Here is a 143,021-nt window from a genome sequence, read left to right on the forward strand (position 1 = left end):
AGACACAGGCATCTCAGCAGTAATGCTGACTTAGGGGTCACTTGAAGATATATTTATTTACTTTTTTTTGAGGCAGAATTTTATGTAACCCAGATTGGCTTCCAACTTACTGTATGGCTGAGGACAACCTTGAGCATAAGATCTTCCTGCCTTCATTTCCTAGGCGCTGGGGTTACAATTACATGTCGAGAGGGTTTTATATAGCACAGGGATGGAGCCCAGGACTTGGTGCTTACCCAGCAGACTCAGCTCTACCAACTAAGCTACACAGTCTTTCAGTTTTTTTTAAAAGATTATTTTATTTATATGAATACACTGTCGCTGTCTTCAGACACAGCAGAAGACGGCATCGGACCCCATTACAGATGATTGTGATGCTGGGATTTGAACTCAGGACCTCTAGAAGAGCAGTCAGTGCTCTTAACCACTGTGCCATCTCTCCAGTCCCTTCCGTTCTTTATATAGTCTAGACAGACAGACATCTCTGGCCAGATGTTCTGTGGGACCTTTTTTTTTTTTTTTTGGTATAACAGTGGCTGCTTCTGATTTTGTCAGGGAATTTGTAGCCAAAAAGAATTTACTCACGTCTTTTAGCTCCAAAGGCTTATTTCAAAACTGAAGCTGTGGGCTGGAAGGCAGCAGGTGTCTTTTTCAGGAAAAGGACAAGGCCCTAGGAGCTGCCACTAAGCAGGCGAATCGATGAAGCTGATTATTTGGGCCTGGTTGCCAGAGCTCTTGGTGTGCAAATGCACTTCAGAGAAGGCATGCAAATCAAGGCAGGGGAAATGGCTGATCTTCCCAGAGTCTCACAGTAAGAGCAATAAAGACTTCCTTCCTTCCTTCTGCAAATTCCCAGCTCCAATCTCATAAAGTGTGCTCAGTCACTTGCTCTGGTGGCGGCATCCACATGGCCTGTTCCCACTTTGCTGGGCTGCCCGTCTGCCTCATCTTTATCTGGTCTGCACCTCAGACATGTACTGTGTTTTATGTTACTCACGAGTGTCTCCTTGCTTATAAAATGGAGGCACATTAGCGTCTGGAAGTTGTAGGTGTTACTTTACCTCAGCTCCGGCTGTTTTAGTTGGAATCTGCATTGTTCTTCCTGCCTTGCCCACCCTCCTGCCCTGCTTCACTCTAGACATAACCCCTGAGAGGCTTGATTCAAACTTTCCTTCAAGCCCAGAACCGTTCTCTGACTGCCCGCAGCCAGCCAATCAGAGCAGTTTGCTTTGGTTTCCCACGCTGCCCCTGACTTTCTTACTGATTGAGTAAATAAATAAAGCTGCACACGGTGTCTTCGGTGCCTCATTATTTGATTAAGCTGGAATCAGCACCAGTCTTTGAACAAGAAGTTTCAGTTGGCCCGGTGACTGTTTTGCCATCTGTCCCCTGCACCATTGAGGGTTAGGCATTGTCTTGCGTCTGTGCTCACTCAAGGCTGGCTGGGAACAGCGACAGAACAGTTCGTCGTGTTGATTCATGCACTAAATGTATCAGACAAGTGAAGAAACCTGCCACCACTTGGTCTCACCAACAGCAGTTTCCCAGAAGCTAGTTTGGATCAGGGGTGGGGAGATGGGCAGCTCAACCTTGACGGCAGCTGCAACTCCATCCAAGAACCATTCTTGAGAATCTCATTCTATGGAGTGTACAGTGACTGGGCTTGGAGTCTTGGAACACACTTGGCTAGCGCCCTGATCATGGCTGACTGCCTGGCTCATATGGAGCAGGTGTGTGCCCAACATGGGATACCCCAGGCAGGGACGGGAAGGCCTGCTGAGTAGGATGGAGGCATCCCGGAGGGCTGGCTGGGATTCTAGGCAAAACGAAGGGTGGCAAGTAGGATCAAATACAGAGAATGTAGCTCTTTAGCTGGCGATGGCGAGCCCCGGTGCATGTGCGGTGCTGGGATCAAACCTAGGGCTTTGTACATGCTAGGTGAGCGCTCTGCTAACCAAGCTCCAGTCACAGCCCCGGGCCTCGCGGGTTCCACCATCTCCTAAGAGGGACATCCTGGGGTACCAAGCCTAAAGCGCATAGGCCTCTGAGGGGCTCTCAAGCTTTAAGCTTTCCTAAGCTTCGTTTCCTCACCTGGAAAAGATGCATGATAAAGCCACTTGATGAGCCATGAAACACCCACCGGGGAATGGAGAGAATACTATGAGAATAGTTTGCTTCCTAGAGAGCACTCAGTCAGTGTTACCTGTGACCACAGTCCACCACTGTTCGCCTCCTCGTGTCTTGGGGACCAACAAACAAGTGAAGGCCCTGGCGTTGCTTACCTTCCTCCCACCATGACCTTAACCCTGGCCTTGGACCTTTGTACATACTATTTTAACACACGGCTAACAAACCATTTGACCTCGTGCTCCTGATGGAAAAGGACACACAGGCATTAGCTCTCCACATTAGATCTTGGCCCAAACTCGAGCCATTTGATTACTCAGGCTGATACATCTTCCACCTTCCTTTTCATGGCTCACCCAGATGCCCCTTCCCTAATTAAAGGGAAACCTGCACGATGCCATCTAACGTCATTGTCCCCTTGCAGAGGGCACTGTCTAGTCCTTGTGCCCGAACACAGATCAGAGCCGGAAAGCACACAAGGAGCTTCAGGCAGAGTCACCCATTTCGATCTTTCTCTCTTCCAGGAGCCAAGCCAGCCCGGAAGACCATGAACTCATCTTCTGAGCATTGCAACATATCTGACTGGCTGAGGCTAGAGGCAACCGTGAAGGCCTCTGTGTACGTGGTGGCTTTCTCAGTCGCCACATCGATCACCGTTGTCATTATCGCAACGGTGTCACAGAGTCTGCAGCTGAGGGAAGAGGTGCGGCTGGTCCTCCTCTGCCATCACTCGCTTTGTGTCTCCTCCTACTGTGGCCTGGGGGTTGTCTTCCAAGGAATGCGGGCCTTCCTAGCCAACAGCCCCCTCCTGCTGTGCTGGCTGGTATTTGGGGCACAGCTAAGTGTGGGAGAAGGGATCCTCCTCACTCTGACCCTGATGGCTCTGAATACTTACCTCGGTATTTGTTATCCGCTGAGGTCTCCATCCTTGGTGGATTCTGCTAAGTACAGGATTCTAGCTGGGACGTGGACCACGGTTATACTCAAGAATGCTGGTTTATTCCTCATAGAGGGTACAAGCCCTCCGCCAGCTTCTGTTTTCCAGTCTGCCCCGCTCTGTCCCGTGATTTTGAATGGGACGCCTGCCAGAGTCATCGGCATGTTTTCCCTCGCCTTTCCTTTATCCGTCATTCTTGTGAGTTACTGCCTGATATACCGAGAAGGGAAGCGGGCTGGCCATTTTAACAGGTCAAACGTCAAGGCCCGGAGAACTGTCCTTGTTCATCTACTGCAGATAAGCTTACACGTGATACCCACCCTGATCTTTGTAGGTTTGGGAAAACGGTGCGGGGTGTTTTTCTTTGCTTTAAATCTGGTGCTTTTTGGTATCTTCGCTTTTGCGCAATGTTTCAACCCTCTGGTCTACGGGCTCCACAACAGAGACCTGCGGAGCAGACTGTACCCTTGGCTATGCTGCCAGAAGAAGCTGCTGGCTTAAAAAGGAGGGGCTGGCTTAAACAAAAATTCAGCTCTTCGGAGTAACTCCAGGCTTAATGGGTGTGTTAGTTAGGACTGGGGACTTATATTAAACTCAAAACCGTTGCCTTGATTTGATTTTGAAAGTGCTGCAGACTTCTCTGTTGTGCCTCAGTAAGATCAGTTAGTGCCTTTAACTCTAAACCCAGATGAGTCTGCCTTACTGCAGACAAAGCACAAAGTACAGGAATCACGTGGTTATGAAGTCACTGGATAGGCTAGAGGAAACGGAAGTCAGGGATCCTGCTGATTGGCATCAAGGACAGACCCAGCAGCCATGGACTGTGGAGGTCACATGGGCCAAGTAGCTGTAGGCACTGGACGCTCACATCTTGTCAACTTTGTCGGCCAGGAGAAACAGCAACATGATGTCTTCTACCTCCTTCCAACGTCTGTATGTTACATATTCGCCTGTAATTGGTGGAACCTAACTGCCTACTGGGACCCTTAAAAGCAAAGGAGTCTGGGAAATGTAGTTCTTAGTGTTACTGATTTGGCACTGTGGAAAGTTGCCTTACTAGGGGAAATGAGTGAGAACTGAATGAGCAACCCAAGGGCCCCTCTTATTACACATAGTTTTCTTTTGTTTTTTCCTCTTTTTTCTTTTTTTTTTTCCGGAGCTGGGGACCGAACCCAGGGCCTTGCTCTTGCTAGGCAAGCGCTCTACCACTGAGCTAAATCCCCAACCCCACACATAGTTTTATTTACAGATTATAATTATATCAGAGATGGTAGGCACTATTGGGCATTGCATTCCCCACACTCTGAAGCCATTTACACTACAACAAATCCTCACAACAATTTTACAATTGCTCTTGATTTACAAATGGGAAAAAGTGGGGTTGAGAAAAGACTTACATGAGCTTAGGAGGCTCTAAATCTTACAATTCTCATAACTTTCTTTGTATTTTTTTGGTACAGAATAACCACTTATCTTAAAAAATCATACTTTTAATATGGGTTCTTAATTTAACCTCCCTTCTAGCCCACCACCACCCATCAGAGATAGTGGAAAAGAACGGTTATTGGGATACGAGGGCAGTGGACTTGTTTAGAAATTGTTCTTTGGAGCAAATCTCATTTACGTTGTCAGGAAATCAGCAGTTCAATTCACAGGAATCAGCAGCGGCGGCTTGATCCATTCGCAAACACTTCATGAACTACCTACCAGTCGGTAGTGTCAGGAAAACAAACATGACCCAGCACTGGTGGCATAACCTAGCAGAGACAGCCAGTCCTCAGATGAATTGGCACAAGTCAGAAGGAGGAACCAGGACTACCAGAGACACCAGGAGAAGTTCTTTGCTGTGCCTCTTTCAATGAAACTAAGAACAGTGAAGACTCAAGACCAAGAAGTGTTGCAAAGCTGGCTGTGCAAGCAAGCCAAGCCCCCGTCACTGTCTGTTGAGTCCTATTTATGCTCCCTCCAAACATTATGTGCCCTCCACGGGTCTTGCCTCACCATGTATCTTACCTCAGCATGTGCGTCTGTCTTAGCAAAAATCCACATGAGTATGTATCAGCTGACATCACTCTGCCAGTTGGCTGGAGTCCACAGAAGTAGCAAGAAGCTTCTAGCACACCACTAGAAGTTTTCTGGTGTGTTTTTCTCTATGGAGTCTGGACAGTGATCAATAAACAATGGCAAGGTGTACCAATACCATCCAGCTTCATCTATTGTCTGTTGGGTTCTTCTTAACATTATACCTTTCACCTGTGTCTGCTTCAGGAAAACACTCCTTCACGTGTTTGCCCCAGCAAAACACCATCTGACACAACTGACTTTGCAAAGAAATCAGAAGTTTCCACTTCAATAATTATTTGTGTGTGTGTGTGTGTGTGTGTGTGTGTAGGCCAGAGGATAACTTTTAGGATGTGGTTCTGTCTTCCTCTTTTAGTTGGGTTTCTTTATGAGGTCATTAGGCTTTCATGGCGAATACTTTACCTGCTGAGCTACCTTGCCAGCTCAACCTTTTCATTTGAAGAGCAAAACCTGATCACTTTACTTTGGGTCTGGACACCAGACTATGGAGGAAGTCCTCTTTCTTTTCTTTTTTTCTTTTCTTTTCTTTCTTTTTTTTTTTTTTTGGTTCTTTTTTTCGGAGCTGGGGACCGAACCCAGGGCCTTGCGCTTCCTAGGTAAGCGCTCTACCACTGAGCTAAATCCCCAGCCCCGGAAGTCCTCTTTCTTATTCATCACTTTGTCCACATTCTAATGTCCTTGGGCCATCCTTACCATCAGATTCTAGAGCTTCTGTGTCCTGCCTACACTCTCCAGTGGTTTCAAGTTCTCCTCTTCCCTCCTCCATCTTCTCCTCTCAGTTTGAGAGACAGAGCACTTGTACATGCTAAGCTGGTATTCTGAACTACACCCCCAGTCCTCAGTTGCTTGTCTCTTCTCTAAGTGTTTAGACTAGGTTTGCCTCTTCCTGCAACCCCAACCCTAAGAATCAAAGCTTCACCATTTCTTCAAGGGCAGGCTCTAGATCTTATTTCCTTTGCCTAAGGCAGCAGTACTCAGCAGTACTCAGCAGCACTCAGCAGTACTCAGCAGTACTCAGCAGATCTCAGCAGTACTCAGCAGTATTTAATGCAGTGCCTGGTAGACTTCAGGCACTCATGATGAAAGAGAACCATCACCTGGAAAGAGGTGCTTTTCTATAAACTCCTGCACAACAAAAGTCAGGTCTTTTGCACCGACACAGTAAGAATCCTTTAGGGCTGGAGGAAAGGCTCGGCAGTTTAGAAGTACACACTGCACTTCCACAGGAGCCATGGGTTCGTATCAGGCAGCTCTAGAGGACCCAATACATGGGCCTATATTCACAGGCACCCATATCCACTTACACACACTTATATAAACATAATTAAAAATTGTTTCTGGATTTTCTTTGCGACCATCAGCTCCCAAATAATGACATGGAGACGTGTATTTACTATGAGTGCCTAGGCTTTACAGCTAGGCCTGTTCCCAAATGGTTCCTAACTTATTAACCAGTTTATTCGATTCTGAGGTCTGCCACATAGCTTATTAATTACCACTCCTTCTTAGTCTCAGCCTGCTTCTTCCTCCGTGTCTCCCTGGTAAATCCTCCCATATCTGACTCTCTCCCAGAGTTCCTCTTTCCAGGAGTTCCTCTTTCTCCTTCCTGCCTTTGCTATAGGCCATTACCTTACTTTTTTTTTTTTTAAAGAATTGATTTATTTATTTTATGTATATGAGTACACAGTAGCTGTCTTCAGACACACCAGAAGAGGGCAACAGACCCCATTATAGATGGTTGTGAACCACCTGAATTGAACTCAGGACCTCTGGAAGAGCAGTCAGTGCTCTTAGACACTGAGCCATCTCTCCAGCCCCTGGCCATCAGTTTTTTAATAATACAATCAGAAGGTGAGAGAGGGAGTGTTTACAAAATGTTATGACAGGTGATGCTTAACAATTTCAAAGTCCCACCTGTAATTGGATCTCTGCTGGTTCAGAATTAGCATTTATATAATACAGGGACAACCTGTATATCTCTGGGTCAACCTGATGTAACAAAGCCCTAGAATAGGTAGGGCTTGGTTATGCAGAAAAACCCTGTCTTGAAAAGCCAATTTAAAAAAGTAGGTTTTGAAAGCATATACACACAAAAAATAAAAACAGACTCAGCAGGCTGTATTTCAATGTATTTAATCATATACTTACATGTTTTATACATGTACATATATGTACCTGTATGTATATTTATTAGTCAGTGTTATATTGCTGTGAAGAGACACCATGACCATGGCAACTCTTACAAAAGAAAACATTTAATTGGGGCTTATTTTTAGTTTCAAAATAATAGGTTTTCTCCACAAATGAAATAAGCTAATTCAAACCCAATTAAGAGTAAAAAAGGGCAGGTTTACCTTGGCAGGTTCACTGATCCCAAGGAAGGGGGCCAAAGAAATCGCCATGCAGACAGGGAGACAGAGAAGTGGGAACAGACAGAAAGTGTGCACACCCAGGGGAGAGCGGGTGGAGGAGGGGAGATTATATAGGGAAAAGCCTCTGAGGGAGGGGATGGAAAGTTCAGGGTAGAGGCAGAGTATGCCCGCCACACCTTGTAACAGGTAGGGACTGAGGGATGCTGGGAGAACCTGCAGGCCAGGTCTGTTATGTTAACTAGGCAACTCAGCTTCTTGTCCAGAGTCTAAAACCCAAGGTTTAGTTTATTATCAGCATGGCGGAAGCATGGCAGCAGGCAGGCAGACTTGGTGTAGGTGGAGCTGAGAATTTTACATCCGGATCCTCAGGCAACAGGACCAGAAAAAGACACTGTGCCTGGTTTGAATATTTGAAACTCCAAAGCCCACCCACAGTGACACATTTCCTCTAACAAGGCCACACCTACTCCAACGAGGCCACATCTCCTAATTCCTGTCATGGATCCCTAATGACCAAGCATTCAAATAGAAGAGCCTATGAGGACCATTCAAACAACCATTCAAATAACCACAGTATGTGACAACAATAAAGAAAAGGTATCAACTTGAAATGGGGGGAAACATGAGAGGAGTTTGAAGGAGGGTAGCTGTGAAGGGTTGGAGGAAGGAAAGGGAGGGGGGACTGATATCATTCCATTTAAATAAAAACATTAATAATGATGATGATGATGATGATGATGATAACAATAGCAACAGCAGCAGCACCAGCAGCAACAGCAACAACAACAACAGCCAAAGGAACAGGGAGTTGACTGTGAGATTGTATCTCCTAGGAATGTCAGAAACTATACCCATAAAGTCTCATCTCACCAACATGACTATCTAAACATGAGCTAAATCAGGACATTTGATATGTTAACATGCACAGGCAAAGCCGGGAGGCTTCAACCCCACACAAAGAACTACAGGCAACTAAGGAATTCTGGAAGCAAGAGAAATAGTCTTCTCTAGGAAGAGCACACCAAATGGTTATCCAACTTCAAATGGTCAACCTGAAAACATACAAGTGACATTATATCTGAATTTGAAAATGAGCAAAGAGGGGTATATGAGAGGGGCTGGAGGGAGCAAAGGGAAGAGGGAAATGAAGTAATTATATTATGATATAAAAATAGTTAAAAATAATAAAAATAAATATTTAAAAAATTCTCTCCCTCTCTCTGCTCAGAAAGTCAAAGAAGTAAAAGAGTTAACCACACTTAACTCAGTTGTAACTCTTAGATCTGATGACTTCTGCTTGTAACATTAGTTGGTAGTTTTATACCTCCAAATACAAATTTAATATTTTTCAAATTCGAAGTATGTGGTATAAAATTAAAAAACTTGACAATAGTGTTAGTGAAAATATATCTCCCCATTTGCCCAACTCCTAGGTTCTCTTCTCTAAGTCAATAACACATGGTTTTTTGTGTATGGCTTCCTTACTAGATCTTTAGAGAGCAAACTATTGGCAATTTGTCATTTGTAAGAGAATTTTGTTTTTATTTTCATTTTATTTTTGTTTCTTTTTGAGACAAGGTGCCACTGTGGACCCTTGGCTGGTGGGGAATTTGCTGTGTGGATTTAGATGGTCTGGGATTTATAGATCCTCAACTGCTACTGCCTCCTGAATCATTTGTAAGATAATTTTAGTCTTGATAACATGGTTTTGGACCAGAAATATCTTTACCTTGGTGATTATAATGGCAGCTTATGTTGTGAAACAGTGAAGCCCTGTCTCAGAGAGAGAGAGAGAGAGAGAGAGAGAGAGAGGGAATCCTTTACACTCCAAATTTAAGTTTGGGTAAGATGCAGAAGTAAGGAGAAGGGAGGAAGCGGTGGTTAAAGTCACTTGCAATTAACCAAGTTCCCGAGTTCCCTGTACCTTTGCCCTTCCCACATGATGTGGTGTTAATGAGACAGAAAGGGTAGGAGGTTGGGCAAATATTCAGAGAAGTTGGCTTTGCAAATAGCCCCAAGAAATTAAGTCACTGAAGGAAAAAAATGCGATTTATCTAAAAATTCCAACCTTGTATGCTCAGTCTGTTAACCCCAGTTGTAGCCACATCACCACTGCATGGGAAGTGTTGACCTCTGTTTAGCGTGTGAGCAGACGCTGACTAAAGTCAGACCAAACTTGGAAGCTCTCTAAAAGTGACAGGGGGGAAAAAGTCGACATTTTTATCCTTGTGAGAAAATATTGAATGAACTCAGGCCATTTAGAAGTTTCAGAAAATCAAACCACACTTAGAAACTTGCATTATTCTTTTCCTCTGAGAAGATCAACTATGGTTGGGAATGCCAGCCTGGCAGCCAAGCAATGGCATAAACTTACACTGGGGGAGAGAAAATTCCAAATCTTCCATTGATGGAGCTGGAGGGGAAGGAACCAGAATATTCTTTATTAAAAAAATTATTTTTGTTGTTTTGTGTGTGGGTTTTGCCTGCATGCATGTATGTGTATCTTGTGTGTGCAGTAACCCAGGGGACCAGGAGAGGGCGTTAGATCCCTTTGGACTGGAGTTACAGATGGTTGTAAGTTGTACTGTGGATTCTGTAGATTGAACTTGGGCCCTCTGTAAGAATAGCCAGTGCTCTTAACCACTGAGGTATCTCTCCTGCACCACCAGAGTATTCTTTTTTTTTTTTTTTTTTTTTTTGGTTCTTTTGTTTTCGGAGCTGGGGACCGAACCCAGGGCCTTGCGCTTCCTAGGCAAGCGCTCTACCACTGAGCTAAATCCCCAACCCCCAGAGAATTCTTAAGGAATAGGAGGACCAGGTGATAAATCTGGCCTTGAGGACATTGGAAAAGACTGTGTCATAAGGCTTCCTGCTTCAAAGTAAGGGGGTCTCAGATAAAAGGTTGGAGGATACTATAGGGGTACAGTTGAAGGAGAGGCTGGAGACGGAGAAACATCTGCCAGAGACAAGGATCCAAAGAGGTGAACTCTGATTGAGTTCTACAAGAGAGATTGAGTAATCACCAATTTTCCTACCCAACACACAAGTGTGTAGCTTAGATTTTTTTCAGAACCTTACTTTTAATATGGGCTCTGAAATGCTTTAACCTCCCTTCTAGCCCTCCACCCACTGGCGGCAGTGGAAAAGAAAGGTTATGAGGATACAGGGGAAGTGAACCTGTTTAGAAATTGTTCTTTGAGGGGTTGGGGATTTAGCTCAGCGGTAGCGCACTTGCCTAGCAAGAGCAAGGCCCTGGGTTCGGTCCCCAGCTCCGAAAAAAAGAAAAAAGAAAAAAAAAAAAAAAAGAAATTGTTCTTTGGAATAAATCTCATTTGCAACGTCAGGAAATCAGCAGTTCAGTTCATAGGTCAGCAGCAGCAGCTCAATCCATTTGAAAACACTTCACGAATATACCAGCAGTTCAGTTCAGTGATGTTGGGGTAGCAAACATGTATCACCAGCAGTGGCATGACATAGCAGAGACAGCCAGGCCTCTGTCACATCAGCAGGGGTCAGCAGGAGCAACCTGGATCAGCAGGAATGCTAGGAGAAGTTCTTTGCTGGGCCTCTCTCAATGAAGAGAAGATCGGCGAAGACACGAGGGCCAAGGAAGCGTTGCCTCTGGTCACTGTCTGTTGAGTCCTGTTTATACTCTCTCCAAACATCACATGTCCTCCCGAGGGTCTTGCCTCACCACATGAGTCTGTCTTAGCAAAACTCCACATGAGTTTGTATCAGCTGACATTACTCTTCCAATCAGCACAAATCCGAGGAAGCAGCAAGAACCACCAGAAATTTTTGGGTGCATTTCTGTTTATGAAGTCACAATGTCGGGTGAGCCAGTACATGGGTGTTGTTAGTAAAGAATCCTTCATCAAACATCCATTCTTTTTAACTGTCTTTCCTAAGAAACCATACATCTCCAGGTCACAAACACTGGCCTTTGTTACAGACAGTCTCGTCCTACCTCCTAACCCTAGAGGACTCAGTCAATCTGGAGGTGCAGGAACCAATTGGTGTATGATAAGAAAGCAAAAGCAGGAACTACCCGAAGAAGAAAGGAAGTCACTCAGAGGGTAGGGTCTTATATTGAGGTTCCTAGTGCTGTACTGAAACACCACGACCAAATCAACTCAGGGAGGAAAAGGCGTATTCAGTGTACACTCATCAGTCCATCACTGAGAGTCATCAGAGCAGGAACTCAAGTAGGGCAGGAATCTGAAGGCAGGAGCTGATGCAGACGTCATGGAGGGATGCTGCTTTGTGGCTTGCTCCTCTTGACTTTGTTCAGTTTGGTTTCTTGTAGAACCCAGAACCACCAGACCAGGGATGGCACCACCCACAATGGGTTGGGCTTTTCAGTATCAATGACTAATTGAAAAAATAGCTTACAGATTTATCTGCAGCCTGATATTATGGAGACATTTTCTCAAATGAGGCTCTCTCCTGTCTGAAGACTCTAGCTTGTGTCAAGTTGACATAAAAGTAGCCAGAATTGTAAGATCCTGACCCTGAGTCAGTGGTACTTACTTCAAGATGCCCCCTAGTGAGACACCAAGACACGGATCGATGCAAAAGCAAGAGGTTTATTATCTGTCGAGTTGGGATCGACTCTCAATTAGTCCCTCAAGGTGAGTGACTAGAAGGGGATCCAGAATGGCTACTACAAGCAGTTTTTATACTTTTTAGGGGTACAGGGTACATCAGTGAGGTTATGGTTCAAATTTATTGGCTAAGCATATTGACCTTTAAACCTATTGGCTAGCAAGCATGGGCATATCATGACTCGCATTTGAACTCTATCAGAGATTTTTCCAGACGGTCAGGCAACTATCAGTCAGTACATTCTGTGGTTTTTTCAAGAATGTTCCTGCTTCTTCTGAGAACTGTGGGTGGAGAATGGAATCTGGCCTAGCCTTGACCAGAGGCAGGTGGGTGTAAGGCTGGCAAAAGCTCCTAGGGTCCTTCCGTATATCTGGGATTTCTTGGACCCTCCAGCAGTGTAAATAATGACATGGAAGCTTCTATTATAGTTTAAAGCTCAGGTCGCAGGTCTTTTACTTGGGCAGCCTCCCATCTACTCTAAACTTAACCTGACTAGCCAATGACCCACCATGTGGCTGGCTCCATACCTTTCTCTGCTCCCTTCATGTCCTTCTTGAATCTCCTACTTCTGCTTTCTACCCTGTACCCCTAAAAAGTATAAAAACTGCTTGTAGTAGCCATTCTGGATCCCCTTCTAGTCACTCACCTTGAGGGACTAATTGAGAGTCGATCTCAACTCGACAGATAATAAACCTCTTGCTTTTGCATCGATCCGTGTCTTGGTGTCTCACTAGGGGGCATCTTGAAGTAAGTACCACTGACTCAGGGTCAGGATCTTACAATTCTGGCTACTTTTATGTCAAATATTCTCTCTGCCTGCAAGTTGTGCCCTCCATTTTCTTCTCCATCTATTGACTGTTGGGTCTTTATTACAACCAATCAGCCTCGAGAGAAAATCTCTGGTGCAATTCTAGATTGCCTCTAGGCATAGATGGCTGTCTGAACTTTGAGTATCTGAGAAGATGTGGAAGGACAAGTATTTACACATAGAAGGCTGGTGTTCGGCCATAGAAATGACAATACAAATATCCTGCCAACATTTAATCCTCTGCCCATACAGAATTAACAATGGAAAATACAGAGTCACACCTTTATACAATGTGAGGAAAACATTATCCTAACAAGCCAGGAGAGTATTAAGATGCTATAATAAAACTAATAATGAAAAAGAAACCTGCCAGCAAGCTTAATATCACCTGCAATCTTAATAATGTTGTAATTCTAATATAACCGACATACCCATTAACATACTCATGGGATGAGAACAGGTCACTGATAGACTTGCCTTGCATGCATAGGGCCATAGATTTAACTTCAAGCACTACAAAAACAAGCAAACAAACAGAACCTTAATAGTTCAGGACTTTTTTTTTGTAGTAAGAAAACAAAAGAAAGTCATAAATCATAAGTTCCTGATGATTAGAAAAAGGATATATTTTGGGGAGTGTAGGATATTCCTGAATCTCATGTTTACTAAACAGAGTTGTTTTTTTTTTTAGTTTAGTTTATTGACTTTACAAACCAGTATCAACTCTTCCTCTCTTCTCAGGACCCCATCACATAAGTCCTTACCCCATCCCATTCTATCTTCTCCTCTTTTGAGGAGAGGAAGACCTCCTCTGGGTATAAGTCCCCTCTCCCCCACACATATCGAGTCACTGGGGGACTAGGTGCATTCTCTCCCACTGAGTCCAGACAAGGCATCTGTTTAGGGGCACTGGGTCCACAGGCAACCAGGCAACAGGCTTAAGGACAGCCTTTGCTCCAGTTTTTGGGGGATCTCTATGAAGATCATGCTTTTCATCTACTACATATGTGCAGGGGCCTAAGTTCAGCCTGTGCTCACTCTTTGGTTGATGGTTCAGTCCGTGGGAGCCCCCAACAGTCCAGGTCAGTTGACTCTGGTGGTCTTCCTGCAGAGTTTCTATCTCCTTTGGGGCCCTCAGTCCTTCTCTTAGTTCTTCCATAAGATTCCTCAAGCTCTATCCAATGTTTGGATGTGGGTCTCTACATCTCTTTCCATTGGTTGCTGTGTGGAGTCTCTCAGAGCACAGTTATGCTAGCTTCTTGCCTGTAAGCATAACAGAGTATCATTAATAGTATCAAGGATTAGTGCTTGCCCATGGGATGGGTCTCACGTTGGGCCAGTCATTGGTGGCCACTCCCTCAGTCTCTGCTCCATCTGTGTCCTTGCACATCCTGTAGGCGGGGCACATTTTGGGTCGAAGGTTTTGTGGACAGTTGCTGTCTTTATCCCTCCACTGGGAGTCCTGTTTGGCTTTTGAAAGTGTCCACTTCAGGATCCATATTCCATGCTGCTAGGAGTCTCAGCTAGAGTCACCCTCATCAGACTCTCTAGGGCTTCCCCCTATCCCAGGTCTCTGGCATGTCCTAAAAATTGCCTACTTCTACCGCTGATCTCCCTTCTTTCTCCCTTGCTCTCCCTACATATGATCCTCCCCTACCTCCCCTTTCCCCTTCCCATACCCTTTTCCAGTCAGTTCCCTCCTTCTAGTGACCTCCAATATCTATTTTGTTTCCCATTCTGAGAAAGATTCAATCATCCTTCCTTGTGCTGTCCTTGTTATTTTGGCTTCTTTGGGGCTGTCGACTACAACATGGTTATCCTGTACTCTATGGCTAATATCCACTTATAAGTGAGTACAGATTATGCATGTCTTTTTGGGTCTGGGTTACCTCATTCTAGTTCTATCCATTTGCCTGTGAAATTCATGATGTCCTTGTTTTTTAATGGCTGAGTAGTATTCCATTGTGTAAACGAACCACATTTTTGGTATCCATTCTTCAGTTGAGGGGCAGCTAGGTTGTTTCCAGTTTCTGGCTACTATGAACAAAGCTGTTGTGAACATAGCTGAGCAGGTGTCCCTGTGATGGTTGTGCATCTTTTGGGTAAAAGTTCAGGTGTGGCATAGCTGGGTCTTCCCAATTTTCTGAGTAACTGCCAAGTTGACTTCCAGAGTGGTTGTACAAGTTTGCACTCCACCCAGCAGTGGAGGAGTATTTTCCTTTGCTCCACAACCTTACCAACATGTGTTGTCCTTTGAGTTTTTGATATTAGCCATTCTGATGGGTGTGAGATGGAATTTCAGAGTTGTTTTGATTTGCAGTTCCCTGATGAGTAAGGATGTTGAACTTTTCTTTAGATGCTTTCAGCCATTGTTTTGTTGAGAATTCTCTGTGTAACTCTGCACCCCGTTTCTTTAATTGGGTTATTTGGATTGTTAGTGTCTAACTTCTTGAGTTCTGCCAAGGACCAGACTCAGCTTGGAAAGGTTTCTGAGAAAGAGGTCCTCAGCAGCACCAAAAGAATGACTAAAAGTCAAATCATCGATACAAGCTGATAGATAGCCTTGTAGTCCACTCAAGATGGTTATCTAGACAGCCCTCTGTAGACAGCTCTTGGCTCTGTAGTCTGCTTGAGATAGCTCTCTGCTTGAGATTGTTCTCTCTGCCCAAGACAGCTGCTTTACTGTTTGTCTCTTTGGATAGCTCATGAGCTTCCTGACTAAAGTTAGAAAAGCTGCTAGGAAAAGTTCTAAAAGAGCTATATTTCCTCTCCAAGCAATTCTCTTTGGGTAGCTGCCAGAAAAAAACAAAAACTCTAAAAGAACTCTGGTCAGCTCATCCAGATTACTTAGCTCTTGTAGATCAAAGCTGAGTCTTTTATTTACATATCAATTCAGCTATTTACTTGAGGTTTCCTTTTGTTTATCCCACGAATCAACATTTTATGACCTTAGCCACTTGATTCTTAGAAAAGGACAGCAAATATATATATATATATATATATATATATATATATATATGTATATATATATTATTTTTTTTTAAACATGGCAAATGAATTCAGAGATCTGCCTGGTTCTATAAGCACAGACAATAAGATAACTGGGTGGGATCTCCACCATGCCTGGGCCTCAACTAGCTCTATTCAGGCTGACCTTGAACTCAGGAATCTGCTGCCTTTGTAAGCACAAACAATAAATTGAGCTGAGTGGGATCTTCTGCAATCACCACTCTCTAAATCTCTTTATTTCCTTCCTTAATATCTTTCTGACAAGATGGCTCATACTGTAGCTGCCTCTGTTTTTTAGGCCCATGAAGCCCCTCATATAATTCATATTGCACCCTTATACTTTGCATAGTTGAGAAAGTATATATTTTTGAACTCTTGTTGTTAGAGTTCTTTCCTACAGCCTTAATGGCTGTCCTAAAGGTCACACAGTATTCTACCATTCAAGACACACCTTCCCTTCCCAGAGTCATGCTGTCTCCAATTATCATGTGTGGTGTGGTGGGCTATGAAAGGTATCCTGGTTCCCGGTCGAGATAAGGTTGAAATCCTGGTGACCCTAAGGGATGGTAGTCATTTTCCTAAACTTCCAGGAGGCCAAGCCCTTCTCACTAGCTACAGCCCCCCAACAGCTCCTTGTAGAGAGGCTTATGGCCATCGGTCATGTAGAAACAGGACCACACACTCCTACATGTAGATAAGGGACTCCCAAGCTCTCAGGCCAAGCAGTAGGAAGTACCTGCTGTCAGACCCTGACCCACCCCAAAACTGTATATAAGAATCCTATCCAGAAGGATTAAATGTATGCGAGAACTACTCTGCGGTCTGAGAGCTTCTGTCATAAGAGCCGTAACACTGCTGCTTGGGGAAGAGATCTGCTCTCCCGAAATCACTTCCAGAAGCTCCCCTGCATCCCTTGCTGGCTTGCCAGCCTCCTGCTGACGTCTTGGAGCAACTGAGGCAGCAGCTGCTGAGACAGAGGTGGAGCAACTGCAGGAGCGGAGGCAGTGGAGGTGATTCCCCCTCCCTGCTCGAGTTCTCTCCCTTTTGCCTGAACCCTCACACCTGGCCGGGCCAGATACCTCCATGGAAAGCCTCTAGTACGAAGGCCAACATCAGGCACCCAACGTGGGGCAGTCGTTCCTCCAATGTCCTATCTCTCCAAGTTTGAAGCAGATTCCTTCTGTTTTTACTGCTGCTACAAATGCTTGAGCCACGGGTGTAATCTGGTGTGATGTGGTTCCTATATCTCAGGTTGCCACAAACCACCTAACGTGATGCTTCTCCTGGAGACCCTGGCAAACTAGTCTGGATTCAGAAGTCATGCCTTCCCGTATAATGGTTTTAAGAAGTAGGTCTCTGGCTGTGGGGTTGGGAATTTTTCTTTCTAGTATCATTTTAGTTCTGAGAATAAAATCAAATAGGGGTTCTCCAGGCTTTGATGGAAAGGCAGCAGGGAGGAGGCGGGGTCTTGTGACCCTGAGGGTGGGGTGAGCCTGTCCTAAGCTTGGGTTCCACAGAGGCATACCTGGTCCTAATACCCTGCCAGTTGAGTTGCCTGATGTGCTCCAGTAGAAAGGTCTTCCTGGCCGAAGAGTTCACTAAAACCCCTGGGGTGTCGCCTAAATCCCGATTTTACCTGACCTGATGAAGGCATTTGTCTCAAAGTAAGGCTTCCCGTTCCAAAAACATTGGGCCGGACAGGGAAGAACAGCAAATATCTCTCCAATCTTGGGGGGGTGTTTAGGTTGGCAATATGGCTCTGTAGGAGAGATTTTGTCCAGGGTGCATGATGCCGTCTTCCTTCACTGCCTGCCTGAGTTCTTTTAATTCTGAGACTTGGAATGGGCACCAGTTGAGTGAGTAACACTCGATATTAACAGGCAATGCTTGAGCACTTGGGGGTCATAGTTCTGTATCAGACTCCTGAGTTACGTGGGAGGCGGAGTTCGTTTTTGCAAGGGAATCTCAAAGGTTACAAAGTTGTTGGGTAGTAGATCGTTGGGCGTGAGGGACAGGAGGAGCAGTCAGTTTATTTAGCTTCTCCTCTGAAGCATAAGGAGGCAGGGGTGGGTAGAGGGGTTTTATTTCCCTTATTAGTTGGGTAAGGGCTGTGAGATCTGAAATAGGGTGGCTTTTAGGACCTTCGGGTTCATCTGACTGAGGGGGCTCAGGAACTGTGTTGCTATCAGACTGTCCTTTTAGATGGCCCTATGCATTGCTCAACTGTGGCTAAGAACAGCAAAAATCTCACGGGAAAGTGGTTTTCCTTCTTGGGTATCTCTGTTTTTGATGAGAGAAGCTGCTCGGGTCCATGAGTCTGGGCTGTAAATACAGTCATTGGTCATGCACGGCGCCATCTGAAGAAGGACTTCCTCCTAAAACAAAGGGACTGGTTTTTGGCTATTTTTATTTCGTGGGATTTTAGTAAGGCACGTATTTCCCTGGCCTAGGGGAAATTTTTGTGATGATGATGATGACCTATGACAGAAAGAGGAGAAATGCTTTGTCCAGTGGGAGCGTTCCCTTGGCCTATTGGCTTTGGGGGATTCCCCAGAGGTCCAAAACGCTAAGCCTTCCTGCAGATTTAAGAACTGGCAGCCGCCCTGTGGCTTTTAAGTGGCTGCTGAGTTACCCAGGTTTTCTTTTTGTTTTAAGGAGAGGTTAGATAGAGAGTCTTGGCCAACGCCCGTTGTGTGCTGCCGGGATTTAGACAGGGGCTAGAGGGCCCTTCAGCCAACACCAGAGAGGAGCCCAAGCCAGCAGGCTTCAGTTGCCCCTTCAGCTTGTCCAAATCCAAGGCTCTGACTGAAAACATCTCAGGGAAGGATAGGTTGCTGGTCTCCAGAGTTGGGAGAGGGGGGTCTCACCTTCTCCCAGCATCTGTTCCTGCAGTTGTGTCGCTGTTCGAGCCCCACATGGTCGCCATTAACCTTGGCAGAGAGGACATTGCAGATAAGATAACCTTGGCAGGGAGAATATTTCTCAAAGAAGGAACACGAATTAAAAGATATATATTTTGATACATACAAGGCTCATGCCCAGCAACCATCAACACTCATGGAGTGTTGCCTCCATTATTACCCTGCACAAAACTCAAGTCCAAATGGATCAAAGACATCAGCATGAAACCAGATACACTAAATCTAATAGATCAGAAAATGGGGAATAACCTTGAAATCTGCTGTTCTAGGGGCAGGAACCATGGCATGCTGTCCCTTCCATGACCATGCAGGACTTGGTAGAGTTCTTTATATATTTTGGATATTAGGCTTCTGTCAGATGTAAGGTTAGTGAAGATCTTTTCCAAATCTGTAGGCTGTCAGTTTGTCCTAATAACAGTGTGCTTTATCACTGTCCTTAAAGATATTGAATCTGTTGATTGCTTTTGGTAAAATGGCCATTTTCACTATGTTAATCCTACCAATCCATGAGCATGGGAGATCTTTTTATTTTCTGATATCTTCCTTAATTGCTTTCTTCAGGGACTTGAAGTTTTTGTCATATAGGTATTTCACTTGCTTGGTTAGAGTTACACCAAGATATTTTATATTGTTTGTGGCTATTGACGCCCTAACTTCTTTCTCATCCCATTTATCACTTGTGTAGAGGAGAGCTACTATTTCTTTGAGTTAATTTTGTGTCTAGCCACTATACATTAGGTGTTTATCAGCTGTAGGAGTTCCCTGGTAGAATTTAAAGGGTAATTTATATATATTATCATATCATCTGTGAATAGTAATACTTTGACTTCTTTCCAGTTTGTATTCGCTTGATCTCCTTTAGTTGTCTTTTTGCTCTAGCTAGAACTTCAAGCATTATATTAAAGAGATGAGGGAGAATGGACAGCCTTGTCTTGTCCCTAATTTTAGTGGAAATGCTTTAAGTTTCTCTGCATTTAATTTGATGCTGGCTATTAGCTTGCTGTATATTGCCTTTATTGTGTTTAGGTATGTACCTTGTATCCCTGCTCTCACCAATATTTTTATCATGACTAGGTGTTGGATTTTGTCAAACACTTTTTCAGCATCTAATGAGATGATCATTGGCTTTTTTTCTTTCGGTTTGTTTATATAGTGGATTATGTTGATTGGTTTATATATGTATATCTCTGGGATGAAGCCTACTTGATCATGGTGGATGATGTCTTTGATGTGTTCTTGGTTTTGGCTTGTAAGTATTTTATCGAGTATTTTTTGCATCAATGTTCATAAGGGAAATTGGTCTGAAATTCTCTTTTTTTTTTTTTTTGTTGAGTCTTCATAGGTTAGGTATCAGTGAGATTGTGGTCTCATAGAATGAGTTTGAAAATATTCCTTCTGTTTCCATTTTATGGAATAGTTTGAAGAGTATTGGTGTTAGCTCTTCTTTGAAAGTCTGGAAAAATTTTGCACTAATACCATCTGGCTAGGGCTTTTTTGATTGGGAGACTTTTAATGACTGCTTTTACTTCATTGGGTGTTATAGGACTATTCAGATAGCTTACCTGATCTTGATTTAGCTTTGGTAATTGGTATATGTCTAGAAAATCATCCATTTCATTTAGATTTTAGACAGGCTTTTGAAGTAAGACCTAATAATTCTTTAAATTTTCTTAGTGCCTGTTGTCATCTCCCTTTTCATTTCTGATTTTGTTAATTTGGGTACTATCTCTCTGTCTTTTATTTAGCTTGGCTAAGGGTATGTTTATCTTGTTGATTTTCTTGAAGAATCAGCTCTTGGTTTTGTTGATTCATTGTCCTGTGTTCTTTGTTTCTAATTGATTGATTTTAGCCCTGAGTTTAATTATTTCCTGTTGTCTACTCCTCCTGGGTGTGTTTGCTTCTTCTTTTTTTCTAGACCCTTCAGATATACTTTTAAATCATTAGTATGAGTACTTTCCAATTTCTTTTTGAGAGCACTTAGTGCTATGAACTTTCTTCTTAGCACTGCTTTCATAGTGTCCCATAACTTTGGGTATGCTGTGCCCTCATTTTCATTGACTTCTAGGACATCTTTAATTTCTTTCTTCCTTTCTTCCCTGACCACTGATCACTGAGTAAAGAGTTGTTCAGTGTCTGTGAATATGTAGGCTTTCTGTTGTTGTTGAACTCCAGCTTTAATCCATGGTAATCTGAGAAAATGCATGGGGTTATTTCAATCTTCTTATATCTATTAAGACTTGCTTTGTGACCAGTTGTATGGTCTATTTTTGAGAAGGTTTCATGAGTTGCTGATAAGAATGTGTATTCCTTTGTGTTTTGATGAAATGTTCTATAGATATCTTTTATGTCCATTTGAATCATAACCTCTGTTAGTTTCATTATATCTCTGTTTAGTTTCTGTCTCAATGGTGACAATGGGGTATTGACGTCTTGTGTGGGGTTCAATATGTAATTTAAGCTTTTGTCATGTTTATTTTATCAATGTGTGTACCCTTGCATTTATGGCATAGATGTTCAGAATTGAGATGTCCTCTTGGTGGATTTTTCCTATGACACATATGAAGTGTCTTTCCCTTCTCTTTTGATTGATTTCAGTTGAAAGTTCATTGTATTAGATATTAGATTGGTGGCTACTCCAGTTTGTTTCTTGGGTCTATTTGCTTGGATAACTTTTATTCTGAAATAATTACTATCTTTGTTGCTGAGATGTGTTTCTTGCATACAGTAGATTGATAGATTCTGTTTATATCCATTCTATTGGCCTGTGTCTTTTTTTATGGGGAATTGAATCCATTGATTCATTCATTGATCTTGACAGATATTAATGACTAATGATTCCTGTTATTTTTATATTGGTGGTGGTTGAATGTGTGTGTGTGTGTGTGTGTGTGTGTGTGTGTGTGTGTGTATGTGTGTGTGTGTGTGTTTCTCAATAAAAGAGAAATAAAACCAATAAAAGGTTTTAATAGTGTGAAATTGTTAATTTCTTGTGTATTCTTAAGTGTAGTAGGTTTCGTTGGGCTGGAGTTTTCCTTCTAGTATCCTCTGTAGATCTGGGTTAGTGGAAAGGAATTGTTTAAATTTGGTTTTGTCATGGAATATTTTTGTTTCTCCGTCTAGGTTGATTAAAAGATTGGCTGAGTATAGTAGTCTGGGTTGGCATCTGTGGTCTCTTAAGGTCTGTAAGACATCTGCCCAGGCCCTTCTAGCTTTTAGAGTCTCATACGAGAAATCAGTTGTAATTCTTGTAGGTCTCCCTTGTTACTTGGCCTTTTTCTTTTGCTGCTTTTAAAATTTTTTGTTCTGTATAGTGTTCTATTACTATATGGCAGATAATTTTCTTTTCTGTTTTAATCTGTCTGATGTTTTGTAAGCTTCTTGTACCTTGATAAGTATCTCTTTCTTTAGATTTGGGAAATTTTCTTCTATGATTTTGTTGAAGACGTTTCTCTGGGTCTTTGAGTTAGGAATCTTCTCCTTCTTCTAGTCCTATTATTCTTAGGTTTGTTCTTCCCTATTATCCTGTATTTCCTGGATGTTTTGTGTCATGAACATTTTAGATTTTGCATTTTCTTTGACTGATGTATTGGTTTCTTCTATTGTATCTTCTACACCTGAGAGTCTCTCTTCCATCTCTTGTATTCTGTTGGTGATGCTTATGTCTGCAGTTCCTGTTTTCTTTCCTAGGTTTTCCATCTCCATGATTACCTTAGTTTGTGTTCTCTTTATTGCTTCTATTTCCCTTTTCAGGTCTTGGACAGTTTTATTCATATCCTTTACCTGTTTGATTTTATTTTCCTGTATTTCTTTATATTTATTTGCTTCCTCTTAATGCTTCTACTGCTTGAATGTATTTTCCGGTATTTCTTTAAGGAATTTATTCATGTCCTCTTTAACGGTCTTTATTATCTTTATTAAATAACAAATAGAAGACAACATGTTGGCAAGGATTTTAGAGAAAATGGAGCATTGGTCCATTGTTAGTAGCATTGTAACATGTGTAAGAATATAGAAAGAAGTATGGAGTTCCCTTTAAAAATTTGAACATCGAACTGCCAAATGATTTAGCAATCTCACTTCTGGACATAGATCCAAAAGAGTCAGAGGCAGAACATTAAAGAAATCCCTGCATATCTTCTACTGAAGGACTATTCCCAGTAAACAAGAGATTTAGTGTTCCGTCCAGGCTCATGTACTGCAATATTTGAATGCCAGCTGGTGGGGAATTGTGTAACCCTTGAGATGTGGATCTAACTGAGGAAGTAGTCACTGGGAGAAGGGTGTAGATTGCAAAAAACAAAACTTTCATCTCCAGGAGAATATCAGATAGTTTAGTCTGTAATATAATACGGCTGAACAACCTGGGTGCACAGACTTAAGTTACCCCAAAAACCATGTACCAATGTGGCAACAGTTTCAAGAATTTTTTTAAATATTTGTCTATTTATTATGTATACATCATACAGTGTTCTGCTTGCATGCATGCCTGCAGGCCAGAAGAGAGCATCAGATCTCAATACAGATGGTTGTGAGACACCATGTGGTTCCTGGGAATTGAACTCAGGACCTCTGGAAGAGCAATCAGTGCTCTTAACCACCAAGCCATCTCTTCAGCCCAAGAATTTTTATGGTAATAAAATAAAATCACAAATTAAGGCAATTTTCTAATACATTGGTGGGAATGTTGGATAGGCAGTTACAGCAAAGTGGGGGAACCCCTCTATCTGCCTCAGATGATATCTGATGACAGTCTTACCCTCTGGGTTGGTAGAGGTTAGGGGACTGTTATATTCCAAAAGGACTTTACCTTATAGTCATGGGCTATTAGGTGGATGATGCATGGCTCTGAAGAAGGCATAAAGTAGTCTAATGTTTCCCTAGACTTGGAACATTACAGCTCCCCATTACCATGAGAATTCTCCCAGTCAGTTGACCCATCCAGCGGGTCCAGTTATTCAGGGTTCCGAAGGGGCGCTACCCTTGGGCCAATGGGGGGGCGAGAGAAGAAGGAGACCAAGCAAGATTCTATTGTCAAGGTCTCGTTTATTGAGAGAAATGTACAGCATTTAAAGCTCTGAGGCAGGAATAGAAGTGGGAACTGAAGCTTAGGGTGGGGGAGTTTGGGAAGTGCCCAAGGATATAGGGTGAATCACAAAACTTCAAGATATCCTCCTTAAACAAAGAGGCAACAGTCTTCTGGGGACATGTTCTTTGAAAAGGTCGAACCCTTCTCAGGAATCTGCTCAGGGACATCGGTGTTTTGCTCAGGCTGAAACATCCTGTGATTGCTCCCGGGGTCTTCCTGGGAGAGACTTTTGTCCCACAATCTCATAATCTTACAGCAGCCACCTGAGCTTCTGTGGCCATGCAGCCCAGAGTCACGTAGCCACCTTGAGCTATGCAGTCATAAAGTGGCCAGGCCAAAATCTAATACGGCTCCCTACAGTCAGTCACCATTATAGAATCTTTAATACAGGTGCAGCTCTTTTCTTCCCTAGGAACTTCAGGTCATACAACCTTACAATTTGTAGTTTAATGATATTTCTTGGTCCATCGAGATGTAAACAAGTATCTTCATGCTTCTGCCACTACAGTGATAAGCTGCCATTATGCCATGCCTACCCTGCCATGATGCACTGTACCCTCAAACCAAGAGGCAAAGCAAAATTGTCCTTCTTTACATTGCTTCTTGTCAGGCCTGCCACCACAGAAAACTGACACTAGGAAGTGAGGTTCCTGATGTCATTAACCTGACCAGGCGGTTTATAGACATTTGGAAGGGGTCTGTGGGAGAAATGGAAAGAGTTGGCTCTGTAGGCTAGAGCAGCCCTAGAGTTCAATTGGCTGTTCTGGTGGGATATTACAGGTTGAGACTGTCAACCAAGTCTGTGAAGTTTCAAAAAGATTCTTACAGGAACTGGAGTAGAGGTCATTAATGTTACAGTTGGCATAGAGTCTGGCTACCACACAGCCTGTATTCTAAAAATTTGAGCGAGGCTGAAATTTTAAAATATTTAAATTGAATTTTAATATTCTGCTGTGCATGAAGCTGTAAAAGTGAAGCCTATATTACAATGGAAATCAGAAACCCAGGAAATTTGCCAATTCAGGAAGCTGCAGTTACTGGATGGAAATGGCCCAAGAGAGGAACTACAGCTGTTGCAGGCCACAGAGCAGGAGGAACAGGGCTAATTGAGCCCACAGGAGCACAGGTGATGTCATCATCAGTCCCAAACACCAGACATGGAGCTGCAGGGTGTTTTTGTGTTTGTCCTGTTGGAGTTCAGTCTTAATTTGCGCTGATATTTTCTGGCTGTGTCTATTTCTTCCTTTAGTAATGGAAATGTGTGTTCTGTGCCATTGTGTGCTGGAGAGAAGTGAGTCCCCTTTTGATTTAATAGGGGTTAGCAAGAGAGATTACCTTGAGCTTTCAGAAGAGACTTTGGACCTTTTCGATAATATTTAAGCCATTAGGTCCCCGGGATTTTTAAACTTGGGCTGAATGCATTTGTATTATCAGAGGACCATGTACTTATGGAGGCCACGGCAGCATGTTATTATTTAGTTGTAAACTATCTGCCAGTGGCTCATGCCTAAGGCATTGAATATTGGATCTCTAGTTGATAGTGGTATTTGGGGGGGGGGGAAGTTATGGAACCTTTGGGAGGTGGGACCTAGCTGGAGGAAGTGAGTCTGGGGGATGAGCCTTGAGGTATAGGCTGGCCTCACTTCCTGTGTCTTTCTGCTTTCTTAGACCAACAAGATTTGAACAAATGGCCCCATATTCCCACGAGCACAGCCGGGATTGGCGTCTACTACTCTCCCTTCTCTGCCTTGATTACCTTCGAAATGTGAGGCAGAATAAGTCCTTCCTCTGTTAAGTTGCTTCTTGTCAGGTAGTATGTCACTTAGAGAGAAAGATTTAACCAAAGATCCACTACAGGGCTGGCAAAGGAGCTCAGTGGGCAAAGGTGCTTGCTGTAAAAACCTGATAGCCTGAGTTCAGTCCTCGGAATCTACAGAAAGGTAAATGGAGAGAAATGTCATCTGATGCTCACACGAACACTGTGGTGTGGGTGTCCCCCTTCAATCAAAAAATATTATCCATCACAGGTAAATGGCTAAGCAAAGTGTTGTAGAAGCAGACAGCACACAGCAGAATATTATGTAGCCTTAAAAAGCAAGGAACTTCTCAGGCTGGGTATGGTAGCCCACACCTTCATTCCCAGCACTGGAGAGGCAGAGGCAGAGGCAGAGGCAGAGGCAGAGGCAGAGGCAGAGGCAGAGGCAGAGGCAGAGGCAGAGGCAGAGGCAGAGGCAGAGGCAGAGGCAGGGGCAGGGGCAGGGGCAGGGGCAGGGACAGGGGCAGGGGCAGAGGGAGGGGCAGAGGGAGGGGCAGAGGGGCAGAGGGGCAGGGACAGAGGGGCATAGGGGCAGAGGGGCATAGGGGCAGAGGGGCAGAGGGGCAGAGGCAGGTGGATCTCAGGGACCTCCGTGCCCACCTGGGCTGCATAGTAAGAACCTGTCTAAAAAATGTCAGATTCAGTCCTGAAATACTGAATGATCAAAATTTCTTTATCAGTTCCAAAAGCCACCTATAATTTGTGGTTTCTCATGCTGTAGTGCCTGGGAAGGGTTGAACTTCCCAAAACCAGACAGGAACTGATCTGATGCAACTTACAGCAGGCAGGGTCTTTGAGCTAGCTCAGGCCCCTCCAATGCATCACCACCATGCAGGATAGTTTTGGTGGCGGGGGCGCACTGAATATCTATTGGGGCAAGACTTTATAGTAAGCAGCAAGCAGGGAGTATGTGTGCAAGCATCTGATTGGAGAGCTACTGCGGTCTCTAACATAATTGGTTGGTGCTAGGAGTCACATCATAAACTTCATTTCTGCTCCCCTCTGCATTGGTGACCATTAGGCAGGGAGTGAAGGTGCAGGCTTGTTGGGGGAATAACTTGGAGATGCTGGTCTTGTTGGGGATTAGCCTAGAGACTGGAGCTAGGCATGGGTTTTGTTGGGGGACAACTTGGAAACTAATGATAGGTACCAACCAGCCTGCTAGTTTACCTGAGTTCAAACCTAGATCAGGTTCTCTAAAATGGAGTCTGAACTTAAGATTTGGCCTCTCAACGCAATCCTTGTTCTTCAGCTTCCCCAAGTAAACAGGAGCAGTTTTGGAGATGGGAAGGTCCAGCACAAATGTCTGAGCCAGCTGTGGCACGTTTAGACTGGACCTGCTACCAGGCCCAACCTGATAAAATAAGAAATGAGACCACACAGGTCTCTTCCACTTCACAACATAGAGTACATCTCGGCCACTTTGTTACCCTGACTGTGAGGCTTTAAATATGTGGCCAACAGCAAAAGAGACCTGTTGCCATCTTACGGAGCCGGGCAAGACCATTTGGTTTGTTGTTCTTTGCCATTCTTAATTTTCTGATGAACTTACTTCTGTTCTTGGTTGGCTCTCGTGTTACTTGTGCTTGATGACAGCTATTGAGAGCATCCCTGCTTCCTTTAAAGGCTTCACTATTTCCTTCTAGCTTACTCTGAATCCGAATCCAGTGTCAGGAGTGATCCACAGTGCTCTCTAGTGGTAGGTTAGCGTTCCACAGTCTTGGGTGGCCTTCCAGGGCTTTACTTCTTTTTTATTTCTTTATTTTTATTTTTTAATTGCGTTTTAATTTACATTTTAAATGCTATCCCATTTCCCGGTTTCCCCTCCAGAAACCTGCTATCCCACCCCTCTGCTTCTATGAGGGTGCTCCCTTACCCACCTACCCCCTCATTCCTGCCTCCCCACCCTGACATTCCCCTACACTGGGGCATCGAGCCTTGACAGGACCAAGGACCTCTCCTCCCATTGATGCCCAACAAGGCCATCCTCTGTTACGTATGCAGCTGGAGCCGTAGGTCCATCCCTGTGTTCTCTTGGGATGGTGGTTTGGTCCCTGGGAGCTCTGGAGGGTCTGGTTGGTTGGTATTGTTGTTTTTAGGGGGTTGCAAACCCCCTCAGCTACTTCGGCCTATTCTCTAACTCCTCCAATGGGGATCCTGTTCTCAGTTCAACGGTTGGCTGCGAGCATCCGCCTCTGTATTTGTCATGCTCTGGCAGAGCCTCTCAGGAGACAGCTATTTCAGGCCCCTGTCAGCATGTACTTCTCGGCATTTGCAACATAGTCTGGGTTTTGTGGCTGTTAGACTAGTCATGTCTACAGAGTTGCACCATGACACCTGTTCAAATTAGAAGTGGCTTGAGGACTGGGCCACCACTGGGTGAGTGGGTAGGAGAAGGGAAGTAGCCAAGGCAATAGGGCCAACCATTCTGTAGGTGGGGCCATCTCTGCCTTCAGGAGAAGCCCGTCCTTCTGCATCATTCTCGGTGGTTTGCTCTACTGCTGGACCACTTTCCTTCCCAGGTCCTTCTCTTCCTTAACATGCAAAGGATGGAATTCCTCAGGTTTCCATCCGCAGCCACAGTCTCTCCAGATGATCACAGTCATTCCAGCTGCAGGTTTCCACCTGTGTCAGCCTCATGGTGTCTCAACTCTCCTCAGCTCCTCATGTTCCAGTGCTCAGCCATGTCCCCTCAAGGGCTCCCTAGGTGCAGCTCAAACTCATCCTGTTAAACTGTAACCCATCATCCAACCACACCCTGCTCCTTCTATGGAACTTCCATTAAATATAACACGCTGTGCACACCACAGACCTAAGCCTCCATCCTGTTTTTGTCTCTCATCTCCCAAGTCTATCCTTAGTCTAATGGACGCTCATTTGAAGTTTAATTTTTTTCTGTCCTGTAAGGTCTACCCAATATACCAAATGGGTGTATTAGGATGTTGGTCTTTTTTTTTTTTTAATGGCCATATAAGAGGAAGTGTTGAAGGGTGCCGCCCAGCTCCATGAAGATCCTTAAAGTAGGGGAGAAAAGCTGCCCACTCATGGAAACATGGACCTATTTTTCTTCTGTAAGAAGGAACCAAACTGAAGCCATTTTAAATAAGACTTCCATATTGAAGAGTGGCCAAGTAAAGTTGAAGTTCCCAAGACCTCCTTGGGTAGCTGACACCGTGCTTGGCAGAGGGAGACATGTACATGCATAACTGACATTCTGGTTGGCGAATTGAGACACGAATGCTAAGGCATGTTGCCCTGCCGTGGTTGAGGTTGAATGAACCAACCAACGAGAACCAAGCATACCACAGAGGAATGTTTCTAGGAAAGTATGCTATCCCTAGCATCCTGATGGATGGGAAAATGTAACTGGAACTTGGCACAGATGTTTGAGGATTTCCAGCTTAAAAGCTCTGTGACATTCTGGCTTGGGGGCCACAGTTCAGCTCCCAAGTCTGTTCTGTATCCCCAACCAATCAAGAGATGCTGGATTACGATAACTTTTTTGTTATCGCCATAGACCTGGTACTTGAGTTGTGTTGGATCTAAGCAGACCCCATAACTCTTCTCATCGAAGCAGAGGCTAATAAATAATCAGCATTACTGTCAAGGAAGTGCTGACCCCCTTCCCACCCAGGAGAGCAAGGGAGCCAAGGAAACAAATGCCTGAAAATCTTACATCCTTGTGACGGTAATGTTGTCAGTTTGACAGGCTCTCCTAGGAGATTCACCGTGAGGTTCATCTGTGAGGCCTTATTTACCTCTGGGCATGCCCATGAGGGATTATGTTAATTAGTTTAATTAAGGCCAGAGGGCCTAACTTGTAAGGGGGAGCATCACTCCCTGGGCTGGGGTGTATCCAACAGAGAAGGACTGAACTTGAACACATCCTCCTGCTTCCGTCTTCCTTACACTCTTCATGTCAGGAAATCACTTTGTTTTGTTTTTTTTTAATTGATTCTTTGCAGGTTTCTAGCCGTTTGCTCTCACTTAAAAATGAGGATCTAAGTCTGTGGCTTGCATCTCCCTCAGTGCTGGGATGGTGGATGTGAGCTGCCAACCTGGCTTCACCCCTTCTTCTTAGACAGGTACAGTCCAGTCCCAATGGACAAGACTCTCTATCATCATGGCCTCCTTATGCTCCATTACATCCTGTTTTTTTATTGGATATTTTTATTTACATTTCAAATGTTATTCCCTTTCCCAGTTTCCCATCCATAATCCCCCCATCCCATCCTGCTCCCCTTCTTCTATAAGGGTGTTTCCCCTCCCCAACCACCCGCTTCCTACTTCTCCTCCCTGACGTTCTCCTACACTGGGGGGGTCCAGCCACGGCAGGACCAAGGGCTTCTCCTCTCATTGGTGCCTAACAAGACCACCCTCTGCTACATATGCAGCTGGAGCCATGGGGCTGTCCATGTGTACTCTTTGGGTCGTGGTTTAGTCCCTGGGAGCTCTGGTTGGTTGGTATTGTTGTTTTTATGGGGTTGCAGCCCCTTCAGCTCCTTTGTTACTTCCTAAGTCTCACCTCCAAATACCATATGGTTCTCAACCTTCCTAACGCTGAGACACCTTCCATACAGTTGTTCCTCATGCTGTGGTGACCCCCAACCATAAAATTACTTTGGTTGCCACTCCATTAAACTATAATTTTGCTACTGCTGTGAATTGTAATGTAAATATCTGATGTTTCCCATGGTTTCAGGTGACCCCTGAGAAAAGAACATTCATTCCCAAAGGGGTCTCGACCCACAGGTTGAGAGCCCACTGCCATAAATGGATAAAGCTTCTCCTTTACTAACTCAGAATAGAGAGTCAACTTCAACAAAGGTCTTGATAGGGAACCTAGAGGACATAGCAATGGCTATGGAATTTTTTATGTTTTAAAAGTTTACCCAGTACCTGTATCAATATATTTTACATCGATGGAATCTGGTAGCGACCACACTCTAAGCATTCTTGATCCCAGTGTCTTTCAACCAGCATGATAAAGGATGGTTTACATTGTAAGTGACACTGGGGGAATCTTTGTTTTAAACTTTGAATGAAACTGGCCAAGGGTCAGGCCTGTCTCCTGGGCAAGGAGACACAGCATTGCCTCTGCTAGAAGTTCTCATTTGAAAGGCACTCATGGGTAAGACCATGCCTGGAGAACACACCTATGAGGTAAGGAAGGCTGACGTGAGTGCTGCTCACAGGTGGTTGCCCTGGAAGGGGAGAGGGTCTCTGCAGACAAAGCTCGTTTGGATCACCTTACCCACAAGCACTAAGTGTGTGGCGTTGAGTGATACTTGGTATCGTGCTTGCTTCTTGCACTAAAGCCGTCTCCTTCTGACACCTTTAGTTTCTATTCATTTTAATACCAGGGCACATAGACACTAACAGCTATATCTTTATTTTCTAAGATTCATGTACTTTTCTATTGCAAGTCAGCTGTGAACAAAGGCATCGGGAGCGTGTACTCAGTGCTGGACCAGTTGTGATGAGTTGCCCTACACGAACATGAAGCTGGGACACTCAGAGACTCGAAGGCAAAGTTCAGACACTGAAGACAGCACACAACAGCTAAGCATAGTTCAGGAGCTCATCCGCTAGTCACACTCTTTTTGAGGCTTACTTTTGGAAGTACAGAACAAAAATCCATCCTGAAAGAGAAGAGGTTGACAAGATTATTCTGGAAGTTTCTTCCCTTGTGGATCTTGACGTCTCCCCTCTTTAGGAAATACCTGTATCTAGAGATCAGACTAGGAATGAAACCTCGAGGGGAGAGAAATGAGCCCCCCAATGGCTCCCTTTTAAAGTTTTCCCTTAGTATAAAGTAATTTTCCCTTTACTTAAACCCAAGACCCAACCAAGCTCTCCTTTCTCAGTTCCTTCCCCACTTTCTTTTTCCATTCTTCAGGTAAAATCCAAACATGCTCATCCCTGTGACGTTTGAAGTTTATTTAGAAAAAGAAACTATTCATTTATTATTATGGGGACAAGCCTATACCACAGTGCACACATGGAGGTCAGAGGTCAACTTTGTGCAATCAATTTTCCCCTTCCACATTTACTTGGGTTCTGGGGATCAAACTCAGGTTTTGAAGCTCAAACGGAATGCACCTTTACCACACTGCTGGTGGCCCTGCCACGGAGCCAGGAGTCACGCAACTGGGCAGGGGGAGCAGAGTAAGAGTGAGGTAGAGGCATAGCCAAACCCCCAAAATCTCATTTGGAGACCGTCAGGAATAGGACCGTTCCTTCCCTGCTCTGGGCCTGTTTGTCCAGGTGCATGTAGCCTTTACACTCCCCACCTCTGCCAACCCCGAGGCAGTCCTTTAGCCTGGAAGCCAGGTTACAGGTTAAACTTCCTCTCTCCTTAGAAGGTCATATCCCTCAAGCACCTGGAATTCCTCTTCAGGCAAATAAGGCATTTCCAGAACCCTGGCTCTGGCCAGTGGTGTTCATTCACCTTGAAAGCCTCTACCCACCCCCCAAAGGTTTAAATAGCCCTGTTTCCCCGCCAGAACAGGCGCTGCACTGGGTAGCACCCTGTGATAATGGTTTGCATATTACTGGGAGGCTGTGTCTAGGAATTGCAGCAACTCATGCCTTCTGCAATTGTTACACGTTAGGAAGAGTGCCATAAGGTGTAGGGGGAGGCTGTGCAGTTGAGGTGGCTGAAGAGAGTCCACTTGAACCTGGCTTTCTGTAAAGGCTTATCAGGCTGAGGACACAAGGAATTCTTCGACTGCAGCTAGTTTCCTTCCAGTCAAACTTACCAGGCTAAGCTTCTTAAATCTTGGCTTCCATTACTCTCAGTCCGTTCAGCTCGCCCTAGGCTCTCATGTGCCTCTACCTGCAGTTCTAACTTTGTCATCTACAACTTTTCCTGTTTGAGCATCCTGCTCTCTGTAAGTCATGCTGTTGAGTCAAAATAGGAATTTGTCTAGAGTTTTTGCTGCCCACCCTTCCAGGATGTGAACCCATCACCCTAGGTCATTACAGTACCTGCTCCAGACTTCTTAATGTCTTCTTGTTACAACGGATAGCTTTCTTCCAATCTTTTGACGTGGCCTTTCCCCCTTTCTTTAAAAACTCCTTTACAGTCAGCCAAGCTCCCGCCTCATTCTGAATGCACTTTTCTGAGGATCCTGTAAGAAAAAGACAGGCCATTCTAGGACCCACCTGGATCCTCTGTGACTTTACCTTTGAGCCTCCTCACTATGGCTCTCCCCCTTCCCAGGGCAAGAGGAGATTCTTTTGGGGTGGGAGCAGAGGCTCCCTCCCAGCCTCAGGGGACCATAATCCCTACAGGCCATTGAGGGAGCGGGAGACACCGCAGGGACAGTGTTCACTTCACAGGGCTTGTAGGCAGCTCCGTAGGAAAGTCTACAAACTCCTTCTTGGGAATCCTTTTTGTTGTAGCTTTTGTTTTTTTTTCCCCTTGTAGCCTGGCTAGCGGGATCTGCTTCTTGACAAGTTACCCAATGGGCACACTCTTCCCTTTTCAGCCCACCCATCATCCAGGGACCAGAGAACATCAGAAGAACAGGCACTCACCTTGCTTCAGTTTCTCTTTGAACAAAGTCCCTCTGGCCTCACCACAGGTCACAGAGAGTGTAGGAGAGAGAAAATCCACAGCATCGTCCTTGGACTTTTCTGGAACTGGGAGAAGAAACAGACTTTGGTAAGTGAAGTGATCTGCACTGAGAGATGAGGTCCACCGTCACTGCCCAACTCTGGATGGTTCAGGATGAGTCTGCTGAGTGCACCTGGAAAGATCTGGCAGCTCAGCGCCTCAGAGCAGGGATCTCAGGTTAAGATTCGATCGAAATATTTGTGAAAGGGTTTAAAACAGCTGTTGGTAGTTCCTGCTTCCTTCCCCTCCAACCTCATGGTGGAGGCGTGGAGAGTTCATGCAGGGCTGTCTCTTGGAGACAGAGGAAAATGCCGTAAATGTGTGTCGAGTTTGAGGTTGATATAAGAGAAGAACAATGCACCGTGTGTGTGTGTGTGTGTGTGTGTGTGTGTGTGTGTGTGTGTGTGTGTGTGTGTGTGTAAAAGGAAAGAATGGTGTTGATATGAAGATGCTAATTACCATTAATTACTTTGGAAAGATGGCTCCAGGGGTGTTATGCCATGGAGCTCCCAGGAACAGAGGGCATGGATCTAAGTTGCCTCAAAGAGTGTCCAGCTTTGGAGGAGCCAGGCCAGCCTCCAGGTTAGCGAGTGGATAAAGGTGTGGGCTGGTTTGTCCCACCACTGTCTCCAGCATCCTTTCAAATCCAGCACAGTAGATGAGAATCTGGAGCGAGGCAGATTCTCCTCAGCTCTGCAGCTTCTTGGAAGAACCACTGAGGTTGCCGCTGTTACCAACTTCAGTGGGCGGTTTGCCCCTATCAGATCCTAATTTGATGGAGAAGCAGAGTGACAGGTAACCCTGAACTACTATTCTAAACCCTGTGGGGTGGGCAGATTAGCATAGTGTGGGGGATCTTCCTCGGTTCTCTGTCTCCATGGAAACGCCTTTGCTAATTCCCTATAGTAAGTATAGCTGTAAAGAAGACAGACGTCCTGAATATGCTCACAACAGATGAGGGGGTAGTGGGGGTGTGGGAGTGCTGTGAGCAACAAGTTACCATGCAGGGTCAGGCTACGAGTATTACCCCCTCTTTTGCCTGTTGCAGGTACCTCTTGTATCCCAAATGCAATGGGCCTTTAGTTCTGAGGACTTCTGAAGCCACATCTTCTGGTGACTTCTCACTGGTGCTGAGTTTGGCCTCATTTGCCCACTTCAGTTCAAGGCCTTTAACGATGGAACCTGAGGGGCAGCCTGTGTGTGATGACTTCAGCACCAGCCAGCCTTATTCTAAGGGAGCTGCGGCAGCTGGTTTAGGCCCTCATTAGCGTGAGCAAACAACCGGGAGCATGCAAGGAAGCAATTAAAGATAAAAAACAATTTCCTGATGTGAAAAGCTTCTATGGAGGAAGGCTGATAAGGAAGGGGAGAAATGGAATGGAAAAAAACCCCTAATTAGTCACCCAAAGACCAGCTCATGGATGCTTCCAAAACACAGGGAGACATGCTAAGGTGATGGTTACACCCAAGAAGGTGAAACACCAGGGATGACCTGTGCACTTTATGACCCATGGACCAAGGGGGAGGGTGGAAGTGGGGTGGCTGGAGGTGTCCTAGACAGATTAAGAACATCAAGAACTGCATCATTCATTCCGGCAAAAAGAAGGCAAGGATCATCCATGTAATACATGGGGTGAGTGGCTCAGACGTGGGGACAGTGAGGAACAGTGACAGTGTGTGAGGAACTGGCCCAGGATGCAGACGAGTTCTTTCTCTGTCATCCAAAATGTCTCAACAGGAGGAAGGTGCCAGTTGATGGGGTGTGTGGCGCCTCCTAGGTTGCCCATGCTCCAGCGGATGGCTCCATACCCAGAATTAATTGGATTCAGTGAGAGATGAACATGGGAGGGGGATGTGCCGGAAGTCAGGGGAAGCTGTAGGAGGAAAGAGGAAGTGGGCTTGACCAAAGCAGACTGTATATATGCATGACTTTTTTGAGACAGGGGCTCTCCGTGTAACGGTCCTGGCTGTCCTGGAACTTACTATGTAGACCATGCAGGCCTCAAACTCAGAGATCAGCCTGCCTCTGCATGTATGATTTTTTTTTTTGGCTTTGAAGATTTATTTATTTATTTTGTATATGAGTACACTGTAGCTGTCTTCAGACACACCAGAAGAAGGCATCAGATCCCATTACAGATGGTTGTGAGCCACCATGTGGTTGCTGGGAATTGAACTCAGGACCTCTGGAAGAGTAGTCAGTGCTCTTAGCCGCTGAGTCATCTCTCCAGCCCCATGTATGACATTTTTAAAGGATAAAGGAACGTATAGTTTTTAAAATGCTAAAATTGGCTCAGTAATACTCCTAATAGTGCAAGCACCCTAGGCCAACCTAGAAGTCATAGCTCATGGTAGACGCTAAGCCGAGGGACAACAGTCAGCATAAGCCTGGGTTCCTGCTTCCTCAAGTGTTTCATAAAAAAGGACTAAAGAGGCATCTGGGATTTTTCGCTTTTTCATTGTAAAGACAAAAAGCATTCAGAAGCACCTACGTGGATCTTAGCTCCTTTGAATCTTTTACCTTTTTACTTGAGTCCGATCATGACGATCAGATGGCAATACGATGGGCAAGCGCTTTGTTAATATACCAACTTATCTCATCCGAGCAAGCCTCTGCATAAGGTCCCGGAGAAACAATCCGCCGTAAGCGCAGTTCAAGAACATTCCAGCAGAGGGCAGCATAGTCCTTGGTACGGACATTCATAGTGTTCTGGCATCCTCCTTGTTCTGATTCGTTAGTTGTTTAAGTATAAACAGAGGCACAGAGGAGCCGGACACAGGACAGAAAACAAGACTGATCCACTCCTGACTTCAAATGCCTCTCACACAGTAAACAGGAGGCACACAGACAACTAACCAAAACTCTGAAAGAGCCGTGACGAGAACTCCCTGACAGCAAGTTACATGTTGGAGACGTATGCCCTGCCCCTGCCCCTGCCCCTGCCCCTGCCCCTGCCCCTCCCCCGCCCCCGCCCCCGCCCCTGCCTTGAAGGTAATTCCTTGTAGAAGCGATACTTATTTAAGGTAGTTCATATGGGTGTGGAGCAGAGAGGGAGCAGGAAGTTGAGATTTGTGGTGAGTATGAGGAAGAGGTGGTAGTGGTGGGGAGCACACTGTGCTCCGCGCTAGCTCGATAGGGATTAGTCTGCGGCCTGTCTTAGGAAAGGACAATTATAATGCTGACTAAGAAAAGCCAAAAGGAAGAACTGGAATCAGCAAAGCAGTGAGATGCTGGCTGCTACTGGGAACTGGGAGAGTGTCCGAGTTGCAGGAAAGCACGGAACATGGATGAGAATCCCCAGTGGTCTGCAAACCCCGGTTGTTCAAATAAAAATAAAGGAATAAAGAGAAAGGCAGAGGGAGAGGAAGGGGAGGAGAGAGATTGTGGGGGAAAAATAGAAGACCTCAGAGCTACGTAGGTGCTTGTTTCTTAAGGTAAGCAGTAGCTTTTGTGGGCCAGAGATGCGTGGTGGGACCAAGAGTTAGCGCTGATAGTAATGGGGCTTGCTATGTAAATCTGGCAATTTTAATCGGATTCCAGGAGCTCAAATAAAGGTGCAAGGAGAGACCAAACTCTGCAAAACTCATTCTCTAACCGCCGCATGCACCCTTTGGCCCACAAGTCCTTTCATAACGGTGCAGGTTGCTTATGTGTAGTGTTATGTCTGTATGTGGGTGTTTTGTTTTGCTTGCATGTTTAGCTGTGTACCACAATCATGCCTAGTGCTCCTGGATGCCAGAAGAAGTCATTGTATCCCCTAGAGCTGGAATTTAGGACAGTTTCTAGCCACCATGTGGATGCTGGGAGTCTGAAAAAGCAGCCAGTACTCTTAACTTCTGAGCTGTCTGCCCCGAGACTGGATTTCTAGAAACAACCCTGACTCACAAGCTGGAGATTTTCAGTGTAGGGCAAGCAATATTCTCAAGCAGATTCTCAGCAGCAGTGATGCTGTCCTCAGTGGGGGCAAACATTTCCCCCTTTCAGGAGGGGAAAAAGATAACACCACACACACACAGTCCATGCCTGTCTATCAGTAAGTAGTCTTAAGCTATCATGCATGGGAAGGTTGTGGTGGGAAAACAGACACCCAGAGGGCTCCTTGGGCAGTGAAAGCCTGGCTTAGAGAGTGCTGCTGTTAGTGTGGGCGCCTGCTGGCTGCATCCTGAGACCCAGGCTCCCTATCCTTACCGTGTATGGTTCTTCCTGCTGTGTGGGGCCTCTTCTGAGGCCTCTTTCTAGCCCTTGGTTTTGATGCTTCCTTGCTGATCTCTAGAAGAAAAAGGAAGAAATGTTATTCCTTGCCTGTGGACGCTCCATGAGAAGTCTCCCAACCTCACAGGGCCTCTCATACTTCAGAGCCGAGCACTGCAGACTCTAGGCTGCCTCCTCTTCCCAGGGTGGGAAAATGGGAAAGTTAAACATAAAATACTTCTGTCACGTCTCCAGAGTCCACAGTTGGCCGAAGAAGACTGTGTATGGGCCTATGTTGCCAGTTCACTATAAAGTTCAACGCTTTCCAAACGTCTGAGGCCTTATAAAATCTTATTTGAGTAGCAGGTCCATCTGAGATGGGGAGGCAGGTTTAATTTGAGTACTTGGTAGGCAGGGATAAGTGTATCTCTCTGAGTTTGAAGCCAGGCTGATCTCCACAGTGAGTTTGAAGTCAGCTAGGACTACATAAACAAACAAACAAACAAATCACTATATCAAAAAAAAGTAAGGTGGGTAACGATTTTGTTTGTTTGCTTTTGGGAGACACTCGTATGGTTCTTACCATGTGGCTCTGACCGGCCTGAGGCTGAGTATATAGACCAGGCTAGCCTCAAAGAGATTGGATACAAAGAGATCCACCTGCCCCTGCTTCCTAAGTGCTAGGATTATAGGCACGGGCTATGCTATCACGCTCAGCTGGTGTGACATTTTATTTTAACAGAGAGCAACAGTGGCAGAGACATGGATTCAGAGTGTAGCTGACAGGTGATGGGGTAAGAGCACGGGGTGCCCTCACAGAGGACTGGAGTTCCATGTAAGGCTAGACCTTCTCCTCTTCAGCCACAGCAATCCATCAGGTGCATGAGTTCAGAAGCAACTGTTAAGAATCTACCTGTGGGGGCTGGGGATTTAGCTCAGTGGTAGATCGCTTACCTAGGAAGCGCGGGCAAGGTCCTGGGTTCGGTCCCCAGCTCCGAAAAAAAAGAACAAAAAAAAAAAAAAAAAAAAGAATCTACCTGTTTCTCATGAAGCCCAGCATCACTGAGAGCTGTGGGAACACGGACTGACACCTGTCTTCTAATTTTGTTTTTGCTTCAGAAATAATTTTCTCCTACACGGTTGGTTATGTGACCAAATTGTTTCACTTTAAACAAAGCTTTTTTTTTATTGTTTTTAATTGTGAATAAAGGAGAAATATGTAGACATAAACAACACAGACGTGGACCTTGGGAAGTTCTTAGTAATCTTTAAGGTTGCAAAATCTAAAGGGTTGACATGCTCTGCCTTAGGTCTCAGCTGGGGTGACCTGTGGCTGTTTCTTTACCGAAAACTCCTCCTCTGAAGTGGATATTGCTTCTCTTTGCCCCTCTTCTCCCCGACCCTCATTCTCTTAATGTCTCTTTGCTAACACTGAGGTCATGCCCCCCCCCCATGCCAGCTCCAAGAGACCCTCCTGTGCTGAGCCTTTCCAATGGCAGGTGCCACCCTCTGCCTTACCTTGAGAACTGGATGTCTGGGCACAGCGAGTCCTTTCCCTCAGAGTCCTGGTCACTACCTTCACGTTCCTAGTTGAGTCATCCTGATTCAGAGTCCTCTGCCCCACCACCTTGAGCTTCTCCTGAACTCCAGGTCCAGGTGAGGCCACTCCTGGTGAGACAGACTCATGAATGGTTTAAATGGCAGTTCCCAGGACCCACCCTCCCTCCCTCCCTCCCTCCCTCCCTCCCTTCCTTCTTTCCTTTCTTCACAGACTTCGCATTCTACCTCCCTTCCAGATCGCTGTACCTCACTTTTACTGTTTTCTCCTATGTGCACCTCACTTTCTCCCCCCAAAGTCATCACATTCTCCCGCCCCAGGGAGCTCTCATAAGAAGTAACCAGGTAGCCTGGTAGAGCTGGTGCATCCCTTTAATCCCAGCGAGTGGGAGGCAGAGGCAGAGACAGGCAAATCTCTGTGAGCTTTGATTTCTTGAGGTCAGCCTGGTTTACAGAGCAAGTTCCAGGACAGCCCGGGCAACACAAAGAAACCCTGTCTTGAAAAACAAAACCAAACCCAAACCCAAACCCAAACCCAAAACAAAAAATTAGCCAAATAAATATGGAACGATTGGGGATGGGGGGGTGATTTCTGACTGGTTTCTAAGACTCATGAACCACGAGGCCTGGGATACTTCAGGGGGTGAGGAAGGGCCTTCCTTCCATGTAGCTACCCATGTGCAGACAGGCAACATCCAAAGGCCACCAGGCACCTTTTGTGGGTGAAGTAACGAAGGGACAGCCCTATGCCTGCCATTGAAGGCAGCTTCTGGGCGAGCCACCAGAGAGGCTGCGGAGGCCCTGAGGTTCTGCAGTGGGCAGGACTGGTGGAGTAGTGGCCTTCGCTGAGGAGAGGGAGGACAGGGCACTTTTTCCTGTTGGGACTGTGGAAGCTGCCTCCCACAGGACAGCCACACTGCACTGGCAGGAGAGCTCCTCTCAACAGCTTCTCTGGGGCTTTTCCTGTGAATTACCTCTCAGGGCGAGGACCCAGGTTCATTTGCCCTTTTTCTGAAAGTAGCATAGTTTACTTACTCTCCCTTTAGTTGGGAAGGTTGGTTGCCCTCCTAAAGTATGTAAAGAGGAAACCTGATACTCTCTACCCTTCACCTTGGACTGTGTAACCTGCCATCAGGACAGGATTCCAGTCTGCTCCAGTTGTGAAACAAGTCTGGTGAAATTTAAAGCCAGATCACTGCGCTGCCTAGAACTCCTGTGTGCCTATCCAGTAAGTTCAGAACAAGTGGCAACAGATCCACAGCCCTGCCAGAGCCCCCTCCAGCATCCCCCAGCCCTGCCAGAGCCCCCTCCAGCATCCCTTTCAGCATCTTCTTACCCATCATCTTATGTTGAGGGGGCTTTTTTTTCTGCCGTCTTCTTTTGGAATTTGACCAGATGCAACTTTTTCTTTTTCTTGCTAAGAAGAAAAGAGAACAGTCTTTTATAGTCATGTAAAGCTTTCAAACTTTTTTTATTTAAAAAATTAAATTATATTTTTGCTTATTGTGTGTACACGTGTACACTTGTGTGTGTGTGTGTGTGTGTGTGCACATATGTGTGTGTCTTAACCCTAAGCCATCTCTCCAACCTCAACCCCTAACCTTTTTAAAGGATCAACTGGGAAGGAAGGAGAAATCAGAGGTTGAACTAGAAGGAACAAGCTTCAAGGACAGGTATTAAAATGAGAATTCTTTGAATCAGTTATTGGGAAATTAAGCTAGGGTCAGATATTGGTAGGGTATGGATGGCTTTTGGACATGAGAAATGAAGAATTTGAGAAGGGAAAAAAATAACCAGACGTGAGGAGATAAAGACGTAAGTGGCTGGAGTAGTGGATGGCTTGCCTGCTACCCATGATGCCTTGAAGGTATCCAGGATCATGGCAAGATCTGAGGCGGGAGAAAACAGACTTGGAAGGCTTCTAGGAAGCAATGGGGAAGCCAATGGATGGCAGTATCAGATAGATCACAGTGTTTTTATCATCATCGCCATCATCGTCATCATAGTCATCATCAACATCAACATGATATTTTGGGTATGTGGAGGTTGTACACATGTTCTTTGGTTCACATGCAGAGGTCAAGAGTCATTTTGTAGGAGTCGTTTCTGTTCTTCTGCCATATGGATTTCAGGGATCAAATTCAGATCACCAGGCTTGGTGGCAGGGACCTCTAGCCAGCGAGCCAGGACAATAACAGGTTTTAATTGAACGATGACACCTCAGAGTAGACGATGGGAGAAGGCGAGATGGGAGTAGGCAGCCAGGTGGACATCCAACCTGCTTGCTACTGTGAGGTTTAAGTGACGATGACACCTGCATATGACTTACCAGGAAGCGGTGTCCTCCGGGGCGGGGAGGAGAGTGTACCAGTCACACTAAGCAATTGTGGATAGGAGTTCAGTGAATTTGAGCAATGCTTGGGTCAATATGTCTAAGTGCCTTCTTGTCGCCTATACTTTTCACAAGGCCTTTGAGGAAGGCAGAGTGAGAAGAAAACGAGGAAATGCTGTGTCATTGCAGAAACAGGGATGCTGGGATGCGCCGCAGCTAGAACAGGGAGCATGGCACAGGAAAGGATGGCTGTACCTTTCTTGTTTGCAGGTGTGCAGGGAGCTTCCTGGGGCACTTCCGGGTCATTTGGTGCTGGAGAATTATCTTGAACCACTGGCAAAAGAAACAGAATTCACACCAGAAGTCAGAATGGACTGAAGAGAAAGTGCAGAGGAAAGCCAGTTGGAGAACTCGAAGAGCAGGGAGGGAAGCAGGGATCTGCCAGCCCATAGGGCTCCACCTTGACCTGACCCCCTTAGTTTAAGTTTTAAAGTTTTATGTCTATGGGTGTTATGCCTGCATGTGTGTCTGTGTACCACGTGTATGCCTGGCTCCTGCAAAGGCCAGAAGAGGGTGTCAGATACCTTGGGCTTGGAGTTACAGATGGTTGTGAGCGACTATAAAGGTGGTAGGAGTTGAATTCAGATCCTCTGGAAGAGCAGTCAGTGCTCTTAGGCACTGGACCACCTCTCTAGCCCTCACCGCTTTGTTATTGTTACCTATGCATCTGCTAACAGCAAATTCATTATGAAATTTGGCTTGCTTTGATGCAATAAGAAAAACAGAGGGGGCTTGATACCACAATAGGTAAAAAGGTCCATCTCCTTAAGGCTGTCTGTTGTTTATGCAATATTATGAAAATTGTCTTAAATTCTGACTTCTTTAGGGTCAGGTAACTGGGTCACATTGTAAACTGTCTACGGCTTTTGTGGTCATTTCTTTCTTTTCCTATCATTTTAATATCATATATTCTTAGTACTCTGTACTATGTAGAATTGACTAGTACTGAAAGACAGTTCCCTCACTCAGCTGAAGTCAAGGAAGGAGAGCCAGCCACATCAGCGACATCACCCACCGCTGGGGACAAACGGGATTCCTGTCATGCATTTTGTTGAGGCTGTCAGTTTGAGCGTCAGCCATTGCTGTGAGCTCATCACAGCTGCAAGGTCACACAGTCCAGCCCTACCTTGTCCTCTGCTCTCCTGGAGCCCACTACGGTCTCTTGTGGCTCTATTTGGAATCGTCTGCTTGTTGACACCAATCAATCATTTAGAGTCTAAGTCTAGCAGGTGTGAGGGGACTTTCTGATTGGTGGATCCAGAAGTCTGCCTTTCCCGTCCTGCCTCTTTGCCTTCCCCACAACTCTACATCCCAAGCTTGGGTGAGGAGCGGGAAGCTCAGCTGAGATAGAAATAGACAGCCTCATACCAAGAGGACTCCAATGGCTTTTCTTTTTGGTAGGAAAGTGGAGGTGAGCATAAGCTGTCCCAATGAAGACTGCTAAGAGTTAGGTCAGCCTTAACCAGCATTACCATGCATGGTGCCAGGAGAACCCGGAGGCTGTGCTCCTGAGTCATCTCGCTTGTTAGTCTTGGATGTTAAGATGTCTTTGACAACTGGAGGAAGAAGGAAAAGGGTGGGTTACCAAACTGGCTGTCAGGGAGGAGAGTGGATGGTGTACATGCCCAAAAGGAGGACGCTAAAGTCAAAGGCAAGTCACCTGCTTCGGGTCCTGAGGGATGGTGGGGCATCTCTTGAGAGTCTTCCTTATCTTTTCTCTGGTGATCTCTTGAGGACACTGAGCAGAGGGAAGAAAAAGAATTGAGGATTTCAGGATGAGCAGGTGGGGCCAGAGTGGTAAAGAGAACAGTGATTCTAACCAGTAAGGGAGGCAGGTGGCCAGGGGATGGTAGGATACAGAAGGGACTGAATAGTTTAATAGCAGGATTATTTCTTCTTCTTCTTCTTCTTCTTCTTCTTCTTCTTCTTCTTCTTCTTCTTCTTCTTCTTCTTCTTCTTCTATTCTTCTTCTATTCTTCTTCTTCCCCTTCTTCTTCCTCCTTCTCCTCCTCCCCTCCTCCTCCTCTTCTTCTTCTCCTCCTCCCACCTCCTCCTCCTTCTCCTCCTTTTCTCCTTCTTCCTCCTCCTCCTCTTCCTCTTCTTTTGAAAATGTAGATGATGAAATCTTCTATTGACATTACCTTTCCAATTATGTTAACTTATTTGAATGGCAAGTATCAGAGGAGTGGAGGAAAAGTTATTGAGTTCAGGCTCCTTTATTCTCAGTCCTGCAGAGCAAGGAGTCCAGACTGTGTATCTTCGGCAATATCAGGAGTACATCCTGATATAGTTAATGTAACTAAACTTTATTATTATAATAATGGTTTAGGGAAGGCGAGTGGCATAAGTCTGGAAGTTCAATTAGATCTAATAGACATAAAAATTTTATATTTTCTAATAATGTTAATAATAAACATATGTCTTAGAATCTGATTCAACTAAAAATAAATAAAGGGGCTGGGGGTGTAGTGCAGTGGTGCAGTGCTTATTCAGTGTCCAATAGGCCCTCGGTTCTACTCTTAACACACTAAGAAAAGAAAGGGACGAGAAAGGCTGAGACTCAAAGGCTTCTGCATCTAGGGAGGGGAGAGAGGGAGGGAGAGGAGGAAGAGGGGGAGAGGGAGAGAGAGAGAGAGAGAGAGAGAGAGAGAGAGAGAGAGAGAGAGAGCCTTATATCTACCAGGAAAGTGATCTTCCACTGAGCTAAACCCCAGACCCACACCAGCATTTTTGATGGTTGGTTTGCGCTGTGAGTCAAAGGACAGCTCTCTCTGTTTCCCTCCCCTTCTTTCTCCTGAGGTTCCAACCACAGCTTCTCATCTGGCATGTTCATCTCCCTCCACAGCCCAGTCAGTGTCACTTTGCACAGTGCCCGTGGAAGGGCTGGGCATCCTTTGCTGGTCTTCTTTCTGACCATGTATCAGTTGTAGCTGTTGAATTGTTACTGGCAGCTGAAGGAGGGAAAACCCACAGGTTGCAGGGAAGAGGGGGAATGGCCTGAAGCAGCAGTTCTCAACCTGTGGGTTTCGACTTCTTCCGCAAACCTCTTTCTCCAAAAAATATTTACGTTGCGATGCACAGCAGCAGCAAAATTACAGTTATGAAGCAGAAGCAAAAATAACATGATGGTTGGGGATCACCACAACAGAAGGAACTGCATTAGACTGTAGTAGCATTAGGACGGTTGAGAACCACTGGTCTGAAGGCTCAGGAAAGGTGAAGCACCAAAGGAAGGGCAGAAGCCGGAGCGTCCAGGCTTAGGAAGAAGATGCTCTGGGATCCGGGCCTCCCGGGCCACTGGCAGCACTTGCGATTTTCTTAGAAAGGGTTGTATGAAGGTGGCTGCATAGAAAGGAACAGATCAACAAAAGACAGCAATTTGGGGTTCTAATTGACAGGAAGCCAGCATCCTAGGTAGGGTTACAGGCTGTTGGACAGACAGGAGGGCTCTGTTTCTTGCCTGGAGTGGTTTTTCCTTCCCGAATGTAGCCAGGGAGAGGAGCAGCTGGGTGGGAAGGGCTGGGCTGCTCATCCAGGATCTCAGTGATTTGCAGTGAGGTTGTTCCGGGGTCACGGATTCTCAGTCCAGAGGACAGATGACTTGGTGGCAATGCCTGGGATCGGGGCTGTGGCAGCAGAGTCTGAAAGGAGCACCCTTCTGCTGGGTTGGTTGAGGCTCCAAGTAGGGTTGGTGCGGGTCTGTTTCTCCCTTCATAGGCATTGCCAACTGGAATTAGCAAAGGAGCACATGTCAGGACCCCGGAGATTCAGAAGTTATCTGGCAGATAGGACTGCCTCCTGTATCTTTCCCCACAGGACCGGAGGCAGAATTACTGATTTTCCCAGGTGCACAGAACGGGTTCATCACCACAAGTGTTCACCTGTGGCCTCTTGTGACTTTTATTTATTTGGGCACTCAGTGCTACTTAGTCCCCAATCCAACACCAAAAATGTGTTGACCACATAGAAATCTACTACTGTAGAAGGTCCCTAAAATATATACGTATATAAATGGAATTTAAAGGGAGCTATCATACAGTGAGGGAGATAATGCCCTAATAAGATACCATAGGATACAGAAATGTAAAATGGTCCAGAGGTTCCTCCTACCCCTAAACATTACAGGCCAATGCTATTGACTACCCTCCACAACGTAGTGAAGCTGGACCTGTCAATCACACTCCAGGGTAGGCCCATGTGCAGGGTTAGTTGACCAATACAGAATGGACTCCATGCTTCTTGTCTGTTTGATTTGGTTAGATTTGGGTATTTTAAAGAGAGAAAGACTAGGAAGTGAGGTGGGTAGTGTGGGAGGATCTGAGAGAAGTTGAGGGAAGGGAGATGATATGACCAATATATGGAAAATCTTTTGAAAAAAGACTGCAAAAATAAATAAATGAGTGGAAAAGAGTTAAGCAAAACTGGGTTTTAACACATTAAAATTGGACATTTTGAATCCAGGGATTTAATTTTCTGTAATTTGGGTTTCATAAAAGTTAGTTGTGTGAAAGGTTTAATTTTTATAAATGTCTCTATTCATTTTATTATTATTTTATAATTTACTTATTTTATTATTATTTTAATAAACAAGCATATCTTCCTGTACTAAATGAAACAAAACTTCCTTACCAGGTTCCATTGGGACCTTATGGTTTCTATTCACTTCTGAGGTTCCATTGCATCCTATGATCTGGCCACATCTATCTGACCGCCCTAGGATCTTCTTCCTCCTCCCAACACCAGGCCCTTGGCTTTCCACACACTGCTCCCTTGAATAGATTGGGGCTGGTTTCTAGTAAGACTGTTCTTTGTCACTTATTTCGGAAGTGATGATACCTTGACCCATGAACAGGAAATGACATGGATACCAACAAAGGCTCAGAACAAAACCACGGAACTGCACAGCCACGGAGACGCTTAAGTCCTGCTCAGATGAACTTAGGGCATCCCTAAGTCCCTTTCTCCTGGCCCTGCTGCAAGGCTTAAAGGTGAAGATGTCCCTCAGCTGCTCTCTCAGCTTAAGGAATCCTCCTTCCCCCAGAGAGGAGCCTTTTGACAGTGACATGTCAATAGTGAGCAAGGCCAATGTCACAGTGCAGTGTGACTGGGGTCTCTTCTCACTATTCTCCGGTAAACTGACTCTCTGTTGGGTGTGTATTCTCCAATCTCAAGTGGCTTTATTGCCTGGTTCTCTTACTCTCACTCCAACCCCCAGACCTGTGGCTGACCCCTTGTGTTCCTTTATTTACCCAGTTCTGCAGTCTAGATGCCAAATGTCCCCTCAAAACTTAGGGTCTCAGGTGACACTACAGGGAGACGGGATGACTCGAAGAGCTGGGGCTGAGAGGAGGTGTTAGGTTATTGGGGACATCTCTAGAGGGGATTGTGGGATCCAATCCTCTCCTTTCTCCATTTTTAGAACACACAGTGAACAATTTTACTTGTTTATACATTCCTGCTATGATACACTATATTGCTAAAGGCTCAAAGTGTATGACAGGTCAGAGTCCCCTGACTTTTTCTCACTGTAAGTAGATTATCATAGGCATTTTGTGACAGAAATAAAAATCTGACAAGTGATCGTGGAGTTACCTCTGAACTTCCCCTCTTTGTTAAATGCAGCTAACAATGATGTCACAGGTGGTTTTAAGGTCATGTGAAATGATCATACAAAATGTGTGGGGCCCTCACACTGTCACAAAGAGATAGATATTGAATTCACGCCCCCTCCCCCCATATTGGGTTCTGACATTTCTGCTGCCTTATGTGTTCCCTGTAGATGCTCCAATAGTTCTTATTTTCAAGATGGGTGTGTGTAATGGCTCACTTTTGTTACACCAGTACTTGGAAAAAAGGCTGAGGTAGAATGATTATATTTTAGGCCACCCTGGGCTACATTTTGGACTCTGTTCCAAATGAACAGCTATTCCTGCACTAAAATTCATTGAATAGCTGCATCAGAAACATCTGTGTCCTACAGAAATTCACCTTGGGGAAACTGAGGTCAGCGTCAGTCAGGTCTACCCCTCCAGCAGCTTTTGTGAGCGAGTGTGACCTACGCCTTTACACAGGGAAAGCAGGCACTGGAGTGTATGTTCCACACTGGCAACAAACCCAGGCTTTTACTGTGGCAACACTGTGCATGTTGAAAGGATTGGAGAAACCACATTACCATTTCTGAAGCTTCTACAAATTGCCCCCAGACTGGGGTATTCCCGTAGGTTGACTTTGCTGAACAATATCAGCAGCATCGATGGGTCGAAAGTCTGCTCCAGACTGGTGAGAATATTGTGCACCACTTTGGATAGAGGGACCAGATTTTGACAGGCTTCCAGAGATTCCTTCAAAGAGTGGATCAGAGGGTTAGTTTGAATGATTACTCATTGAGCTGAGAGCTCTACATTTGTGGTTTTCTGTATCATAAGAAAGCTACTTTGGGGCTGCTGAGGATGGCTGAGTGGGTAAAAGTGTTGGCCCTCAAGTCTGATGACACGGGTTTGAACCCTAGGTAGGATCCATAGGTGGAAGGAGAGAACAGATTCTACAAGCTGCCCTTCAACTTCACTTGCACACCACAGCAGATGTGTGCCTCACACCCAAATAAATAAATTGTAGTACTTTAAAATAATATAAAAGCCAGGCTTGGTGACAGGAGCCTTTAATCCAGCATTCAGGAGACAGGCAGTCAGATTGCTAATGTTTTCTATTGAGGCCATTCTGGTCCACAATGGGAGTTCCAGGACAGCCAGGGCTGCACAGAGAAATCTTGTCTCAAACAAAACAAAGCAAAACAAAACTGCCAAATTTAAGAAATATTCTTTTTTTAATTTAAGAGGAAATTTAGTATAAAATGTAGTTAAATCTTCAGGAGACTGAGTCATGCAGGTCTCTGAGTTCAGTCAGTACAGTGAGTTCAGCACAGTGAAGCTGAGTCAGTGATCTGGGAGTCAGTGCAGTGAGTGCACTGCAGAGGAGCTGAGTCAGTGAGTGGAGAGTCAGTGCAGTGAGTGCACTGCAGAGGAGCTGAGTCAGTGAGTGGAGAGTCAGTGCAGTGAGTGCAGTGCAGAGGAGCTGAGTCAGTGAGTGGGAGTCAGTGCAGTGATGCAGTGCAGGGGAGCTGAGTCAGTGACTTGAGAGTCAGTGCAGTGAGTGCAGTGCAGAGGAGCTGAGTCAGTGAGTGGGAGTCAGTGCAGTGATGCAGTGCAGAGGAGCTGAGTCAGTGACTTGAGAGTCAGTGCAGTGAGTGCAGTGCAGAGGAGCTGAGTCAGTGAGTGGGAGTCAGTGCAGTGAGTGCAGTACAGAGAAGCTGAGTCAGTGAGTGGAGAGTCAGTGCAGTGAGTGCAGTGCAGTGGAGCTGAGTCAGTGAGTGGAGAGTCAGTGCAGTGAGTGCAGTGCAGAGGAGCTGAGTCAGTGAGTGGAGAGTCAGTGCAGTGAGTGCAGTGCAGAGGAGCTGAGTCAGTGAGTGGAGAGTCAGTCCAGTGATGCAGTGCAGTGGAGCTGAGTCAGTGAGTTGAGAGTCAGTGCAATGAGTGCAGTGCAGTGGAGCTGAGTCAGTGAGTGGGAGTCAGTGCAGTGATGCAGTGCAGAGGAGCTGAGTCAGTGAGTGGAGAGTCAGTGCAGTGAGTGCAGTGCAGAGGAGCTGAGTCAGTGAGTGGAGAGTCAGTGCAGTAAGTGCAATGGAGTGGAGCTGAGTTCATTCATGAATTCATGCAGTTCAGTGCAGGTCAGTAGAGGCAGTTGAAGCCAATGAATAAAGAGCCCAAAGATTAGAACAAATTGCCAGTTAGTTTGAGGCCAAGCAGAGCAATTCAGTGAGAAGCTGAGAGAAGCCATATTGAATCAGTCAGCTTGGAGAGGAGTTGGAGCCAGAAGAGCTGAGTTGAACCTGCCAGCCAGATTTTAGAAAGAACTAGAAAAGGTGAGTTTATTCAGCAGAAAGCCTCTGAGATGACAATTACATGCAATTGTAAAAGCTAATGTAAATATTACATTTTACATTCCCTGAGCTTGAAATTAAAAAATCCAATAAATAAATAGATAATAAAATAAAAAACAAAACCAAATTGAAAAAAACAAACAACAAAAAACCCCACCCAAACGATGTACCAAGCACTACATTCGTACAAATAGCCATGTCTTCCAGTGCCTGCCTTACATCAGAATGAACTGGGGAGCCTGCAAGACAGTGCATCAGGTAAAGGCGCTTGCTGTCAAGTTTGATAACTAACCTGAGTTCAGTCTTCAAGATCCGCATGGCAGAAAGAGAAAAACCAACTCCTACGAGTTCTCCTCAGACCTTCATACTCATGCCTTGGCATATGTGCACACCTGTGCACTCTCACACAGACACATCACAACAAATGTAATGTGATGTTTTGTTTCAGAATGACCAACGCTCCACATGCTCTTAGACGGTGGGACAATGGCTGAGCATTGGGTTAACAGCATCTTGGTGCCAGAAAAATATGTGACATTTGGATCCTGTGACCGTGAATTTATTTGAAGAAAGATCTTTGCCACTGAGGATGCTGAGACACGATATCCTGGATTAGAGCAGTGCTTAAACCAAGTGTTCTTATCAAAGGAAGAAAGAGGAGAAGACAAAAGAGAGAAGACGACATAGAGGTGGAAAGAGATGGCAGTGGACTATTAGTCTAAGAACTCCAGGAGCTTTCAGGAGCCACCAGAAGCTAAACAGAGGCAAGAAACATATCCATCTCTGAACCTCTAGCACCTACAATATACCCTGTCCCTAACACAGCCCCAAGACACCCTTTCTCCCAACCATCTCTTTCTGCAATAATGATCATGGTCAATTGGGCCTTCCATGTTCTAGGAGCCCTGGTGGGTTGTGGTCAGAGATCTCAATACTGGAACACATGTAATGAGGACTGGGCTGCTTTGTGGAGGGCCCACAGGCCTCACCTTGTACATTCGCTCAGTGATGAAGGAATTGTCTCGGAGTGCTTCAAAGAAGGGGAACGGCTTGTTGATGGCATAGGCGATGTCCAGCTTCGTGTATATGAAATGCTGAAGAAGAGCCTTTTCCAAGGCCTTGGTCAGGGTGAACATCCTATAAAAAGAGGCAGGCTGAGAAAACAGAGGCAGAAGGTATCAGGAGCATGGGGGAGTGGCTCTCTGCATAAAATGGGTTCTCAAAGGTAGACATTCTAGTCTTCAGGCATCCCTTAGCAGTCTACAGAACAAAATCTTGCTAAAAGACCCATTGGTAGAGGAAATAAAGGTGGTGCCCAGCAACCAGAAGCCGAGAGGGACAGACAACAGCACACCACCATCCTGAAAGGGATTTTAAAAGTTAAAGTGGGTTTGGAAACATCTCTTATTCACTGAGTATGTCCTATGTGCAGTCTTTGTTCCAAGGATATCATAGGTAGTAACTTATTGGAGTTCACGAAGCGTTGCAAGATGGCCACTGTCATCACAACTACCTAACTGGAGAACTCCAATGCAGACAGAGGTGAGGTAAGTGACCCTCATGCTGGATCATGTAATGTGGAGGGGGCTGAGTACCAATTGAACTTGACTTTCTAGTTGCTGGTTTACTATTGAGAAAGTGCTTGGCCACAGTTGAGTCTATATAGAGAGAGTTGAGAATAGATGACCTGGGTTAGAACAGATCACTTTGCAGTGTGGCTGAGCACATCTAGTGCCAATGCTTACGGGAAAGGGACCACCTGACATGTGGAGCTAGAAACCTGGTAATATTTAGACACTGAAGAATCACTCACAGCATTTTGAGGTAAGCAGATAACACAAATAGAATCAGGAAGGACATGAAAATTAGGATTGGTCAAAGTCACCACTTGGTTTTATGACCCCATTTCATTCTTTGGGTCAGACCTGTGTCTTCTTATGGGCTGTTTATAAAAATCGACTGCTTCCAGACCATGAGAAAATAACCAGTCAGTTATAACAGGAAGAGAACTTCCTGGTGACAAACTGTTGTAAGAAGGCAAGCCCTAGTAAATCTTGCAATCACGGAGGGGTTGGGAGGGATTGGCAGTGGGGGGGGGATGGAGCCCAGGACCTGTGCATCATAGGCAAGTGCCCTATTGCTGAGCTACATCCCAGCTAAGAGTAAAGTCCTGCTTGTTTGTTTCTGTGTTTGTTTTGTCTTAAACACAAAGAAGACAAGGGCCCCCTTTCCTCCTTTTTAAACAGAATATTACTGTAATATATATTTCCAGGAATTTAATTTCAGCATCAAATTAAGCAGTCTGGTCCCTTTCTTCTTTCCTAGTCCCTTAAACTTAGCAAGAAAAACTTGAGGAGAAAACAAAAAGAAGACAATTTCACAGGGGAACTGTGGAACGGGGAGGTGTGTCATGGACCGTTCAGTCCTGAGGAAATTCAGGCAGACAGGGGACAGACAGGTGGGTGAGAAAGCTGTTGAGGATATGCATGGTGGGGGGGCAGCATGAACATGTGCTCTGGGCGCCACTTAGGATGACTTGTTATAGAGCAGCACTCAGGCCTACACTGTGACAGCTTTGTCATTTGTCACCTGCCGCAGTTTCTGAAGTCAGACCAACAGAGGTTAAGTACCTAGCCCTAGGACACCAATCTACAGTAGAGTGTGTCTGTCTCTGATACTTTGTTTTTCCCTGTGCAAGATACTGTACCTCAAGCCTGAGGAAATGGTACAAGCCTTTAATGCTAACCCTGGAGGCAAAGGCAGGCAGATCTCTGCCAGTTCCAGGCCATCCTGGTATGTACAGTAAGTTCCAGGACACTCAGGGATACACAGTGAAACCCAGTCCTCAAGAGGGGAAAAAAAAAAAGATCCTGTGTCTCAGATGCCTGCATTCAGGTTTTTATTATGTTAAGGGCCTTACAAATAAATTAGGAAAAGACAGACAAACATCCATTAGGAAAGACAAAGCCCCAAACACAAGCAAACAATAAAATGAGCATCATTACAATGAATGCATAATTAAGCTGGGAAAAGTCAGACAAGTGGGAAGGCCTTGATAGCGCATATTCAAAGTGACCAGGAAAGAAAACAACAGCCACCCTCCCCAGTAGGGTAGAAATGGAAAGCATTTCAAGTGTTCTGTGGCTCATTTGGTAATCAGGGTCGCCAGCAGTAAAAATTAAATTCCCTTGAATCTTCATGCGCAGTAATGTATTTCAGTGAAATGACCATGGATTAAAAACAAAACAAAACAAACATACAAAAAAAAAATCCATAGCGTGCTAGAGAGAAGTATGGAGGCTTCTCATTTTCTCTTTCCCAATAGCTTCATAATTAGGCAAATGTGGGAGGATGATGACGACACTGCCCACCGTGGGCAAATGCAAGGTCCAACCTGGGGAACATGCACTGGACACTGTCCCCAAAGCCTCTAACTTTCAGAAAAAGAGTTGGGTGTATGGACCTCACTGCCCTCCCCTCCCTTCCTCTTATCCACATCCACTCCAGGGTCGAGTCTCTGGAAAGGATTACTTAACAAAGAGAGAGCCTGGGGACTCTCGGGTACAGCAGATAAAAGCTGACCCCAAGAATCTGGAATCTAGCTGCAGAGCCCAAGAGCAGAACGCACCTGGATGCCGGGTTGCCAACGGGGATCTCCCAGGTTCTCCCAGGTCACTCCAGGATTAATTAAGAGGTTCCTGGATCCTGCCTGGAAAAGCCAGCCAGCCTAGTCTGGACCCGAAGTCCTAGAAGCACCGAGAGGAGTCAAGTTTCAAGAAAAGAAAACGAAAGTGATCTCAGCACACAGAACAGGAAGCCGGACACGCCAATCCCGCCCTCCACCCCCAACCCCTCCACCCCTATCTCCTGCCTTGTGAGGCTTCCCAGCATGGTTAGAATTCTGGGTTTCAGTGGCATTACTGGGAATCCAGATCTGCCCGGAGTGGAGTGACAGGCAGGGAGGCTAAGGACCAGCATTGGAAAACACGGAAGGGGGTGTCCACTGTCGCCTTCCCAACCTGGGGTTCTGTTCCTCTAGTGGCCGCATTGTAACCTTTTTGGAGGAATGAAATGTTTTCAAGCTGGATTGGGGTGAAGGTTACCCTGAAGAAGTTTGCTAGAAACCATTAAATTAATAGCAGCAGCAGCAGCAGCAGCAGCAGCAGTAACAACAACAACAACAACAATAACAAAACAACAACAACCAGAGCTAGCATTTTGAAATGTCTAGAATTCATTAGGATCAGTATGTGAGAAAATTGAAGTAAAACAAAAGGCAACCAAGTGACTCTCTAATGAGAAGTCTTCAATTGAGAAGTGTTCTGAGTAATATTTCCCAAGTGTATTTAACCCACGAGGCCCCCCACCCCCACCCCAGGACATCCATGAAGCCTCTGGGGCTTTAGATTTGAACCAAGGCTGGCCCTCCACAGGACAGAGTCTCTGTACTTCCTATGGGGACATATACCAATGGTAGAATTTGCAGTCAAGTACAGTCAGAGCAGTAGGCTTGGCGCAGAGTGTCTCAGGGATGGGGACTGAGGGAGGAAGGAAACAAGGCAAGTCTGGTTAATACAGTGTGTGTGTGTGTGTGTGTGTGTGTGTGTGTGTGTGTGTGTGTGTGTGTGTGTGTGTCTGTATGTCTGTCTGCACAAGAATCACAAGTATGCTTATGAGCCAGAAAATTACCCACCCTCGAGAAACCTTTAAAGCAGGAAAAACTCTTACATCAGACAGATGTGAATAAGGGCAAAGGTTTTATTGGGAGCCGCACATACTGAGAACACGGTAATGATGGTAAAACCTCACCTGGCTGGTAATTCCCACCAAATGAGAGCCTATTAGAATTACCCATTTTTAGCACGGTTTTATTAGATACGTAAGATGCCTTCATTTAAAGTGATGATTTTGGTGAACTTTACCACATATTATCATGCCACAGTGATCACACAAGCCAAGTCCTCTGCCCCCCTAAAATCCCCTTTCTTGGCAGAAAACCCCTTCCCAGATTCCAGCCCTAGGGGAACCATGGATTGGTGGTTACACAGCTAAGTCTGGCCGGGGTGGAGATGTCTATAAATGAAGATGACCTTTTTTGGTATGTGGTTTCATTTGCATCCCTGTACTCTTGGGACCTGTTGCTGCAGGAAGTAATTTGTTCCTCTTTAGCAGAGGTCTGAGCCTGGAGCCCTGCACAGGCCCTCATCCCTGGCCACCTTATCTCTGACTCAGTTTTGCCTGCATTTCCAGTCTTCCGTTAGTTGTTTTTGTTTGTTTTGTTTGCGTCCTCAGTCCTGTTTCTTATCTTTTCACGCAAGCTAGTTTCTCACACGGAAGGAGAGTGGCGCTAAGTGCAAAAGGTGTGCAGAATAAATGTAAGGCACCCCTTCTTTAAAACTGTATTGTCCCTGGCTGAAGCCTTGACTGTGACCCACTTCCAAATTCCACGAGATGCCTCTGGTTCTCAAGACCACGGTGAAGTTGCTGGAGCCCTGTCTTGCTTCACTGTCAAGGTCACACCTATGCAAAGCTGTCCCGCCCTGATTCTCTGCACTTGCCTTTGGTTGGTGGAAGTGTGTGGGTGGGGATGAGGGGGGAGGTCTCTCACTCCAGCTTACATTAAAGTCAGAAGCTCGGAAACAAAGCCACGCCTTCTGGCTTTTCCTACTCTGCTGTTCAAATATCAGATGCCACCTCCTCTGGTTCTGACTCAAGGGGCTGCCGGGACAGCCACAGGCCAGAGAGACTGCGGACGACCTACTCTTCCTCATCCTTCCAGGCACCACCCAGCAAAGGGCAAAGGAGTTCCTTCCTTTACTAACCAGCCAGCTGGCCTCAGACAGCTAGGAGCTCTTAGCTGAAACAAACCCTCCCACCTTCTTTCCTTGGAGGGCAGCAGGGGTCCCAGGTTTCTGGGGACTTGGGCTGTCTTTGCTCCTCCCCTGTGGGGCAGAGCCTAGTGGGGGCCAGTGCGTTAGTACAGTGATGTCATAGTTGAACAATTTCACTTTCCTTTTTCTCCTCTTTGGAGGGCTCCGAAGGAGTTCTCTCTGGGCTTCCCAGAGTCTCAGAGCGGGGGTTCAGTCTGCCCTGAGCCAAGTTCAGGGTCCCTTGGGGTCTGCGTAGGGGATGGCAGGAGGAGACAATGGACTCAGCAGCAGGTAAGTCCCATCCTTTCTCTTGTCTCTTGTCTCTGCTAAGATCTGTGTTGAAATGTGTTACTAGGGCCACCCAGGCTGGGACCAAGGCCCACTGATATTTGAGACTGAGCTCATAAGGACACGAAGAACTGGGAAAAGCAGGCTTCATCGCGGGTAGGCTAGCTGTCAGAGAGTCCTATGGTTACCCCCCAACTCACCCCACTTCATTTCCTTGCTCCTGTCCCAGAGCTTGTCTGGCGCGCTGTGGCCTTCCGGTGTGGACTTCCTGGGAGCTCTTGTAGGAGTGGCTGGTTCACTGTGACTTCTGGCCTCTCATCTCTTTCTAACCCTCACTCTAAAGGACAGCTCTGTCCAAGGAAGATCATTTAGAATAAGTTCAAACCTGATCCTGTCGGTTGCCAGTCTTCCCAGGTTAGTGGTTGTGGACAGCCCTGGCCTGAGCCCACATGTCCTACTTAGGTCAGGTCCGGGAGTTTCATCTCTCAGTTGGAGGAAGTGAGAGGGAGGAGGTGGGGAGTGGGTGTTGCTCTTAACCCCTTCTATTCCTGATGGTTACATAGCTGGTTAGAAATAGATGCAAATTCGCTTTGTCTCTCTGTCTCTCTGTCTCTCTGTCTCTCTGTCTGTGTCTGTGTCTGTCTGTCTGTCTGTCTGTCTCTCTCTCTCTCTCTCTCTCTCTCTCTCTCTCTCTCTCTCTCTCTCTCTCTCTCTCTCTTCCCCCGCATGCGCATGAGAGGAGAGATGGCCCAGGTTTAAGCACTCATACTGCTTTAGTAGTAGACGTCCCCAGCACCCATCCCAGGCTTCTAACTGCCTCTGATGCCCAACTCCGATCAGACACCCTCTTCTGCCTTCCATAGGCGCTGTATTTACATGCAGGAAACACACCGAGACAGACACATATATACATAATTCAAAATAAAAACAAAAAAGATGAGACGAAGGTGTATGTAGCTAATTGCCCTCCAACAGGGACTCTCTTGGGGCAACTTCTGGTCCTGCAGACATCTTAAGAAAGCATCACTTCTCCGTGACGTTTGGTCAAGGCCACTAGTGATACCAACAGCATGCTGTGTCTTTTGGGAGTGAGTGGGGTGGTTCATTACTGGCTCAATGTCTTTCTTATAAGCCTGTTGAAGTGATCTGTCTCTCAGAGTGTGAGTGTGTGCTGTTTCTGTCTTTGAAGACATTTTTGTTGTGGTTATCAATCCGACAGGTGTAGGAATGGCTGCATCAGTCTTTACTATCCCTTCACTGTCTGTGGGATTCATAGTGTGTGTGTGTCTGTCTTTCCTTCGTCAGTCTGACTAGAGATTTAATAACGCATTGATCTTTCCAAAGGAGTAGTTTGTGGTGTGAGCAGAACACTCACTTCTTTTAATCTTATAGATTTCTACTTTAATTCCACTGAATCTTTGTTTTCATTGGGATGAAATTGCTCCTCATAAGACTGCATTTATGCCTCTCTTACCTTCTGACATATACAAAGCTATGTGTTTTCCCCTAGCCACTGCCTTTGCTGTGTCTCAGATTTAATTTATGTTTTAGACTTCTGTGCTTTTTCAGTGTAGGAGCAAGAGTCGCACTTTTGCCTGTCTTCCCCCATAGGTTTTTTAAAAATTAAATTTATTTATTGTACGTGTACAAGTGCCACAGTGTGTCTGTTGAGGTCAGGGAACAACCTTAGCTGGCTGATTCTCTCCTTCAACCACGGAGGTCTTAGGGAGCAAGCTCGTGTCCGCAGACTCGGTGGCAGGGCCTGTATCAGCTGAGCCATCCCCCCCCAGCGCCTCTTCTACTTATACTAGTTGCAGTTTTCAAACATACTGTTTTATTATCGTGCTATTATTAAATATAATATATAATTAAATTTCCAAATAAATGGAAAATCACATTTCCACTGATAATGGACACAGAGAAACACCTATCATGTTTGTAAATATTTTCATTTCACTCTTTTTCTTTTGACTTTCCTTTCTTTTTGTGCTCCTTTGGTTTTAGTAAAACATTTTTATGATTCTTTTTCTCAGGAACTCCTTTATCAATTGTTATTATTATTTTTGTTTCATTTCGTTTTTCTTTTTTGCAGTACTGGGGATTGATTCTGGGGATCCTCTTGAGAATGGATTTTGGGGAAACTTTCATATCTTATGTCTCTGTTTTTTCTAAACTGTGTGTGTGTGTGTGTGTGTGGTGTGTATGTGTGTGTTGTGTGTGTGTATGTATATGTGTGTGTTGTATATGTGTGTGTATGTGTGTTTTATGTATGTATGTGTGTGTTGTGTGTGTATATATATGTGTGTGTATGTGTGTGTTGTGTGTGTATGTGTGTGTTGTGTGTGTATGTGTGTGTTGTATATGTGTGTGTATGTGTGTGTTGTGTGTGTATGTGTGTGTTGTATATGTGTGTGTGTATGTGTGTGTTGTGTGTGTATGTGTGTGTTGTATATGTGTGTGTGTATGTGTGTGTTGTGTATGTATATGTGTGTGTTGTATATGTGTGTGTGTATGTGTGTTGTGTGTGTATGTGTGTATGTGTGTGTTGTATATGTGTGTGTGCGTGTGTGTGTGTGCGTGCACGCATGCGTGTGCACTTGCACTTGTCCATGTGCGTGTGAGCGCACTCACTGCTCACTGTCTTGTGGCACTGGGTAGTTTAGTTTTGACACCTTGGTACTTTTGTATTTCTGATTAATTGGCCGCATCTTCTAGCTGGGTCAGAATGTCAAATATGAAGCTGCAGTATTTGGATTTACCATCTGTGAAGTAATTTAGTTCCAACTCAGGTGTTATGGGGAGCTCAGTTCAGATCCCTAGAACCCACATGAAACCTGGATGTGGTGGTGTGTGCTTTTTAACTTCAGAATTAGGGGGTGGAGACAGTTGGGTCCCTGGAGATGACTGGCTGAATTAATGATATTGGAGTTCAGTGAGAGACCTTGTCTCAAAAAAATAAGGTGGAGAACAACTGGACTCCTTGCACAGACATACTCCAGGTACATAGACATGAGCACACACATACATAGACAACCTCCTTAAGTTTAAGATAAAAATTATTGTATAGTTTTGTCATATTATTATATGACAAGATTTTTTGGTATCAGATGACTTGGATATGCTTTGTGTTTGTTTATTGTGTACTCCTGACTAGCCTGGAACTCACTATATAGACCAGGCTGGCCTAGAATTCATGGAGATCCTCCTGCCTGTCTCTGCCTCAGACATGCTATGATTAACACACCCCTTTTTCTTAAAAATTATGGAGAACCCTAAAAGCTATCTTTTGGTGTTCAATTTAATGAGATTTACCATTAATTATAAATTAAAGCTTCAGACATTTAGAATATTCATCCCTTAAAAATAGCAGCCACAAATTCATCACCATCACGAGTGATGCAACCTAACAGAAAATAACAATATTTTCTAAAATAAAATTAAAGGGAAAGATATAATCTTGCTTTACCTTCTCGCAAATGTCCTTACTCTCCTGCTTGGTCAAAGTCCCAGACTGTCCTGTTTACCTCTTCGTTCAGTCTGCAGTGATGCCACAGCCCATGGGCATCTGCGAATCCCACGCAACACTCTTGGGAGGAGGAAAGGGAGAAAGGGCAAGTGGTATTTCAGGATGGTTCTGAGAATGGTGTGTTCGCGTTGGCATCTGAAAGAGTCTTGAGCGGTGTTGGGGTTCCTCAGACTACACCTCGAGAGTCATCATTCTCAGTTATTCAGCATGCAGGTATTGGCATTTTAAGTGCTTAAAAAAGGGATGTGTCTTCAGTGGCAGCACCAGGCGATGTGCTGGTGTGGATGGGAGAAATCTCACAAGGCTCCACCCCTAGATGAAGAGCTGTAGGCAATAAATGGCTGTTAAGAAAGAGAAAATGCACCAGTATTCTCCAGGAATGAACCCTCTGTTAGGTTATGCAGTGTCTGGCGGGCAGCCCTAAACACATATGCATGCGAGCAACATTACATGAACTCTGCAGGTTGTATGTATGTATGTATGTATGTATGTATGTACGCACGGATGTATGTATGCATGTGTATATGTGTGTATGTATACATATATGTATTTATATGTATATGTGTATATATATATGTAACAATAATTAAAAATGGTTTTGAAAGGAAGTGGGAAAGGAAGGCATGAGAGGATTGAGACAAAAAGGGGGCAGGAGAAATGATGTAAATACAGCATTCATGCATGAAAATTTTAAAAATATATGAACATTTAAAATAAATGAAAGGCAAACATGTGCCCTGATTTATTTGATTTAGTTTTCTTGTTAATTGATTATTTAGGTTAGCATAAAAATGATGGGCCTCAACATGGCATCTTCATACGTATTTACTGCATACTTCATACTGTATTTTTGCTCATCTCCTCCCCCTCTTGCAGGACTTGGTTCTCTCCTACACTGTGGGTCCCAAGATTGAACTCAGGCCATTAAACTATAGGGAAGGACATTTGCCCACTGAACCTTCCCACCAGCCTTCCTTCCCCCTTTCTTTGTATTAGAAATTGACTTCTTTCTTCATTGAGACAAGGTTTTGCCGTATAGCCCAAGTGAGCCTTGAAGTCACTAGGTAAGGGCCAACAAGATGCCTCAGTGGATAAAGGTTCTGTCTAGGCACCAGGACCTGAGTTTGATGCCCAGAACTTACCCAAGAGTGAAAAGAGAGAACCAAATCCACAAAGTTGTCCTCAGACCTCTACATGTGCAGATATTATAACCGTACTAACACTAGGTAAAATTAGAAAGAAGTTGCTATGTTGGCCATGAAGGCAGGATGCTGTGACTACAGGCATTGGACCATGCCCAGATGATTTCTCGCTTCTGTCACTGAACTATATGTCATAATTTGTTTCCGTTTGCCACCCAGAATGGCGTCAATTACATGAACAAACACTCCCATGTCTCATTGGACTTCTGGGCTTTTTTTCTCAGAGGATCCTCTCTCTAAACACTGTCTCTGGGCAGAGAGATATCAGGCACTGTAGAGAACAGCATGGCTAATAAGTGCTGGTTTTGAGGTGGTAGAGAGGCCCCGTCACTGAAAGAGGTGGGGAACCAGGCGGAGAGGAGAAAGCATGTGCAACTATGGATGAGCCACACGTCTCAGTCCTGGGTCAACTGCTTTGCCTTTACAAATGAAATGGATGAAGAGGGTCTGCTTTTTCTTGCATTTCCACTTACCCAGAGGTCTATAGATGGTGTTCCAGTTTCATTTCTGTTGCTGCGATAACATACCCTGATATAAAGCAATTTAGGGGAGGAAAAAACCTATTAGCCCACAGGTCCAGGTTACAGGTCATCGTTGCAGGAAAGTCTATGAAGCAGTTGGTCATGTCCACAGTCAAGAGCAGAGAGTAATGAATGCAAGTGTGCCTGTCAGTGATCAACTTGCTCCCTACACTCGTGCCACCCAGGATGCCCTACCTAGTAATTGATGCTGCCCACAGTGGACTGGATCTTTCCATATCAACCAGCAGAATGAGGACAACCCTGGACAGACATACCCATAGACCACTCTAATCTAGACAATCCTTTATTAAGACTGACACAATTCAAGATGGTTATAGATTATGTCATGTTGACAATTAAAACTAATCACCGGCTGGAGAGATGGCTCAGTGGTTAAGAAATGGCTCTGGCTCTTCCAGAGGTCCTGAGTTCAATTCCCAGCAACCACATGGTGGCTCACAACCATCTATATGAGATCTGGTGACTTCTTCTGACCTGCAGGCATATATGCAAGCAGAATGCTGTATACATAACAAATAAATAAATTAAAAAAAAAACTAAGCATAGTGTTGGGCATGGTGGAGCATGATTTGAACTGAGTTCTCAGGAGACAGAAGCAAATGAAATCTCCATGAGGACAACCTTGTCTACATAGTAACTTCCAGGCAAGCCAGACTTACAGTTGGTACCCAGTCCCAAACAAACCAAACCCAAAGCATCACAACATATATTATAGTAGATGTTTAAAATTTTAATTTTACGTTAGCGGACTATCCTTTGTGTCAGAAATTATCCAGCTATTGGTGGCGTCTTGTAAACTGGTATCAATTCTGCATGGAATCTATCCCTTAGGATGATCCCAGAAAACCAGAATGGAGAGCAGTCAGATGACTATCAGCTAATGTTCAAGCTCTTCAAAGAAAACAAGGTGGAGATTGCAAGTGCCATCACCAAGCTATTTCCTTTCCTCATGAGCCTTCGAGACCGAGACTTCATCTCGGAGCAGAAGTATCAGGTGAGTGTGGGGAATGAACTCAGTCCTGACAGCAAGCCTGCCCCGTGCTGTATCATGCTGAACCTGTGGTGCAGCCAACAGGCTGAAGTGCTTTCAGGGAGGAGGGAGCTTCACTTCTTGTAAGTCAGAAGATAACCAGAGAGGCAGATGTCACAAGGACCATTTACATCTTCTGCAGTAACTGAGGCACATGGTGACAGTGATGGATAGCAAACAGGAATGCTCCAAAGTGCATACCAGGGTCACTCGTGCAATGTAACAACAGAAACCAGGATGCACATAGACACATCTAAGCAGCACTGCCTTACAAAGTGTCTTAGTTAGGGTTTTACTGCTGTGAACAGACACCATGACCAAGGCAAGTCTTATAAGGACAACATTTAATTGGGGCTGGCTTAAAGGTTCAGCGGTTCAGTCCATTATCATTAAGGCAGGAGCATGGTGGCATCCAGGCAGGCACAGTGCAGGAGAAGTTGATAGGTCTACATCTTCATCTGAAGGCTGCTAGCAGAATACTAATGTTCAGGCAGTTAGGATGAGGCTCTTAAAGCCCATACCCATAGTGACACACTTACTCCAACAGGGCCACATCTTCTAATAGTGCCATTCCCTGGGCCTAGCATATACAAACCATCACACAAAGCCTATTTATTCCATATCCCAGAGTCTGAGGGCTTTGAAAGTCACAGGTAGTTGCATTATCTGAGGACAGAACTTGGGGAGTCCTGTTTACTTCTCTTTCTTCAAGTTGTTCCTGGCTCCTCAGTCACCTCTGAAGCCCTAGACTGTAGTAAAAGGTCAGTGATGGGATTCCCCTGGTGGTAACAAAGACCTTTTCTTCTTTATGCATTCTCTTTGCCCTGTGGCTAGGATGCTCACTTGGTTGCTGCCAGCCCTTTAGAGCAGCTCAGTCTTTAGGGAGTTAGTTGTCTGATCCCCAAGGTCCCCAAGGTCCTGCCTGGTACCACTCAGGGTCTGGGAGGGCCTGGCTCTTACAGACATATCATTTGATTATTCCTCAAATTTTCTCTTCCCTGTCTACTGTTTGTCAGCATCAGAGCTGCTTTCAGATGAGCAGGGGTTTGTTTGTACAGAGGACATGTAAGACGTCACCTTGGCATTTGCAAAACTCAAGACATTTTACGAGAAAAGAAATGGTGCTTGAACCAATCGAAGCCTCAATAACCCATACAACCATCATGACATAATCCTGTATTCAATATTTTAAGGAATGTCAAGAAACATGTAAGAACCTGGTTCCAGTGGACAGAGTGGTGTATGACATCCTCAGTGACATACAGAAGAAGTTTAGCCGGGATCTTCTGAAAGTGATATTCAGCAACGTGCATCTGAAGGCCTACCCTGACTTACAGGAGATTCTAAAACACTTCCTAAGTGGTAACTATAGCTCTCACCTGCTTCAGGGAATGAAAGACAATTTCATTCATTTATTCATCCATCCATCCATTCATTCATTCATTTTTTCATTGATATTTGACATATAATTTACTGAAAGACTATGTCATGCCAAGCACAGGGAGATGTAGGAAAAACATACGGCCCATGTAGTCAGGAGCTTACACCTAGGCCAAGTAACACATAGACAACTGCTCACAGGACCTGATTTTCATGCTATTAAACACAGTATGAAGGATGAGTTTCCTTAGACAGGAGCCAGCTCTCTTTGATGCTTGCAGACATTTGCAATTGTAAACATGCAAAATTTATCACTCAGCAGAGTCCTACTTCAGTTTCCTTCTTTGAAGAGTAGAGAAATCACAAGGGGAGCCCAGGCTAGGCCCAGACACTTGAGAGGGTAGCCCGTGTCTGCCTAGAGTGGGAGAACAGGGTGGGCTTTAAGAACCATGGTGTTGGCACATTGCATGAACATGAAGTCAGCAGGTCCTGGGTAGAGAACAGCCTTTGCTGTTCCCACTGGTTCCCTGTAGCTTCAGCTTTTCAGCACCCCTATCTCTAGAGGACTCTCCCTTCTGCAGGGCCTGGATGTGGCTCTGTTCCTATTGCTTGGTCGGTCGTCTTGAAATGCAGCTCTGAGGGTCAAGAGCTGGTGTTTCACTCCTCCCTTACCACCCGAGGTCACTGACAGCCAAGCCACTTCCTGTGTTGTTTGCAGAAAGCAGCTTTCCAGTTTCTCCTCACTCATCCTGCTTCCTCTTCAGGGCTGTGTAACCAGAACAACTTCCCTGACTCCCCTGACTCAGTTCAAGAAAGTCCCTTCCTCTCTTTCTTTCTTTCTTTCTTTCTTTCTTTCTTTCTTTCTTTCTTTCTATCCCTCTATTTCTTCTTTCTCGTATCCTTGAAAGACAGTAGCTTTTCCCATTCCTTTACCTTCTCCTTGCCTTCCCTCCCCTCCCTCCCCTCCTCCTTCCCTCGTTCCCTCCCTCCCTTCTTCACTGCTATCTCTCTAAGCCTTCCTTTTCCCTACAGAAGCCCCCTGCCTTTCCAATCATAGCGGTGTCACTTGTCTTCTGCCTTACTTTAAGTTGAAATTGCACCCAGGCCCTGCAGAAGGGAGAGTCCTCTAGAGATAGGGGTGCTGAAAAGCTGAAGCTACAGGGAACCAGTAGGAACAGCAAAGGCTGTTCTCTACCCAGGACCTGCTGACTTCACGTTCATGCAATGTGCCAACGTAAAGTAACTCTCCCCAAATCATGTTGAAGAGATATAAACCATGATATAAGCGTTCCCACTGTCTGTCTCTAACATTTCCAGGTACCAGAAGGGTTAGAAGGCTGCACAGAGACACCAGAATCCAGTGTGCACCTGATGTGTAACTGACATGCAGTTCGGCACACAGCTGAAATCCCTAATAGCCTTCTCCTCTTCCTCCTGTTCAAGTCTACTTGTTACCTGTTCCCCAGAGAAACAGCAGCCAATAGCTGAGGTTCCGCACCCAATCAAGCCTTGAGGAGGCCAGTTATACCTCCCCAAAATCTTGGTTTTACATCGAGTGGTTATTCAAAAAGTTTCTGCAAATCATGCCATTTATCTCCACAAGCTTGCAAATTTAGAAGGACAAACTCAGTGTCATCACACCTTGCTTTATGCCATAAAAGAAGAGCACCAGGGACCAAAGATGAGAAGAAAGTAGCAGGGGTGAACAGAAAGAAAACAGACAGCAAGGCTCTGGGTGGGTGGGGTGAGCATCACAGAGGAGGTGGAGTAACTCACCGGCGTGCTGAGCACCAGAGCCCAGAGAGAGTGCTTGGAGGTCTCTGCCCTGTCACTGTCTGATTTGGTCATTGTCTTATTTCTCCTCAGTTTCTGAAAATCACAGGACTGTACAAAGGATAAATGGAAGAGATGTTGAAGAGAGGCCCAGACTGCCAGCTGTCGTTAGGGAAGGTGATTATGTTTTTAGAACACTAATTAGCTCGGGATACTATTTTCCTGCCTTAATCTTTAGAGAAATGACCATTCCCAACACACACACACACACACACACACACACACACACACACACACACACACACACAAACACAGAGAGAGAGAGAGAGAGGCATGTAGCCATCCATATATCTACCAACCTATCCAACTATACACCCAACCATTTACTTATCCACATACCAATACAAGCATCTAGCTATCCATATACCTGCCAGTAAATGTTATCTGTCCATCCACCCATCCACCCACTCATCCATCCATCCATCATCCATCATACCATCCATTCATTTCACTCCTCCTGATTCTCCTCATAGATGGCTAGATTATGTTCAATATTTGAATTTTCTCAGGAGACACAAGCAGTATAGAAGCTTCACGACAAGCTGTTTGAGATCTGTCTTGAGTATAGACCATACACCAAGAGAGGGAAGTTGAGAACTCTAGATGCAGCCAAGGATCTTGAGTTGTGAGTGACAGTGTTTCACCTAACCAGACATGGAGTCCTAGTGTCATCACTTGGGGTACACTACCGAGGGGCACTGATATCCTTCAACTACTTTCCCCATGCTTGGGCCAAGCGTGTAGAAATGAAGAAAATAAAAGCTGAGAAAACTCCTGGGTAAGACTTTTGAAGAGGACTTGGGAAGGGAATGTCCTCTTTGTCCACAGTGAACAGAGACTTTCATGATATGAAAGGATGATGACCAGAACATACAGAAAGGGAGGAGATGATATGCTTAGATTCAACTCTGTCAGAAATATCAGGAACAACAAGCTAACTAAAGAGAACAGACCGAGCTGGGGAGATGAACACAATGGGGGAAAAGGGCTAGGCTCACTTATAAAATGAGGTGCAGAGTTTAATATGAGGAGAAAATTATATAAAGTAGAGATGCTGATAAATAGTATACGAGGAGTGATCAGCCCTACACACAGATTAAAAATGAAGGATGAATCAAAAGCCAGCAGGAGGCCAGTTAAATGACACTTGCTGCCAAGTCTGATGACTCGAGTTTGCTCCCTGGGACTCACATCTGTGTAGGAGAGGGCTGATGCCTATAAGTTGTCTTCTGACCTCTACCTATGTGCCATGGTATGTGAGAGACTTTCCCACCCCAAAATAAATACAGCAACAGCAACAACAACCTTAAAAGTAACAATAAGGTTTGGGGATTTAGCTCAGTGGTAGAGTGCTTGCCTAGGAAGTGCAAGGCCCTGGGTTCAGTCCCCAGCTCCGGAAAAAAGAACCAAAAAAAAAAAAAAAAGTAACAATAAGTAAAGAGCAAAACTTATCTTCTGGGAAGGGAGGAAACAGTTTGAGACATTGGAGGGACTGAGCTGAAACTAAACTCTGGCCTAAGGTGACTCTATCAGCTGTGAGTTTTCAGGTTGTGGTGACCCCAAGTCTCAAAGTGGCATTGGGAAATATGCAGGAGCACTCAGTCTCTCTCAGGCATTCTTTTTTTTTTTTTTATTAACTTGAGTATTTCTTATATACATTTCGAGTGTTATTCCCTTTCCCGGTTTCAGGGGAAACATCCCCCTAATCCCTCCCCCTCCCTTTCTTTATGGGTGTTCCCCTCCCCAACCTCCCCCCATTACCACCCTCCCCTCAACAATCACGTTCACTCAGGGTTCAGTCTTAGCAGGACCCAGGGCTTCCCCTTCCACTGGTGCTCTTACTAGGATATTCATTGCTACCTCTGAGGTCAGAGTCCAGGGTCAGTCCATGTATAGACTTTAGGTAGTGGCTTAGTCCCTGGAAGCTCTGGATGCTTGGCATTGTTGTACATATGGGGTCTCGAGCCCCTTCAAACTCTTCCAGTTCTTTCTCTGATTCCTTCAACGGGGGTCCTATTCTCAATTCAGTGGTTTGCTGCTGGCATTCGCCTCTGTGTTTGCTGTATTCTGGCTGTGTCTCTCGGGAAAGATCTACATCCGGCTCCTGTCGGCGGCCTGCACTTCTTTGCTTCATCCATCTTGTCTAATTGGATGGCTGTATATGTATGGGCCACATGTGGGGCAGGCTCTGAATGGGTGTTCCTTCGGTCTCTGTTTTAATCTTTGCCTCTCTATTCCCTGCCAAGGGTATTCTTGTTCCCCTTTTAAAGGAGTGAAGCATTCACATTTTGATCAACCATCTTGAGTTTCATTTGTTCTAGGAATCTAGGGTAATTCAAGCATTTGGGCTAATAGCCACTTATCAATGAGTGCATACCATGTGTGTGTTTCTGTGATTGGGTTACCTCACTCAGGATTTTCCAGTTCCGACCATTTGCCTACGAATTTCATAAAGTCATTGTTTTTGATAGCTGAGTAATATTCCATTGTGTAGATGTACCACATTTTCTGTATCCATTCCTCTGTTGAAGGGCATCTGGGTTCTTTCCAGCTTCTGGCTGTTATTAATAAGGCTGCGATGAACATAGTGGAGCATGTGTCTTTTTTATATGTTGGGGCATCTTTTGGGTATATGACCAAGAGAGGTATAGCTGGATCCTCAGGCAGTTCAATGTCCAATTTTCTGAGGAACCTCCAGACTGATTTCCAGAATGGTTGTACCAGTCTGCAATCCCACCAACAATGGAGGAGTGTTCCTCTTTCTCCACATCCTCGCCAGCATCTGCTGTCACCTGAGTTTTTTTTTTTTTCCAAGGGAAAATATTTTAGTATATTTTTTCAGAACTTTTGCTCTTCAAACATATTTCTTCTTTAAGATGAGACAATATGCTTACTCATATTATGAAAATTGTCCTAACATATCTCTGTTTTCTTATTTTTTACTTTTTTGCCAGCACACAACCTATATTTTATTTTTTTCTGTATATATATATATATTTATATTTATATAGAAAGACCAATAATAGCAGTGTGTTATGCATCAACAGCAGCAACAGCTTTTCCAGGTTCTGCAGTCATCTGAACAAAACTGTAGAGACATCCAGCACACTCCATTAAAAAAAAAAAGTAAAAAACCAAAACCCGAGAAAACAGCACAGTTCTGTTACTCTTGTGGTACCTGGCACCATTTTTTTTTAAATTAGCTTCTCAATCATCATCTGGAAAGAAAACATTCTGAGCAACATCATTAAAAACAGCTCTGATAAAGCACGGTCACTACTACGTATCATAAAGCAGGTACAAGCTATTTTACATCCACAGAGGTATGATACAGTACTGTCCTACATCTATAATACTTCTCTCAGGCATTCTTATCTGTAAGTTAATGATCCCCAAACATGAACCTTCACACTTGCCTGTCAGCTTCCTCAGCTGCAGGCCTTGGTTACCTTTATGTAGCTCTCTTTATATAGCTCTCTCACAGACTTCTCTATCTGGATGCTTCAAGAACTTCAGCATGAAGCGCTTGCACAGTTCCACATATCTGAATAGACAGAAGCCCTGTCTCCTGTGCTGGTGTCTCTGTTTCAGCACGGGACAGTATTTCTCCATTCTGAAGCAGGGTTGTTACTGACTGCCTCTCCCTAATGGAAAACACTCTTCCATATATCACATCTGTCCATTTTCCCCAACACAAAAGGCAGATCGGATCTCTCTAATTTTAATTTATTTTATTTTATATATATGACAGTTTTGCTTGCATGAATAAATATACACCACATACTTGCCTGGCATCCAAGGAAGTCACAATAAGGTGTCAAATCTTCCGGGAACTGGAATTGCACAAAGTTTTAACCTGCCATGTGGTGCTGGAAATTGACCCTGTGTCCCCTGAAAGAGCAAAAAGTGCTCTTAACCATTGAACCATCCTTCCAGACCCACAAATCAGATCTCTTATTTCATCTTAAGGCTAAGAAAACAGCCCTGGGGGGGGGTCTCTAATGTCTTTTCTCATTTCATCTTGCTCCATCAAACTCACTCTCTTGAACTTCGACCAGACACTCAGAGAAATGTAGTTGACAAAGCTTACTCTCTCTCTCCCTGAGTTTAACAGCTTCCTGGTGTCAGTAGGATCCATTCTTTTCCTCCCTGAAGGTTGCAGCTTCCTGCCTGCCTCTCTTGTCCTTCAAGAGAACAGCGTGTGAAACATTCTCAGTTACTTTGATTTCTTTGTTCTTTGATCCTTTACCTGTCAGGGGAAATACTTGTGGCTCCTGCTGTTTGGAACAACCTAATGCTTATGGGTAGAATATGAGGGGTCCTTTGCTCATGTTGAAGTATTGGTTATTGGGGAAGGACCGTGTTTGGCTTTTCTGGCTGTTTGTGATACACAGTCAATGTTGTCATGTTGATTCCTTGTACTCCTGGTTTTTCTATAGTCCCTGAACTTCCTGGTTCCATTTGAGCACACTGAGGTATTTCCTGGTCCCTCTGCATGGTTTATTGAATCCTTGTTTCTCTTCAGCATCCTACAGTCCTGGAAATACACAAATGAGTGCTGGACAGGCAGAGGAGGTGCCCAGCCTTCCACAGTGCAATGGAGGAGATGAGCGAGACTTCACTTGCCAGTCAGCTGGTGAGTCTGCCAGAGAGAAAGACGCCCCACTCCACTTTCCCCATCCTACCCTATGCACAGAGAAGATGTCCCAGAGGCAGCACCATGGGTCACAAAGAATGGGCAATGCAATGTGTAAGGAGGGAACAGATCAATCCTCTGTCTGTGGTGACAGACAAGGAGCCATGTCAACCTGCACTTCAGAGTCCCAAAACATGACCATCCTCTCCAGGAGACACTAAGCCCCCTTTTAACCTTCTGCTTGTCATAGGCAGCTCGCCTGCAGCCCTTTTCCTTAGCCATTCTGAGGCAACTGAGTCATTCTTTCCTACAGAGGGAAGGAGTTCTCCTGAACAAATGTGTGGTGGACAAGAGCCTCAGGACAACCTGCCCTCCTCCCTGAGATGTGAAGCAGGTGAGTGAGGGGAGCACTGTGTGCTCTGCAGGGTTCTTTCTGGAGGCTGAATTCTGAACTGGGGTTTCTTGCTGTGTTTGCTCTGTTAAAACATCAAAAGAACACATGGCCATATTCGCCCATGGCATTCTGGGAAATTTCAGGGAGGAAAAAAATTCTTGAGAAATATGAAGGAGTATTGTTTGCTGTTACAAAGAACATGAAATTAAGCAGACATGAGGTCACCTAAAATATCTGGTTTATATATAGTCACATATCACTTATACTGAGGTGAAATGGTGGGAAATGCATTATGAGGTGACTTCTATATTGCATGGATACCATAGAGTGCCCCACCACTGAAAATCTTAGCTGTCCAGCTTCTGCTCATCTCTGCCTATGTTATGTCTGTTATAAATGTGGTCTACCCTGGGCTAAAATGTTATCATGTGCCACATGAATCTATGCTCAGGATGGTGTTTGAGAAGAAAGTGAAAAATTCAAGCATACTTGCTAGAACGCATGTAGGAACAATGATTGGAAATGTCAGAGGAGGGTGAAATAAGAATAAATGGCTGGTTGTAAAAGAGGAAAGACACACACACACACAGAAACAGAGAGAGAGAGAGAGAGAGAGAGAGAGAGAGAGAGAGAGAGAGGCATGTAGCCATCCATATATCTACCAATCTATCCAACTATACACCCAGCCATTTACTTATCCACATTCCAATACAAGCATCTAGCTATCCATATACCTGCCAGTAAATGTTATCTGTCCATCCACCCATCCACCCACTCATCCACCCACTCATCCATCCATCCATCCATCATCCATCATACCACACATTCATTTCACCCCTCCTGATTCTCCTCATAGATGGCTAGATTATGTTCAATATTTGAATTTTCTCAGGAGACACAAGCAGTATAGAAGCTTCACGACAAGCTGTTTGAGATCCGTCTTGAGTATAGACCATACACCAAGAGAGGGAAGTTGAGAACTCTAGATGCAGCCAAGGATCTTGAGTTGTGAGTGACAGTGTTTCACCTAACCAGACATGGAGTCCTAGTGTCATCACTTGGGGTACACTACCGAGGGGCACTGATATCCTTCAACTACTTTCCCCATGCTTGGGCCAAGCGTGTAGAAATGAAGAAAATAAAAGCTGAGAAAACTCCTGGGTAAGACTTTTGAAGAGGACTTGGGAAGGGAATGTCCTCTTTGTCCACAGTGAACAGAGACTTTCATGATATGAAAGGATGATGACCAGAACATACAGAAAGGGAGGAGATGATATGCTTAGATTCAACTCTGTCAGAAATATCAGGAACAACAAGCTAACTAAAGAGAACAGACCGAGCTGGGGAGATGAACACAATGGGGGAAAAGGGCTAGGCTCACTTATAAAATGAGGTGCAGAGTTTAATATGAGGAGAAAATTATATAAAGTAGAGATGCTGATAAATAGTATACGAGGAGTGATCAGCCCTACACACAGATTAAAAATGAAGGATGAATCAAAAGCCAGCAGGAGGCCAGTTAAATGACACTTGCTGCCAAGTCTGATGACTCGAGTTTGCTCCCTGGGACTCACATCTGTGTAGGAGAGGGCTGATGCCTATAAGTTGTCTTCTGACCTCTACCTATGTGCCATGGTATGTGAGAGACTTTCCCACCCCAAAATAAATACAGCAACAGCAACAACAACCTTAAAAGTAACAATAAGGTTTGGGGATTTAGCTCAGTGGTAGAGTGCTTGCCTAGGAAGTGCAAGGCCCTGGGTTCAGTCCCCAGCTCCGGAAAAAAGAACCAAAAAAAAAAAAAAAAGTAACAATAAGTAAAGAGCAAAACTTATCTTCTGGGAAGGGAGGAAACAGTTTGAGACATTGGAGGGACTGAGCTGAAACTAAACTCTGGCCTAAGGTGACTCTATCAGCTGTGAGTTTTCAGGTTGTGGTGACCCCAAGTCTCAAAGTGGCATTGGGAAATATGCAGGAGCACTCAGTCTCTCTCAGGCATTCTTATCTGTAAGTTAATGATCCCCAAACATGAACCTTCACACTTGCCTGTCAGCTTCCTCAGCTGCAGGCCTTGGTTACCTTTATGTAGCTCTCTTTATATAGCTCTCTCACAGACTTCTCTATCTGGATGCTTCAAGAACTTCAGCATGAAGCGCTTGCACAGTTCCACATATCTGAATAGACAGAAGCCCTGTCTCCTGTGCTGGTGTCTCTGTTTCAGCACGGGACAGTATTTCTCCATTCTGAAGCAGGGTTGTTACTGACTGCCTCTCCCTAATGGAAAACACTCTTCCATATATCACATCTGTCCATTTTCCCCAACACAAAAGGCAGATCGGATCTCTCTAATTTTAATTTATTTTATTTTATATATATGACAGTTTTGCTTGCATGAATAAATATACACCACATACTTGCCTGGCATCCAAGGAAGTCACAATAAGGTGTCAAATCTTCCGGGAACTGGAATTGCACAAAGTTTTAACCTGCCATGTGGTGCTGGAAATTGACCCTGTGTCCCCTGAAAGAGCAAAAAGTGCTCTTAACCATTGAACCATCCTTCCAGACCCACAAATCAGATCTCTTATTTCATCTTAAGGCTAAGAAAACAGCCCTGGGGGGGGTCTCTAATGTCTTTTCTCATTTCATCTTGCTCCATCAAACTCACTCTCTTGAACTTCGACCAGACACTCAGAGAAATGTAGTTGACAAAGCTTACTCTCTCTCTCCCTGAGTTTAACAGCTTCCTGGTGTCAGTAGGATCCATTCTTTTCCTCCCTGAAGGTTGCAGCTTCCTGCCTGCCTCTCTTGTCCTTCAAGAGAACAGCGTGTGAAACATTCTCAGTTACTTTGATTTCTTTGTTCTTTGATCCTTTACCTGTCAGGGGAAATACTTGTGGCTCCTGCTGTTTGGAACAACCTAATGCTTATGGGTAGAATATGAGGGGTCCTTTGCTCATGTTGAAGTATTGGTTATTGGGGAAGGACCGTGTTTGGCTTTTCTGGCTGTTTGTGATACACAGTCAATGTTGTCATGTTGATTCCTTGTACTCCTGGTTTTTCTATAGTCCCTGAACTTCCTGGTTCCATTTGAGCACACTGAGGTATTTCCTGGTCCCTCTGCATGGTTTATTGAATCCTTGTTTCTCTTCAGCATCCTACAGTCCTGGAAATACACAAATGAGTGCTGGACAGGCAGAGGAGGTGCCCAGCCTTCCACAGTGCAATGGAGGAGATGAGCGAGACTTCACTTGCCAGTCAGCTGGTGAGTCTGCCAGAGAGAAAGACGCCCCACTCCACTTTCCCCATCCTACCCTATGCACAGAGAAGATGTCCCAGAGGCAGCACCATGGGTCACAAAGAATGGGCAATGCAATGTGTAAGGAGGGAACAGATCAATCCTCTGTCTGTGGTGACAGACAAGGAGCCATGTCAACCTGCACTTCAGAGTCCCAAAACATGACCATCCACTCCAGGAGACACTAAGCCCCCTTATAACCTTCTGCTTGTCATAGGCAGCTCGCCTGCAGCCCTTTTCCTTAGCCATTCTGAGGCAACTGAGTCATTCTTTCCTACAGAGGGAAGGAGTTCTCCTGAACAAATGTGTGATGGACAAGAGCCTCAGGACAACCTGCCCTCCTCCCTGAGATGTGAAGCAGGTGAGTGAGGGGAGCACTGTGTGCTCTGCAGGGTTCTGGAGGCTGAATTCTGAACTGGGGTTTCTTGCTGTGTTTGCTCTGTTAAAACATCAAAAGAACACATGGCCATATTCGCCCATGGCATTCTGGGAAATTTCAGGGAGGAAAAAAATTCTTGAGAAATACGAAGGAGTATTGTTTGCCGTTACAAAGAACAGGAAATTAAGCAGACATGAGGTCACCTAAAATATCTGGTTTATATATAGTCACATATCACTTATGCTGAGGTGAAATGGTGGGAAATGCATTATGAGGTGACTTCTATATTGCATGGATACCATAGAGTGCCCCACCACTGAATATCCTAGCTATCCAGCTTCTGCTCATCTCTGCCTATGTTATGTCTGTTATAAATGTGGTCTACCCTGGGCTAAAATGTTATCATGTGCCACATGAATCTATGCTCAGGACGGTGTTTGAGAAGAAAGTGAAAAATTCAAGCATACTTGCTAGAACGCATGTAGGAACAATGATTGGAAATGTCAGAGGAGGGAGAAATAAGAATAAATGGCTGGTTGTAAAAGACGAAAGACACACACACACACACACACACACACACAGAGAGAGAGAGAGAGAGAGAGAGAGAGAGAGAGAGAGAGATAGAGAGAGAGAGAGAGAGAGAGAGAGAGAGGTCTGAAATCAGAGGAGAGTGTCAGATCAGTAAGCTCCACAAATGGCTGATGCCTTAAAGACAGCAGTGGGGAAGATGGTGTTAGAGGGAAAGAGGGTGGGGCCAGGCAAATGCTTGAGGAGGATGGCAAATCTCCATTGGTGCAATCGTGCTCACTCTTAGGCAGCAATGTGAGGTCTGTCACAGAGTCCAGCCTATGAACAAACATTAGGTATGTATTCAGGTCATTATTATCTGTCTTTTGTGTTTTTCTCTCTTCAATGATGACCCAAGAACCTACCTTACAAATGATTGAAGGGAGAAAAATCAAAAGTAAAGAAGGTTCTACAGATTTTAATGTCCTGTTTTCTAGGTAGTTTTATTTCACTGTCAGCAGAGAAGAGCCTCCTTTCTTTTACCTCCTTTCCTATTCACCAGCCTGTCCATCCTTGTGTCCACACAGCCATGGACCAATACCTCTATCTAGTTGTTCATCTATGTATCCATCTATCCATCTATCCACCAATCCATTCATTCATTCATGCACCAAATCACCCATCTAGCTATCCATCTATCTGCCAGTCTATGCAGCTATCCATTCAATTATCCACTCATTCATTACTCTCCAAATAACAACATAACCATCCATCTGTCTGCCAGTTGACCCACCTATCTATCTAGCTGTCCTTCCAACCATCCATTCATTTCTGTCCTCCTGATCCTCCCCAGAAATGACTGGATTATGTCCACATTTGAATTTTATCAAGCAGAATAGAAGCCCGACTTGAGGCTGTTTGAGATTTTTCTTGAATATAGATCATACACCAAGAGAGGGAAGTTGTGAACTGTAGATGGAGCCATCAAATCTGAGTTCTGAGTGATTGCTGGTCTTAACAGACTAGACATGGAGTTCTAATGTCACCATTTGGGGTACACTATCAAGAAGTGCTGATCTCCTTGAGCCGTTTCCCCCATGGTTGGGTCAAGAGTGTGGACTTGATGAATAAAGCAGAAACTGAGGAAACTCCTGGGTAAGACTTTTGAAGAGGACTTGGGAAGGGAATGTCCTCTTTGTCCACAGTGAACAGAGACTTTCATGATATGAAAGGACAGTGACCAGAAAGGGAGGAGATGATATGCTTAGATTCAACTCTGTTGGAAATATCAGGAACAACAAGCTAACTAAAGAGAACAGACCGAGCTGGGGAAATGAATGCAATGGGGGGAAAGTGCTAGGCTCACTTATAAAATGAGGTGCAGAGCTTAATATGTGGAGAAAATTATATAAAGGCAAGATGCTAGTAGACAGTGTAAAGCACTCATCAGCCCTACAGAGAACAGAGAAGGAGAAAGAACTAAAAACCAGTTAGGAGGCCTGATAAGTAGCACTTGCTGTCATGCCAAATGACTTGCGTTTGCTCCCTGGGGCTCACATCTAAAGAAGAGGGCTGATTCCTATAACTTTCCTCCTTGAAGTTTCCAAATTCCTGTCTGTCTGTCTTGTCCATCAAGAGAAGCGTGTGTGAAACTTTCTCATTTACTTCCATTACCTGGTATGTCTTTGATCCTTTGCCTGTTGTGGGAAATAGGGAGAAATATTTGTGGCTGCTGCTGTTTGGAACAACCTGACTCTTATAGATAGAATATGTGGGTTCTTTATTCACGGTGAAGTAGTAGTTACTGGGGAAAGACAATTTCTTGCTCTCTGGCTATTTGTGTTACACAGTCAATGTTGTCACTTTGATTCCTTGTACTCCTGGTTTTCTTATATTCCCTGAATGTCCTGGTTCCACTTGAGCACACTGAGGTATTTCTTGGTCCCTCTGCATGGTTTATTGAATCTTTATTTCTCTTCAGCATCCTGTAGTCCTGGAAATACACAGACGAATGCTGAACAAGCAGAGGAGGCGCCCAGCCTTCCACAGTGCAATGGAAGAGGTGAGTCTGTCAGAAAGAGAACCCCACCCCTTTCCCCATCTGACTCTGTTGTTTACATACTCAGAGAAGAAATCATAGAGGCAGCACCAAAGGTCAAACTAATGGGGAATGAGATGTGTAGGGAGGGAGCAAATAGGTGGCCAACCCATCTCTGGTGACAGAGAAGAAGCCATGTTAACCTCCACTTTACAGTCCCCAAACATGGCCATTCCCTGCAGGAGACACTAAGCCCTTGTACTTTTCTGCTTTTCTCAGGCACTTCTCATTCTATGTTTTCCACAGAGGGAAGTAGTTCTTGTGAACAAATGTGTGATGGACCAGATCCCCAGGATGAACTGTCCTCATCACTGAGACGTGACACAGGTGAGGGAGGGGAGCACTGTGTGGTCTGTAGGATTCCAAAGGCTGAATTCTGAGCTGGGTTTCTTGTGTTTGCTCTTGTGTGCACATCAACACAAAGAGAGGGTCGTGTGCTGGCTAATGTTCTTTTATTTGCCTATGGCATTGTGGGTAATTTTCAGGTGGTAAAATGTCTTGGAAAACATCATGAAAGAATGTCATTTATTAGGTGCTCACAGGTCACTTTCTTTTTTCTTTTTTTTCTTTTTCTTTTTTTTTGGGGGGGGGGAGGTGGGGACCGAACCCAGGGCCTTGCGCTTGCTAGGCCACAGGTCACTTTCATAGGAATCTGATGGGTGGGAGAACACTCTTGCCTTTGACTTTTCCACAGTCACTAAGGCCGATATATATTGAAACTCTAGGACAATTTCTTGCTCTAATTTCTGGATCTCCATGGAAACCAAGTAATGTAGTATTCCTATACTGACTAATCATTTTTCTTATTTTTGCCACAAACCTGCCAAAAATGTTTAAAGAGGAACTACTGTATCATTCGTTTGATGCAATTCATTAAAACCTAAAGTTATTTGACCCACATATTTTCCATGCATCCTTTGATACATATGTCATCCCTTCATTCCTAAAACTCTTAAGACTCTGTCAGGGGAAATTGTTACAAGTTTAAGGCTCTAGGTACATAAGAAATGAATAAGATTCTGGCATGTTTCAGAATCTTAAAATGATAAGGAGAACAGAGGTCAAGCTTCCAGATGGTTGGACATGGGCTCTAGGATCTCTGAAGCTGGTAGTTAGGTTCTTGTGGTCTGAACCCAAATGAAAGTTCAAAGGTCTTTTAATACTCAAGGGAGCTTGCAAGGGCCCAGTGGAAAGAGGTTTTATTTACCAAATAGGAATGCTTAGGGCGAGAAGATGAAAAAATATCCCAGAGAATTAGAAAGTGTGTGAATGCAGCGCTACATGCGATAGAAGAGCCCCAGACGGATAGAATTCGGAAATATTAACACAGAGGCAAATGTAAAATGTAGTGCATACTGCAGAGGTAAAGACAGGTGACCAAGAAGACAGCAAATGCCAGGGAGAGAAAAGCTAACGATAGCGAGAGGCACAAAGGCCTTCCCAAGTTCCATTTTCAGCTGGTATTAACAAAGTTGTTTTAAACTCAGGAAGAGCTATGTTTGTGAGTCCCATTCTCTTAGAATGGACACTGGAGCTGTAGAGTATATATGCAATCATCGAACTGAGCAATTGGTGAAGCTTGATAAGGGGCTGTGGAGGGACTGGTTGATTTCTAGTGGGCAAGTAGAGTCTGGCTGTTCCTGATTGGTGGCGGTTCAGAAGCATGACTGTATGAATCATTGGTTGGCTTGTACAAGCCCATCTGCTGGACTTTAAGCTCAATGATTAATTAGGATTATTCTGGTTGCTGCTTCTTTATATAATCAAGGAATAATGCATTTCCCTAGGAGTAGAGGAACTTTTAGAAGTATTATTTTTTTATTAAAAAGTTCGTGTATGCATGTGTGTCTAAGTGTGGTTTGTGTATGTACATGTGCACGTGAGGAACTCTTAGAGGCCAGAAGAGGGTGTGGTAGTCAGAATAGAGTTACAGGCAGTTGTGGTTCACCTGATACTGGTGCTGGGAACCTAACTAAGTGTCTCTGGAAGATCAGTACACATTCTTCACTGCTGAGCCATCTCTCTAGTGTCGGTAGGAAATTTCCATTCTTGGTTTCTTCCTTGTGATGGTCATCATTTGAAGCTTACAAGAGAGACAATTAAGTATTGTCTCTATTGAAAATGTCTTTTCTGCACTGAACTTAAACTCCTAAGCATACTTCATTAAGTAAGGGTTATAGATCAACGGGTTGAGAGAATTGTGTCTGTGGATAGGGAGAGAAAAGAGAAGTTATGATATATATTTTTTTAAAAAATTGGTTTAAAATAATGTTATACAATGACTTTTGATAGTATTCTTTTCTTCTCCCCAACTCATCCCAGATACTCTCCAAATTCCCTCTCTCTCTCTCTCTCTCTCTCTCTCTCTCTCTCTCTCTTTCCTGTATTTGTGTGTCTCTTGCTCTTAAAATATCAAAAAAAGAAAAAAACCCAAAAGGACAAAAACAAAACAAGAGAAGCCTCAACCCCCTCGCCAAAAACCCCACAAAGTTTGTGTGATCAACTACTCCTGAGTGTGGGATGGGGTTAACATACACAGTGGCACTCTAGAGCTCAAGACACCCCATAGAAAATAAGTGCCTGATCTTTTCAAGCGAGTAACATCACATGGTCATCAAGCAGAAGTAGAGCGTGAATGTATTAAGATGATCAGTTTAGGAGAAACAGAGAGACTACTGTGGTTAGGCAAGGCACTTCCCAGAAGGGATCACACCTAGTCATACCCTGGTGGCTGAGACTGATTGATTATAGAGACAAGCACAGGTGAAACTTTCAGGACTTCTGAAACACATCTGTGTTCGAGTAATCTGACAGTTCTATTTGCAACATCAAGGTTGAGGGGCTTTGTCAAAGAAAACAATGTTCCCCAGAGAATAGTCTAGAATGACAAATACTAGGGATGTGGAAACACTGGAGAACCTCCTCTCTTGTTTTATAGAGCTACTTGACAAACATGCCAAGTCCCCCACCCCATTGTGAAGTGGAATCATTAGTTAAACCCTGCCGATTATTAGGTGCAAGACTCAGAAGTTCTGACTGTAAGAGCACAAGGAGGAACTGCAAGTTCTGTTATGAGAGACTGCTTTGAGAAAGCAATCCCATGACAAGTGGAGGAAGGATGCGTGGTTATGAGTATGACCAGTGTGTTGCCATGTGTGGACTACTAGGCTCTCAAGAGAAGCAGAGGCTAAAAGGAAGACATGTAGTCAATGACCTGACAGTAGTTGACTCAAGATTACATACACAGTGAGAAAAATGACTTACTCTCACAGACTGGCAAGTCACCACGTATCTTTGTGAATGGTCAATGAGAGAGTAGAACCAAACTTCTTTACAGTTTGGCTCCCAACTGGTGGATCCACATTTATTAGTTTATGAGGCTGGCTTGGCTTGGGAACTTGTCGGACCTTCCCGTCCATCTGTCTGTTTTGTGTTGTTATCTTCCAATATTCAGAGAGATGGGAGAATCAGGCGCAGACACAAGGAAAAACACCTTTTAAAAGTTTCTGAGACTAAATGTAGCAAGCATAAACACAGCGGCAGAATATTTGCTACATGCTGTACCTACAAATTAAGGTAGAAATTTCTTTACGTTGCTTTCTACATGCATCTTTAACTAACCTAACTCAGAAATAAAAGCACAGTGAGTCAAGTTCCAGCTGCGACTGAGTCACTTGGCGTGGTTCAGAATCATTATCTGAGTCGTACACAAGAGGTTTAGATTTTACTTCTGCAGGACACTCCCTCCCAGCAAGCCTACAGATGATTCTGTTGAGAACATCATACATAGAAGCTGGAGACCATCATTCCCGTATCTGAAGCTGCAAGCTTGCCTAGTGAAGTCCCTGGAGGGTGGGGGAGGGGAACACCATGCTCAAAGCGTGTGGCTTCTACAGAAAAGGCCACAGTTGGTTGTGCTTGGTTAAGAAACAGGTAGTTCAGGGTCTGCTTTTGCAAAGCAGAAGTGGTTATGCCCAGGCCGCCCTGAAGCAATCATCCAAGCATTTAGAGGGTGACTGCTGCTGATTGGCTGGATTTCAAATTTGTATTGTGGCTTCTGATTGGGTAGATTTCAGAAGCACGGTTAGTGAGTAGGTAGTCATTGGCTAAATGGGAAGGGTTTGGAATTGGTACAATCAGCCAAGATTACTTTTGACTGTTTTAAAAAAACAAAACAAAACAGTTTTATTCTTCCTCGTGGGAAATAAGAACTTTAAAGCTTTTTTTACAGCTACCTGTAGTAAATTAAAGGTGGAACGTGGGAAATAATGTAGATGCAGAAAGAGAATGGCTCCACTTGATCTTGGGTGTGATGACTGGAGCAGGTTTTCTGTTTCTTAGGTTTCGTTGATGTTGGTTTTATTTTTCCAGACTATCTGCGCAGTCAGACAGCAGTGGGGGCTCTTCTCTGTCTCTGTCTCAGGATCCGTGTACAATTTTTTGGTTAGGATAACTATCCAGGATGCTAGGTCACAACTAAACAAAGAAAGGGGTTGGAAGAGCTTGCTTCTGACCTGCTGTTCTGTGAGAGACAAGGTGACCATGCCCTAAAGTTATCAAACAGATACAGTTCTGACAAAGAGGGCAAGACAGGAGAGGAAAAATTAAAAGCAGAAACTGAAAGACGGAGGGAGAATGTAAAAATATTTTGGAGAAACAAGAAAAGGGGTGGGAAAAAAAAGAAAAAGGGATGGGACCAATAGACTTACAAAAAGGCCATGTGTCACCCTTGGAGGGACAATAGAAGATCAATGTTCAAGGCTAGCTTGGGCTAGAGTGAGTTTAAGGGCAACCAGAAAAATTAGGTGGTACCCTGTCTAAAAATGCAACATTAAAAAGTATCCAAGGGTGTAGCTCACTGCTTGCTTTGCACAAATGAGCCCTGAGCTTGGTACCCAGTATCACAAAATTAAATAACAAACTTACACACACCTACAATTTTGGCCCAGGAGCACAACAACCCACAAGTGAAGAGAGGTGTACCTGTGTCATGTGTTCCCCAACATATGTGCCAGAAGACCTAGAAGCAAGGATGGGAAGCAGTCAAGGAGGTAAGGAATAGATAAGTGCCCAGGGGTCATGGGTTAGGGATGGCTTGGTGAGTACCCAGCTCCGGATAGAGTAATAGCTTCTGGTCTAGTCCATCCAAGAATCCAGTCCTCCTGTACTTCCTTGTTGGAGCTGGAGAGAAGCAAGAAACATTTCCAGAGCCACGTGGGAGGAGAGGAGTCAGTTGGTCCCATGTAAATGATGAAGAAGAAATGCATTGTTATTAATTAATTAATAATTAATAATACCCCAAATGCTGTGCCCCCCCAGTCCCAGTCCCCACCTCAGATTCCCTTCTCCTTTGCCTCTGAGAGGGTAGAACCTCCCCTCCCAGTATCCCCCAAGTGTATCAAGTCTCTGCAGGATTAGGCACATCTCCCCCGAGGCCAGACAAGGCGGCCCTCTGCTACATATGTCCCAGGAGCCTCGGTCCAGCTCCTATATGCTCTTTGGTTGGTGACTCAGTCTCTGAGAGCTCCCAGGGTTCTGGATTAGTTCATACTGTTGGTCTTCCTGTGGAGTTTCTATCCCCTTCAGGGCCTTCAATCCTTCCCCAAACTCTACCGTAACGGTCCCTAGCCTCTGTCCAATGTTTGGCTGTGGGTATCTGCATCCTTTTCAGTCAGCTGCTGGGTAGAGCCTCTCAGAGGATAGTTATGCTAGGGTCCTGTCTGTAAGCACAACAGAGTATCATTAATGGTTTGGTTTTGGCTCATGGGATTGATCTCAAGTTGGGCAGGTTATAGGTTGGCCATTCCTGCAGTCTCTGCCCCATCTTTATCCTCCCACTTCTTTTAGGCAGGATGAACTTTGGGTAGAAAATTTTGTAGTTGGGTTGGTGTCCTTATCCCTCCCCTGGGATTTCTGCCTGGAGGATGCTGCCAGGAGGTAGCATCTTCTGGTTCCAGATCCCCAGTGTTAGGCATCTCGGATAAGGCCACCTGGAAAATTAAACTCTTAAAACCACCACTTATCTTGTCTGCTGCCCTGATGTATCGAGTCATACCCATTCTTCCCTGCCACCCAGAGGGGCTGAGTAAACTTTTGCAGCTAGATAATAAAGTTGCTGTGTCATGGTAAGGCTGTGACAAAGCTTCCTACTGTGTGTGAGCTGCTGCTTCTGAAAGAGTTCAGGTCAACTATTTTCAATCCAGTGTACCCTCCCAACCAACATCCTTACGTGTGTCAAAGAACCAATCAGGACTTGCCTAGAACACTTCCTACCCCATTCTCATTTTATTTGTACAAAAATGTGTTAATATATAACATGTCTCATAGGGAGGTTGGGGGGCAACAATGGTCAAGGCTCTCCCTGGATTCCCAGTTGTCAGTTCACTGGGCTTAGATTCTACTAGGAGGAGGAAAGACATGGCAATCCAAGCATTGCTATAAGTAAGGTCTCTCAGTGTGAATGGTCCTAAGGGTTCTACCTTCTGTTCATTATCTCTTTCCCTATTGTCATTTACTGTCTTCTATAAGCCATGGACACTGGGAGGAAAATTCCTGCAGGAAAATCCAAGAAGAGGAGAAGTAAGGAAACAAAGATTGTTTACATGCTTTTGATATTCCCGATAAGTTATTTATCCCAGAATTACTATTGTTATTATGTATGATAATGGGGTTGACTTTGGTAACCTCCCCTGAGGTTCTCCTTGCCCTTGAACCTGTTATCTTTTTTAAAAAAAATTTATTGGATATTTTAAAATTTACATTTCAAATGCTATCCCCTTTCCTGGTTTCCTGTCCATAAACCCCCTATCCCATTCCCCTCTCCCTGCTTCTATGAGGGTGTTTCCCCACCCACCTCTTCCCATCTCCCTGTCCTGACATCCCCCTACACTGGGGCATTGAGCCTTGGCAGGACCAAGGGCTTCTCCTCCCACTGATGCCCAACAAGGCCATCCTCTGCTACATATACAGCTGGAGCCATGGGTCTGTCCATGTGTACTCTTTGAACCTGTTATCTTAATGACAAAGACACTCTACAAGAAACCTTAAGCTAGAAACCTTGGTGGGTTGGGGGAATGTTTTTGACCATTGTTGTATGAGGAACTAATCTGATTTTATGGGTCTTAAGAAGTGGAGAATCTTTTTTAGATGCAGGAAGAGAAATGGCTATGGAGGAATAGTCAGAAGGATGCAGGTCTGGTGAGTCTGAAGGTGCAGGAAGGGACCAAAGACCTTTGTGATCTTGAGAACCTGGGACAGGCAAGGAAATAGGTCGCCCCCCAGAGCCTCCAGGAGCAGGAGGGTTGTAGACAGTTGCACACAGTTGAAGAGATCTTTTTGTGGCTCTGTGCTTTCAAATTCTTACAGAAACATCTAGGCGTGACATGCTGGTATACAGGGTGCATTTCTTCTTGTTCCTCTGCTAGGATCCACAAAGATTGTGGTGTGGAGCAAGTCAGGGAGAAGTTGCACACACAGGTCTATGTGGGGACTGATGAGGACTGTACAGGAATGTCCCTGTCTTACAAGGCAATGGTGGCAAATGGGCCCTTCCCTGCGCTATTTAACCAAGTTTATAAAGTATAATTCCTGACTCTAATGGTCCTGGCTAAAATGCAGCTCACTGTTTTTGCATGAGGGAGGTATGTAAATGCCTGGCTTCCACACAGGTTCTAAGAGAACACATCCTTAGAAAAGAAGTGTTGATAATAGTTGAGCTCACCTGGACAGGGCTCTCTTTGGTCACCATGACGGTGGACAGTGCCCCATGAACTGGGCATGCTGTGAATCTGGGTTCCAGCGCCATGCATCATGCCTAGTCTGTGGTTGAGGAAGGTTACTAACTGTGGGTCCTCCATTCTATCCATTCTCTGACCATGTCCTTAACTGAGTGGCATCACCTCAGTGAGACAGAGCCTACCAGAGTGAGGGTCTGGCAATTCTGAAAGGCGGGTGTCATCAAAGCTACCCTTATCCCTAGACCTCCTAAGTGTGAGGTATCACCTCAAGTGTTTGGGTTCTGCTCTTATACCCTGCCATGTCCTTCCAGAGGCTGCACCCTCACCTGTAGGCTTATATTTTTCAAAACCTACTTTCATAAGGGTTCTTAAATGCTCCAACCTCCCTTATAGTGCCCTTTCTCTCTCTTTCATTTTGTTTTGTTTCGAAGGAAAAAAGAAAGGTTACAACTGGTCAAAACCAAAGCGGAGGAAGCCAATGATTGTACGGAGAAAATGTAAGCAAATGGAGGGACAGTCACAGCTGTTGAGTTTATTAAGGTGCTGCCCTTTGCATACGTGGGGGCCTGTGAGTTTCTGAACCATGATTGTGTGTGTGTGTGTGTGTGTGTGTGTGTGTGTGTGTGTGTGTGTGTGTATTGTATTCATACAGGTACATATGGGTGCACATACTTGCCCCGACATGTATAGGCCGTGATAGGATATAGAATATCCTGCTCTCCCATTCTCTACCATATTCCCTTGCCAGTCAGCAAGCCTCCATGAGCTGCTTGTCACCAGTGCTTTAACACTAGCCCTATAGGTACATAGCTATAGGTACACAACTATAGGTAAACAGCTATAGGTACACAGCTATAGGTACATAGCTATAGCTACACAACTATAGGTACATAGCTATAGGTACACAGCTATAGGTACACAACTATGGTACACAGCTATAGGTACACAGCTATAGGTACAAAGCTGTAGATACACAGCTATAGGTACACAGTTTTAGGTATACAACTATAGGTACACAGTTATAGATATGCAGCTGTAGGTACACAGCTATAGGTATACAGCTATAGGTATATAGCTGTAGTTACATAACTATGTACTTTTTACATGGACGCTGGTGTCTGAGTTCATTTCCTCATGCTTACACATTTATGGCTCTTAAGCACCGTGCAATCTCCACCTTCCCACAAAAATTTTATAGCTACACGAAGACATGGGTTAAGGTGCTGTAACAAAGCATCCCAGTGCTACAATGTCTTTTACAAATGGTTTGTTTCTGGCACACAGGATGGTCCAGATTTGAAAGGGAGGTGCTGTCATCCTCAGAATAAAATTTTTTGTTGATTTAGAAAAATGTTTACAAGAAGGATGAATGAAGCAGCCAAGCTCCATGTGCATATGTAAAAGTGTGTGTGTGTGTGTGTGTGTGTGTGTGATAAGAAAATTGATATTTGTTTATCTATGTACCTGTGATAGCATTCGTTTTTGCCTATAAATTCAGGTCTCTTAATGTAAGAATTTATCTGTATGTATAGAGAAAGATGTACTTAGAGATAGAAATGACTGACAGTCCATATTTATAAATGTGTTCATTGAAGGGCTGATGGGACAACTCAGTGGTCACAAGCACGAGGAACTGATTTTGGATTCCTCACACCCACATTAAAAAGTTGGGCATAATGTACACATCTGTACTCTCTCACTGGGGAGGCACATATGGGTGGACCCCTCACAGTGGTTGATTAATAAGCCTAGTCCCAGATTTACTGTCAGACCTGTGTCAACAGCTAAGGTGAAGAGCTATTGAGGAAGACACCAAACAATGACCTCTGGCCTCCATGCACATGCAAGCACACTCACATATACACACATAGGAACACATACATGTACACACATACACACGCATGCAAAAATGCATACATTGGTGATATTTGGTTATTGGAATAAATGTGATGTCTATATTTTTATTTTTTTTAAATATTGACTATGGTCATCCTTTGCCATGACAGGGATTCTTTAGGGATACATATATCCACAAACACGCAAAGGGATAGACAGATAGATGATAGATAGGTAGATAGATAGATAGATGATAGATAGATAGATGACAGATAGATACCAATTGACCCTAGAATGTTTTTGAACAATTTAATCACAAATATGCATGGCGATATTTTCTATATTGTGTATATATTTACAAACGGTCCCGCCATCTGATTTTAGTAATTGTCTAAGGGTCTGCTTCTTCCTAAACAAAAGCTAAATGCTGTTTCCCAAATGATTATCAGTTTTGCATCAGGTCCATGAAGTAGGCATTGGAATCCAACTGGGTCTTAATTTCACCAACTAAGAGTCTTAAGCTCTCGATAATGACCTGGCTGTGCTGTTGACTGATGTGTACATTTTTGTTCAGAAGGGAGAAAAGAGTAGTTGCATCTGCCTTTTGAATGCATATTATGAAAACCACATTATTTGGGCTGAGTTTTTGAAAACATTTTCATCAATTATCTTCATGTGCAGACGGATAGATTTCTTTCCAATATTTTAAAATGACTGAATTATTCGCATGCTTTAACCCTGACTTCTGTCTGGAAGGACACAGCTCCTCGTTGAGAGCTCTTATCCACCGTGTGTGGAGAAAGTACCCTACCGTAGCAGGAGCCCTTCCTTGCTCCTTCCATTTTCCCCTGTGCATTTCCAACTCTGCATTTGCCTGTGTCCCTCCTAGATGGCAGAAGAGCCGTTACCCAGGCAGTTTTCAGGAGAAAGAAAATGAAGAACCCAGGACTCTCTGCTAAGATCAGGGGTAAGACAGCTTCTTTGGATCTCATCCCATCTCCCTCTGTCTGGTAAGGGTTGGGGGGGAGGGGAATCTGAAGATAAAAACCAAAAGAAAGCAAAACAAAACAAAACAAAGAAAAAAAACTACTCAACTATCTTGTCAATTTGAGAATAAAACTGTTAGGAGCAAGCGCGTAAACACCTTTCCTCTGAGTTGAACTGTATTTTTATGGAAATGCTTTTCTCTTACTTATCAGTTATTAAAATCTGGTGACTCAGAGGCAGAAAGCAGACCTTTCCCCTTCTGGAGAGTTCTTTCTTACCTTGGACAGGCCCTGTAGCTCTCCAGGTCCATTTCTACAACAGTAGTGTTCCACAGGAGAAGCTGAGAGCCCTTTCTGACCTGATACTCAATTTTTGAGACAGTCAGACCATGTCTGAGAGAACGAACAGCAAAGGAATGAACCTTTATGCGTTCTCCGATTTAAAGCAATTCCCCTCTGTCAGCCTGGGCAAGCCCAGACTAGGGCATGCAAGCAGGGCTGGCACCATCCCTCTTCTATGTTCCCATGGGGCTCTGCCTCTGTTGCCCAACAGCTGGTGTGGAGGCGCTGGGTTGGAGAGATTGAAGAGAACAGAGCTGACAGGTGTTTGAGCAGGTGTCCTGTCTGATGGAAGATGCTGGACGTCTAGGATGCTCTCTCCACCATGACACACTCCCATCACTTCCACAGTAGGGAGAGAGGAGGGGCCGGACATCAGGTTTACCTCATTAAAAGAATTTAGCTTTCCGTTTGGAGCCTGGTGTGAGGGGCCCTGATGGCATGATTTAATTCCACTGATGTGTTCTGTGGTCACACTGTGGTTTGACACTTTGCCTTAGGATGTTCAGGACTCCAGGGGACCACCTCTGCCAACTCGAGAGGAAAAAAGACTTTCCATCCCCCCCCCAACAGAAACTCCTGTGTCATTAGTGACATGAGCAGACCAACAGGTCACTTTGTTTGCCATTTACTAAATTGATCCCAACTGCTGAGCCTTCTATACATTTTTTGGATAAACAGCAGAGAAGTGACAAATCTGTTACTCTAAAGTTTAAGACTGGCCATAACAACTATTTTTACATAACTTTAAACTATGTTCTGACCACAATTGTATTTATGGGGTTACTGATGGATTTCAATTTATTACATGGGCAAAAATACCTCTGGTTGCAACAATAACTCAATCTTGCCTTGCTCAGTTATTCTGCTAGGAAATAAAATGTTGTAGAATATAAAATGTTCCTAGATCTAAATCCAAATCTCCCTATACCAATTTCTCTGCTGTCTAAAACAGACATCAGTGTTTCCTTTATCTCTTCAAAATCTGAGCCTTAAACAGGTTCAATAAAAGATAATCCAGCAGGCCTTCTAGTCCCACAATGAAAACCGTCACACAGTGTTAGGGAGAAAAGATCTCTGAATTTGTTGTGCTGGCTGATCCTGTTGCCAAAGCTTTTACACCAAGTCAGGCTAGAATAGAGGAGGGATAATTACTGGAATGAATCAGGTGGAAATCTTCTCAGTAGGCTATCAGCATGGGACCTCAGAAGAAAGAGGGGGAATGAGCTATTTCCAAGCAAAACTTAGCCTTCTAGAGTGTCAGTGACATCTTGAAGCCCAAGAGTGGAGAGTCCCTTGGAAAGCCACTTTGAGTGGAAGACCTTATGTTGCGTGGTGGTCCCACCATCCACAGAGAGAAAGCAAGAGTATTGGTTTCTACAACAGCTTATGTGGCTGAATTACCCAATAGAGACACTTCCTGTTTTCTCACTGTGTTTGAAATAGTAACAAGAATTTTGATGATGTGGCTGAAACAAGGTTCAGAGCCCTGTGCCACTACAATGCTGCCTGCTTTGATCTGCAAACTCTCAAGACTATAATCTCTGCCAGACACAGGGTGTCTGTCACCCAGCAGTGATGTACATGAAGGTGACCCAGAGTGTTGGGCAAAGACCTGGGTCCAAGTTTTCTCTTCCTTTGCCTGCAATGGACTTGGACAAGTGCCTTGTCTTTCACCTCAAATTCTTTACTTCTAATGTAAGAGGGTCATCTATGCCAACCCAAGTCCATTGCAGTCTTGATCACACTTAGTCTCAGCACCATGGACAGTCCACTCCCCCCCCCGCCCCCTCCCCTCCCCCCACCTCCCTACCTCCCGCCCACTCCATCAAAGTCTCTGCCTTGATAACAGGGAGAAAAACTTATTGACTTTTAGGAATTTCATCTCTACTTCTGTGGCGTTGCATCTCTCCACCTCCTGTATTGTTTTCAGATTGTTCTAGAACTCTCTGGGTTTCTCTATCAGCTGCAGACAGAAAACCAAAAAAACCAAAAAACAAAACAAAACAAAAAAAAAAAAAACCCCACTGTTGTGAGGGAGAAATTAAACAGAGCAGACATAAAGACAAATTTGAAATGATCCCACCCAGCGCTGCTAGGTTGCCCATTATCTCCCCAAGTCAGTGCCAAGGTGGAGAGATAAGAGGACCATCCCTGCTACCACCTTTAGTAAGTAGCGCATCTGGACACTCCTGCCATAACCTGACAACAGCTGTGTGTTTCATGTAGCAGTCGATGGTGCTAACCAGAGTGGGAGTCAGGACAGTTTTATTGAGTCCAAACTTCTCTGCTAAAGCCTTCTGTTGTTTTTTTTTTTTTTATAAATTAGGGGTAAAGTGTTTTGTCACTATGTATCCAATATGCCCCTTGCAAGAAAGATTTAGAAGCTAGAGATGTGAGGATCAAAATGTCCCAAGTGTTAAAGGAATGACCCCAAGAGGGAGAAGGGGGAATTGAGCAACTGCAAAGTGAGACTGAAGAAGGAAAAAAAAATCCTCTTTCCAGGTCCAAGAAGGCACGGGAAGGAAATGGCCAATTTTAACGCGGAGTTGCTACCTGTGACGTGTGGTAACTTGAAGGGAGTATTACACAAGGATAAATTCAAACAAGGTAGGTTTCATGGTTTTTAATTTGCAATTGATAAGTTTAAAAATCACACGTAACAATGCAATCACTTAAGGAACCGTGGGGCAAGCATGGCTTGACATCGGGAAGGGATCCTGACACGCTATTTTCACACTTGAAGAAACCATACGTAATAGATGTTCATGACAGTGTGAATGTGGCCACGAGATGCGCAGAGAACCAGAAAAAAAATACTATGAACTTCCATCCACAGATGGAAACTATTGTGTAGTTTCATTCTGGTCAGACACAAATGGGAAGAGGCTATGGGCCACTGTCTTCGCGTCCTTGGGTCATTAGTCCTGGGGCATGACACTAGTCATGGTGAGACCATCACAGAACTGAAAATCAGAGAAGCCAAGTTCCAGCCTCGGATTTGCCAAGTGAGGTGTTCTTATTCTATAGAGGCAGGTGGGGGGACTTTCTGAGGCTGAATTTCCTATTTTAAAAATAGAGGACAACAATTTAAAGCCTGATCCATGCGGATAAATGTATATCGTTGGTATAGCATATTCTTCAATACTATGCCATAAAGATTTATATGAAATAAAGCCTCAGTGTGGTGGTCTTCATCTCAGATCTCTCTTAATAGGAGATTGTGGATGACAGTTAACAGAAAGGATTACATTGTCTCTATTTTTTAATGGTTTTAGTGAGTTATGATTCATACACTGTACAATCCAGCAATTAGAGTCTAATAGATGCGTGGAATTTTTTTTTGTTCATCAGAAACAATTACCATGAGAATATATTTGCCTCCCTTTGTCCGTGAATAGTCAATGCTCCTTCCCACTCCAACTAGTCAATCGCCTATCTAATTTCTGTTCTATAAATCTGCCCATTGTATACATTTCATGAAACAACATCCTATAATATAGGCCACTTGTGACTGCCTGCTTTCACTTACCATGATGATATGTAATAGATAGCCTTAATTGATGAATAATATGATATTTCGCTGTACACACACATTACATTTTCACCATTCAGTCATCAGTTTGGATAGTTTTACATGTAATAAATAGTGTTTTGAGAATTCAAGGTCAACATGTGTAGGAACACACATACTCAGGTTGAGGCACACAGAAGCCGAGTTGCTAGGTCATATGGTGATTGTATGTTGAGCTCAGTGAGGACTCACCAAAATGGTTTTGGTGGTGTTCTGTGTTCCCACCAGCAATGAAGGGGGCCTCCAACTTCCCAATGCCAAAAGCTGTGGTTCCATTTTTGTTTTCTGTCATGGTTATCCTGGTGGGTGTGAAATGGTGCGGTAGCAATTTTGTTTGCGTTTTCATAATAACGAAGATGTCAAACATATCCTTAGCTTTTTTTTTAAAAAAAGAAATCGTAGTCTCTATTTCCATGGGATAGGATTTATGTTTGATGGTGTCTACCTATGACGGCAGGGATGGACAAACTTCTGTTCAATATTCCCTTTAATTGGATAGAAAACGATGTCACCTAATCCTGAGTTGCAGAAACCAGGAACAGTTTTAGTTGAAGCTGAAGATTCCACCTCCACCTAGCCTGGGGCACCCAAGACTGTTTGTTCTCCAGCTTGAGAGCACAGCATCCGGTTGGACCCAGTCACACTGTGCTATTGGTCACTTGTTTGTTTCTTGGTGACCCTGAAGTAGTTTTAAAAGGTCGTGATTATCATCTCTTTCATGAATGAAAATGAAAGAAATATGCAAGGTTTCATGAAAGCTCTTGAGGGAATCCCAGGACTGAGCTGGGACTCCTGAAGCCAGGCCAGAGGCCTGACTCTTCTGCTATTGACTTTCAGCATAGATTTGGTGGCTCTAGATCCAGTGCGGTGGGAGATCATGAATCTGAGTCCTAGGGACAAAGCAGGCTCAGAACTAACCTCCTGTGATCTTACAGGGATATCTGTGATGTCTATACAGTGCCAGGATGGGAACTGGGTCACACCCTCTGAATTTGAAATCATGGGAGGCCATGGAAGATCAAAGAACTGGAAATTGAGTCTGCGGTGCTATAATTGGCCCCTGAAACTTCTGATCCAGGTATTGCAGATGAGGGGAGGGAGGTCAGTCCTTCTTCTTGCATTGTTTATAGATCAAATAGGTATTGAGTTATGGGAAAGCCCAGATACCAGTTAGGTTTTCCTGTCACTCAGGAGAGAGGCATCTCTCATTCAGAACCTCATCGGAGGCATGCCCTTGGTGGTATTGACAAATGGGAGATACAGAACCTCTGAGGAGGGAATGGTCATTCTGAATAGGGATTTTTCTGCCTGAGGTCAAAGAAAATGGAAAATAGTCTAGAGCAAGAAGAGCATTCGGAGAGTTCCAATGAGGGCACCTGTGTGATGTAGGGGGTGCACTTTGTGTTTGGCATAACCCATCCTTTGAGGTTTGTAAATATAGCTTTTATTCATCTGAAGTAATTGTAATTTCTGAGTTGTGTTGCCTCCAATGCTAATCTAGGCCTAGGCCTAGAAATGTCCAGCCACTGTACAATCTTATCTAGGCCTGGAATGTTTTCAGCCTCTGAGACTTACTGTTGAATAAGCTCATCCTTTCTAGTACTTTCTGAACTCTGGCTGGCTGGTTCATCTCAGCTGTTTTGGCTCTAAGTCCTTTCCAATCTGACTGTTTCAATCTGGTTTCTCTCAGTTTCTCCTGAATTGCTCTGCTTGGCCTCATAATACCTTTGGCAATCTGTTCTGTTCTTCTGGCCCCTTCTCATTCTCTGGCCCATTCTGTCTTCACCTGTGTCTAGCTTGTTTTCTCTTCAACCTGTCTCTGTAAAACTTTGCTGGTAAAACTCTCTCTCTCTCTCTCTCTCTCTCTCTCTCTCTCTCTCTCTCTCTCTACCTCTTCTTGTGCTGCCCTGTAAATAGTTTCCCTTTTCTCTCTCTACCCAGAGTTGAGCATATCCTATTCTATCACATCTTTTTCTGATTCATCACTTTGTCTGCCGCTCAATTAGACTTGACTTTCAAACACTGGTGCTTCCTTTTACAAACTCACTTCACCTTCATTGTTTGTGACTAAAGGTGAGTACTAAGGGCCTATCTATATTCCAATCAGAGTGATTGAAAGTGTGCCCTAAAATCTGAGCCACACTACAACTAGAAACAGGTTTTTTCAGTAAATAACACAATCTCAGGGTTCACAGTGTTATCAAATATCCTGCAACAAAAGTTGTAGGTGTAGGGATTTAATTCCACCCAAATTACCCCAAATTCAAAATTCAGACAAGAAATCAATGATGTCCTTGAAGTTAGAAATAGCAGTTGAGCTCTTGCCCTGAATAAACTCCGTTCTATACTAAAAACAAAAACAAACAAACAAACAAAAAAGAAATGGTAGTTGAAGACAAGACATCTTGACACAAGTCTTTAGTCTCAGTACTTGGGACTCAGAGATGGGAAGATTTACGTGTTTTCAAGGCTAGTCTGGTCTAAATAGCAAGTTCCAAGACAACCATGGCTATGCAGAGAGAACCTGTTTCAGAAGAAAAAAAAGAAAAAGAAATGGAGGTTGAAACATGTCACCATCACCATCATTATTTGGTATACAGGGTTGAACCTAGGGCTTTGAGTGACCTAAAGAAGACTTCAGCCCTAAACAAAGCCCAGTCTTCTTGTTTTACCTTGCTTCCTGTGCTGCTATGAAAAACACCATGACCAAAATCCACCTGTTGAAGGAAAAGGATTACTTGGCTTACAGCTTACAGTCCATTATAGTGTGAAGCCAAGGTAGGAACTCAAGGCAGAAATATGGAGGCACAAACTGAAGCAGAAACCACTGCTTAAGGCTTGCTCCTTGGCTAGTGTTCAACTGCTTTTCTTATTCAACTTCGGTACACCTTTCTAGGGATGGTACCACCCACAGTGGGCTGAGACATCCTATATCAATTCTTAATCAAGAAAACATCCCCACAGAATTGCCTATAGTCTATCTGGGATAGACAATTCTTCAACTTATGTATGTCAAGTTAACAACCAAACTAGCTAGGACACATCTAGTCTCACATGATTTTGTCATCTCTCTATCCAGCAAGCCTGAGTATTTATCTTAGAATTCTTAGCTCAAATATCTCTCCCCACTCTGACTGTCCTAGTTCCTCAGCTCCAAGAGAACCTTCTTAAACAGTGTGAGATTGGTTCTCTGTGTTGGCAGTCATAGCACATGCCTTTAATCCAAACACTCCTGAGCAGAAGCAGGCGAATCTCTGTGTTCGAGGCCTCTACAGTGCAAGTAAGAGGGCTAGGACACAGAGAAACCCAGTCTCAAGAAGAAAGTGGAGGAGGGTGGAGGGAGAAGAAGGATGAGAAAGAGGAGAAGGAGAAGAAGGAGAAGAGGAGGAGGAGGAAGAAGAAGAAGGAAGAAGTGGAGGAGGAAGAAGTGGAGAAAGTAGGAAAGGGGAGGAGGAGGAAGAGAAAAAAGGAGAGAGATTCTTTTCTTCCATGAGCTTTCTCCTCATGCCCCCTCCTAAACAAGGTTTTCTGTCTTTGTGTGCTCCAAATTCATCAGAGTCTGTGACAACCTATATGCAAGCAACAAATGGGTGTTGACTGGCTAGATCTGGTATAGAAAGTCAAGCTAAAGTGGGTCAGGTGGGAACAGAGACAGGTTGAAGCAGTGATTATCGGGGAAAATTCTCAGGACTTAAGGGAGATGCATCAGACAAAGATGGATGTAAGGCGGGTCTTTCTAGCTGTCACAGGCTACAGTGTGTAGGTAACAAGAGAGAAATGGAGTCAGACACCTGGGTCTGAATCAGGCAGAACTTTTGGGAGGAGGTTGGAAATGCAAGACTCATACCACCGAACTACAGATACCTACATATTCAGGTCCTTTTATCTTGCAGAGAAATTTTCTACCCATTCCTCCACGGATATATGGCAAGAGAAAAAAGGTGAGTGCTCACCACGTGACTTTACATACATCAGTATCTTACTGATGGTGCCTGAGTTGGGCTGTTATACTTAGTCACCTCTCATTTCCTCCTCTACTGCTTTCTTTGCTGGTTTTCAGCCTGTGCCTTCCCTCATGCTCCTGTAGTGTGGGTAGAGCAAGATCTTCCTTGAATGTTAACTGCTTTAAGTTGGAGATGTTAGAGAGCCAGCAGCATAGACTTCAACAAGCCACATATCACTGGACACTGGCTTCATAGCTCACTGACTGAGAAACTGAACTCCAGGCTAGCATATAATTTGTCTTGGCCACTATTGTCAAGCTTGCTTGAACTCTGAATCCCCCAGACATTTCATCCACTCTGTTTCTAGAAGTAAGCTCTGATCTAACCTGCTCAACAATTACTTTAAAGGCCAGTGCCTCTGTCTTCCCCCATAGGCCAAGAGTATCTCAGCCTGGATCGCTCAAACAAGCTAGAAATGTCTAGCCTATGAAACCCTCCTTAGTTCTTGGGTGCAGTATTTCATAGCAACAAGGGGCGGTTGCCTCTTATTTTGTGTCTCTGTTTGTAAGAACAGAATTCCCAGTGAAACAGAATCCAAGATCCATTTCCATTTTCCTAAGTCTCCCAGGGCCTCTTCATCTACTCAGAGGCATGGACTCTGGAAATTTCCACGTCACAGTCAGCATCACATGACAGGACTTTTTAAACTGGCTGGTGATGACTGGTTTGTGTCAGGAAGTCTTGGATACCCATCATAACCGTCATTTCTGAGTGATGACATCTGCATTGAGACATCCAGAGTCTCTTTTCCTAAGCGAAGCCTTATTTACTCGTCTGTGTGATGCTTCATTCTAAAGAACACACAGAGAATGCCCAAGGACTGGAAGAGAAGATCATAACAAGAGCCCTCTCTGACTGACCCTGAGTGTTTTGTCAAAGTTGCTGTCTACGTTAAATAATGATCAATAGGGTGAAGTGGGGGATTCTAGACCAGTGGGTAGTGACAGGACCACCCCTCAGGTGAGTATATCCTAGATCATGCTTGTCTCCAGCTCTCAGCCCAGGGCTGGAGTTAAGAGCTGTGACTCCCTGTATCACAGAAGGGAAGAATGAAAAGACACCACAGTGGATGTGCCAAAGCAATGTGAATTCTAATGTTGCTTCTTAGCATTGTGGCCAGCATGGCATCTTTTTGAGATTTGAATAGAGAGGAGGGAGGCCACCAAGTGGAAGAGCTGTGGCCCCGGGGAGCCTTAGTTTCATTTGATTTTCAGGGGGAGCTACAGAAAGTGATGGATTTTTCTTTCTGGGGTCACTTGGACTCTAGAAATCTGAGCCTTATGGGTTCTTGAATACGATTGGTTCATCTTCAGCCTCATTCTCATGGTACTACTCTGCAGTAGAGTACATGTGTGGCCAACACATCCTGGGTTGGCAAGTTGAAAGAAAATGGCCTAGAGCCTTGAATGCTCAAAGATAAGTAGAATTATTTATTTAGAAACCAGGTCCTGCCTCCTTGCATGACTTCACAAAGGCACCTTGGGGACTAGAACCAGCAAGTAGAATTTGCTTTCATCCAAACAGTAGTTCGATGATCCTCTTTTTCTCCTACTAGATACACAGATCCATAAAAATAGATATAAGGGGGGAGGGAGAAATAGATGTTTTAAGAGAAACACTTTAGACAGAATGAATTAAATCAGCATTTTCAATCGAAGAATTTAAGAGTGAATACACTCTGCCAACAGTTCTTGGGAAACCCCCTGCAGGTGCATGAGGCCATAACTTCTACAAGCTACAGTGTCTCCTTTGATCTTGCTGTTCACATTATCCACTAATTAGTTTATGTGGGAACTAAACAAGCTCAACACTTGAGTTGTTCCTACCTATGAGCTCCTCAATAATTAAACAAATTTTATAGGCAAGATGGCACATGGCTGGAATCCCAGCACATGGAATGTAAAAGCAGAAGGATCAGGAGTTCAAGGCCAGCCTGGGCTAAAGTGAGACATATCTCAGAAGTAAGATTAATGCTGGTGACGATAAAACAAATTTAAGTAACTATCATTTGACTACTTGAATGGATAATCATATTTTTTTTTTCGGAGCTGGGGACCGAACCCAGGGCCTTGAGCTTGCTAGGCAAGTGCTCTACTAAATCCACAACCCGGGATAATCATATCTTAGACTTAATATTATCACTCAAATTTTATTTTAGAAGAGAACACAAAGTTTGCATCATTTCCCAGCGGACCCAGACGTAAGTACTGACTCCTAATTATAATCCCTGAAAAGCCCCAGCCTTCTTCTTGGTGCGTTGTCTCTCCCTTAAAGGGACCCACCTGTCGGTTTAGATATGCTGCTGTGAGTAAAGAGTCATCATTACCAAACCTATCCCACAACCAAGGTAGGAGAAGTCACTGTGGGTGTTTGGGTCAGAAGCATCTGACTACATGGGATCATATATTCTCATTTACCCTCAAAGTGGGAGACAGAGTTCTAGATTACTGGGGTCCCTGGGACAGAACCTGGCATGACAGTGGGCCTGGCTGGCTTTGGATGAAGGGTGAAGGGCAAATACAGGAGGAGATACCATTCCCAAAGGACAGTAAAACATCCTAGCTCAGATCCCATGTGCAGGTAGAACTCAGGAGGCCAGACCTCCTGTGAAAATTCTAGGTCTGGACCTCTCTTTGTCCCACAGAAAGTTGCCTACAGAGTGAGTAGGTTCTCATAGAAACCCTGGGACCAGTCTGAAGAGAGCCACAGCCAGCCACAGCTGATTGGAGGCAAAACCATCACACCGAGCAAATCACCAGTCAGCTTGGCTGGTGTTCGGGCGTAGGTAAACCATCCTAATACATAAGGCCCTGTCCATCCTCTGCTCACCTGTATCCTTGTACTTTATGGAGCTTGCTAGAGCAAAGAAACGTTTTTTATTTTTTCAGTTGGAAAATATTTTTTTTTTTTATTTTATTAACTTGAGTATTTCTTATATACATTTCGAGTGTTATTCCCTTTCCCGGTTTCCGGGCAAACATCCCCCTCCCCCCTCCCCTTCCTTATGGGTGTTCCCCTCCCAACCCTCCCCCCATTGCCGCCCTCCCCCCATAGACTAGTTCACTGGGGGTTCAGTCTTAGCAGGACCCAGGGCTTCCCCTTCCACTGGTGCTCTTACTAGGATATTCATTGCTACCTATGGGGTCAGAGTCCAGGGTCAGTCCATGTATAGTCTTTAGGTAGTGGCTTAGTCCCTGGAAGCTCTGGTTGCTTGGCATTGTTGAGTTGGAAAATATTTTTATTGCACCAATTCATTTTAGAAATGAAGAAGACGGGAGCCGGTGTGTATCTAGGATCGCAGAGTATTAGCACCCAAAAAGAAACATTTTAAAGAAGCTTACAAGTTAGTGGTCAGAAGACAAAGAACTGGGTGGATTTGAGAAATGAGAGGACAGAAGCAGGATAGGTTTGTGGCACATGGAGCGCGTTATATAGAATGGTAGAGACAAGGAAAAGATCAGGGAACAGTAGGAACATGGTTCAGAGTTTAACAGGATGAGTTTGAGCCGCACCTAGGGAGCCCTTGAGGGGACATGGCTGAGCACTGGGACATGAGGAGCTGAGGAGAGTTGAGACACCATGAGGCTGAGGACACGGGTGGAAACCTGCAGCTGGAATGACTGTGATCATCTGGAGAGACTGTGGCTGCGGATGGAAACCTGAGGAATTCCATCCTTTGCATGTTAAGGAAGAGAAGGACCTGGGAAGGAAAGTGGTCCAGCAGTAGAGCAAACCACCGAGAATGATGCAGAAGGACTTCTTCTGAGGGCAGAAATTGCCTGGGCTTAGAATGGTTGGCACTATCACCTTGGCTACCTCCCTTCTACCTACTCACCCAGTGGTGGCCCAGTCCTCAAGCTGCAATAATGTTTGTACCTCAGACAGTCACAAGAAAGTAGAAAAAATTCCCAACAGTTCATGGACTACATAAAAGGAGTGCCCCCCACACTTTTTACATCTTTTTTCTTTCTTTTCCCCCCTCTTCCTCTCTTCCTTCCTTGAGAGTTTTGAGATAGGGTCTCATGTAGACCAACTGACCTCAAATTCACTATGTAGCCAAGGATGAACTTGAACCCCTGATCCTCCGGTCTCGACGTTCTAGTTGAGATTCCCAGTCTGTGCCAGTTTTGAAATTTTTCTGTGTTCCTATTGAGGCACCTCTCATTTCTCAAATTGTCACTGTCACCATTCTCCTTGAACTTGGGACCAGGAATGTGTGTTTTCCGGTACACATGTTATTCTGATACTTCTTGGTTCCTGTGTTAACAGTGATCGTAGGAAAACCCCAGCAACATGCAAGGGAGATTATGAGGAACTCATTTGAATACCTTTCTGAATGACAGGAAACAGACACCCACTGACCAAGGATCATAGGTGTTATTAGGGGCTTCCCATGGGGGGCAGAGAACTAGTAGACCATCCTAGGCCTCTCAGCTACTATGTCTGTCTCTCTCTCTCTCTCTCTCTCTCTCTCTCTCTCTCTCTCTCTCTCTCTCTCTCTCTCTGTTGTTGTTACAAGGCTTCAAGCTGTCTTCAAACCCATGATTCTATTGCCTTAATCTCCTCAGTGGGATACCTTAATCCATATACCCACCCCATTTAGGCCTTCTGACTTTTCCAGCTATTTAGGCAGCAATAATATTGAGCCTTAATTTTGCTGTTATGCCAGGCTTCCCCCACACAGCAGTTCACTCATAGTTCACTTCTGGCCCTTGAACACACATATATTTGTATACCATACAATGGATGTGTATTGGTCTCTTTATAATTGCTCTATAAAGTCTATTGGTTTTGATAAGTAGATCTTACCTATATAGTAACAAAGAAAAAACAATGTCAAGGATTAGCTTTTTCTAGATGAAAACTAACTTTGACTCTAGGCAGTCTGTACTAGTCTTGGCAAAAAGTTCAACCTCTTTTGACTTGGGGGATTTTTCCCTTTCATAGAACGAAGTTCTCTTTTATGCTTACAGAGAATAATGGCAATGCTTTGGTCTCTGTCTTAGTGGCCTTTCCTTTTATTATGATGCAATATCCTGGAAAAGGCACCTTGAAAGAGAAAGAGCTTGACTCACAATCCTAGGTTACAATCCATTTGGGTAGGGAAGTTCAGGGGGTAGGAACCTAAAACTGGTTATGTTACTGGCATCACCAAGAGCAGAGAGCAACAGTGAATGAGTGCACGATCACGCTCACCTCCCTTTCTCTGCTCACAGACTCCAGGAAGCCTAACCGTAATTAACATACTCTAGAATACACATCCCAAGGGGTTCTTTTCCCAGATGATTCTTGTCGTAGGGTTTTATTGCAGTGAAGAGACACCATGCCTAAGGCAACTAACCAGAGCTTCCAGGGACTAAGCCACTACCCAAAGACTATACATGGACTGACCCTGGACTCTGACCCCATAGGTAGCAATGAATATTCTAGTAAGATCACCAGTGGAAGGGGAAGCCCTTGGTCCTGCTAAGACTGAACCCCCAGTGAACTAGATTGTTGGGGGGAGGGCGGCAATGGGGAGAGGATGGGGAGGGGAACACCCATAAAGAAGGGGAGGGGGAGGGGTTAGGGGGATGTTGGCCCAGAAACCGGGAAAGGGAATAACACTTGAAATGTAAATAAGAAATACTCAAGTTAATAAAAAAAATAAAAACAAAATAACAAAAACAAAAAACATCATCATGAGTGAGATAACCCCAAAAAAAAAAAAAAAAAAAAAGGAGAACATTTAATTGGGACTGGCTTAGACTTCAGAAGTTTAGTCCATTAGCATCACCGTGGGAAGCATGGCAGCATCCAGGCAGCCGTGGTGCTGGAGAGGAAATGAGAGTTCGTGCAGGCAGCAGAAGAAGCTTGTGCGCCATCCTGAGTTTAGCTTGAGCGTATATAACCTCGAAAAGCCTTTCTCCCAGTAAAACACTGCCTCCAACAAGGCTACACCCACTTCAACAAAGTCACACCTCCTAATAGTGCCACCCACTATCGGCCAAGCGTTCAAACACATTATTAGTCTATGGAAGGGGGGCATATCTATTCGAACCACACAATTCTAGACTGTATCAAGTTCACAAACAAACTAAACATGCCAATCTCCAACCCTGGGTGATTGACATGACTACAGTCCTTGGATTTTAGTGACAGTGACTCCAGGTCTCACATGCCCATTCTCTTGGGTCTTGTGGGATTGATCTTCTACAAGGTTCCAACAATTTTTTTTTTTTTTTTTTTTTTTGCTTTCTTGAATCCACTCGCCTGGCCACCTGTACTCATATCCTGCCATTGCAGAGGCCCTACCACAGGTTCTTAACCCTCTAGACACAGGAGCCACCGTCAAAAATCTCCTCTGTAGATGCTTTCTTCAATTCATGGCATGCTCGCAGCTTAATTACAAGATGCAGTATTCTCTTAGTTTATTCCATCAAGTTAAATGCATAGTACATCTCCCTTAAATGAGTCAATATCATCATTGTTATACAGGCAAGTGGACTTAATATTTTATTTCAGAAACTCCTTTTATCTACATGCTTGGAACATTAGTCAGATTATATAAATATCTTGTTTTGTTGCTAATTGTCTTAGGGTTTTATAGCTGTGAAGAAATACCATGACCAGGACAATTCTTATAAACAAACAAACAAATAAACAACCTCACGACATTTCATTGGGTCTGGCTTACAGTTCAGAGGTTTAGTTAATTATCATCATGACAGGGGCATGGCAGCATGCAGGCTGACACGGTGCTGGAGAGGCAGCTGGGAGTTTTACATCTGGATCGGAAGGCAGCAGGAAGTGACTGTGAGCTGCTAGGCCTGGTTTAAACTACCAAGACCTCAAAGTCTGCCCCTAGTGATGGACTTCCTCCAACAAAGCCATAGCTGTCTCAACAAGGCCACACATCCTAATAGTGCCACTCCCTGTGATCCTATGGGGGCCATTTTTATTCAAACCACCACACTTGTATTCTGTGTCAGGATTTTTGGTTTTACAGGGAGGATGGTTTGGGGTCTGGTTCCTGCTTCCCTTCTCCCAGACTTCATTGAAGACCAGGAAATCTTGTTTTGCAAATTGTGGTTCATGTTTTTACTAAATATCCGAGGTAGAAGCATCAATGTCCTTGTAGACTCATGCAAAGGTCAACTGTGGAGGATTGCCACAGTGGTGGCTTTGCAAATCTCACCATCCCTCAATGATTTAGATGTTCTATTTTCTACATTCAGAACTCAGATGAGTGTGAGGTGTGCCGGGATGGAGGAACGCTCTTCTGCTGTGACACATGTTCCAGAGCCTTCCATGAAGAGTGTCATATCCCAGCAGTGGAAGCTGAGGTGTAAGTGGGGTGTGATCCCTTCTCTGTCTCCTAGATACCCTTAGCTTGGTGTACACAACATCCTGTGGAGTGGTAGCCTGGGTCTTGAGGTGGGAAACACAAGGGCTCTTAACAGGTACCAAACAGGAAGACCCAGGGAGCTGTTTCAAGATGCTGTCAGCAAGAGGGGCGTGTTCTCCGCGTTAGGAAGCCATGTCTCCTGATATAAAGGCTGGGCCTTTGCCTACACTCCGCTACAGCCTTTTCTCAAAGTTGTGCACCAAAGCCTCTCGTTCAAAGATTGGGGATAGAATACCCTGGTTACTTTTGTTTCTATGTACTTGTGAAAGAAAAAATGCATGACTGACTACTTCCCACATTCACCAGATTGTAAGGGGCTCTAGGAAGTTCAAGGTTACCAGAAATATTTTTGAAGACCATTTTACTATGCTTAGATTTAATAGCCTAGTCTCCTTTTGCTCCCAGCCACCTCTGTCAGGAAATGGGGACCCACCACTCATCACAAAGCCCACTTTCCAAGGACAGGCTCCTGCCATGACACTGAAAGGAGGCTGGCAACTTAAGACCCTAAGTGGGGTCCTTCAGAGTCCAGGAACCCTTGCCCCAGATGAGTCTGTCAGTCATTCCCAAAAGCATAATGGCAGGTTCGGGAACAGTGGGCGCTTTCAATGGTCTCATTCTCTGCTAAGTTCATGTCCAATCTTTCAGAACACCATGGAGTTGCATCTTCTGTAGGATGCAGTCCTTAGGAAGTCAACAGAGTCTTCCAGAATCTGAGATACTGCAGAGGGAGATGGTGCCCCAGGAACAGTTGGTGAGTTACTGTGAACCCCATATTTTCTCCTTTCCCCTGGATAAGGACAAATAGTCTTGGAGCCAGAAGAATAGCATCCAGTATAGCCTGCTCTCCCAAGCCTCACCCCATCATTGTGCTGCCGCAGCATAGCCTCTAGGTATAAAAACTCAGTCATACAAGTTTATAACCAAGAGGCACTCATGTTGGGCAAATTTGCAGATGGGTTTGAACGGTGCCTTCCCGAGGGTACATGTATAGATTCTGCCTTTCTACGTCACTCTGACTGACTCCCTTTTTCTTTCAGAAGTGTGAGTATGTTCTCTTGAGAGTCTATTGCTGTTCTGAGAGCTCCTTTTTTTCCAAGATGCCATATTATTATTATGTAAGTAATGGTGGTGAATCCCTGGTCACTGGCTTCCATGATGTCTCGTGACTGAGAGGGCCATTTGTGGGATTCTGATCTTACTCTTCGAGGAGCGCAGGCTCTATTGTTTCTGTGGAGTTTCTGGGACCCCAGGGAATGTAAATGCTGAGCCATGGTATTCACGCTCCTCCGGCTATTTCCCTCACCAGTTTAGAGAGATGGCTGTGGGCGTGCAAGAACCTATGTGGTTGGACATAATCAAGAGAAAGCTGAGTGATCAGGCTTACTCCCAAGTAGAGGACTTCGTGCAGGACATGAGACTCATCTTCCGGAATCACAGAATCACGTTCAAGGTCAGCATCCCTCTTTGTCTGCATCTCATCCTCAGGGTTACTCTGCACCTATTTCCTGCTCACTGGAAAGTTTAGTTTCACATATCTTCCTGTAATAAGGATCAATAAACAAGAGATCTGAGAGTGTCAAACACAGTAGTACAAGCCTGTGATAGTAGCATTCAAAAGGCAGATGGAGGAGTGTATTAAGTTCAAAGCCTGCCTAGTATGAGACATTATCTCAAAAAAGAAACAAAAACTTGGAAGTGAATTTTTTAAGTTAGTGGGCCACAGAGGAAAATTAAGCCAACACCCCCAACACACACGCACACACACACACACACACACACACACACACACACACACACACGAGAATAATTTAAAAAGAGTATATGTATGTCAAATGTGGGTGTGATGGCACAGGATTTTAATCCCAGCATATGGGAGCAGATGTAGGCAGAGCTCTGAGTCTGAGGCTAGCCCAGTCTACAGAGCAAGTTCAAGAACATGCAGGGCTACACAGAGAAATCCTGTCTGGAAAAAAAAAACACACTCTCTCCCCCTCCCTCTCTCTCTCTCTCTCTCTCTCTCTCTCTCTCTCTGTGTGTGTGTGTGTGTGTGTGTGTGTGCATGTGAGTGTAGATGCCTATGGAGCCCGGAGGCTTCAGTAAAGTGAATTGAATTGGGTCTTTTGCAAGAGTACTATATGTTCTTAATCACTGCTCCCTCTTTCTAGATCCTAGCTTAAAACTTTGTGCGTGCATGTATATAGATATGTGTGATGTACTCATGAGTACATGCATGTTTTTTGTGTGAATCCAGATGAGTGTGTATATTATAATATTCTCAAGAATCACGGTAGAGGGGTGTAATTTTTTACATTTCAGCTTGTTTGAGACAAAGCATCTATTAACCACAGTGGAGTGCTGGGATTACAGACACATGCTACCACATGCACCTTTCCACAGATTTTGGGGATCTTAGCTCAGGTCCTCTCACTTGTGTGGCAAACACTGACCCACTGATGTCAGTTATCTCCTCAGCCTGATGATTTTCTGCTTCTTACTCCCCCTAGGCAGGATTATCAGAAATACCAAACTCTAAGGTTCTTTACCTGTGAATGAACCATGCAGCTAACAGGGTCCTTCAGAGAATAGAAGTACCAAGAAGGAGGAGGGGTTTCTGTTACTGATAATGATCACCATCATCCTTGTCTGCATTATGATTTTTTTCTAGGACCCTAAGTTTGGTGAAATGGGACTCATACTGGAGTCCAAGTTTGAGAAGAGTTTCAAGGAAGCGTTTGCTATTCAAGGAAGAAGTGAAAAGAGTTGACTGATGTCACAGATCCCACTGGTGTCCTGGCATCATCTTCTCATCTATCCATGCCTACCCACCTACAGCAACAATGACTGTTTTCTACAGACACCATCGTTCCCAGAGGATTGCTCTGGGTCACATGGAGACAGGTGCATCTGGGACCTCCTGGCCTGAGGTCCGTCCTCCTCTTCATGAAATCAAGATATACTATATTGTTGCTCTCTGCTCTCCAACCGTCTAAGCTGGACCCTGTCTCCAGTTGGCTTTGCCCCCCACAACCCCCACTCACATACTTATCTTGCTTTCTTTGTCTCCTACTTTCCGGAGAGCAACTCACAATAAACTCCAAGTTTCCAAGGCTGCAAACCATGGGGTGGCTCATTCCTGCAATCTCAGTCCTTGAGAAGCTGAGGCAGGAGGATAGTTGCAAGGGTCATGCCAGCCTGAGCTACATAGTGACTTGCAGCTACCCTGGCTTATAAAGGTCTCAATTCTGGAAAAAAAAACCACTCACCAAATAAGACACAAAAGGTCTCAACTCAGGATCTTTCTCTAGGAAATTCATTGTAAGATAATGACCTAGAAGTAAAGTCTCAGAATAGGGTTCTAGAGTTGGGTCATTGTCCAACCAAAGGCGATTGGTCGGGTATCCATAGATCCTCAGGTGTTAAACCAGCACTGGGACTAAATTTTAACCAGTAGAAAGACATTACAGACTGTGTGAGCGACACACAAAGTGGCATATTTGATAGTGGATGGAGAAAAAGGTCGCTGCGAGAATGATGGGGGTCTGGTGACACTTGCTACATGGCTTTAATAAATGGATATAAGTCACTTAGATCTAGTAATCCCAAGTAATCCCAAGGGACACTCATACCTGCAGCCATAGGCCAGACAGCAATGAAAGCATGTGTCGGACCCCTTGTGATCAGAAAGACAGATCTCCAGAGAAGACTGTTCTAGGTTCAGGAAGTGTCTTGTGCCAATGTCAAGGTCCTGAGACTCAGAGTGGAGCCATGGAACAGACATGTGTGAGGACTTTGAATCTATTTCCCTGAACCTATTTGTTGTTGAGAGAATCCTTTACTCTTTCTTGGAAGAAAGAGCCATCTGTGTTCCCTATCTTGCTTGAATAGGGCCTCCCAGATTGGCTCAGTGGACAAATCAAGTATGGGGATGGAAGGAATGTGAGAGGGGTCACACAATAAAGGAGTGAGAAACCCAGCAGACAGGAGAGGGTAGGGGTTGTGGTTGGTCTAGATACTGGATAAAGAAAGCTGGAAACTAAGCTGGTCGACAGAGTTATTCCTTTTTAAATGTTTTTTTATTGATTCCTGGTGAATTTCATGCACTACAATTCCAGTCATCTTGCAGACCCTGCCTATTCCCCTCCACCCTTGCAATCTCTCCCCAAAGAAAACAAAACAATGAAATAAACAACAACAAAGGGGTTGGGGATTTAGCTCAGTGGTAGAGAGCTTGCCTAGGAAGCGCAAGGCCCTGGGTTCGGTCCCCAGCTCCGAAAAAAAGAACAAAAAAAAAAAAAAAAAAAAAAAAAGAAACAACAACAAAAACCATCCTGCCTTGAAACTTGCAGTGCACCAGTGTATCACATGCTATATACACTATTGAAAACAACTTTTCTTGCAAATGCTCATTTCATTGAATCATTGGTCTGGTTCAAAGCCTCTGGCTTCTGTTCCACCATCAATACTGGATCCTCGTTGGGAAACATTCAAACATTTTGTTGTTGCCTTGTGTCATGGAGATCTTACAGCTTTGGAACAGCAGCACTGGTCTCTTCACATGCTCCAGGAGTTCTAGGTAGGTAGATGATGGGGTGGGTCAGGTCAAAGCTCTGTATCTGGACCTGTGTGGTAGCTGAGTTGGTCAGCCTGCCAATTCTCCTGCACCCATGAGTTATCAACAGTTAAATGTTCTTCTGTGCTGTAGAATCTAATCAATCTGGTGATGGCCAAGGGTTATGAATCTAGGCTGTCCCTGGGCAGCTCCTGAATAGCCTTCATAGTTCCAGAACACTTTAATAAAGTGCTGCTTCATTAATGGAGCCATGACCAGAGACTCAGGGACACAAATCTAACAGAAGTGATAAGATGACTCTTATGGAAAATGGGTCTGTAAGATGACTCTGCTCTTCATGGCCACTTAGATGCATGAACATAATGAGTTGATCAGGGCTGCTGGGTTCATGAGCATCCTAGATCCTCTCTGAATGATGGAATAATGGTAGGATCATCTTCCTAGTTACTGCTTCCATAATAGCAATAGAAAGATTAGGTTACAGGTAACCAGAATCACTCAACTGTTGTGGCCAGATTAAGTGATTTCCATAGAGAGACAGGTGGAGACCTTGTCTGTAGGTATCAATGCAGACAGCTAATAGGCCATACCTAGCTAACGTTACTGCAGTCAGGACAGCAGGGCAACCCATAAGCATACTGCTTCATACATATACTCAAAAGAGTGGTGGGAAAAGAGGGCACATGGTGGAAGTTGGCTATCCTAATAAAAGCCTAGAGCCTTTTCCCAATTTCCAATTTGATCCATTTCTCAGTGTGACTCAGAATGCATCACAGGAACGAGGTCTATTTCCCAGCAGAATGAACCTTGCACAAGTATAAGCAGTAATTCTCAGCTCTTCCCCCAGAGGGATCTGTGCATACCTATGTATTCACTTTGGATCATGCCTGGGAAAGGAGCATATGGCTCTTTCATGGGATGTTGGACACAGCATCTGAGCTGATGCTAACATTTGGGAACCCACGGTTCCATCATTATCTCTTGTTAATGGAAACTGTGCAGAGATCAGGTCATGTCCCTGTTACAATGAGTCCACTGGATCTCAGAGCCGCCCAGCAACCATTTGCCTGCGGGCTAAATGTATCATCCGGGTAGATGCAGCCATTAGTTGGGATGGCCTCTTCAACTTTGAAATGACAATATTGTCTTAGAAAGACCAAGCAGAAGGAGGTGGACATGGAAATGTCCTAGGCGACAACTGGTGGAAAGCAGTATCCCAGCACAATTCAGGCAATGGCAGGGCACTATTGTTGCAAATACTGGAAGGTTGCAAGGTTGTTTTCCCCCATTGCATCTCCATTGAGTTCAGCAGTCCCCAGTGTGCAAAAGCTAAGCCATTCATTGTGCCTACTGGAAGCTAAAAGGTTACCCAAAAAGAGTAAAGCTAAAAGAATCCCTAATTGTAGTTGTACCAGATGCACTGTTTCCTTGCTTTGTATGTATGTGTGTTTGGCCCTTATATATGCATGTGCACCACATTTGTGCCTGGGTCCTGTGACTGGAGGCCAGAAGAGAGTGTTGGATACCAGAAGCAGAGTTATAGATAGATCTGAGTGGCCAGGTGGGTGCTGAGAATTAAATACAGATCCTTTGGAAGAGCAGCCAGTGTTCTCAACCTCTAAGCCATCTCTCCTGTCTGCAGATGGGGCATATTTATTATAACTCCTGATAAGTGATGTACAGCTATTAGCATAAAAATCTACCAGAAGGTGGTAAGTTAGATAGAATTGTTAGCATCGTGGATTGGACAACAGTGTACACGTTTAGTCTTACTTTGTGCAAAGTGAATTCTCCTGGTGTTTTTAAAAATATAGCCTAGGGCTGGGGATTTAGCTCAGTGGTAGAGCGCTTACCTAGGAAGCGCAAGGCCCTGGGTTCAGTCCCCAGCTCCGAAAAAAAGAACCAAAAAAAAAATATAGCCTAACTACTAGACCTGGTGGTACACACCTTTAATCCAAGCACCCAGGTGAAAAGGCATATATATCTCTGTGAGTTCAAGGCCAGTCTGGTTTATACATAGAAAGTTCTGGGATAGACAAGATACGTAATAGAGGGTCTGTCTGTCTGTCTGTCTATCTATCTATCTATCTATCTATCTATCTATCTATCTATCTTCTATCTCTCTCTCTCCCCATCTCTGTCTCTTTTTCCATTCATCCTCCATCTCATAAACACATGGATACACACACACACACAGAGAGAGAGAGAGAGAGAGAGAGAGAGAGAGAGAGAGAGAGAGGGAGGGAGGGAGGGAGGGAGGGAGGGAGAGAGAGAGAGAGAGAGAGAGAGAGAGAGAGAGAGAGAGAGAGAGCACTTTTCTGGATATTATACATTATTGTAGCACTCTGTATCGGTAACTCTATGTTCATTGAATCTGATGCAGAAGTGCTCTGAATATTTTGAGTATTTTTTTTAAGACATAGCCTCTCCAGGTGTTAAGAGGTAAACCTTACAAAGACTCAAGTGTCTGGTATGTAGGTACGTGTGCAGAGATGAGCAGGACAGGGAGCCTGCCAGGATCTCCCCTTCATAGTCAGAAGCCCTTGTACTATGCCTCTCCTACAACATAGAAGCACCAGTTATTGAAGAGTGCTGTAGCACAGCAGAGGGCTGAGGAAACTCCAGGCCAGTCAGAAAGACAACGGGCCAGGAACTCAGCTCCTTGAGTCTGCTGGAACAGGTGAGAAATTTTTGTGATTGGCAATCTGATGGAAACCATTCAAGGCCCCAAGAATCACATACAGGCTGGTTTTGTGTGTCTCCTTGACAGAAACCAGTGCCATCAGAGAGAAAAGAGCACTCAGTTGAGGAAATGCCTCCATGAAATCCAGTTATAGGGCATTTTCTTAATTAGTGATCAATGTGGAATGGCCCACTCCACTCTAGGTGAAGTCATCCCTGGGCTAGTGTCCTGGGTTCTATAAGGAATCAGGCTGAGAAAGCCAGGGGAGGCAGCCAGTAAGCAGCACTGTTCCATGGCCTCTGCATCAGCTCCAGGCTCTAGGATCCTGCCCTGTTTGAGTTCCTGTCCTGACTTCCTTCAAAAAACAGCAATTGGAACTGTAAGCTAATTAATCCCTTTCATCCCTAACTTGGGTTAGATGATGTTTTGTCACAGCAATCAAACCGGAACTAAGACAATGTGTGTCTGGTGGAGTTGGTATGCTATCTTAACGCATAACATTTGCTCTTCAATGCTTTCTACCTAATAATGGATGGAGAATATTATCACCACTAAACAAAGCAGTATAGTGTATGTCAGTGATGTCACCCTGTATCAAGTCTCGATTGCAGTTGGCCCTTTTTACTTAGTGTCACTGGCCTGAGTAGAGTTGCTTATACTGATAGCAAGACAAGCAGAGACTCTGAAGCCAGCCCATGTTGATAGAAACCCAGGGTCTCCATCACTGTCTGTGTGTCGTTGGGTAAGTTACTCGACCATGTCCTTATCTCATCTATATCAGGAAGATGCTAGATGTATGATGCTGTGAGGCAAATTGATGGGTTCATATCAATCATGTGTTTATAAAGAGCTTGGCCCTGCATGACATCCACAAAACCCAAGATTCCTTTCATGAGTCAAGATTCATTAAAACCCACAGAGACTTGATTTATATATGTTAGATAGAAGAGGGCATCACTGATGAAATTCATTGTGATGCAGAGAAAGGGAAGAAGGTTGTGGTGCTGAGCGGGCAAACAGCCAGGACCCAAGATAACTTTCTCTGTAGACACCAGCAATGCTTGAGATTTCTGATGATCATCTTCAAAAAAATTTTTTTAAGACCGAAACAAAAACAAAACAAAACAAAAAATCAAACCCTCATAGTACTAACTGAGGACTCAGCTATACCACTCCTGGGCACATGCTCCACTATGTTCATAGCAGCCTTATTTATAGTAGCCAGAAGCTGGAAAGACCCTATATGTCCTTCAAAAGAAGAATGAATACAGAAAATGTGGCACATCTACACAATGGAGTACTACTCAGCTATTAAGAACAACGACTTCGGGGCTGGGGATTTAGCTCAGTGGTAGAGCACTTACCTAGGAAGCGCAAGGCCCTAGGTTCGGTCCCCAGCTCTGAAAAAAAGAACCAAAAAAAAAAAAAAAAAAAAAAAAAAAAAGAACAACGACTTCATGAAATTCTTAGGCAAATGAATGGAACTAGAAAATATCATTCTGACTGAGGTAACCCAATCACAAAAGAACACACATGGTATGCACTCACTGATAAGCGGATATTAGCCCAAAAGCTCAGAATACTCAAGATACAATTCACAAACCATATGAAGCTCAAAAAAGAAGGAAGATCAAAGTGTGGATGCTTCAGATCTTCTTAGAAGGGGAAGCAAAAATACAGGAGGAAATATGGAGACAAAATGTGGAGCAGAGACTGAAGGAAAGGCCATCCAGAGACTGTCCCACCTTGGGGATTCAACCCACATACAGATACCAAACCCAGATAATATTGCTGATGCCAAGAAGTACTTGCTGACAGGAACTGATATAGCTGTATCCTGAGAGGCTCAGCCAGAGCCTGACAAATACAGAAGGAGATACTTGCAGCCAACCATTAAACTGAGAACGGGGTCCCAGTGGAGGAGTTAGAGAAAGGACTAAAGGAGCTGAAGGGGATTGCAATCCCATAAGAAGAACAACAATATCAACCAAACAGACCCCCCTCCCCGAGATCCCAGGGACTAAACCACCATCCGAGGAGTACACAGGGATAGACCTGTTGTTCCATCTGCCTATGTAGCAGAGGATGGCTTTGTTGGGCATCAATGGGAGGAGAGGCCCTTGGTTCTGGTAAGGCTTCCCCAGTGTAGGGGAATGTCAGGGCAGAGAGTTGGGAGGAAGTGGGTGGGTGGGTGAGGGATCACTCTCACAGAAGCAGGGGGAGCGCAGGGATGGGATAGCAGGTTTCTGGAGGGGAAATGGGGAAAGGGGATAACATTTAAAAAAAAAAAGACCTAACAAAAGCAACAACAACAACAACACCACTCCATCCTTTTTTTTTTTAATTCTTCACTCTAGTGTCTGGGAATTCTCCCTGATCCCCACTTCCATGACTGTAGAATTCTCAGGGATTGCACAAATGTGTTGGTCAGTGATCTCTCTACCCAAATAACAAAGAATGAGATAACGTTCACTCAAAGGTTTGAGATGCCACTAGGGAATGGGAGCCCAGAAGGCTGGATACCTGAGGACAACATGGCTGCTGGTCAGAACCAACCTGAGAAACATCCAGGTTGGACCACAACTGTCCAGTGCAGGAATGTCCAACTCCAGGCCAGTCTGAAGGGCAAAGAGCCAGCTTCTAAGCTCTTTGAGTCTGTTAGAACAAAATTGCTGTTCCCACTGTCCTGTGGTGAAGAGAAAAAGGCTGAGGTGGTCATTGCTCCTGAGTGGATGTGTACACCACCCTATTGGCCATCTATGAGCAATGTAGGAGACTAAAGTTGTCAGTCACAGCTGTCAGTCATCTTTCCTGAACTCAGGGGTGCAAGTGTTTGCTGCAGGGTTGCAGAGCCCAGCAGTGTTCTTACTCTGTTGATTGTGAGGTCCTTGGAGCTGCTTGAGTGCCTGCCTGTCCTGAGCTGAGAGGTCAAGGACTCTTGGTAATGACTCTTAGCCTGAATTTCCCACAATTTCTCCTCAGGGTACCAGGGACACTGCAGATATTCAGTTTCCACTAGGAGGAGAGGATACGGGGCTCTCTAGTTCAAGGGGTGGAAAATTCCTTTTAAAGGAGTTGCATATCGAACATCCTGCATATCGGGTATTTACATTATGATTAATAGAGTCATAACAGGAGCAAAACTACAGTTATGAAGGAGCAATGAAATAATGTTATGATTCAGGTTCACCACCTGTATTAAAGGGTCACAGCATTAGGAAGGTTGGGGATACTGCTTTACTTGCTCTCCTGGAATTCACAGTGGTGGATTTCACAGCTTGCCAATACTCTAGAATACAAGAACCATTAGGTCAAGCTCTCTAGTGTGCTCAAATAACCACCATTCCTCACCTAGTTATATGCTGAGGATGAGGCAGGAGGCAAAGGGCAGGCTGTGACCAGAATCCTTTGGAAAGTAAAGACTACTTAAAAGGTGTCTAAAACAAAAACCAGATATGATGCTATCTCTCCGTCTTCTTCAGCAAAGAAAAGGAATTCTCAGACCTCTTAGAACATCTATGTCTATCCTGTCAAGATGGCTGCTACTAACTCCAAGAGTATATGTAGAACATCCATGTCGTTTACACAAGTGTGTTATGTACTTTGCTGAAACGGGCTCGTTTCTGTGAGAAGAAAAGCACATGGTGTGTGGTTCTGAGCTGTGTCTCTCCTCTCAAAGGCATGTTTCATGGCAGCACTGTGGAACACAGGTCATGTCCCTAGCTAAGTGAGTAGAAAGCTCAGAGGGCTTTGTTTGGTTCCTCTCGTGCCTCCAGAATCAAGCTGATAATGGGAGAGGCCAGGACTCCTGTGCTGCTGTTTGATAGGAATAAGGAAGCTTGTCTTAACTGTTGGTGAAGAAGCTCCTGCCCACACTGTTACTCAGGCCATGACTTTGGAAGCAAAAAACCCAAACAACCCGAGGCTTCTACAAACAGAAGAACTCAGATGGGATTTGGGAGAGAAGTCAAAAGTTGGGTGGCAGCTAGCCCAGAATGAACTTCCTGCTTTCCTTTGCCTGAACTTGGGAGCAAATACAGTCCTGTTTAGGGCAGGAAAAAAAAAAACCCAAAAGAAACAAAAAACCAAAAAAAAATCCTTGGCAGGAGGCTTTCTGGTGGGTATAGTCATGGAAAAACAAACAAAACACAAACACAACCAGGGTCTGGAGAGGAAATCTCCAAAGAGCGAAAGGCCGGGGCTTGTCTGATGTCCAGGAAAACAGGATTCTGTATGAACTAAAAGATGAGCCTTGTCCTTCAGACACAGATTGCTTGCAACCCGAGCCATTGCAGTCATAAGTCCCATCTGCTGTCACAAACGCCTGAATTCTGGCTTAAGCAGGAGTTGATAGGTAGCTGCCCACCCAATCAATCTTGACCAAGAATGGGTCCTCAGAACCCAAGAACACTTTTACCCTGCAAAGTGCCTTCCAAACCATCTGTGCCATGATGTTTCTGTTCACATCTTCACCCTTCTGTCTCAAATGCAACCTCTTCTAGGATTGCCTGAAAATAGAAGTTTTCCCCTCTTGAAACCTTCATTCCACGTTGTTTTGTAGCCAGGCTGTGTGTTTGACCAAAGAAGCATTCTCTGGTTTTCCCAAGCGTGACAGCCAAAGTTATGCTTTCAGTTTGAATTACTGTGTCGAAGAGATCGGTGAAAGATTGCCTCTGTGAAATAAGACACAGGTTTTCACTCCCCGGCACGGGTTTGTTTGACCCAACTGCACAAGATGTGGTTGAGCACATGTAGGCAGGAGGTCCATATTTGGGAAATGTATGTATGCTTGCCTGATTGGATGCAGGCAGAATTCTATCAGGAGCAAGAGGGAACAGTTTGCGTTTCTGCAGAGGGGTTTTGATTTGTTTTGTCTTGCTTTGTTGTTTGGTTTTGATTTGTTTTTTCCCCATCCTTGCATAAAGAAGGCAGTCTTAGGAACAGGCTCAGCTTGTCCCTGATGTACCCCTTTGCAATCCTCTAGGTCCCCCTTTCTCCTCCTTCCTGGGACAACATTCCAAAAAGGAAGGATGGGACAGGATCCTACAGCAGCACACAGTTAAGATTTGAGAAATACTTTCTTTCGTTTCTGTTTTCCCCATCAGGGTGGAGCCCTCTCTAGGGGGATAATACTCAGGCTCACTTCCTGCTCTCAGCTGTGCATCTGACAGCCTGGCAGCCTGTGCAGAAGCCCCAGGATCAGAGCTCACTCTCTCAGGCCACAGACGGGTGTTAGAAGATGGAAGGGAGCAGCCTCAGCCCCAGGTGGGTCTTCCTTCCTCTGTCACCTTTCCCTCTACAGCATAGTTGATTTTATGCCTGAGTTCCTGGCCAAAGCTTCAGTCAGTCCAAATCACCTGACATGAAGTAGATTGGCCTATAGTTTGAGGGGACAGATTGGACGAGGGGAAGAGAGAGAGAGAGAGAGAGAGAGAGAGAGAGAGAGAGAGAGAGAGAGAGAGAGAGAGAGAGATCCAGCATGGGTCTGTCCCTCCCTCTAATTCATGTGAAGATGGTATGTGGTCTCTGAGTGTGATAGGACTGGATGCCTATTGACTGTCACCCTGTGTGGCTGCTGGTTACTGTCGCAAATACCTATAAAAGTAGTTGGACTCAAGTTTCTGGCCCTGAAAATGTTTTTTAAAAAAAGAAAAGAAAAGAAGAAAATGGCTCGAGTCTTTTTTTTTCTTTTTAAAGTATAAAGTGTATATTTAGATGAGATTTATTAATTTTGGGGGTTCCTTGTATCTGTGTTTTGCCTGCATTTCTACACCATGTATGCACTTGCTTGCTGTTGTATACACCTTATGTGCTTGTTGCCCATAGATGTCAGAAGAGGGTACCGGATGCCTGGGAACACAAGTTACGGGTGGTTCTCAGCCATCCTGTGAGTACTGGGAATCCAACCCAGGTCCTTTGCAGGAGAAACAAGTGATTAACCATGGATCTATCCCAACAGCACCTGGCCCAAGTGTCTTGAACCTTAAGTCTCATGCTACCAGTCCCTTCCCTTTGTGATCTACTGTGTTTTCACTTCCCCTTCTTTTATTTGTGGGGTGAGGGAAGTGTCGAGAAAGTGTTTCTGTATATCCCTGGATGTCCTGGAACTTGCTCTATAGATCAGGGTGATCATGAACTCCATGATCTGCTTGCCTCTGCAGCAAAGCTCATTACTCCCTGGGCTAGGCAGACAGTTTAACAGTTACATGTACTCAGAGGATACTAGTTCAATTCCCAGCATGAATATGGTGGTTTCCAGAGACCTATACCTGATGTTCCAAGGGAATCTGACATCATAGACACCAACCACACATGTGGTACACTAACATACATGCAGGTATTGGATTCATATACGTACATTAAAAATAACAAGACTTTTTTTTAGGAGAAAAGAAACAAGGTGTTCTTTGTAAGACAATGAAGGAAGGAAGGAGGAAGGTTGGAGGAAAGGAGAAAGGAAGCAGGACACAGAAACAGAGGGAATAGGATAGTAATATGTGAAGAAATGAGAAGTCAGGATTGTTCAACTGGATAATTGACATCAGCTCACAAACTTAGGAAAGTCTAAATGGGATTAATAAAAACAAAACTTTTTTTAAAGACATTTATTTATTTAGTATATGAGTACACTGTAGCCGTCTTCAGACACACTAGACGAGGGCATTGGATCCTATTACAGATAGTTGTGAGCCACCATGTGGTTGCTGGGATTTGAACTCAGGTCCTCTGGAAGAGCAGTCGGTGCTCTTAACCACTGAGCCATTTCTCCAGCCACAAACAAAACTTTTTGAGAGGTTTATTTTTATCATGAAAGCACTCTGAGGTGGCCAAAGCTTTTTCTGCATCTGTAGGGGGTAATGTGATTTATGTCCTGGATTCAATTAATTTGATGTAGTCCATTTATCCATTTGCAAATGCTGAAGCACTCTTATTTTGCTTCACAGAAGTGGGGTGTACTGACTGGTTTCAGGTGTCAATTTGACACAAGCTGCAATTATCTCAGAGAAAGGAGCCTCCCCTGAGGAGATGCCTCCATGAGATCCAGCTGTAAGAAGGCTTTTTCTCAACTAGTGATCAAGGTTGGGGGTGCATTGTGGGTGATGCCATCCCTGGGCTGGTAGTCCTGGGTTCTATAAGAAAGTCAGGTGAGCAAGCCAGAGGAAGCAAGTCAGTAAGCAGCACCCCTCCATGGTCTCTGAATCAGCTTCTGCCTCCAGGTTCCTGCCCTGTGTGAGTTCCTGTCCTGACTTCCTTTGGTGATGAACAGCAATGTGGAAGTGTAAGCTGAATAAAGCCTTTCCTCCCCAACTTGCTTCTTGGTCATGATGTTTTATGCAGGAATAGAAACCCTGACTAAGACATGGGGTGACAGGTGGTGCCTGACAACTGTGGAAAGTCTTCTCACTTGGTTTTTGTTCATGAATTATATAAAAGAGGCTCAGAGGCCAGAAAAGTCAACAGTTCCTCTCCTTAGTCACAAGTGCCAAAAGCTACCCTTCCCAGTTAGGAAAGGCTGTCACTTGGGTTGCCCATTATTTCAATGACATCGACTGCCTTTTTCTGAACCTGGACAGGTTGACTATTTGGGATCCTTGGTCTGCCAAGTCTAGAAGCTATGCTCTGAAGTTGGACAGCTTACCTGTATGGCTGTTTGATCGGTGAGGCTATAAGTAGGCCAGATGGGGTTGCTTGCTATTATGTGCTTGGTTGGGTAGAGACAACCATACTTTGCTATGACATAGAGACAACACACTGTCCTGGGGAATAGACAGACAGGCACTGTGGCCATACCGGACTGCTGCTAGGCAGGAACCATAAGTGCCTTCCCTGGAGAGGTAGAGGCACAGGCTGCCTGGGCAGAGCAGAGCAGCTGACTGTGCTCTCCCACTGAGTACCTCTGATAGTGGAGACAGGGCTGCACCCCCATCTTATCATCCTGCCCTGTTTGTTCTTTTCATGGCCTCCTGAGTCCTTCGGTGTTCTTCATTGAGCAAGACAGAGGGAGACCTCCCGTAGGGCACGTCAGAGCTCTGGGGGAGCTCTATGCTTGTTTCTGGTTCCCCAGTATAGACAGACCTGAGGTCGAGGGTCACCATCTTGGTAAGGCTAATCCTAGACTGAGGAGGGACAATGCAGGCAGAGAAAATGCTTCTCTTGCCCTTCACATGTGGCTTTGGTGGCCCATGGGTAAGGTTAGTCTTCTCTTGCAGTTGTTGTGTTTGAGTGGGGGGAGGTAGTTACTGGTTGATCATTCTGTGTTGGGGTCTAAGTCATAGACATCCTGACATCAACAAGATGCCTTTTTAACTCAGTGCTGTCTGTCACCTCCTGGCATCCCTATTCAGAGTCATGTAGACTCTTAGCTTGGTTTCTAAGGCAGTGATAAAACACCACGACCAAAAACAACTTGGGAAGGAAAGGGTTAATTTGGCTGATAGTTCCACATCACAGTCCATCACTGAGGTCAGGGCAGGAACCCAAGCAGAAGCCTGGGGTCAGGAATTGAAGCAGAGACTGGCATAGCTTACTGGCTTGGTCAGTTTGCTTTCTTTTTTTTCCTTTATTTGATTTTTTATTTACATTTCAAATGTTATCTAACCCCTTTCCTGGTCTCCCCTTCAGAAACCCACTATTTCCCCAGCTTTTATAATGATGCTCCCCCATCCAACCACCCACTCCCTCCCACCTCCTTGCCCTGGCATCCCCTACACTGGGGAATGGAGCCTTGACAGGATCAAGGGCCTCTGCTTCCACTGATGCCCAACAAGGCCATCCTCTGCTACATAGGCAAATGGAGCAATAGGTCCATCCCTGTATAGTCTTGGGATGGTGGTTTAGTCCCTGGGAGCTCTGGGGTTCTGGTTGGTTGATATTGTTGTTCTTCTTATGAGGTTGTAAACCACTTCAGTTCCTTCAACCCTTTCTCTAACTCCTTCATTGGGGACCCCGTTCTCGGTTCAGTGGTTGGCTGGTAGCATCTGCCTCTGTATTTGTCAGGCTCTGGCAGAGCCGCTCAGGATACAGCTGTATCAGGCTCCTGTCAGCATGCACTTCTTGGCATCTGCAATATTGTCTGGTTTTGGCAGCTGTACATGGGATGAATCCCCCAGGTGGTCAGTCTCTGGATGACCTTTCCTTCAGTCTCTGCTCCACACTTTGTCTCCATATTTCCTCCTGTGAGTATTTTTGTTCCCCCTTCTAAGAAGGACTGAAACATTCACACTTTGGTTGTCCTTCTTCTTGAGCTTCATGTGGTCTATGAATGGTATCTTGGGTATTCTGAGCTTTTGGGCTAATATCTGCTTATCAGTGGATACATACCATGTGTGTTCATTTGTGATTGGGTTACCTCACTCAGAATGATATTTTCTAGTTCCATCCATTTGCCTAAGAATTTCATGAAGTCATTGTTTTTAATAGCTGAGTAGTATTACATTGTGTAAATGTACCACATTTTCTGTATCCATTCTTTTCTTGAAGGACATCTGGGTTCTTTCCAGCTTCTGGGTATTATAAAAAAGGCTGCTATGAACATAGTGGAGCATATGTCCTTGTTATGTGTTGTAACATATTTTGGGTATATGCCTAGGAGTGTATAGCTGGGTCCTCAGGTAGTACTATGTCCAATTTTCTGAGGAACCTCCAGACTGATCTCCAGAATGGTTGTACCAGTTTGTTATCCCACCAACAATGGAGGAGTGTTCCTCTTTCTCCACATCCTCACCAACATCTGCTGACACCTGAGTTTTTAATCTTAGCCATTCTGACTGGTGTGAGGTTGACTCACAGGATTATTTTGATTTTCCTTTCCCTGATGACTAAGGATGTTGAACATTTCTTTAGGTGCTTCTTGGCCATTTGATATTCCTCAGTTGAGGAATTCTTTGTTTAGTTCTGTACCCCATTTTTAATAGGGTTATTTGATGCTCTGGAGTCTAACTTATTGAGTTCTTTGTATATATTGGATATTAGCCCTCTATGGGATGTAGAATTACTTTCTTATATTTCCCAGAACAACATGTCCTGAGGTGGTGCCCGCAGTTAGCTGGTCCCTCCCACATCAATCATCAATCAAGAAAATGTCACATAGACATGCCTAACAAGCAATAACTATGGAGGTATTCATGTTCAGTTGAAGTTCCTCTTTTCAAAGTACTTTTGCTTGTGTCAAGTTGACAGAAACAAAAGGGAACAAATTTAAAAAAAAACCCAAACCAATTGGGACACAATGTGTGTTCATTATTCAAATTTCCTCCTTTGCTTATATTCCAGAGGAAAAAAAGTGTAGCCTCTCAACTTTCTCACTCTGTGTAGATTTTTGAGAGTCCACTCTCAGTTTTGCACCTCTTGGAGTAAAATTTATTTGCAATAAAATTTATGCATTTGAATATAAATCCAAGGACTTTTTGCCGAGCTGTGCACCCAGTACTATAGTAAGAGTTTAGGATGCCGTCCTCCCCCATCCCTAAAAGAATCCCTTGCAGCTATGTACAGTCCATTCTCATCCCCCTTAGTCCAAGCAACCACTAATACATCTGTCTGCATAGATTTCACTTCTGGGCATTTTGTAGAAATGAAATTATACATCATTTAGCCTTCTGGGTTTGGCTTCTTTCATTAACAAACAATTTTTGAGATTCATCCATGTTGTAGAATGTCTTAACATTTTGTCCCTATTTATTCATTTCATTGGATAGATTGTTCTATGTCACTTGTCTACTCAGCAATTAAAGGTCATTTCAATGACTTCTATCTTTTGGCTATCAACAATGCCACCATAAATATTTTCATATAATTTGTTGAGAATATTACTTTTCACTAAACCTGTATGAGGACAACTAATAGTGGAATTCAATAATCAAAATTAGCACTATGTTTAACTTTATTTTGTATGTCTTTGGTCTGCAGTATATACGCAATGTGTAAAAACATTCACATGTGTGAGAGCTTACGTGTGTGCAGATACACATATGTGTGCACACATGTGTGAGGAAGTCAGAGCTTGATGTTGAGTTTTCTCTTCTATCAGTCTCCATCGTGTAATCGAGGCAGGGTCTCTCTCACTTGAACTCAGAGCTTCCAGTCAGTTAGTCGATGCGTTGGGGTTAAATCAAGACCTTTATCTTAAGTTTGTTAGTTCTTCAAAGTCTTTTTTCATATATAAAACTTTATAGTTTCCACAAGCATCTATTGTACTGATAACCATTATACCATGATATTGTTCCCCCCTAGGATGTCCAGTGAACATGAGAATACAGAGACGTTTCCCTTTGAACTTATATTTCAACACTTCAAGAGACAGAAAGTGGCAATTTCTAATGCAATAAAAAATCCATTTCCTTTTCTTGAGGGCCTCCGAGATCATGAATTAATCACTGCTAAAATGTATGAAGTAAGTGAAATTTACTACATCATAACCTGGTAAACAAGCTCCAAATTAAGTTATGATTTAATTACCTTGGAACCAAACTTTAGATGATTAACAGGTTTTTAAGGTTGGACTTACTTTTTAAAAAGAAGGTTGGACTTACTTTTTAAAAAGATTTCATTTCTTACATGCATGTGTGTGTTCATGCATCTGTGTGTGTGTGTATGTGTGTGTGTGTGTGTGTGTGTGTGTGTACACGTGTGTGTGCACGCATGTATGTGTATGCTCACATAGGTGCTGATGCCCAGGGAGCCCAGAGAAGGGCTCCAGATTCCCTGGACCTGGAGTTACAGTTGTGAGCCACCTGATGTGTGGTTCAGGGGATGAAACACAGGTCCTCTGCAAGAGCTACACGTGCTCTGAACCACCAATCCATCCCTACAGACTCAGGACTAAATCTTGACAAAAGCTCATGGCGTTTCACAGCACTTTATAGAGGTATCATTTGCAATAATAAATTCATCAATTATGCATCAGAATTATGGCCTCAGATTTAAAACTTGGCTTCCTGTGAGTGATACCTGTCATGAAACTATTTCTGGATGTATTCTTTGCGGGTATTGAGGAAGAGGAGAAGCAGAGGCCTCAGAGGAAATGGGCCTGCTTCTCTCTGAGGGAATGGTGTTCCATGTCGCCTCTGGCATCAGTGTGGGCTGAAGATGAGGTAGATCAGAATGGGGGTTCTCCATGGACGAGCAATGTCTTGTACATTTCCCAATATGTAATATATGCAAGGTAAACTAAACTAAATGGAAGAAATAAACTAAAAATCAAAGGTGATTTTAATTAACTGTTCGATTATTTTTTCAAAGGGGACTCATAAAATTTCATTTAGTACATTATGTTTTAGTAAATGTTTACTTTAAGAATCTAGATTTAAGAAATTCAAACCTACGGAGTGTCTTATTAGGGCAAAATTTACAAAAATTATTTCTAGGGTTCTTTTGCCTTATGAATATGCCACCCTCTGGTAGGGTTCACAATCAGAGGGGATGGATAACTTTTTCCTTCATGCTAAATCAGTGTTAAACAGGAGGCCAATACTTGTCCTGTTCACAGAGTACCATTGGCCACCTGCCAAATCTATTCCAAAAGTAGCCTGGCTATGAGATATACATTAGTTTGCCTTAAAAAGAAGAATGTATTTATATTTAATTCTTTCCTGTACAAGTATGCTCCCCACACCTATGTGTGCATAGCACTTGTGTGCCTGGTGGCCATGGTGGCCAGAAAAGAACACTGAATCATTACATGGAATTAGAGTTATAGATGTTTGTGAGCTCCTGTGTTGGTGCTGGGAACTGAATGTGGGTCCTCTGTGATAGCACCAAGCAAACTCAACCACCGAGCCCTCTCTTCAGCCCCTCCACACATTAAAAAAAAAAACTATTAAATCTACGTATGATTATGTGTGTGTCTGTATTGTGTGGGCATATGTATGAGTCAGCTGCTGTGCACATGGGGACGTAAGTGACCAAGTGTGGCTAGCTGGTTTCTCCTTCCACCGTCTGAATGCCAGGGATTGAACTCAGACCATCAGGATTGGTGGCCAGTGCCTCTCCCCACTGAGCGATCTCACCAGCTCCATAGTTGACCTTTAACCCATGTTTCCCTTCCAAAGGTGGCCCTTCTTACATGTCATATAAATGAGGATGGTTGCTGGAGGTCACCAGTGCTTACTTTCAAAGAGACAATGTATACTCATTTCATGAAGTAGTCGTGCAAGTATAACGCTTCCCCTGAGGAGATGTGTTTGTAGGGATTGAGGGACACTAACTATAATCCTTTTTCTAGGGCTCTTCTGTGTCCTGGAAGCCTGCACTGAAATTTTCTCTGTTCAATGTTTTTATTTAAGGATCTTCAAGATTCGTATAGAGCCCTGGTCCCTGTAGACAAAGTGATCTACAGAGCCCTGGATGAACTGGAGAAGACATTCAGCATGAAGGTCCTCTGTGAAGTGTTCAGTAATGTCAACATGGAGAAATATCCAGATTTGCAACTCATCCATCAAAGCTTTGAACATGGTAATTGGGTTTAACATTCTCCTATGAAAGCACAGACCTTTTTGTTGTCACCAAACACATATGAAGCTTTTACCATGGGCCAGGTATTGGGCAGGGTTATTGAGGATATAGAAGTTAGCAAGACTAATATGTAAATGTATCATCTGAAAACTTATGTCTAATGGCTACTACACTCTCCAGTGTGACAGTTCAGCTGTAGGTGCAGGATCCATTGTAGTATAGCACCTCATGCTCATAGAAAGCAACAATGTGTGACCCAGCTCTTCATCAACCCCATCTCGCCCATCATCAAAGCTGCCTGGGACTTCCCTGTGGTATGTGCCAGATCCCAGACCATTGATCCATGAAAGCCTCTGTTTCTTCTTACCATTGAGACAACCTGGAAGCCATGTTTTCTTCTGTTTTTCTGGTCCTGATTTATAACTTGGCTGCCCCCTGAACACTGTAAAAGGAACACAGTTCTCAGAGGGTTTCCTACTTTTTTACTCATATATATATATATATATATATATATATATATATATATATTATTAACTTGAGTATTTCTTATTTACATTTCAAATGTTATTCCCTTTCCCGGTTTCTGGGCAAACATCCCCCTAATCCCTCCCCCTCCCCTTCTTTATGGATGTTCCCCTCCTCATCCTCCCCCCATTGCCGCCCTCCCCCCAACAATCTAGTTCACTGGGGGTTCATTCTTAGCAGGACCAAGGGCTTCGCCTTCCACTGGTGATCTTACTAGCCTATTCATTGCTACCTATGAGGTCAGAGTCCAGGGTCAGTCCATGTATAGTCTTTAGGTAGTGGCTTAGACCCTGGAAGCTATGGTTGCTTGGCATTGTTGTACATATGGGGTCTCGAGCCCCTTCAAGCTCTTCCAGTTCTTTCTCTGATTCCTTCAACGGGGGTCCTGTTCTCAGTTCAGTGGTTTGCTGCTGGCATTCACCTCTGTATTTGCTGTATTCTGGCTGTGTCTCTCAGGAGAGATCTACATCCAGCTCCTGTTGGCCTGCACTTCTTTGCTATGAAGGAGCCGGATTCATCCATCTTGTCTAATTGGGTGGCTGTATATGTATGGGCCACATGTGGGGCAGGCTCTAAATGGGTGTTCCTTCTGTGTCTGTTTTAATCTTTGCCTCTCTATTCCCTGCCAAGGGTATTCTTGTCCCCATTTTAAAGAAGGAGTGAAGCATTCACATTTTGATCATCTGTCTTGAGTTTCATGTGTTCTAGGCATCTAGGGTAATTCAAGCATTTGGGCTAATAGCCACTTATTAATGAGTGCATACTATGTGTGTTTTTCTGTGATTGGGTTACCTCACTCAGGATGATATTTTCCAGTTCCAACCATGTGTCTATGAATTTCATAAAGGCATTGTTTTTGATAGCTGAGTAATATTCCATTGTGTAGATGTACCACACTTTCTGTATTCATTCTTCTGTTGAAGGGCATCTGGGTTCTTTCCAGCTTCTGGCTATTATAAATAAGGCTGCTATGAACATAGTGGAGCACGTGTCTTTTTTATATGGGGCATCTTGTGGGTATATGCCCAAGAGAGGTATAGCTGGATCCTCAGGTAGTTCAATGTCCAATTTTCTGAGGAACCTCCAGACTTATTTCCAGAATGGTAGTCTGCAATCCCACCAAAAATGGAGGAATGTTCCTCTTTCTCCACATCCTCGCCAGCATCTGCTGTCACCTGAGTTTTTGATCTTAGCCATTCTCACTGGTGTGAGGTGAAATCTCAGGGTGGTTTTGATTTGCATTTCCCTTATGACTAAACAAATGTTGAACATTTCTTTAGGTGTTTCTCAGCCATTCGGCATTCCTCGGCTGTGAATTCTTTGTTTAGTTCTGAACCCCATTTTTTAATAGGGTTATTTGTCTCCCTGCGGTCTAACTTCTTGAGTTCTTTGTATATTTTGGATATAAGGCCTCTATCTGTTGTAGGATTGGTAAAGATCTTTTCCCAATCTGTTGGTTGCCGTTTTCTCCTAATCACAGTGTCCTTTGCCTTACAGAAGCTTTGCAGTTTTATGAGATCCTATTTGTCGATTCTTGATCTTAGAGCATAAGCCATTGGTGTTTTGTTCAGGAAATTTTTTCCAGTGCCCATGTGTTCGAGATGCTGCCCTAGTTTTTCTTCTATTAGTTTGAGTGTATCTGGTTTGATGTGGAGGTCCTTGATCCACTTGGACTTAAGCTTTGTACAGGGTGATAAGCATGGATCGATCTGCATTCTTCTACATGTTGACCTCCAGTTGAACCAGCACCATTTGCTGAAAATGCTATTTTTTTTTCCATTGAATGGTTTTGGCTCCTTTGTCAAAAATCAAGTGCCCGTAGGTGTGTGGGTTCATTTCTGGGTCTTCAATTCTGTTCCATTGGTCTATCTATCTGTCTCTGTACCAATACCATGCAGTTTTTATCACTATTGCTCTGTAATATTGCTTGAGTTCAGGGATAGTGATTCCCCCTGAAGTCCTTTTATTGTTGAGAATAGTTTTAGCTATCCTGGGTTTTTTGTTATTTCAGATGAATTTGCAAATTGTTCTGTCTAACTCTTTGAAGAATTGGATTGGTATTTTGATGGGGATTGCATTGAATCTGTAGATCACTTTTGGTAAAATGGCCATTTTTACTATATTAATCCTGCCAATCCATGAGCATGGGAGGTCTTTCCATCTTCTGAGGTCTTCTTCAATTTCTTTCTTCAGAGTCTTGAAGTTCTCATTGTACAGATCTTTTACTTGCTTGGTTAAAGTCACACCAAGGTACTTTATATTGTTTGGGTCTATTATGAAGGGTGTCGTTTCCCTAATTTCTTTCTCGGCTTGTTTCTCTTTTGTGTAGAGGAAGGCTACTGATTTATTTAATTTGAGTTAATTTTATACCCAGCCACTTTGCTGAAGTTGTTTATCAGCTTTAGTAGTTCTCTGGTGGAACTTTTGGGATCACTTAAATATACTATCATATCATCTGCAAATAGTGATATTTTGACTTCTTCTTTTCCGATCTGTATCCCCTTGGCCTCCTTTTGTTGTCTGATTGTTCTGGCTAGAACTTCAAGAACTATATTGAATAAGTAGGGAGAGAGTGGGCAGCCTTGTCTAGTCCCTGATTTTAGTGGGATTTCTTCAAGTTTCTCTCCATTTAGTTTAATGTTAGCAACTGGTTTGCTGTATATGGCTTTTACTATGTTTAGGTATGGGCCTTGAATTCCTATTCTTTCCAGGACTTTTATCATGAAGGGGTGTTGAATTTTGTCAAATGCTTTCTCAGCATCTAATGAAATGATCATGTGGTTTTGTCCTTTCAGTTTGTTTATATAATGGATCACATTGATGGTTTTCCTTATATGAAACCATCCCTGCATGCCTGGGATGAAGCCTATTTGATCATGGTGGATGATTGTTTTGATGTGCTCTTGGATTCGGTTTGCCAGAATTTTATTGAGTATTTTTGCATTGATATTCATAAGGGAAATTGGTCTGAAGTTCTCTTTCTTTGTTGTGTCTTTGTGTGGTTTAGGTATAAGAGTAATTGTGGCTTCGTAGAAGGTATTCGGTAGTGATCCATCTGTTTCAATTTTGTGGAATAGTTTGGATAATATTGGTATGAGGTCTTCTATGAAGGTTTGATAGAATTCTGCCCTAAACCCGTCTGGACCTGGGCTCTTTTTGGTTGGGAGACCTTTAATGACTGCTTCTATTTCCTTAGGAGTTATGGGGTTGTTTAACTGGTTTATCTGTTCCTGATTTAACTTCGGTACCTGGTATCTGTCTAGTAAATTGTCCATTTCCTGCAGATTTTCAAGTTTTGTTGAATATAGGCTTTTGTAGTAGGATCTGATGATTTTTTGAATTTCCTCTGATTCTGTAGTTATGTCTCCATTTTCATTTCTGACTTTGTTAATTTCGACACACTCTCTGTGTCCTCTGGTTAGGCTGGCTAAGGGTTTGTGTTTCTTGTTGATTTTCTCAAAGAACCAGCTGTTAGTTCTGTTGGTTCTTTGTATAGTCCTTTTTGTTTCTATTTGGTTGATTTCAGCTCTGAGTTTGATTATTTGATTATTGATTATTATCTGCCTTCTACTCCTCCTGGGTGTATTTGCTTCTTTTTGTTCTAGAGCTTTTAGGTGTGCTGTCAAGCTGCTGATATATGTTCTCTCCTGTTTCTTTCTGCAGACACTCAGACCTATGAGTTTTCCTCTTAGCACAGCTTTCATTGTGTCCCATAAGTTTGGGTATGTTGTACCTTCATTTTCATTAAATTCTAAGAAGTCTTTAATTTCTTTCTTTATTTCTTCTTTGACCAGGTTATCATTGAGTAGAGCATTGTTCAACTTCCACGTATATGTGGGCATTCTTCCCTTATTGTTATTGAAGACCAACTTTAGGCCATGGTGGTCTGATAGCACGCATGGGATTATTTCTATCTTTCTGTACCTGTTGAGGCCCGTTTTTTGACCAATTATATGGTCAATTTTGGAGAAAGTACCATGAGGAGCTGAGAAGAATGTATATCCTTTTGCTTTAGGATAGAATGTTCTATAAATATCTGTTAAATCCATTTGGTTCATGACTTCTCTTAGTCTGTCTACGTCTCTTTTTAATTTCTGTTTCCATGATCTGTCCATTGATGAGAGTGGGGTGTTGAAATCTCCTACTATTATTGTGTGAGGTGCAATTTGTGTTTTGAGCTTTAGTAAGGTTTCTTTTACGTATGTAGGTGCCCTTGTATTTGGGGCATAGATATTTAGGATTGAGAGTTCATCTTGGTGGATTTTTCCTTTGATGAATATGAAGTGTCCTTCCTTATCTTTTTTGATGACTTTTAGTTGAAAATTGATTTTATTTGATATTAGAATGGCTACTCCAGCTTGCTTCTTCTGACCATTTGCTTGGAAAGTTGATTTCCAGCCTTTCACTCTGAGGTAGTGTCTGTCTTTGTCTCTGAGGTGTGTTTCCTGTAGGCAGTAGAATGCAGGGTCCTCATTGCGTATCCAGTTTGTTAATCTATGTCTTTTTATTGGGGAGTTGAGACCATTGATCTTGAGAGATATTAAGGAATAGTGATTATTGCTTCCTGTTATATTCATATTTGGATGTGAGGTTATGTTTGTGTGCTTTTCTTCTCTTTGTTTTGTTGCCAAGATGATTAGTTTCTTGCTTTTTCTAGGGTGTAGCTTGCCTCCTTATGTTGGGCTTTACCATTTATTATCCTTTGTAGTGCTGGATTTGTAGAAAGATATTGTGTAAATTTGGTTTTGTCATGGAAGATCTTGGTTTCTCCATCTATGTTAATTGAGAGTTTTTCAGGATACAGTAACCTGGGCTGGCATTTGTGTTCTCTTAGGGTCTATATGACATCTGTCCAGGATCTTCTAGCTTTCATAGTCTCTGGCAAAAAGTCTGGTGTGATTCTGATAAGTCTGCCTTTATATGTTACTTGACCTTTTTCCCTTACTGCTTTTAATATTCTTTCTTTATTTTGTGCATTTGGTGTTTTGACTATTATGTGTCGGGAGGTGTTTCTTTTCTGGTCCAAACTATTTGGAGTTCTGTAGGCTTCTTGTATGCCTATTGGTATCTCTTTTTTTAGGTTAGGGAAGTTTTCTTCTATGATTTTGTTGAAGATATTTACTGGTCCTTTAAGCTGGGAGTCTTCACTCTCTTCTATACCTATTATCCTTAGGTTTGATCTTCTCATTGAGTCCTGGATTTCCTGTATGTTTTGGACCAGTAGCTTTTTCCGCTTTACATTATCTTTGACAGTTGAGTTGATGATTTCTATGGAATCTTCTGCTCCTGAGATTCTCTCTTCTATCTCTTGTATTCTGTTGGTGATGCTTGTATCTACGGCTCCTTGTCTCTTCCTTTGGTTTTCTATATCCAGGGTTGTTTCCATGTATTCTTTCTTGATTGATTCTATTTCTATTTTTAATTCCTTCAATTGTTTGATTGTGTTTTCCTGGAATTCTTTCAGGGATTTTTGTGATTCCTCTCTGTAGGCTTCTACTTGTTTATTTATGTTTTCCTGTGTTTCTCTAAGGGAGTTCTTCATGTCTTTCTTGAAGTCCTCCAGCATCATGATCAAATATAATTTTGAAACTAGATCTTGCTTTTCTGGTGTGTTTGGATATTCCATGTTTGCTTTGGTGGGAGAATTGGGCTCCAATGATGCCATGTAGCCTTGGTTTCTGTTGCTTGGGTTCCTGTGCTCGCCTCTCGCCATCAGATTATCTCTAGTGTTACTTTGTTCTGCTATTTCTGACAGTGGCTAGACTGTCCTATAAGCCTTTGTATCAGGAGTGCTGTAGACCTGTTTTCCTGTTTTCTTTCAGCCAGTTATGGGGACAGAATGTTCTGCTTTCGGGCATATAGTTTTCCTATCTACAGGTCTTCAGCTGTTCCTGTGGGCCTGTGTCTTAAGTTCACCAGGCAGGTTGCTTGGAGCTGGAAGGTTTGTCTTACCTGTGGTCCCGAGGCTCAAGTTTGCTCGTGGGGTGTTGCTTATGAGCTCTCCGAGGGGGCAGCGACCAAGAAGATCTTCAATGCCCTTTCCAGGAGCTTCCGTGCACCAGGGTTCCAGATGGCATTTGGTGTTTTCCTCTGGAGTCAGAGATGTGGGCAGAATGTAGTCTCTTCTGGTTTCCCAGGCGTGTCTGCTTCTCTGAAGGTTTAGCTCTCCTTCCCATGGGATTTAGGTGTAGAGAACTGTTTATCCGGTCAGTCCCTTCAGGTTCAGGCAGTGTCTCAGAGGCAGCGGATTTGCTGCTCCTGTGCCCTTATCCAAGGGAACCCAGAGGCCGTATACAGTTTCCTCTTGGGCCAGGGATGTGGGCAGGGGTGGGCAGTGTTGGTGGTCTCTTACGCTCTGCAGTCTCAGGAGTGCCCACCTGTCTTGGCGGTGAGCTCTTTCTCCCATGGGGTTTGGGAGCCTACTTTTTTACTCTTTTTTTTTTTTTTTTTTTTTTGGTTCTTTTTTTCGGAGCTGGGGACCGAACCCAGGGCCTTGCGCTTCCTAGGCAAGCGCTCTGCCACTGAGCCAAATCCCCAACCCCCTACTTTTTTACTCTTGATCATCAGTTTCTCCTTCCTGTATGGGCAACATAAAGAATCCCTAGTAGCAGTCTCCTCTATCCCAGGGCATGATGGGTGAACTTCATCATGGGGGAACGCATGAATTTTGAGTGACTGAGGGCTAAAAATCCCTAAATGTGTAAGTTTGAAATGCTGCCCCTGGTCCCTGCCGCAGATCTCTAATGGCTTCCTCCTCTTCTTCCCTCTCCCTCTCCTCCCACTTCAGTGTTACCAAATGGATTGTGTTTCCATGGAAGTGATGGAGGAGACCCGAACTCCCAGCTGAGTCTTGAACAAGGTAACTACAGCTGCAGAAAGTTTCTCCTCTCCTCGGAGAATAGGAAATAAAAGTGACCATTAGAAGAGTGTGAATCAGAAGAACTAGAGACAGCAAGGTGGGCAGTGGGTGTGAGCCTAGTGTTAACTTTCCTATACTGGGACAAATTACCCAGGAGGAGCTGGACATGCAAAACCCTGAGGCAGGAAGATTGTGAGTTTGAGACCAGTCAATTTACATAGTAAAACCCTCTGAAGAACAAAACAGAACCTGGCCAGTCAACTTATTTGGGTTCTTAGAGACTTCAGTCCAGATGGTTGGGCCTCACTATTTAAGGCCTATGGTGGGGCAGAACTTCAAAGCAAGGGATTGGGTGAAGCAAAGGTTCATGGGGTCCTGGAAGCAAGGAAAAGAAGAGGTGCCTGTGGTCCTTCAAAGGTATACCCCTGGTGATCCAACTATCTTCGACCAGGCTCTGCCGGTTAATGGTATCACCAAAATTCATTAGTGCCATTTTGAGGGGCCAACATCTAATATATGATGAGATCCAAACTGTTGCCAGCCTCTAATGGGAAGTAGGATCCTGGCAGAGCAGCCATGACATCAGATGTCATCCTGATACCCACGATGAAGGAATCTGAGCCCAGTGTCAGGAACACAGATTGAAAGAGACTGACTACTTGGAAGTCAAGGCAATTTAGAAAATCCCCTGAAGGAATGATCATAATAAAGGGTGAAGCATTATGGTCTATGGTAGCCTCTGAGAGGAAACGCTTTGTAAGAGAGATGCTTCTGTTTTGTGTGTGCCCTTACATCTCTGACACCAGATGTGTGATGGATGGGATTTATCTACAGCAACCAAGTCTCCAGACAGCACAGGGTATCTTATGGTTTAATTAAATTCAGATAAGGGGCTCAGTGTCACAGTAAACAGAAAGAATTAAAGACAATGATGGAAAGATCCTTTTAGTTCTTGTTTAGCATCTACTCTTGGTGTCTGTCTAAGCCAGCTGCCATTAAGGATTGGTATCATTCAGATGCCCAGTTTGCAGATGAGGAAGTAGAATTGGGAGAGACCATGTGTGGAGTGTTCACAGGGTCAAAGTAGCATCAAGAGTCCAGGCATTATGGAGGCAGAGTCTGTGTTCTTGAACATGTACTGCTAATCATGAGAATATGAAACAGAAGTGGGAGCAATATGGAGAGAAAGTACAGGAAGGAATAGCAAGAATGGGTGGGAAGGAAGGCAAGCTGTCATTGAATCCTCAAGAGAAGGCCAGTAGGGATGAGCCACCTGATATATACTCGGAGGTGCTTATGTGAAAGGAGACGTGGTCCAAGGACTCCTGAGAACTCACGTAAGGCCGTAGAGCAGGGAAGCTCTGAGGACTGATGTGGGCATCTGAAGACAAGTCACCACCAGGTGCTAGAGTGGCCCAGGCAGGACTCTACTCTCAGGGGTGACACTTGTACCCTACTCCATGACCTGAGTCTGACCTCAAGCATCAGGGGGGAACTTACCAGCTTCAGATGAATTCTGCATCAGTGACTTGTTGGGCTCTTTAACCCTTGGTCACAAAGAGAAAAGAACCCTCCTGCTCCAACTCCTGAAATAAACATCTTGGGTTGTTGTTGTTGTTGTTTTTGTTTTCTCTCCTTAGGACCTAGTGGCAGCTGTTCTCAAGGAAGCCTGACCTGGTCCCACTTTGATCCCTCCTCATCTGAGGGTCTGTTCTTCCTGACTCTATAAACATTGCTGTCCCATTCCATGGGTTCCAGTTTGCCTTTGTTGCTGTGATGAAACACCATGATCAAAAGCAACCTGGGGAGGAAAGGGTTTAGTTCATCTTACAGAATTGTGTTTACTGCCTTGCTCCATATGACTTGCTTGACCTACTTTCTTACATATCTGACCATCAGCGACATGGGGTGACACCACCCATAGTTGATTTCTGACTGCCATACACATGCTATGGTGCACATGTGCTAAACAAACAAATTTATAGAGCCGTGTATGAGCAGAGAAAGAAAGGTAAACACATATTAAGACGTAGGGCCAGATGGGGCAGAGAGACGACGAGGGAACATGGACAGAATGGGCTGTGAAAAATGATGATGGAATGAACAGAAGGGTAAGATGTCCCCTTAGCACGATGAGCCTGTGATCCCCTCAGATTATAGGAGACCCCACTTTTCTCGGACATAATCACTCTATAAGATCTATTGGTTCCTAAACACAGTGCTCTAGCCCAAGCCTGTCCCCTTTCTTGGCTAAATTTTGCAAGTGTCTAAAGACCTTCTAAAGACCTGAAAGATGTCTCCCTGTGGTGCCATTTGGTGTCTTCTGCTGAATAATGTAACAGAGGACCCCCAACCTAGTGGCTTAAAGCTTCTCTTTCCTCATTTGGCTATGATTTAATTGTAACTCCCTTGGGTCTCCAGCCTGCCCATGTGTGTGCATCCCAGGAGATCTGATCTCAGGTCCTCTCACTTGTGTGGCAAACACTGACCCACTGAGTCATCTCCTCAGCCCTAGGTAGGATTATCAGAAATACCAAACTCTAAGGTTCTTTACCTGTGAATGAACCATGCAGCCAACAGGGTCCCTCAGAGAATAGAAGTACCAAGAGGGAGGAGGGGTTTCTGTTACTGATAATGACCACCATCATCCTTGTCTGTGTTATGTTTTTTTCTAGAACCTTAAGTTTGGCAAAATGGGACTTAGACTGGAGTCTAAGTTTGAGAAGAGTTCCAAGGAAGTGTTTGCTATTCAGGAAAGAAGTGAAAAGGGTTGACTGATGTCACAGATCCTGCTGGTGTCCTGGCACCAAGTTTTCATCTAGCCATATCTGCCCACCTACAGCAGCAATGAGTGTTCTCTCCTATTCAGTTGTTCCCAAGGGATTGCTCTGGGTCATATGGAGATAGGAGTACCTGGGAGTTACACCTCCTAGCCTGGGAGTCCATCTCCCTGTCTCTCCATGAAATCAAGATTATGGTACATTGCTGCTCTGTGCTCTTCAAGGGTCTAGGCTGGAGCCTGACTATAGCTGGCTTTGCTCCCCTCCCCTGCAGTCCCACCCCCAACACACTCACATGCATACGTTTCTTTCCTTGTCTCCTTCTCTCCAATTAAAAACCCACAATAAACCAAGAGCTTCCAAGACTTCAAACCATGTGGTGGTTCATTCCTATAGTTCCAGTCCTTGAGAGGTTGACAGAGGAGGATACTGCAAGTGTGATGCCAGCCAGGGCTACATAGTGACTCTCAGCTTATAAAGGTCTCAATTCTAGAAAAACAAAAACAAAAACAAAAGCAAACCGCTCACCAAGTAAGCCAAAAAAAGGTTTCAACTCAGGATCTTTCTCTAGAAGACTCACTGTAAGGTAATGTCTCAGATGCAAAGCCTCAGGGTAGGGTTCTAGAGTTGGGTCACTGTCCAACCAAAGGTGATTGGTGGGGTATCCATAGATCCTCAGGTGCTAAACCAGCACTGGGACTAAATTTTAATCAGTAGAAAGACATTACAGACTGTGTGAGCTACACACAAAGTGGCATATTTGATAGTGAATGGAGAAAAAGGTTGATGCAAGAATGATGGGGGTCTGATGACACTTGCTACATGGCTTTAATAAATGGACATAAGTCACTTAGATCTAGTAATCCCAAGTAATCATGAGGAAAGGCACACTCAGACCTGCAGCCATAGGCCAGACAGCAATGAAAGCATGTGTCAGACCCTTGTGATCAGAAAGACAGATCGCCAGAAAAGACTGTTCTAGGTTCAGGAAGTGTCTTGTGCCAATGTCAAGGTCCAGAGACTCAGAGTGGAGCCATGAAACAGACATGTGTGAGGACTTTGAATCTATTTCCCTGAACCTATTTGTTGTTGAGAGAATCCTTTACTCTTTATTGGAAGAAAGAGCTTTTGTGTTTATCTTGCTTGAATAGGGCCTCCCAGATTGGCTCAGTGGACAAACCAAGTATGGGGCTGGAAGGCACGTGAGAGGGGTCACACAATAAAGGAGTGAGAAGCCCAGCAGACAGGAGAGGGTAGGGGGTTGTGTTTGGCTTTGGATGCTGGATAAAGAAAGCTGGAAAACTAAATTGGCTGACAGAGTTATCATTAGTTAAAAAAAAACAACTTTTTTTTTAATTCTTGGTGAATTTCACATCATGCACTACAGTCCCAGTCATCTTGCAGACCCTGCCTATCCCCCTCCACCCTTGCAACCTCTACCCCCAAAGAAAACAAAACAATGAAATAAAATACAAACCATCCTGCGATGAAACCTGCAGTGTATCAGTGTCACACAGTATGCACATTGTCCAAACAACTTTTCTTGCAAATGTTTATTGCAATGAGTCATTGGCCTTGTTTGAAGCCTCTGGATTCTATTCCATCATCTAGGACCCATCTCAGATATTTTGATGTTGCCTTGTGGATTTCCTGCAGCTTTGAAAGAACAGAACTGGTCTCTTCACATGCTCCATGAGTTCATAGCTGGGGTAAATGATTGGGTGGATCAGGCTAAATCCTGGGTGGTAGCTGAGTTGGTCAGTCTGCCAGCTCTACCGCACCCATGAGTAATTAACACTTAAATGTTCTTCTGTGCTGTAGAATCTAACCAATCTGGTGATGGCCAAGTACCATGATTTTAGGCTGTCCCCGGGTAGCTCCTGCATGTTCCTCATAGCTCTAGCATTCCTTAATAATAAAGTGCTGCTTCATTAATGGAACCATGATCAAAGACTCAGGGGTACAAATGTAACAGAAGTGGTAAGATGACTCTACTCTCTAGTACAGTAATATGTATCTGTGAGATTACTGTGCTCCCCAGGGCCACTCAAAGGCATGAACTTAAAAAGGTGATCAGGAACAAACTGGGTTCATGAGTGTCTTGGATCAGCTCAGCACTGGCTGCATCTCCCAATTCCTACTTCCATAATAGCAATAGAAATATTATGTTCCAAATAATCAGAATCTCCCAACTGTTGCAGCCAGATAAATAATCCTTAGAGAGACAGCTGGAGACCTTGCCTCTAGGTATCTGTGGAGACCTTATGCTACTGGATCCAGGACAACTGGGAAACCACCTCATACATGTCCTCAAGAGCATGGTGGGAAAAGAGGGCACATGGTGGAAGTTGGCTATCCTAATAAAAGCCTAGAGCCTTTTCCCAATTTCCAATTTGATCCATTTCTCAGTGTGACTCAGAACCCATCACAGGAATGAGGCCTGTTTCCCAGCAGAATGAACCTTGTACAAGTATAAGCGGTAATTCTCAGCTCTTCCCCCAGAGGGATCTATGCATATCTATCTATTCACTTTGGATTATGCCTGGGAAAGGAACATATGGCTCTTTCATGGGATGTTGGACACAGCATCTGAGCTGATGCTGATATTTGGAAACCCAAGGTTCCATCATTATCTCTTGTTAGTGGAGGCCATGTAGAGGTCAGGTCATGTCCCTGTTACAATGAGTCCACTAGATTTCAGAGCCACCCAGCAATCATTTGCCTGCGGGCTAAATGTATCATCAGGGTAGATGCAGCCATTAGTTAGGATGGCTTCATCAACTTTGAAATGACAATATTGTCTTAGAAAGACCAAGCAGAAGGAGGTAAACACTGAAATGTCTTAGGGGACAAATGTTTGAAAGCAGTATCCCAGCAGAATCCAGGCAATGACAGGGTTGTGTTGCTTGTGAAGACTGAAAGAATGCAAGGTTGTTTCTCTCATTGCATTTCCATTCAGGTCAGCAGTCTGCAGTCTGCAAAAGCTAAACCATTCATTGTGCCTACTGGAAGCTAAAAGGTTACCCAAAAAGAAGAATCCCTAATTGTAGTTGTACCAGGTGCACTGTTTCCTTGCTTTATATGTATGTGTGTTTGGCCCTTATATATGCATGTGCACCACATTTGTACCTGGGTCCTGTGACTGGAGGCCAGAAGAGAGTGTTGGATACCAGAAGCAGAGTTATAGATAGATCTGAGTGGCCAGGTGGGTGCTGAGAATTAAATACAGATCCTTTGGAAGATCAGCCAGTGTTCTCAACCTCTAAGCTATCTCTCCTGTCTGCAGATGGGGTATATTTATTATAACTCCTGATAAGTGATGTACAGCTATTAACATAAAAATCTACCAGAAGGTGGTAAGTTAAATAGAATTGTTAGCATCATGGATTGCACAACAGTGTACTTGTATAGTCTTACTTTGTGCAAAGGGAATTCTCCTGGTATTTGTTAAAATATAGCTTGTATGCTAGGTCTGCTAGTACACTCTTGTAATCCCTGCACCCAGGTAGATCTCTGTGAGTTTAAGACCAGCCTGGTTTATACATACAAAGTTGCTGCTGGACAGTCAGAACAACATAATAGAGGATCTCTCTCTCTCTCTCTCTCTCTCTCTCTCTCTCTCTCACACACACACACACACACACACACACACACCACACAGAGCTTGGATACTATACATTATTGTAGCATTCTGTATTGATAACTGTATGTTCATTGAGTCTGATGAACAATTCTCTAAGTATTTTGCCTATTTTAGTACATAATAGGCTCTCCATGTGTTAAGAGGTAAACCTTACAAAGATTGAGATGTCTGGTGTCTAGGTACGTGTGCAGAGATGAGCAGGACAGGGAGCCTGCCAGAATCTCTCCTTCATAGTCAGAAGCCTTTGTACTTTGCCTCTCCTACAACATAGAAGCACCAGTTATCAAAGAGTGCTGTAGCCCAGCAGAGGGCTGAAGAAACTCCAGGCCAGTCAGAAGGACAAAGGGCCAGGAGCTTGGCTCCTTGAGTCTGCTGGAACAGGTGAGAAAAATGGTTTCAACTGGCAATCTGATAAAACCATTCAAGGCCCTGAGACTCATGTATAGCCTGGGTTTGTGTCTCCTTGACAGAAGCCAGTGTCATCAGAGAGAAAAGAGCCTCAGCTGAGGTTATACCTCCATAAGATACAAGCAGAGACTCTGAAGTTAGCCCATATTGATGGAAACCCAGGGTCTCCATCACTGTCTGCGTGTCCTTGTTATACTGTGTTATTATCTCATGTGTATCAGGAAGATGCTAGATGTATGGTGTTGTGAAGCAAATTGATGGGTTCATATTGATCATGTGTTTATAAAGAGCTTGGCCCTGTATGTCATCCACAAAACCCAAGATTCCTTTGATGAATCCAGATTCATTAAAGCCCACAGAGACTTGATTTATATATGTTAGACAGAAGAGGGCATCGCTGATGAAATCTGTTGTGGTGCAGAGAGAGTACAAGTAGTCTGGGGTGCTGAACTGGCAAACAGACAGGAACCATGACAACTTTGGCTGTAGACATCAGAAGTACTTGGGATTTCTTGTTAAGAGATCTGATGATCACCTCCAAGCCTTTTTTTAGACAAACAATAAAAGTCCAGACAAGAACACTCCATCCTTTTTATAACTTTTCATTCCAGTGTCTGGGAATTCCTCCCAACACTGAAGACTGTAGAGTTATGTGGGATTATTCAAGTATGTTGGTCAATGATCTCTCTACCCATATACCAAAGGAGAAGAGAAAGTTCACTCAAAGATGGCAGCTACCACGAGGAAATGAGAACATGGAAGTCTGGACAGCTGAAGACAGCATGGCTGATGGTCAGAATCAATCTGAGAAACATCCAGGTTGGACCACAACTGCCCAGTGCAGGAATGGCCAACTCCAGGCCAGTCTGAAGGGCAAAGAGCCAGCTGCTAAGCTCTATGAGTTTGCTGGAACAGAATTGCTGTTTCCACTGCCCTGTGGTGAAGAGATAAAGGCTGTATTGGTCATTGCTCCCGAGTGGATGTGTATGCCACACTATTGGTCATCTATGAGCAATGTAGGAGACTAAAGTTGTCAGTCACAGCTGTCAGTCATCTTTCCTGAACTCAGGGGTGCAGGTGTTTGCTGCAAGGTTGCAGAGCCCAGCAGTGTTCTTATTCTGTTGATTGTGAGGTCCTTGGAACTGCTGGAGGACCTGCCTGTCCTGAACTGAGAGGTCAAGGACTCTTGGTAATGACCCTTAGCCTGAATTTCCCACGATCTCTCCTCAGGGTACCGGGGCACTGCAGATATTCAGTTTCCATCAGGAGGAGAAGAGGTGGGACTCTCTAGTTCAGAGGTCAAAAATTCCTTTTAAAGGAGTTGCATGTCAAACATCCTGCATATCAGATATTTACATTATGATTAGTAGAGTTATAACAGGAGCAAAACTACAGTTATAAAGGAGCAATGAAATAATTTTATGGTTGAGTATCAGAACAACACGAGGAGCTGTATTAAAGGGTGGCAGCATTAGGAAGGTTGAGGACCACCGATCTAGTTTTTCCTGGAACAACACTGTGGAGACAGCTCTCTGAGGTTTGTCTGGAGCCCAAAATATTAGGTCAATCTCTCAAGTGTGCTTGGATTGCCACCGTTTCTTACCTAGTTATGTGCTCAGGAAGAGGGAGGAGGCAGAGGGAAGACTGTGGCCTGATTCCCTTGGAAAGTAAAGACTAATTATTAGGTGTCTAAAGCAAGAACCAGCCAGATCCGAGGTATCCTTCCATCTTCTTCAGCAAAGAAAAGGAATTCTCAGGTTTCTTAGAATATCTTCTACATCATTCCTGTCAAGATGGCTGATACTAACTCCAACAGAAAGTCTAGAACAATCCATGTGTTTTCCACAGGTGTGTTATGTACTTTGCTGAAATGAGCTCATTCCTGTGAGCAGGAAAGCATTGGGGTGTGTGTGTGGGGGGGTGTTCTGAGCTGCCTCTCCTCTTAAAGATGTGTTTCACTACTGCTGCTGCTAGGGAAGGGGCAGGTAGAAAGCTCAGAGGGCTTTGTCTGGATCCTCTGGTACCTCTAGAATTAGCCTCGCTGTGGGAGTGACCATGACTCCTTTGCTGCTATTTGGTGAGGAATAAAAACACTTGGCTGTGTACCCGTTAAGATGCACCTGCCGACAACTTGTAATTCGATTGGTAATTCTGGAGGCAAAACCGGTAGCTTGAGGTTTCTGCAATGAAGGACTCAGACAGGGTTTTGGAGAGAAGTCAAAAGTTGGGAGTTAGGTAGCCCAGAGTTAACTTCCTGCTTCCCTTCGCCTGACCTTGAGAGCAGCTACTGTTTTTTTAGGGCAGACAAAACTTTGGTAGGAGGCTTTGTGGTAGGTATACTCATGGAAAAACAAACAAACAAACAAACAAAACAAACGAACAAACAAACAAAACCGAAAGCCACCAGGGCTTCTGGAGAGTGAAGAGGGAATCTCAGAAAAGAGAAAGCCTTGGGCCTGTCTGATGTCCAGGGGAACACAATTCTGTCTGCACTGAGAACTGAGCCCTGTCTTTCACACACAGATTGTTTACAACCTGAGCCATGATAATCATGATAGCACCCTCTGCTGAAACAAACACTTAGGTTCTGGCTTAAGCGGGAGTTGGTAGGTGGCTGCCCACCCAATCAGTCTTGACGAAGAATGGGTCCTCCAAACCCAAAGACATGTTTATCCCGCCCATTACCTGTCAGACCATCTGTGCCACGATGCTTCCGTTCATGTCTTTTGTCTTGCCACACAACGTCTTCTGGGATTGCTTTCAAATGCCCCTCCTAAAACCTTCATTCCACCCTCTCAGTCCTGCTGAGTGTTCGTCTGAAGCCTTTGCTAGTTTGGGAAAGTGTGAGAGCCAACGTTATGCATTCAATCTTAATTACTGTGTCAAAGATATCCCTGAAACAATGGCTAACCCTCGCCCAAGGGCAGGTACTTCCCGAAAGGCTTGAGGCTATGGGAGATAACAAAACACTCATTTCCACTCCCCGGCACGGTTTGACCCAACGGTACAGGATGTGGTCGATCACATGTAGGTGGGAGTTCTGCATGCAGGAAATATGTCAAGGTGTATATTTGCCTCTCATTGAATTCAGGAAGGAAGTATATGGGGTATATATTTGACCCACAGTGACTTGATGAGAAATATGGTGGCTTTATGGGGCTACCTTTTTAAACCTATGTGACTGTGACTCCTTGCCACCTTCTGTGAACTGAGGAATAGGCCTGGCCAGAGTCCATCATGTTGGACAGTATCAAAGCTTGCTTCCAATTTGGTTCAAAAATTATGGTAGTCATTTTATTCTCACCCAGGTGGATTAATACAAGGCCAGAATGTTCTGGATTTCTCTATCAACAATTCTGCTAATATTATAGAGGGAAACTAGGGTGTGGGGTGTTCAGGGAAGGGAGGAACCCTTTAATAGCATTCTGTTGGAGCTCCCTTTGGACTAAGTATGTTGGACTACATTCTGTTCCCTGTGCACCTCAACTCCCAGGAGCTGACTGAGGTGCTTGGCCTTAATGTCTCAGGAGTTAGAGTCCATCACAGGGTATACAGTGATAATTCTGGCTCTCCCTGGGGCCACTCCTCTGGGTCTCCCAGAGGAGACTGAGCCAGCAACATATAGATATCAGATCCCTGTCGACAAATTACCTTTGAGATACTTTTAAGTCTTGTTACTTAGAGTCCTGTAAAATCACCCAAAAAATATTTGATTTCTGATCGAAGTAGAATGGAGACATGGCTAAAATGTGGGGCACTAAAAGAACCCCAGAAGTCTACCTCAGGCATGGCCTCAGACTGCTCTTGTCAGTCATACGCTCTCCAGCTCCAGGCCAGCCTATCCCGTGCATGTGCGCCAAGAGTTGAGAAAGAGTCGATGTCTGTGCAGGTAACTGGGAGACCTGTCAAGGTAGACAGATGCTCACCTCAGGTCACCAAGTTCCTCAGAGAAAGTCTTCCCAGAAGGAGGGACAGAGAGGGACTTGTTATACCCTGATGATCCATGAGGGGTCTCCTAGAAAGACTCTCTGGAGTGACAGCTCATCATTAACTTACTAATCACATCTGCACTGCAGAAAGGTGGACCAGGTCTTTGTCCGAATGCCCAGGTGGCTACTGTTGCACCTCCCCCCCTGCCCTTGACTTCTAGGCTGGGATGATGACTCCTCAGAGACAGTGCTCTGACTCAATGTGTCTATGGAGTTGGGGGATCTCCCCTGTCCCAGGTCTGAGAGAAATCTTGTCCTGGTAAGTAACCAGCTCCTGGGTCTCCTGCTGGCCTGAGAGCTACCTTGCAAGTATTTGCCCCTCCTTCCCATCTCTCCCAACCCAAGTCACTTCAGCCAGGGACGTGACAAAAGAGGGATCACAGCCAACCCTGAGGAATGCAGCTCCCCTCCTAGACACAGGAGCAACAGAGAACAGTTTCAGTTTCTGCTGAGGGTTTTTTTTTGTTGGTTTGTTGGTTTGGTTTGGTTTGGTTTTCCCATCTTTGCATAAATAAGGCACTCTCAGGAACGAGGTCAGCTTTTCACTGGTGTACCTCTTCGCAATCTTCTAGGTCCTCTTTTCTCCTCCTCCGTGCCACCACATTCCAAAAGAATGAAAGACGGGAAAGTATCACACTGCAGCACCCTTGAGATTAGAGAAATAGTTTCGATTCTGTTTTCCCCATCAGGGCGGAGCCCTCTCTGGTTTGTTAGTACTCAGGCTCACTTCCTGTTCTCAGCTGTGGGCCACAGCAAATAGTCCGGAAGCCTGTGCAGACACCAAGGCGTCCGAGCTCACTGTCCCAGACCCCAGGCAGGTGTTGGAAAATGGAAGGGAACAGCTTCAGCTCCAGGTGGGTCTTCCTCCCTCTGTCACCTTTCCCTCTGACAACAGGGTTGATTTTATGTCTTGAGTTAGTGGCGGAAGCTTCAATCAGTTCAAATCACCTGACTTGAAGTAGCTTTGGCCGTAGTGTGAGTGGACAGATTTGGGGGGAGGGGACAAAGAGACAGAGAGAGAGAGAGAGAGAGAGAGAGAGAGAGAGAGAGAGAGAGAGAGAGAGAGAGAGAGAGAGACAGAGAGAGAGACAGAGAGACAGAGAGAGAGAGAGACAGACAGAGAGAGACAGAGAGAGACAGAGAGAGACAGAGAGACAGAGACAGACAGACAGACAGACGCACGCACGCACGCACGCATGCACGCGCGGGAAGGGGGTGCTTATCATAACTGTCTTTGCGACCACTGCTCAGCTGTTAGAGGGAGACTTTGGCCACAGCTGACAGAGACTCCGGTAGCACGATTCTGTTGTTATCTTGTGACCGGAGAGCTCTCTGTCCCTCTGCCTTTCTTGGCATTACAGCAGGTCTACTGCAGGAAGATCATCTCAGGGAAGAATTCCAAACAGCAGAGGATGCTGGGTACAGTGTTGGCACCTGCAGTCCTGGTCTCCTACCTGCTTAGCAGGACTTGTGACCAAGAAAGCTGGTCCCAGGCTCGCTCCTGTTCTAAGCTCTCACTGTCAGGCCTCAATCCAAAGAAGACAAAAGACAAGAAAGGGCTTTGATTGCAAAGGCCAGGGCAAGCCGCGTGTTTTTATTTCCCTTTAGTTTTCTGTTCTAGGAAGTTCACACTAATGACCGGAAATGGTAGAATTCTGTTTGCTCCAGCAGTGGTAACTCAGATGTGCTACTACCCATAAATAATATTACAAGTGTTTTTGTTAATACAAAGGAAGTAATACATTTTTTTTTTCAGTACTACAGTTGAACTTCAGGCCTTGAATATGCCTGGGTATGTATGTG

The 143,021-nt window shown here is 44.3% G+C and overlaps 4 protein-coding genes and 1 long non-coding RNA gene across 115 annotated transcripts in view; 3 read left to right on the forward strand and 2 right to left on the reverse strand.

Annotated features, from left to right (window-relative positions):
• Csprs (component of Sp100-rs) overlaps nucleotides 1–5,276 on the forward strand; it is an 11,360-nt gene extending 6,084 nt beyond the window's left edge. For all 4 annotated transcript variants that reach the window (NM_001447335.1, NM_001447332.1, NM_001447334.1 and 1 more), the window contains one exon: nucleotides 2,652–5,276. In NM_001447335.1, the coding sequence (NP_001434264.1) occupies nucleotides 2,675–3,565 (891 nt within the window). In that variant the 5' untranslated portion in view covers nucleotides 2,652–2,674 and the 3' untranslated portion in view covers nucleotides 3,566–5,276. The remainder of the gene's footprint in view (nucleotides 1–2,651) is intronic.
• A 25,856-nt stretch (nucleotides 5,277–31,132) lies between these two features.
• On the reverse strand, nucleotides 31,133–55,959 carry Sp110 (SP110 nuclear body protein). 10 transcript variants are annotated; one of them, XR_015628586.1, is made up of 14 exons: nucleotides 53,090–53,248; nucleotides 50,451–50,598; nucleotides 47,698–47,866; nucleotides 44,986–45,252; nucleotides 43,186–43,263; nucleotides 42,998–43,081; nucleotides 41,721–41,798; nucleotides 40,470–40,550; nucleotides 39,095–39,244; nucleotides 37,574–37,654; nucleotides 33,854–34,151; nucleotides 33,306–33,410; nucleotides 32,754–32,896; nucleotides 31,133–31,405 (listed from the first exon to the last, which is right to left on the reverse strand). XR_015628586.1 is itself a non-coding variant. In NM_001446486.1 (14 exon segments), coding segments are annotated over 12 exon segments (1,437 nt in total). In that variant the 5' UTR covers nucleotide 50,598; nucleotides 53,090–53,207; nucleotides 55,820–55,959; the 3' UTR covers nucleotides 31,133–31,351.
• Sp140 (SP140 nuclear body protein) lies at nucleotides 55,109–105,424 on the forward strand. Of its 50 annotated transcripts, none has more exons than XR_015628667.1 (24): nucleotides 55,109–55,622; nucleotides 61,721–61,883; nucleotides 63,113–63,281; nucleotides 65,166–65,249; nucleotides 69,658–69,768; nucleotides 70,082–70,162; nucleotides 73,317–73,427; nucleotides 73,741–73,821; nucleotides 76,328–76,408; nucleotides 76,691–76,771; nucleotides 81,394–81,495; nucleotides 82,973–83,023; nucleotides 84,612–84,677; nucleotides 86,906–86,983; nucleotides 89,847–89,951; nucleotides 91,851–91,993; nucleotides 94,809–94,856; nucleotides 97,078–97,266; nucleotides 97,564–97,704; nucleotides 102,137–102,246; nucleotides 102,955–103,060; nucleotides 103,347–103,424; nucleotides 103,616–103,759; nucleotides 104,975–105,424. XR_015628667.1 is itself a non-coding variant. In XM_087566408.1 (24 exons), the coding sequence occupies exons 3-24, from the start codon at nucleotides 61,722–61,724 to the stop codon at nucleotides 105,071–105,073; spliced, it is 2,232 nt and encodes a 743-aa protein (XP_087422534.1). In that variant the 5' UTR covers nucleotides 55,109–55,622; nucleotides 55,849–56,033; nucleotide 61,721; the 3' UTR covers nucleotides 105,074–105,424.
• Nucleotides 105,425–130,006: 24,582 nt separating this feature from the next.
• On the reverse strand, nucleotides 130,007–140,219 carry LOC148003816 (uncharacterized). The gene is made up of 3 exons (XR_015629679.1): nucleotides 139,915–140,219; nucleotides 134,656–134,834; nucleotides 130,007–133,667 (listed from the first exon to the last, which is right to left on the reverse strand). It is a non-coding gene; the product is annotated as an uncharacterized LOC148003816 (long non-coding RNA).
• Nucleotides 140,220–141,957: 1,738 nt separating this feature from the next.
• The window catches only part of Sp100 (SP100 nuclear body protein), a 66,755-nt gene continuing 65,691 nt past the window's right edge, over nucleotides 141,958–143,021 (forward strand). For 48 of the 50 annotated variants that reach the window (XM_087566815.1, XM_087566820.1, XM_087566825.1 and 45 more), the window contains exon 1: nucleotides 141,970–142,072. In XM_087566815.1, coding sequence (XP_087422941.1) covers nucleotides 142,047–142,072 — 26 coding nt within the window. In that variant the 5' untranslated portion in view covers nucleotides 141,970–142,046. 50 annotated transcript variants of the gene reach the window in all.

This window comes from Rattus norvegicus, chromosome 9 (assembly GCF_021556685.1).
Source record: "Rattus norvegicus strain SHRSP/BbbUtx chromosome 9, alternate assembly SHRSP_T2T, whole genome shotgun sequence".
NCBI lineage: Eukaryota > Metazoa > Chordata > Mammalia > Rodentia > Muridae > Rattus > Rattus norvegicus.

Excerpts from the sequence above, each read along its gene's own strand:
- Sp140 (XM_087566407.1), top strand. The coding sequence starts at position 55,591 with ATGGCAGGAGGAGACAATGGACTCAGCAGCAG. Across the intron at positions 70,163-73,316 it reads CTCCCTGAGATGTGAAGCAG|CATCCTACAGTCCTGGAAAT; the intron begins GTGAGTGAGGGG and ends GTTTCTCTTCAG. Across the intron at positions 89,952-91,850 it reads CAAGGATAAATTCAAACAAG|GGATATCTGTGATGTCTATA; the intron begins GTAGGTTTCATG and ends GTGATCTTACAG.
- Sp110 (NM_001446488.1), bottom strand. The coding sequence starts at position 50,597 with ATGTTCACCCTGACCAAGGCCTTGGAAAAGGCTCTTCTTCAGCATTTC. Across the intron at positions 43,264-44,985 it reads GGAAGGAAAAACCACTCCAG|TGTCCTCAAGAGATCACCAG; the intron begins GCAAGAAACAGA and ends CCCTCTGCTCAG. Across the intron at positions 31,406-32,753 it reads CATTAAGAAGTCTGGAGCAG|GATGGATTTTTGTTCTGTAC; the intron begins GTACTGTAATGA and ends CTTCTCTTTCAG.